This window comes from Oncorhynchus gorbuscha, linkage group LG17, assembly GCF_021184085.1.
Source record: "Oncorhynchus gorbuscha isolate QuinsamMale2020 ecotype Even-year linkage group LG17, OgorEven_v1.0, whole genome shotgun sequence".
NCBI classification, from domain to species: domain Eukaryota; kingdom Metazoa; phylum Chordata; class Actinopteri; order Salmoniformes; family Salmonidae; genus Oncorhynchus; species Oncorhynchus gorbuscha.
The window spans coordinates 45718999-45863177 of record NC_060189.1 but is presented as its reverse complement, the minus strand read 5'-3'; the positions used below and the strand labels follow the sequence as shown (position 1 = coordinate 45863177).

The 144179-nt window shown below is 42.5% G+C and overlaps 3 protein-coding genes across 5 annotated transcripts; 1 reads left to right on the top strand and 2 right to left on the bottom strand.

Moving 5' to 3' along the window:
- Window positions 1–22809: 22809 nt before the first annotated feature.
- On the bottom strand, window positions 22810–33621 carry LOC124001817 (caspase-3-like). Its single transcript, XM_046308912.1, has 6 exons — window positions 33216–33621; window positions 32211–32350; window positions 30004–30132; window positions 29070–29245; window positions 26507–26621; window positions 22810–26263 (listed from the first exon to the last, which is right to left on the bottom strand). The coding sequence occupies exons 1-6, from the start codon at window positions 33278–33280 to the stop codon at window positions 26034–26036; spliced, it is 855 nt and encodes a 284-aa protein (XP_046164868.1). The 5' UTR covers window positions 33281–33621; the 3' UTR covers window positions 22810–26033.
- A 14121-nt stretch (window positions 33622–47742) lies between these two features.
- LOC124001534 (long-chain-fatty-acid--CoA ligase 1-like) lies at window positions 47743–92690 on the bottom strand. Of its 2 annotated transcripts, none has more exons than XM_046308385.1 (21): window positions 92597–92690; window positions 70449–70661; window positions 67337–67451; window positions 64765–64829; window positions 64407–64508; window positions 63825–63924; window positions 62939–63114; window positions 62684–62716; window positions 62449–62500; window positions 61329–61402; window positions 60105–60182; window positions 59178–59312; window positions 58484–58618; window positions 56888–56983; window positions 56242–56314; window positions 55901–55989; window positions 52780–52896; window positions 51929–52072; window positions 51599–51700; window positions 49955–50026; window positions 47743–49725 (listed from the first exon to the last, which is right to left on the bottom strand). In XM_046308385.1, exons 2-21 carry the CDS (start codon window positions 70647–70649, stop codon window positions 49585–49587), a joined length of 2100 nt encoding a protein of 699 aa, XP_046164341.1. In that variant the 5' UTR covers window positions 70650–70661; window positions 92597–92690; the 3' UTR covers window positions 47743–49584. The 2 variants fall into 2 exon arrangements, with proteins under 2 accessions (XP_046164341.1, XP_046164342.1); XM_046308386.1 differs by lacking the exon at window positions 92597–92690 and adding an exon at window positions 73282–73309.
- A 32319-nt stretch (window positions 92691–125009) lies between these two features.
- LOC124002256 (hairy and enhancer of split-related protein helt-like) lies at window positions 125010–140212 on the top strand. Of its 2 annotated transcripts, XM_046309626.1 has the most exons (5): window positions 125010–125703; window positions 125807–125870; window positions 138932–139036; window positions 139293–139389; window positions 139635–140124. In XM_046309626.1, exons 2-5 carry the CDS (start codon window positions 125823–125825, stop codon window positions 140117–140119), a joined length of 735 nt encoding a protein of 244 aa, XP_046165582.1. In that variant the 5' UTR covers window positions 125010–125703; window positions 125807–125822; the 3' UTR covers window positions 140120–140124. The 2 variants fall into 2 exon arrangements, with proteins under 2 accessions (XP_046165582.1, XP_046165583.1); XM_046309627.1 differs by lacking the exons at window positions 125010–125703; window positions 125807–125870 and adding an exon at window positions 138281–138392 and having other exon boundaries at window positions 139635–140212.
- Window positions 140213–144179: the final 3967 nt, after the last annotated feature.

Below are 144179 nucleotides of genomic sequence, written 5' to 3'. Positions count from 1 at the left end.
TCATCCGAAAAACCGAGGCTACTGAGTCTGCCGATAAGAATATGGTGATTGCCTTGGCAAGGTCGATGAAGACGGCTGCACAGTACTGTCTTTTATCGATGGCGGTTATGATGTCGTTTAGTACCTTGAGTGTGGCTGAGGTGCACCCGTGACCGGCTCGGAAACCGGATTGCATAGCGGAGAAGGTACGGTGGGATTCGAGATGGTCAGTCACGTGTTTGTTGACTTGGCTTTCGAAGACCTTAGATAGGCAGGGCAGGATGGATATAGGTCTGTAACAGTTTGGGTTCAGGGTGTCACCCCCTTTGAAGAGGGGGATGACTGTGGCAGCTTTCCAGTCCTTGGGGATCTCAGACGATATGAAAGAGAGGTTGAACAGGCTGGTAATAGGGGTTGCGACAATGGCGGCGGATAGTTTCAGAAATAGAGGGTCCAGATTGTCAAGCCCAGCTGATTTATACAGGTCCAGGTTTTGCAGCTCTTTCAGAACATCTGCTATCTGGATTTGGGTAAAGGAGAACCTGGAGAGGCTTGGGCGAGGAGCTGCAGGGGGGCCGGGGCTGTTGGCCGAGGTAGGAGTAGCCAGGCGGAAGGCATGGCCAGCCGTTGAGAAATGCTTGTTGAAGTTTTCGATAATCATGGATTTGTCGGTGGTGACCGTGTTCCCTAGCCTCAGTGCAGTGGGCAGCTGGGAGGAGGTGCTCTTGTTCTCCATGGACTTCACAGTGTCCCAGAACTTTTTGGAGTTGGAGCTACAGGATGCAAACTTCTGCCTGAAGAAGCTGGCCTTAGCTTTCCTGACTGACTGCGTGTATTGGTTCCTGACTTCCCTGAACAGTTGCATATCACGGGGACTGTTCGATGCTATTGCAGTCCGCCACAGGATGTTTTTGTGCTGGTCGAGGGCAGTCAGGTCTGGAGTGAACCAAGGGCTGTATTTGTTCTTAGTTCTGCATTTTTTGAACGGAGCATGCTTATCTAAAATGGTGAGGAAGTTACTCTTAAAGAATGACCAGGCATCCTCAACTGACGGGATGAGGTCAATGTCCTTCCAGGATACCCGGGCCAGGTCGATTAGAAAGGCCTGCTCACAGAAGTGTTTTAGGGAGCATTTGACAGTGATGAGGGGTGGTCGTTTGACTGCGGCACCGTAGCGGATACAGGCAATGAGGCAGTGGTCGCTGAGATCCTGGTTGAAGACAGCGGAGGTGTATTTGGAGGGCCAGTTGGGCAGGATGACGTCTATGAGGGTGCCCTTGCTTACAGAGTTAGGGTTGTACCTGGTGGGTTCTTTGATGATTTGTGTGAGATTGAGGGCATCTAGCTTAGATTGTAGGACTGCCGGGGTGTTAAGCATATCCCAGTTTAGGTCACCTAGCAGAACAAACTCTGAAGCTAGATGGGGGGCAATCAATTCACAAATGGTGTCCAGGGCACAGCTGGGAGCTGAGGGGGGTCGGTAGCAGGCGGCAACAGTGAGAGACTTATTTCTGGAGAGAGTGATTTTCAGAATTAGTAGTTCGAACTGTTTGGGTATGGACCTGGAAAGTATGACATTACTTTGCAGGCTATCTCTGCAGTAGACTGCAACTCCTCCCCCTTTAGCAGTTCTATCTTGACGGAAGATGTTATAGTTGGGTATGGAAATCTCTGAATATTTGGTGGCCTTCCTGAGCCAGGATTCAGACACGGCAAGGACATCAGGGTTAGCAGAGTGTGCTAAAGCAGTGAGTAAAACAAACTTAGGGAGGAGGCTTCTGATGTTGACATGCATGAAACCAAGGCTTTTTCGATTACGATGGGACAAAGAGGAATTCTGCTTTCAGACATCGCAGTGTGGGTCATCCTCTACTGCACTTCTTCTATGATGTCTGTTTGTTCGTTTGTTTATCTCCAATGTTTCAGTACAAAGTAATGAACTTGTATCGAGTGACCATATATAACGACATCAATATCGAACTTTGTAAATGGCAGACATTTCAATAAAACCTCCGACTACAGCGTATGGATCATTCACTCTCTGATGATCCAAAGTTGTGTTTTGATTGCATTTTAGGGGCATATTCCCCCCTGTTTCAACTGTGAAGCTATTGCTGCTCAAATTAAAATAAAGAGCAGGTGGGGTCTTGTGTCCAATGAATGGATAATGCTTGAAAAGCTTGTTGGTGCAGCCTGCTCTCATAGGCTAGACGTAACACAGTAAACGATAATCCCAGACACTCAAATTAGTATGATACATATGGTAGGTTTAAGAGGGTTTATGTTTATGTTGGTATCAAACCTTGGGTTGCACGGGCCTATTGCAACTTTCTGCCCTGTTTCTGTGTTGTACATATAACCGGTCTGGAGAGGGTGGGAGAACATGAGAGGCCGAGAGCTCCGAGGGGTCACCCACAATGATTCAACAGGAGGAAGACAATTATCAATACAAATCTGTTATGTTTGGTAGGGTTACAGAAGACAGAAGGTTACTTAAGTCAAAAATGAAAGGAGGGTGGTTGAATGGATGTATTACACAAATGTCTAACAACCCGAAGGTTGAGTGTTCGAATCTCGTCATGGACAATTTGAGCTAATTAGCAACTTTGCACGTAGTTACTACTTGTTGCTACGTTTGAACTACTTTGATTGCAAGTTCATATCCCCGAGTTGACAAGGTCTGTCGTTCTGCCCCTGAACAGGCAGTTAACCCACTGTTCCTAGGCCGTCATTGAAAATAAGAATTTGTTCTTAACTGACTTGCCTAATTAAATTTAAAAAGTATGTTCATTGCAATTCGTATGAATTGCAATTCGTAACATATCATACAAATTGTCATTCGTAACATACCTTACGGAATAGATGATGGACGTCTACACATTAAACCATACCATGAAAAACGTAACATATTCTAAAAGGAGTGTTGGCAAATTTACGTACATAATAATATGAAATGAGACCAGGCTGGTTGGTGGATGAAGCTGACATCTCCATTTTACGGTTGAAGTCGGAAGTTTTCATAGACTTATGTTGGAGTCATTAAAACTCGTTTTTCAACCACTCCACAAATTTCTGGTTAACAAACTATAGTTTTGCCAAGTTGTTTAGGATATCTACTTTGTGCATGACACAAGTAATTTTTCCAACAATTGTTTACAGACAGATTATTTCACTTATAATTCACTGTATCACAATTCCAGTGGGTCAGAAGTTTACATACACTAAGTTGACTGTGCCTCTAAACAGCTTGGAAAATTCCAGACATTTATGTCATGGCTTTCGAAGCTTCTGTTAGGCTAATTGACATAATTTGAGTCAATTGGAGGTGTACATGTGGATGTATTTCAAGGCCTACCTTCAAACTCAGTGCCGCTTTGCTTGACATCATGGGGAATAAATAAATAAATAAATCAGCCAAGACCTCAGCAAAGAAATTGTAGACCTCCACAAGTCGGTTACATCCTTAGGAGCAATTTCCAAACGCCTGAAGGTACCATGTTCACATGAACAAACAATAGTACGCAAGTATAAACACCATGGGACCACACAGCCGTCATACCGCTCAGGAAGGACGCGTTCTGTCTCCTAGATAGAGATGAACATACTTTGGTGCGAAAAGTGCAAATCAACCCAAGAACAATAGCAAAGAACCTTGTGAAGATGCTGGAGGAAATGGGTACAAAAGTATATATATATCCACAGTAAAACGAGTCCGATATCGAATTAATCCTGAATGGCCGCTCAGCAAGGAAGAAGCCACTGCTACAAAACTGCCATAAAAAAAGCCAGACTACGGTTTGCAACTGCACATGGGGACAAATATCGTACTTTTGGAGAAATATCCTCTGGCCTGATGAAACAAAAATAGAACTGTTTGGCCATAATCACCATCGCTATGTTTGGTGGAAAATGGGGTAGCCTTGCAAGCCAAAGAACACCATCCCAACCGTGAAGCACAGGGGTGGTAGCATCATGTTGTGGGGGTGCTATGCTGCAGGAGGGACTGGTGCACTTCACAAAATAGATGGCATGATGAGGAAGGACAATTATGTGGATATATTGAAGCAACATCTCAAGACATCAGTCAGGAAGTTAAAGCTTGGTCGCTTATGGGTCTTCCAAATGGACAATGACCCCAAGCATACTTCCAAAGTTGTGGCAAAATGTCTTAAGGACAACAAAGTCAACGTATTGGAGTGGCCATCACAAAGCCCTGACCTCAATCCTATAGAAAATTTGTGGGCAGAACTGAAAATGCGTGTGCGAGCAAGGAGGGCTACAAACCTGACTCAGTTACACCAGCTCTGTCAGGAGGAATGGGCCAAAATTCACGCAACTTATTGTGGGAAGCTTGTGGAAGGCTACCCGAAACATTTGACCCAAGTTAAACAATTTAAAGGCAATGCAACCAAATACTAATTGAGTTTATGTTAAATCCTGACTCACCGGGAATGTGATGAAAGAAATGAAAGCTAAAATAAATAATTCTCTCGACTATTATTCTGACATTTCACATTATTAAAATAAAGTGGTGATCCTAACATACCTAAGACAGGGAATTTTTAGTAGGGTTAAATGTCAGGAATTGTTCAAACTGAGTTTAAATGTATTTGGCTAAGGTGTATGTAAACTTCCGACTTCAACTGTATGGAATTTATGAAACCAACTCATGAAGTGGCACTCCTGATGGTTGACATAGCTTTATTGGGTTGTGTTTGTGTCGTTATGACCAGGGGTTGGGTGAGAAATTGATTCATTCATTTTGAACTTGAAGATCTTGCCCCTGTCATTGACTTCCATAGTTTTTTGGTTAGCAGCAGCTAGTTAAAGAGATTGAACAGGATCTTAAAGATGTGTTATAAACGTTTTGTGTAATTTCAACCTGTAGTTTTGAAAGTAGCGCTCATAACATATCATACGAATTGAAGGATTTTTGTTTTTGAATCCCATACAGTACCATGACCAAAAGTATGTGGACACCTGCTCGTCAAATATCGCATTCTAAAATTATGACTATTAATATGGAGTTGGTTCCCCTTTATTGCTATAATAGCCTCCACTCTTCTGGGAAGGCTTTCCACTAGATGGAACATTGCTGTGGGGACTTGCTTCCATTCAGTCAGTCACAAGATCATTAGTGAGGTTGAGCACCGATGTTGGACAATTATGCCTGTCAGTTGACGTTCCAATTCATCCCAAAGGTGTTGGATGGGGTTGAGATCAGGGCCTTGTGCAGGCCAGTCAAGTTCTTCCACACCAATCACCATTTCTGTATGGACCTCGCTATGGGCACGAGGGCATTTTCATCTGCAACAGGACATTGTCATGGTGAAACAAACTCTTGCCACAAAGTTGGAAGCACAGAATAATCTGGAATGTCATTGTATGCTGTAGCATTAAAGATTTTCCTTCTCTGGAACTAAGGGGCCTAGCCTGAACCATGAAAAACAGACCCAGACCATTATTCCTCCTCCACCAAACTTTACAATTGGCACTATGCATTCGGGCAGGTAGCTTCTCCTGGCATCCACCAAACCCAGATTTATCCATCGAACTGCCAGATGGTGAGGCGTTGATTAATCACTACAGAGACTGCATTTCCACTACTCCAGAATCCAATAGCGGCGACCTTTAAAGCACTCCAGCCGACGCTTTCATGATCTTAGGCATGTGTGCGGCTGCTCAGCCATGAAAACCCATTTCATGGAGCTCCTGACGAACAGTTATTGTGCTGACATTGCTTCCAGAGGCAGTTTGGAGCGTGGTAGTGAGTGTTGCAACTCACTAACGCTTCATCACTCGGCAGTCCTGTTCTGTGAACTTGTGTGGCCTACCACCTCGCGGCTGAGCTGTTGTTGCTCCTAAATGTTTCTACTTCACGATGACAGCACTTACAGTTGACCGGCACAGCCCTAGCAGGGCAGAGATTTGCGGTGGTGCCACGTTGAATGTCACAACTCTTCAGTATGGCCATTCTACTGCCAATGTCTGCCTCTCTATGGAGATTGCATGGCTGTGTGCTCGATTTTTATACACCTGTCAGCTACAAGTGTGGCTGAAATAGTTTGAAGGGGTGCCAACATACTTTTGTGTATGTAGTGTATGTTAGAATTCCCATTCATACAATATGTTACAAAAAATAGAGGTAAGTCCTAGAAAAGTACAGATATGAAGTGAAGGTCCAACAACGCACTTTCCCAGAAGGCCTATTGATGTTACTTGTAATATACACCTCGATTAGGCAGATAGAAATCCTTATTATTTTGATAACTTATTTTCAATTGAGCTTCATTATTTCTATATAGCCTACACTTTCTCTTTCTGATCTTCTAATGTGAGTGGGGCGGGTGTGGCTTTGTGACAATGATCACAAGAGCAGCTGCTCAACGATTTGACAGGTCCAACGCAGTTCCACCTCCGACACTGCCAAAACATCAGCTATGCAGGTGTCGGCTATCGCCAAATAACGCTTGCGCTTGATCTGATTGAATCTAGGCCTAATTTTAAAAGTTAACATTTACATTTACATTTAAGTCATTTAGCAGACGCTCTTATCCAGAGCGACTTACAAATAATTAACATTTGGAAACAGTGGCCAGGTAAACAAAACCAAAGCATGGATTGCTGTCATACCTTGCTGTCATACCTTGTCCATAGACTGCTGACAGGGTAAGGAAACCAATACGTATTTATGTAATTTGGGTGCACTATCCTTTAACGACTCACAGAACATATTCTGACTGTCTCAGTTTCACAGGAAATTAGCCTGTATTCAGACCCCTTGACTTTTCCACAATTTGTTACGTTACAACCTCATTATAAAATGGATTAAATCGTTTTATCCCTCATCAATCTACACACAATACCCCATAATGACAAAGCAAAAACAGTTTTTTTGAAATGTTTTGCACATTTATAAATATATATATTTTTTATATGAAATGCACATAAGTATTCAGACCTTTTACTCAGTACTTTGTTGAAGCACCTTTGGCAGCGATTACAGCCTTGTGTCTTCTTGGGTATGATGCTACAATCATACCTATATTTGGGGAGTTTCTCGCCTTTCTTCTCTACAGATCCTCTCAAACTCTGTCAAGTTGGATGAGGATCATCTCCAGAGATGTTAGATCGGGTTCAAGTCCGGGCTCTGGGCCACTCAAGGACATTCAAAGACTTGTCCCAAAGCCACTCCTGCGTTGTCTTGTTCACCTCCTGTTGGAAGGTGTTGGAAGGTGAACCTTCGCCCCAGTCTGAGGTCCTGGGCATTCTAGAGCAAACTCTCTGTACTTTGCTCCATTCATCCTTCCCTTGATCCTTACACTCAACTGAACGACTTGATTAGTTTAGTGTTAGCTAGCTACATAGCTGTCTTTGCTGTCTTCGTATCATCGTATCATCGTATCCAAGATAATTGTGTTGTTTAGGTTTAGAGTGTGTAGTCTTAGAGTGATTATCTTAATTTACCGAGGTTAGCTAGCCAGCTATTTGTCGTCCTTAACGTAGGTGACTCTGCTAGCTAGCCAACAGCTAGCCAACGCTAGCCAACGTCTTCTGTATAGAACTCAACTACCCGGTCGCATTCACAGGTTGTATCACATTTTCACTTCATTTCATTACAGTACAACGGTTTGATTTGTTTGATCGTAGCTAGCTACTTAGCTAGCTACATAGCCGTCTTTGTATCAAAGATAATTGTGTAGTCTAGAGCGATTTTCTAGGTTCGCTAGCCATCTATTGTCGTTCTTTTAACGCAACGTAACGTAAACAACACTGCTAGCTAGCCTGCTAGCCCCGAATAGCAACACTGCAGAAACTATTACACTCAACGGAACGACTTGATTAGTGTAGTGTCAACAACGCACCCACTGCCAGCTGGCCTACTTCAGCAGTACTGTATCATTTTAATCATTTTAGTCAATAAGATTCTTGCTACGTAGCTTAACTTTCTGAACATTCGAGACGTGTAGTCCACTTGTCATTCCAATCTCCTTTGCATTAGCGTAGCCTCTTCTGTAGCCTGTCAACTATGTGTCTGTTTATCCCTGTTCTCTCCTCTCTGCACAGACCATACAAACGCTCCTCACCGCGTGGCCGCGGCCACCCTACTCTGGTGGTCCCAGCGCGCACGACCCACGTGGAGTTCCAGGTCTCCGGTAGCCTCTGGAACTGCCAATCTGCGGTCAACAAGGCAGAGTTCATCTCAGCCTATGCCTCCCTCCAGTCCCTCGACTTCTTGGCACTGACGGAAACATGGATCACCACAGACAACACTGCTACTCCTACTGCTCTCTCTTCGTCCGCCCACGTGTTCTCGCACACCCCGAGAGCGTCTGGTCAGCGGGGTGGTGGCACCGGGATCCTCATCTCTCCCAAGTGGTCATTCTCTCTTTCTCCCCTTACCCATCTGTCTATCGCCTCCTTTGAATTCCATGCTGTCACAGTTACTAGCCCTTTCAAGCTTAACATCCTTATCATTTATCGCCCTCCAGGTTCCCTCGGAGAGTTCATCAATGAGCTTGATGCCTTGATAAGCTCCTTTCCTGAGGACGGCTCACCTCTCACAGTTCTGGGCGACTTTAACCTCCCCACGTCTACCTTTGACTCTTTCCTCTCTGCCTCCTTCTTTCCACTCCTCTCCTCTTTTGACCTCACCCTCTCACCTTCCCCCCTACTCACAAGGCAGGCAATATGCTCGACCTCATCTTTACTAGATGCTGTTCTTCCACTAACCTCATTGCAACTCCCCTCCAAGTCTCCGACCACTGCCTTGTATCCTTTTCCCTCTCGCTCTCATCCAACACCTCCCACACTGCCCCTACTCAGATGGTATCGCGCCGTCCCAACCTTCGCTCTCTCTCCCCCGCTACTCTCTCCTCTTCCATCCTATCATCTCTTCCCTCCGCTCAAACCTTCTCCCACCTATCTCCTGATTCTGCCTCCTCAACCCTCCTCTCCTCCCTCTCTGCATCCCTTGACTCTCTATGTCCCCTATCCTCCAGGCCGGCTCGGTCCTCCCCTCCCGCTCCGTGGCTCGATGACTCATTGCGAGCTCACAGAACAGGGCTCCGGGCAGCCGAGCGGAAATGGAGGAAAACTCGCCTCCCTGCGGACCTGGCATCCTTTCACTCCCTCCTCTCTACATTTTCCTCCTCTGTCTCTGCTGCTAAAGCCACTTTCTACCACGCTAAATTCCAAGCATCTGCCTCTAACCCTAGGAAGCTCTTTGCCACCTTCTCCTCCCTCCTGAATCCTCCGCCCCTCCCCCCTCCTCCCTCTCTGCAGATGACTTCGTCAACCATTTTGAAAAGAAGGTCGACGACATCCGATCCTCGTTTGCTAAGTCAAACGACACCGCTGGTTCTGCTCACACTGCCCTACCCTGTGCTCTGACCTCTTTCTCCCCTCTCTCTCCAGATGAAATCTCGCGTCTTGTGACGGCCGGCCGCCCAACAACCTGCCCGCTTGACCCTATCCCCTCCTCTCTTCTCCAGACCATTTCCGGAGACCTTCTCCCTTACCTCACCTCGCTCATCAACTCATCCCTGACCGTTGGCTACGTCCCTTCCGTCTTCAAGAGAGCGAGAGTTGCACCCCTTCTGAAAAAACCTACACTCGATCCCTCCGATGTCAACAATTACAGACCAGTATCCCTTCTTTCTTTTCTCTCCAAAACTCTTGAACGTGCCGTCCTTGGCCAGCTCTCCCGCTATCTCTCTCTGAATGACCTTCTTGATCCAAATCAGTCAGGTTTCAAGACTAGTCATTCAACTGAGACTGCTCTCCTCTGTATCACGGAGGCGCTCCGCACTGCTAAAGCTAACTCTCTCTCCTCTGCTCTCATCCTTCTAGATCTATCGGCTGCCTTCGATACTGTGAACCATCAGATCCTCCTCTCCACCCTCTCCGAGTTGGGCATCTCCGGCGCGGCCCACGCTTGGATTGCGTCCTACCTGACAGGTCGCTCCTACCAGGTGGCGTGGCGAGAATCTGTCTCCTCACCACGCGCTCTCACCACTGGTGTCCCCCAGGGCTCTGTTCTTGGCCCTCTCCTATTCTCGCTATACACCAAGTCACTTGGCTCTGTCATAACCTCACATGGTCTCTCTTATCATTGCTATGCAGACGACACACAATTAATCTTCTCCTTTCCCCCTTCTGATGACCAGGTGGCGAATCGCATCTCTGCATGTCTGGCAGACATATCAGTGTGGATGACGGATCACCAGCTCAAGCTGAACCTCGGCAAGACGGAGCTGCTCTTCCTCCCGGGGAAGGACTGCCCGTTCCATGATCTCGCCATCACGGTTGACAACTCCATTGTGTCCTCCTCCCAGAGCGCCAAGAACCTTGGCGTGATCCCGGACAACACCCTGTCGTTCTCAACTAACATCAAGGCGGTGGCCCGTTCCTGTAGGTTCATGCTCTACAACATCCGCAGAGTACGACCCTGCCTCACACAAGAAGCGGCGCAGGTCCTAATCCAGGCACTTGTCATCTCCCGTCTGGATTACTGCAACTCGCTGTTGGCTGGGCTCCCTGCCTGTGCCATTAAACCCCTTCAACTCATCCAGAACGCCGCAGCCCGTCTGGTGTTCAACCTTCCCAAGTTCTCTCACGTCACCCCGCTCCTCCGTTCTCTCCACTGGCTTCCAGTTGAAGCTCGCATCCGCTACAAGACCATGGTGCTTGCCTACGGAGCTGTGAGGGGAACGGCACCTCAGTACCTCCAGGCTCTGATCAGGCCCTACACCCAAACAAGGGCACTGCGTTCATCCACCTCTGGCCTGCTCGCCTCCCTACCACTGAGGAAGTACAGCTCCCGCTCAGCCCAGTCAAAACTGTTCGCTGCCCTGGCCCCCCCAATGGTGGAACAAACTCCCTCACGACGCCAGGACAGCGGAGTCAATCACCACCTTCCGGAGACACCTGAAACCCCACCTCTTTAAGGAATACCTAGGATAGGTTAAGTAATCCCTCTCACCCCACCCCCCCCCTAAGTTTTAGATGCACTATTGTTAAGTGACTGTCCCACTGGATGTCATAAGGTGAATGCACCAATTTGTAAGTCGCTCTGGATAAGAGCGTCTGCTAAATGACTTAAATGTAAATGTAAATGTAGTCTCCCAGTCCCTGCCTCTGAAAAACATCCCCACAGCATGATGCTGCCACCACCATGCTTCACCGTAGGGATGATGTAAGTTTTCCTCCAGACATGACGCTTGACATTCAGGCCAAAGAGTTCAATCTTGGTTTCATCAGACCAGAGAATCTTGTTCCTCATGGTATGAGAGTCTTTAGGTGCCTTTTGGCAAACTCCAAGCTGGCTGTCATGTGCCTTTTACTGAAGAGTGACTTCCTTCTTGCTGCTCTACCATAAAAGCTTGATTGGTGGAGTACTGCAGAAGGTTGTCCTTCTGGAAGGTTCTTCCATGTCCACAGAGGAACTCTGGAGCACTGTCAGAGTGACCATCAGGTTCTTGATCACCTCCCTGACCAAGGCCCTTCTCCCCTGATTTGACCGGGCGGCCAGCTCTAGGAAGAGTCTTGCTGGTTCCAAACTTCTTCCATTTAAGAATGCAACAAATATTTTTTGGTACAATTCCCCAGATCTGTGCTTCGACACAATCCTGTCTCACACCTCTATGGACAATTCCTTTGACCGCATGGCTTGGTTTTTGCTCTGACATGCAGTGTCAACTGTGTGACCTTATATAGATAGATGTGTGCCTTCCAAATCATGTACAATCAATTGAATTTACCACAGGTGGACTCCAATCAAGTTGCAGAAACATCTTAAGGATGATCAATGGAAACAGGATGCACCTGAGCTCAATATTGAGTCTCATAGCAAAGGGTCTGAATACTTATGCAAATAAAGTATTTCTGTTTTTTTTTATTTTCTATACATTCGCAAAAATGTCTAAAAACCTGTTTTAGGTTTGTCATTTATAAGGTATTCTGTGTAGATTAATGAGGGAAAAAAGTAATTTAATACATTTTAGAATAAGGCTGTAACATAACAAAATGTGGAAAAAGTATACTTTTCGAAAACACTGTATACATGGGTTCACTTCAATCAAGCGCACATGCAGTACATTTTTTACCCAAATAAATAAACTGTATCTTTATTACCCAAATAAAACTGCAGAATGATTTTTGGGTACTGTAATAAAATAGCAGACTCCCCTCACAGTTAAACATCATGTTCCTCTGTTCAGGTATTGCTGATTCATTCCATATCTTACAACACCTGGATAGGTATTTTAAGTATCAGCTAACCACATTATGTTATAGTAATTCGTCAGTTGATGACACAGTATATATCACAGTCGATGGCACAATCGATGACACAGTCGATGACGTGGCAAGCAACCATTGGTTGATGCATGCAAGGTCCCAGAGGGTAACGTGACCCATATGTTATAGCACTCCGCTTTTCAAACCAACTGGGAACTCAGACAAAAGGTAAAATCATGACGTCAGTGATCTTCAGGTCGGAAAGTCGGAGCTCTAGAAAGAGGCCTGAGTTCCCGAGTTGGAAATCCGAGTTGCATGACTATTCAAATTTCCCAGCCGGAGCTGTTTTTTTTGTTGTTGAGTTCCCAGTTGTTTTGAACGCACTAAAGTTGGAAGTCTGAGATTTCCGAGTACCCAGTTCCCAGTTGTTTTGAACACAGCAATTATCTGGTGCCCAACTGCACAGTCAATGACGTGTCATGCAGATATTGGTTGATGCGACTGAGCCGGGGAACATGAACAATATCGGCCTCAGTCTCAAATCCAATCTCCTTCTAGTACTTCTATCCGGTGACTGAAGCAGCATGCTTTTATGCCGCGTTCAAAACAACTGGGAACTGGCAACTCAGAACTGGAAAATCTCAGACAACCAACTTCAGTGCGTTCAAAACAACTGGAAACTCTGAAATAAAAACAAGCTCCGACTGGTAAAATTTGTTTTGAATGGTCATCCAACTTAGAATTTCAAGTCGGGAATTCAGGCATCTTTCCAGAGCTCCGACCTGAAAATGACTGACGTCATGATTCAACCTTGTTTTTTCCCGAGTTCCTAGTTGTCTTTAATGAACCATTACTGCAGTAAGAGGTTAGTGATGTCACCATACCATATGACTAAACTAATAAGAGGGTCCAGTCCCATTTCAGTCCCTTGCCCCTACCTGTATAGTATTAAAGACCGGAAAAGACTAGATAAGGGTAAGCAATATAGTGATGGTGTTCCTAGACCTGCAGTAGGCAGAGTGGGGATTCCTCCATATTGCTTTCACGTACACAGCCCTATCAGATCTGTGGAGACCAAAGGGGCTAGGTATTGAAATTTAATGTGGCCGTTAAAACATAATCTTCACTCCAGCCCACAGAAATTGCAGCAACAGCAACCTCTTGTGGCACAAGTAGCAGCGCCAGTTCCCTGTTGTTATCATCAGAATCAGAAAGGTATTTTGTTTAGGGCCAGGATTCAATCTGATCCGCGTTATAGCGAGCTTGACCTTTAAAATGTGTATGTAATCTTCCGAATGTCGGAACATCGCCTTTAAAAATGCATTGTCTACAAGTGCAATCTGATTGAATCGCATCCTAGTTTAGACCCCAAACTTTGCACAAATATTCCTACTGTTGGGTTATATTGCGTGTTTTGTTACAGGTGACAGTTTTGATACTCACTGCATCCTGTAGGTTTATCAAAAGGTTGGCTGGACTTCACTAAAGACCCATAGATCTCTTCATTACTCCATTTTTGTTTACAAGGCCCTACTTCATAAACTTCCGTCTTATCTAATTTTGCTGTTGACGTATAGACACCTGAGTTGCCTAACCCCTTCACAGGATTGATTAACTCTTGAGGGTCCTACCCAGCTAGCACAGTGGATCTGGGCTGATTCTGGCTGAGAGTCGGGGCACTCGGCGGACGTCATGTGGACCAAGTGTGGGCCGCCTTCGGCAGTATTACTTATGGCTAGGATGCGGGGATTGAGCTCGGGCGATTCCAGTGCGAGTTATCTAGCCCAAATGTATATATTACTTGGGGTTTGGGCCGATTCTGGTGAGAGTTCATTTGGACCATATTTATTACTTGGGGCTCGAGCCGATTGGGGCTACTCTCTGGCAGATGATTACACGGGCTGCTTTATATAATTAAAATGTCATTATTTATTTTTCCAGATTTTCTCAATGTTTCTGTGATCAAAAAATACAATTAACATTTCAATTCTTTAAAGTCCTGTGTAGTATTTTACTATTTGGTACTTTGTGCAAGGCAATTGATAAGCATTAAAACATTTATGGATGGAACTTCCCGAGTGGCGCAGCAGTCTAAGACAATGTTTCGCAGTGCAAGCTGCATTTGCTAGTTTGAGATCCGTGCCGGCCGCGACCGGGAGACCCATGAGGTGACACACAATTGGCCCAGTGTCGTCAGAGTTAGGAAAGGGTTTGGCCAGCAGGGATGTCCTTGTCTCGTCGCGCTGTATCGACTCCTGTGGCGGGCTAGGCGTATGCACGCTGACACGGTCACCAGATGTATCTGAGGCAAAATAAATTGTGGATGGGTAAAAAATGTATGTATAAAATGTATAATAGTAATATTTAAAATGACTAAATCGGGTAATTTTGTATACATTAATTTAAATTTGCATCGGGCCGCTTCTGGGGGGATTCTGGTGGGATTCCGGCAAACTCGGCTGAATTCTGGTAGATGGAAACGGCCCTGTACTTGGACCAATTTTGGGTAGTCATTCATTTTGATTCTGGGCCGAGTCCGACACCCGATCCCAGGCCGATTCAATCAGTTCCGGCCCCCCGGAAGATGGCCGCTTCTGTGCCGATTCCTTATTGCTAGCTGGGTAGGGTCTCCACCAAGCTTGGTAAATCTGCTTTTAGTTTTAATATAGTATTACCGGAATAAAATTCGAAATAGAGTCCATCTTAATATTCTTGTGCCGTTCCGTATTGATTGGGTAATTATTTGTTTTTCTGAGAGATTTGGGATGTTTTACTTGTACTTCCCATGACTGTGTTTTTGTATTTTAATGTATGTGTCATGCAGGTGAAAGAGGACCCAAAAGCGACTTGGCGAAAACAGAGTCTTTAATCCAGTAAAGTAAATACAAACAAAAAACACAACTTTCACTCGAAATGACGAGGACAAACTGGAGACTCGATCTTGAACAGCAGGTGAACAGCAGGTTGCCTCGGGAAGGCACTTGAACCAGACAGACTCAGACACCTGCTCACCACGCAGCATCTGAGGAAAACACGACACGACAGGGCGATACACAAACACAGCACGGTGAATTCTAGACAAGGAACCGACAGGACAGGAACGGAACACAAAGGAAGAAATAGGGACTCTAATCAGGGGAAAGGATCGGGAACAGGTGTGGGAAGACTAAATGATTGATTAGGGGAATAGGAACAGCTGGGAGCAGGAACGGAACGATAGAGAGAAGAGAGAGCGAGAGAGTGAGAGAGGGAGGGGGAGAGAGAGGGATAGAAAGAGGGAAAGAACCAAATAAGACCAGCAGAGGGAAACGAATAGAATGGGAAGCACAGGGACAAGACAAGATAATAAATGACAAAACATGACAGTACCCCCCCACTCACCGAGCGCCTCCTGGCGCACTCGAGGAGGAATCCTGGCGGCAACGGAGGAAATCATCAATGAGTGAACGGTCCAGCACGTCCCGAGACGGAACCCAACTCCTCTCCTCAGGACCGTAACCCTCCCAATCCACTAAGTATTGGTGACCCCGTCCCGAGAACGCATGTCCATGATCTTATGTACCTTGTAAATAGGTGCGCTCTCGACAAGGACGGGAGGGGGGAGGGAAGACGAACGGGGTGCGAAGAAAGGGCTTGACACAGGAGACATGGAAGACAGGATGGACGCGACGAAGATGTCGCGGAAGAAGCAGTCGCACAGCGACAGGATTGACGACCTGGGAGACACGGAACGGACCAATGAACCGCGGAGTCAACTTACGAGAAGCTGTCGTAAGAGGAAGGTTGCGAGTGGAAAGCCACACTCTCTGGCCGCAACAATACCTTGGACTCTTAATCCTGCGTTTATTGGCGGCTCTCACAGTCTGTGCCCTGTAACGGCAAAGTGCAGACCTCACCCTCCTCCAGGTGCGCTCACAACGTTGGACAAACGCTTGAGCGGAGGGAACGCTGGACTCGGCAAGCTGGGATGAGAACAGAGGAGGCTGGTAACCCAGACTACTCTGAAACGGAGATAACCCGGTAGCAGACGAAGGAAGCGAATTGTGAGCGTATTCTGCCCAGGGGAGCTGTTCTGCCCAAGACGCAGGGTTTCTGAAAGAAAGGCTGCGTAGTATGCGACCAATCGTCTGATTGGCCCTCTCTGCTTGCCCGTTAGACTGGGGATGAAACCCGGAAGAGAGACTGACGGACGCACCAATCAAACGACAGAACTCCCTCCAAAACTGTGACGTGAATTGCGGGCCTCTGTCTGAAACGGCGTCTAACGGGAGGCCATGAATTCTGAATACATTCTCGATAATGATTTGTGCCGTCTCCTTAGCGGAAGGAAGTTTAGCGAGGGGAATGAAATGTGCCGCCTTAGAGAACCTATCGACAACCGTAAGAATCACAGTCTTCCCCGCAGACAAAGGCAGACCGGTAATGAAGTCTAGGGCGATGTGAGACCATGGTCGAGAAGGAATGGGGAGCGGTCTGAGACGACCGGCAGGAGGAGAGTTACCCGACTTAGTCTGCGCGCAGTCCGAACAAGCAGCCACGAAACGGCGCGTGTCACGCTCCTGAGTCGGCCACCAAAAGCGCTGGCGAATAGACGCAAGAGTGCCTCGAACACCGGGATGACCAGCTAACTTGGCAGAGTGAGCCCACTGAAGAACAGCCAGACGAGTGGAAACAGGAACGAAAAGGAGGTTACTAGGACAAGCGCGCGCGACGCAGTGTGCGTGAGTGCTTGCTTAACCTGTCTTTCAATTCCCCAGACTGTTAACCCGACAACACGCCCATAAGGAAGAATCCCCTCGGGATCAGTAGAAGCCACAGAAGAACTAAACAGACGGGATAAGGCATCAGGCTTGGTGTTCTTGCTACCCGGACGGTAAGAAATCACAAACTCGAAACGAGCGAAAAACAACGCCCAACGAGCTTGACGGGCATTAAGTCGTTTGGCAGAACGGATGTACTCAAGGTTCTTATGGTCTGTCCAAACGACAAAAGGAACGGTCGCCCCCTCCAACCACTGTCGCCATTCGCCTAGGGCTAAGCGGATGGCGAGCAGTTCACGGTTACCCACATCATAGTTGCGCTCAGATGGCGACAGGCGATGAGAAAAATAAGCGCAAGGATGAACCTTATCGTCAGACTGGAAGCGCTGGGATAGAATGGCTCCCACGCCTACCTCTGAAGCGTCAACCTCGACAATGAATTGTCTAGTGACGTCAGGAGTAACGAGGATAGGAGCGGACGTAAAACGTTCTTTTAGAAGATCAAAAGCTCCCTGGGCGGAACCGGACCACTTAAAACACGTCTTGACAGAAGTAAGAGCTGTGAGAGGGGCAGCAACTTGACCGAAATTACGAATGAAACGCCGATAGAAATTAGCGAAACCTAAAAAGCGCTGCAACTCGACACGTGACCTTGGAACGGGCCAATCACTGACAGCTTGGACCTTAGCGGAATCCATCTGAATGCCTTCAGCGGAAATAACGGAACCGAGAAAAGTAACGGAGGAGACATGAAAAGAGCACTTCTCAGACTTTACGTAGAGACAATTCTCTAAAAGGCGCTGTAGAACACGTCGAACGTGCTGAACATGAATCTCGAGTGACGGAGAAAAAATCAGGATATCGTCAAGATAGACAAAAACAAAGATGTTCAGCATGTCTCTCAGAACATCATTAACTAATGCCTGAAAAACAGCTGGCGCATTGGCGAGACCAAACGGCAGAACCCGGTACTCAAAATGCCCTAACGGAGTGTTAAACGCCGTTTTCCACTCGTCCCCCTCTCTGATGCGCACGAGATGGTAAGCGTTACGAAGGTCCAACTTAGTAAAGCACCTGGCTCCCTGCAGAATCTCGAAGGCTGATGACATAAGGGAAGCGGATAACGATTCTTAACCGTTATGTCATTCAGCCCTCGATAATCCACGCAGGGGCGCAGAGTACCGTCCTTCTTCTTAACAAAAAGAACCCCGCCCCGGCCGGAGAGGAAGAAGGCACTATGGTACCGGCGTCAAGAGACACAGACAAATAATCCTCGAGAGCCTTACGTTCGGGAGCCGACAGAGAGTATAGTCTACCCCGAGGAGGAGTGGTCCCCGGAAGGAGATCAATACTACAATCATACGACCGGTGAGGAGGAAGGGAGTTGGCTCGGGACCGACTGAAGACCGTGCGCAGATCATGATATTCCTCCGGCACTCCTGTCAAATCGCCAGGTTCCTCCTGAGAAGTAGGGACAGAAGAAACGGGAGGGATGGCAGACATTAAACACTTCACATGACAAGAAACGTTCCAGGATAGGATAGAATTACTAGACCAATTAATAGAAGGATTATGACATACTAGCCAGGGATGACCCAAAACAACAGGTGTAAACGGTGAACGAAAAATAAAAAAAAGAAATAGTCTCACTGTGGTTACCAGATACTGTGAGGGTTAAAGGTAGTGTCTCAAATCTGATACTGGGAAGATGACTACCATCTAAGGCGAACATGGGCGTAGGCTTCTCTAACTCTCTGAAAGGAATGTCATGTTTCCGAACCCATGCTTCGTCCATGAAACAACCCTCAGCCCCAGAGTCTATCAAGGCACTACATGTAGCACCCGAACCGGTCCAGCGTAGATGGACCGACAAAGTAGTACAGGATCTTGATGGAGAGACTTGAGTAGTTGCGCTCACCTGTAGCCCTCCGCTTACAGATGAGCTCTGGCTTTTACTGGACATGAATTAACAAAATGTCCAGCAACTCCGCAATAGAGGCACAGGCGGTTGGTGATCCTCCGTTCCCTCTCCTTAGTCGAGATGCGAATCCCTCCCAGCTGCATGGGCTCAGACTCTGAGCCAGAGGAGGGAGATGGTTGCGATGCGGAGCAGGGAAACACCGTTGATGCGAGCTCTCTTCCACGAGCCCGGTGACGAAGATCTACCCGTCGTTCTATGCGGATGGCGAGAGCAATCAAAGAGTCCACATCTGAAGGAACCTCCCGGGAGAGAATCTCATCCTTAACCACTGCGTGGAGTCCCTCCAGAAAACGAGCGAGCAGCGCCGGCTCGTTCCACTCACTAGAGGCAGCAAGAGTGCGAAACTCAATAGAATAATCCGTTATGGACCGTTCACCTTGGCATAAGGAAGCCAGGGCCCTAGAAGCCTCCCTACCAAAAACTGAACGGTCAAAAACCCGAATCATCTCCTCTTTAAAGTTCTGGAACTTGTTAGAGCAATCAGCCCTTGCCTCCCAGATAGCTGTGCCCCATTCTCGAGCCCGGCCAGTAAGGAGTGAAATGACGTAAGCAACCCGAGCTCTCTCTAGAGTATGTGTTGGGTTGGAGAGAGAACACAATCTCACACTGAGTGAGAAAGGAGCGGCACTCAGTGGGCTGCCCGGAGTAGCAAGGTAGGTTATTAACCCTAGGTTCTGGAGGCTCGGCAGGCCAGGAAGTAACAGGTGGCACGAGACGTAGACTCTGGAACTGTCCAGAGAGGTCGGAAACCTGAGCGGCCAGGTTCTCCACGGCATGGCGAGCAGCAGACAATTCCTGCTCGTGTCTGCCGAGCATGGCTCCTTGGATCTCGACGGCAGTGTAACGAGCGTCTGAAGTCGCTGGGTCCATTCCTTGGTCGGTTCCTTCTGTCATGCAGGTGAAAGAGGACCCAAAAGCGACTTGGCGAAAACAGAGTCTTTAATCCAGTAAAGTAAATACAAACAAAAAACACAACTTTCACTCGAAATGACGAGGACAAACTGGAGACTCGATCTTGAACAGCAGGTGAACAGCAGGTTGCCTCGGGAAGGCACTTGAACCAGACAGACTCAGACACCTGCTCACCACGCAGCATCTGAGGAAAACACGACACGACAGGGCGATACACAAACACAGCACGGTGAATTCTAGACAAGGAACCGACAGGACAGGAACGGAACACAAAGGAAGAAATAGGGACTCTAATCAGGGGAAAGGATCGGGAACAGGTGTGGGAAGACTAAATGATTGATTAGGGGAATAGGAACAGCTGGGAGCAGGAACGGAACGATAGAGAGAAGAGAGAGCGAGAGAGTGAGAGAGGGAGGGGGAGAGAGAGGGATAGAAAGAGGGAAAGAACCAAATAAGACCAGCAGAGGGAAACGAATAGAATGGGAAGCACAGGGACAAGACAAGATAATAAATGACAAAACATGACAGTATGTATATGTATAATTTGTGTTGTATTGTGCAGGACACATTTCAAAAAGTGGCCTTGGTCTCAATATGTCTTATTTAAAATAAAGGTAAAATAAAAACAATATTCACATGGTCATTTACCAGGTGAAGTAAGAGTGAAATCATTTTACAAACTCCAAAAAAACTACTTTTATTTTCTGAAGACAGCAGGTGGTACTGACTAGACAAAATATCATATATGGAATTAGGATGGCACAGTTTATATGACAATGGAGCAGAGTCATTTTTCATTGGACTCAATAGAACTAACATTAGTGTAAAATAGACATGATCAATGTTCCCTCTTAACTGTGCGCATGTTAGGCCTACATTATGCTCAAATAGCCACAGTAGCCTACTTGACCACTGTTAAAACTAACTTAAAGCGGGTACAGCCTCAGTGTTCACAGTAAATGCACAGAATTTTCTCAATGTTAAAGTTCGGGCTCAGCAGACCTGAAATTTGCTCAGTAATTAAAAAAATTAGAGGGAACATTATAATCATGTTGTACAGAGACAGCTTATGGACAAAGGTAATAGATACATTTTTCTCTATGGACAACCATATCACCAAAAATCCATAAAAACTCCATGCAATGAAAGTTGACAATTGTAAATATGAAAAACGGTCCTACTTTAAAATGAAATATAATAATTTATTGACATGGTAGGTAGGCCTAATTACTTTGACCATTAGGATGCACATCGCTACATCATACAATGTTTGCTAATCTAATGTGTGAATATCCAAATGTGTAATGACACAACTGTAAACTGCTATCACAATCAATTGCAGTAACAAGGTGCCTAATTTGTAGTTACGCTTTACCTATCTATGTGACTATAATGTAAATATATGATGCTAGCACCATTTATTATAAAGAGTAACTGAAAACTGTAACAATGACTGCTGGAGCTTCGAGAACGTAACAAACTAAGGGAAATTCAAAACAATTACAGTATGACAAATGTGATCAAGAGGCTATGACGATTTACATATTTCTATCCCAAATATAAACAAGTCAGTGCTTAGGTCATGGCTTTGTTTCAATTGTTTTCGACTGCATCACAAATACAACCAAGTTTTATGTTAGTGTCTGGCTACGCTGACGCTCGTTAATGCGCGTGAGCAGTGTGGGTGCAATGTTTGAATAACATGTGTGTGTACATTTATTTTGCAGAGTGATGCGGGTGGTGTGGTCAGCATGTTAGTCTAAGCTTGGGCCTAACTGTACACACACTAAATACATGTCAATTTCAACATGCTTTTGTAAACTTGGGCAGAAAAAGTTCACGTCGATTCACTGAGACAAATGGGACACTGTAATTTAATAAGAGAAAAGCTGCAAAATGGAGAGTTGAAAAAAAATAAAAAAGTGAGGACCAGAACAGTAGTCTAATGTTTGGGAAGGTGTTGTGTGTGATGATTGTGATGATTTGTCACATCCTGAGCTTAGTTCCTTGTTTAAGTTCGTCAGGGTGTGAGTTGGGGTGGGCATTCTATGTGTTGTTCTAGTTTTGGTTTTCTATGTGTTGTCAATAATTGTCTCTGATTGAGAATCATACTTAGGTAGCCTGTTTTTCCCACTTGAATTGTGGGTAGTTGTTTTCTGTTTTGTGTGTTTGCACCTTACAGGACTGTTTCGTTTCACTCTCTTTGTTGTTTTGTTGTTCAGTTGATTTATTAAATATTAACATGGACATATACCAAGCTGCGCATTGGTCCGATCTTGACTACTCTTCCTCAGATGACGAAGAGAACCGTTACAATATACAAATTTGACAGCCACAAGATGGGGACTTCAAACATGGCACATCAAGGGAACTGTACAGTTCAGATGGATAATATAAACTGCAATCACAATAAATTTTACTCTGTAACAATGTGCCTAATCAGCGTAAAAGAAAGGGAGGGGGTCAATGCAAATTGTCTGGGTAGCCATTTGATTAGCAGTCTATGACTAGGGTGGCTGGAGTCTTAGGCAATTTTTAGGGTCTTCCTCTGACACCACCTGGTATAGATGGCAGGAAGCTTGGCCCCAATGATGTACTGGGCCGTACGCACTACCCTCTGTAGCGCCTTGCGGTCGGAGGCAGAGCAGTTGCCATACCAGGTGGTGATGCACCCAGTCAGGATGCTCGTAATGGTGCAGCTGTAGAAGTTTTGAGGATCTGATTACCCATGCCAAATCTTTTCAGTCTCCTGAGGGGGAATAGGTTTTGTCGTGCTCTTTTCACGAGTCTGTTGGTGTGTTTGGACCACGCTAGTTTGTTGGTGATGTGGTTGTTGGTGATGTTATACAGCTCGTTGATTGCGGTCTTAGTGCCAGCATTGGTTTCTGGTGCTAAATAGACTACTATGAAAAATATAGATTTAAACACTCTTGGTCATTTTTAAAACCTTTATTTAACTTGGCAAGTAAGTTAAGAACATATTCTTATTTACAATGAAGGCCTAGGAACAGTGTAACCCCTTACACTCGTGGGAATTGGCCTATTTGGATAGGGCTAAATTGATATGTTTCTTACACTTTTTCCATATTTCTTCTGCATGTATAACCAATGGTAGCAATTTAAAAGGGACATTCTGGAGATGATGGGGAAAAAAATATTAGACTAAAGGTGAGGACACAACAGTTCAGCTGACACGACTGAATCCTAACATTACACTTGGTTTTATGTTCATGTTACATATACTGAACTATTCGGCGCATTTGTTGATAAGGAAATCTGAAAATACTCTGGAAACATTCAGTAACATATGATAAGAATATTCTTGAAACATTTTGAGTAGGTGCAACATAAGACCCATAAATGACAAGGGGTTTGAGTGAGAGGTCTAACTGGTGTTTCCAAATGGCCACACACCTCTCCAAAGTGTGCACGGTTTCCTAGGTAACTTCAATGCACTTTTATGACTCATAGCACTTCATAGTTGACTTTCCTTTTTTGAGCTCTCCTAGCTGTGCCGTTGAGGAACTAGAGCAAGCACACTTGCAGTTGTTTTCTTTGGTACACATTCCTGCCTTCCCGCCTTTACACAATTGTTTGTGCAATCCAAATACGATCCATTATAAATAGCAATCTGGGTCAGGTGGGCTTCATTTGAAAGCCTGTTCTATTGTCAACATGACTAGCTAAACTATACAATTACAAGACAATTCAGAGAAGTAGATCGTCATTTCGGTGCACATAGAATGGAGTTGAGTTCATTCAGATGTGTGGTCCGCTGAAAATTCTCTTCACACAGAACAAACAATACTCATTCTGTTCAGGACAACCCAGGGTATAATGCCACGTCATCTTGTAACTGTATGTCAATCATAGTGATCATGAACATTGACTCTGTATATGCCAAGTTTTACAATATGGAAGTGAATATTTGGACTCACAGGTGTTTGACTTGCTTGTATGACATCATCAAAGTGGTATTTATTATAATACTCAGTGTTTTAGCTTTCAAAATACATCAAGTCCTCATAATTTAACTTGTTCAGGGACAGAACAGATTTTTACCTTGTCAGCTCGGGGATTCGATCTAGCAACCTTTTGGTTACTGGCCCAATTCTCTAACCACTAGGCTACCTGCTGCCCCAAATAGTGTGGTCTACAGCTTATACCTCAGGCGAGCAAAACCTTGAGACTTCCTTCAGACTTGATTTTGCGCACCAGCTGTTATTGACTACTAGACCGAGAACCCTTGTCTTATACCAGAGGCGGTTGTTCTGTCTTGCCGATGCACGGAAATACCAGCCAACTGTATATCATCAATGTCGTCGTTCAGCCACGACTCGGTGAAACACAAGATATTACAGTTTTAATGTCCCGTTGGTAGTTGTCTTGAACGGAGCTCATCTCGTGTATTATTCAATGATTGCACGTTGGCCAATAGTACAGATGGTAGAGAAGGGTTACCCACTTGCAGACAAATTCTCACAATTTGGACCTGCGTCCCCTGTATCTGCCTGGTCGGGTATCTGGAGTAAATGCTTTGCGTCTGACTCGTTAAAGAAAAAATATTTGTCCAGTTCGAAGTGAGTAATCGCTGTTCTGATATCCAGAAGCTCCTTTTGGTCATAACAGACGGTGGCAAAAACATTATGTACAAAATAAGTTACAAATGAAAAAACATGAAAAAACCCCACACAAAACAGCACAATTGGTTAAAAGTCCGTAAAATGGCAGCCATCTCCTCTGGCACCATTATGATTGTTTAAAATATTTAAGAATGTAATTAACTCGTGCAGAATTAAGCCGTTCTTGCAGTAAAATTATATACCAACGTACATTTTGACTCAGGAACAGGAGTGGAGAAATATGATTTAGCAGACCTGAAATTTTATCAGAAACATGTTAGGTCATTTTCACAGCTTTTAATTTCCGTCAAACTGATGTCATGTGTCAATTTTGCACTGCATTTTCATTTCATCACATAGTCAGACAGTTGCAGGTGGGTTATTAGCAATTGAGGGCGGGTGAGGTTAAACAAACAGCTGATTCCACGCATCACTACCGGAGTGCACCTTTAAGCCTACTGTCTAGTAGTGCTTCTACAACTGGGCCTTTAATATGTAGGCAAAATGTATCTTCCAAGTTAGAGAGGACACATCCTCTCTACTATCATCATACACATCCTACCGGCATACCACACACTTGTTTATGCCAGGACAGGAGCAAATGTTTTTAACCTACAAATGGAATAAGCATTTGGTCATGTTCAGGTCAGGAAGAGCTTGCAATTGACCGTTTGGGGCCGACTGAAAGAGACACTGATTTCAAGAAGGAAGGTGAAAGGGGAAGTCTTATTTCTGGAGAATACATTTTTTTACAGGATAGTTTCTTTCACAGTACAACTATAATGGACCTAAACAATATATATAAACAATTTAAACCAATACAAAAGACAAACGTAACATAATCCATTGAGCAATGTACTTTGACTACTCATTCAAGTATCCAACAAAATGTATGTGTAGTTCTAGACATTGTAAAAAATAATTAAATAAAATGTTTAAATAAAACTGTATGAGAAACCTGAGGAGGGAGAATTGCTGGTGCTTGTAGACGAGTTGCACATCCATGATTTGATTACAACACACTACACCTGCAATCTACTCCCAAAATGTTATATACATCTGTTAAACTTAACACAAAAGGGATCATTCAGTAAGAAGCAGGGTTGGGGTCAATTCAACTTTCAAATCAATCAGTACATTTAGGAAGTTAATTCAATTTTTCACTTCCTCAGTTGATGGAATTGAAGCGTGAACTGACCCCAACCCTGAAGAAAAGTCAACTTCTCTGTGCATGACATCAGGATGAAAGCATGACAGAGGTTTAAACCTCCAACATAAAATGTGATACTTAAGCCTACAAGTTTAAACCAAGTCCAACTTGATCCAGAGTGATTGAGCAGTGGTGTTAAAAATTCAGCTAATTACAATCCACAACCAAAACACACATCTATTGCCCTCACTCAGATAGAAGCTAGCCTGATCCCAGGTCTGTTTTTCCTCTATTGCCAACTCCTATAACAGTGACAATAGCTGTTGGCGAGACAGCTAAAATCGATCTGGGACCAGGCAAATGAAGAGCTTCTTCACACCTTTCTCCTATCATGGTGTAAAGTACATCTCTTTGGTCAGCATTGATACGATGCAGGGGATCTGCTTCTTGGCATCGAAACCAGGAGAGTTTGACGCAGACTCAAACTCTGTCGCCACTTTGTGGTTGACCCGGGTCAGGATGTGTTGGACCTCCAGCTCTTTGCTGTACTTGCCAATCATCTCACACAGCGATTGGATGAACCAGGAGCCAGTCTGAGTGTTCCTCCACGAGTAGTAGCCTGTGGGAAGACGTGTGAGAGTGCATAAGAGTCAAGGGCCTGGTTCGAATAATTCAGAAAATGCATCCTTGCTTGAGATAATAACAGATCTTAATTGGATGGATTGGTAGAAGTAAGAGGGTGGTAGCCTTGCTTTCACAGATCCAACTACTTATAGATCTGTGCATAACTCATGGAAACAAGGCAACTTGACTGGAGAGTGCTTCTATGTATGTGTGTGTGGCTTTGGAACATGTCTTGGACCTGGAGCTGTGGAGTAGGCATAGAGGAAGTCTGCTTCCACAGGGATCCTGGTTGAGCTCCCGTCTGAACTGCTGTCTGCCTCGATGCCCACGTCCAGATCAGTACCTCTGCAAGCCTGCATGTCACACACACAGGGAAACAGCAGACATGGTCACAGTCACACACACACAAACGCAAAGGCTAACTTTTGAACCATCCCTCACCTCTTGACTTCCGAATCGTACTACACCGGCTCTAACGCTTGTCGGACGTGGCAGGGCTTGCAAACCATTACAGACTACAAAGGGAAGCACAGCCGAGAGCTGCCCAGCAACACAAGTCTACCAGACGAGCTAAACTACTTCCATGCTCGTTTTGAGGCAAATAACTCTGAAACAGGCATGAGAGCACCAGCTGTTCGGGAAGACTGTATGATCACGCTCTCCGCAGCCAATGTGAGTAAAACCTTTAAACAGGTCAACATTCACAAGGCCGCAAGGGCAGACGGATTACCAGGACATGTACTGCGAGCATGCGCTGACCAACTGGCAAGTGTCTTCACTGACATTTTCAACATGTCCCTGTCAATCTGTAATACCAACATGTTTTAAGCAGACCACCATAGTGCCCGTGCCCAAGAACACCGAGGTAACCTGCCTAAATGACTACCAACCCGTAGCACTCACGTCTGTAGCCATGAAGTGCTCTAGAAAGGCTGGTCATGGCTCACATCAACACCATTATCCCAGAAACCATAGACCCACTCAAATTTGCATACCGCCCCAATAGATCCACAGATGATGAATCTCTATTGCACTCCACACTGCCCTTTCCAACCTAGACAAAAGGAACACGTATGTGTTCAGGGTTCAGCTCAGCGTTCAACACCATAGTGCCCTCAAAGCTCATCAATAAGCTAAGGACTCCGAGACTAAACACCTCCCTCTGCAATTGGAACCTGGACTTCCTGACGGGCCTCCCTCAGGTGGTAAGGGTAGGTAACAACACATCAGCCATGCTGATTCTCAACACAGGGGCCCCTCAGGGGTGCGGCTCAGTCCCCTCCTGTACTCCCTGTTAACTCATGACTGCATGGACAGGCACAACTCCAACGCCATCATTAAGTTGAAAACCCAACAGTGATATAATTGATCACCGACAACGACGAGACAGCCTATAGGGAGGAGGTCAGAGACCTAGCCCTGTGGTGCCAGGACAACAACATCTCCCTCAACGTGATCAGGACAAAGGAGATGATTGTGGACTACATGAAAAAGGAGGACTGAGCAAGCCCCCATTCTCATCAACTGGGCTGCAGTGGAGCAGGTTGAGAGACTCAAGTTCCATGGTGTCCACATCACCAACAAACTAGTGTTTATCAAATAACTCTCTGTAATTATTATTACGCGATTAAACTGATTAATCATGTAACTATATTTAACTAGGAAGTCGGGGCACCAAGGAAAATATTCAGATTACAAAGTTATAATTTTCCTAATATAACTTTCAGATATTTTAATATCTGATCAATTAGTCTTCGAATTAATTAATTATTATTTACCTCACGCCAGTCTCATTCCAAACGTCGTAAATTGTTGTTAATCTGCACAAACCTGGTCTTCACTATGAGTCATCCATACATCAGTTGTCTTAATAAAATATTTATTTACTAAGTACTCACAGAAATGCATAACAAACAGTAGATATGGTTACAAGGAAATGATAGCGGATGTGCCCTAGTGGGCTAAACCGGCATCGCGGCTTGGTGGACAAAAAGGGAAGTGGGGGTCAACTGAGATGAGACACTACAAAGTTGATAATTATAACAATTGAAATGCTAATCCTTTGCACATGAACGCTCACTCATTCGGGAATAATTGCAATCAATATATATATTTACGCTCAATGTGTCGCCTGGATCTCTGTTGTGGTTAGGATGGATAGTTCAGGGTGACATTCATTCATGTCTTTATAGAATAGATATTTTGGCGGTTGTCAGTCTTCGCGTTCAGTGATACCGAATTCCTAGCTGCAGACTAGTAATTAATATCAAAGACTTGTTCTTATTCTGTCGTATCGATAGTCTAAGAGTTTAACCATGTGGTATAGTACCCCCTCTCTTTTATACTGATGCTATTCTATGTTGTTATCATCTATGCATAGTCACTTCAATAACTCTACCTACATTTACATATTACCTCAACTCACCGGTGCCCCCACACATTGACTCTGTACCGGTACCTCCCTGTATATAGTCTCGCTATAGTTAAACTGCATTGTTGGTTATGGGCACGTAAGTAAGCATTTCACTGTAAGGTCTACACCTGTTGTATTCAGAGCATGTGACTAATAAGATTTGATTTGACTGTGGACGAGACTGACCTGTTTTGTCAGTAGGGGATTCAATTAACCTCTATCTTATACCTTCTTTTAACCATAACTTCATATTGTTGTTCTAGTGCTTTTGTTTCACTTTAATTCCATCTATAAAACAAAAACCCCAAACAGGTGCAACGGCTTTGTAAATCTGCTACTGTGTAGTTTTAAAAGTCGGATCTAGGAATACACATGATGGCCACAGTACCTGAATGAAGAAGAGTTTGGGCTTGCCAACCAACGAGTTGCAGCGGTCGCCCCGGAACAGGGTGGTGAGGCTCTTGAGCTCGATGGAGGCATCCGTCCCGAAGAACACACTATCGTCCCCGTGACTCAGCAGGACACACACGAACGAGGCGGAGCAGCTGTGGTCCTCCTTGGAGGCTGGAAACACAACATCAAGTTTTAGATTGGTCCTTCACAGAATTGACAAGACACTTTAAAGGAGAAATCTGCTGTTGCTACATCAGTTTTTGGACTTAGAAAGAATTGATGTACTCTTAGTTACACTGTTGTACACCATCAGAACCCAAAATATAAGCTTGCATTACTTCAATGTTTGTAAACAAAGTAAATGTAAACAAACACTGTACAGCATTTTAAAACATGGTTAAAACTAAAATGTTGATATCATGGATGGTCAGTCCTGTCTATGAGTTTGAAAATGGTTACATTTCTTCAGCCTCATCTCTCAGCTTTTTACCAAAACATGGTGGGGTGAGTTTTGTTATTGTTTCAACTGCGGATTGCCCCTTTAAAAAGGTAGACGAGTAGTATTGGTATGATTTCCAGAACAACAAGTGGGAAGCGAGACGCAAATTTTCTCCACCATTGTTGTCACACAGCTATCACATTGCAGGTGAGTGAATGAAGTGCAACAGTGCAGATAGTGTGCGAGCGGATAGTTTTGCATCCCACTCATCTGCAATGTCTTTGGTTAACCCCTGTAGATCGTGGCAACATCATATTGTTGATTCTCAGTTTAAGTACAGGAGACCATGTACCTTTACCAGTTTTTATTGTGAATGGGCTGCTTTTAAAACTGAATTTACTGAATGTCTTCTGTGTATGATCTTCATACGAAGACAAACCTCTCTCTGTAGTGGTTGTCAGCGGTGGTGCTGATTTCCGAACATGCTTACCTGTGGTTAAAACATGCTTGATCTGGTCCACTGTCTGGTCGTTGTAAATCTTCACCTTATAACCCAGTTTCCCAAACACCTTAATCACATTGCCTGCATCCACATCTGTGCCATTGCGTACATTCATACCTTTAAAAACAAAGTCAAGTTATTAGACTAATTCTGTATGCTTTCTGGGTATGCAATGTGTGTCATCATTGTGTACATACAGCCTTTACACAGTAGTGGAAAAAGTACCTGATTGTCATACTTGAGTAAAAGGAAAGATACCTTCATAGAAAATTACTCAAGTAAAAGTGAGTCACCCAGTAAAATACTACTTGAGTAAAAGTCAAAAAGTTTTGTTTTAAATATACTTAAGCTTCAAAAGTAAAAATATAAAAACGTCAAATTCCTTATATTAAAGCAAACCCAGTGGAGCCATTTTATTTGTATTTTATTTACAGCTTGCCAGGGGCACACTCCAACAGTCAGACATCATTTACAAAAAAAGCATGTGTGTGTAGTGAGTCCTCCAGATCAGAGGCAGTTGGGATGACCAGGGATGTTCTCTTAATAAGTGCGTGGATTGGCCATTTTCCTGTTCAGCTAAGGATTAAAATGTAACAAATACTTTTGGGTGTCAGGGAAAATTTATGGCGTAAAAAGTACATTATTTTCTTTGGGAATGTAAAGACGTATAAGTTGTATAAAATATGAATAGTACAAAAAACTACTTTAGTACTTTAACAAATTTTTACTTCAGTACTTTAGACCGCTGACTTTACACATATTCTTACAGTAGTAACCCAGCAGACAAAGCTGGGTGAGGTAATGTCATTACAACCAGTTTACATAATATAAATAAATATTCATCCTTTATTTAACCAGGTAGGCCAGTTGAGAACAAGTTCTCATTTACAACTGCGACCTGGCCAAGATAAAGCAAAGCAGTGCGATAAAAACAACAACACAGAGTTACACATGGAATAAACAAACATACAGTCAATAACACAATAGAAAAATCTGTGTGTGCAAATGGAGTAAGGAGGTAAGGCAATAAATAGGCCAACAGTGGCGAAGTTATTACAATTTAGATATTTACACAAGTGATATATGTTCAGGAAAACATGGTAGTTGGTTGGATGGGCTATTTACAGATGGGCTGTGTACAGCTGCAGCAATCAGTAAACTGCTCTGACAGCTGACACTTAAAGTTAGTAAGGTCTCCAACTTCAGTGATTTTTGCAGTTCGTTCCAGTCATTGCCAGCAGAGAACTGGAAGGAAAGGCGGCCAAAGTAAGTGTTGGCTTTGGGGATGACCAGTGAGATATACCTGCTGGAGCGCGTGCTATGGGTGGGTGTTGCTATGGTAACCAGTGAGCTGAGAGAAGGCGGGGCTTTACCTAGCAAAGACTTATAGATGACCTGGAGCCAATGGGTTTGGCGACGAATATGTAGCGAGGACCATCCAACGAGAGCATACAGGTCACAGTGGTGGGTAGTATATGGGGCTTTGGTGACAAAACAGATGGCACTGTGATAGACTGCATCCAGTTTGCTGAGTAGAGTGTTGGAGGCTATTTTGTAAATGACATCGCCGAAGTCAAGGATCTGTAGGATAGTCAGTTTTACGAGGGTATGCTTGGCAGCATGAGTGAAGGATGCTTTGTTGCGAAATAGGAATCCGATTCTAGATTTAATTTTGGATTGGAGATGCTTAATGTGAGTCTGGAAGGACAGTTTACAGTCTAGCCAGACACCTAGGTATTTATAGTTGTCCACATATTCTAAATCAGAACCGTCCAGAGTAGTGATGCTAGTTGGGCTGGCGGGTGCGGGCAGCGATCGGGTGAAGAGGGTGCAATTAATTTTACTAGCATTTAAGAGCAGTTGGAGGTCACGGAATGAGTGTTGCATGACGTTGAACCTCGTTTGGAGGTTTAACGCCGTGTCAAGAGAAGGGCCATATGTTTACGGAATGGTGTCGTCTGTGTAGAGGTGGATCAAAGAATCACCCGCAGCAAGAGCGACATCATTGATATGTACAGAGAAAAGAGTCGGCCCGAGAATTGAATCAGGTTATAATTATGTAATTTCAACTAGTTTCACCCACTGGGAAGAAGCTGAACAACAAGCTTTATGCAAATACAAAACATAAGTATTAGTTACATAGACTAGACAAGGAAAAACATCACCCTATGTCTACAAATGAACAAACACAATACCTGTTCTTCTGTCAAAGTTCTTGTTGTTGATGATGATACACTGGCCAATGCTGGGGTAACTGAGACTGTACCTGAAGCAATGGGACTGAGGTTTGGCATCCACCTGCATGGACCCAGAGCCACCACAGGGGCCCTCGCACCTAATAAATAATACAACAGATGCCACTTAGCAGACACTTTCATCCCAAAGTCCCTTGCAACCTAGTGATTGCATAGCCTACATTTTTGTCTATGCATGTTATCCCTCTGAGAATTGAACCTATGACTTTGTCATTGGTAGCTCTTAACAACTGAGCCACACAGGACTAGTTAGATCACAGCAATACACCAATCTGATACTCTGTGTAAATCAGATCTCGGACTGGGATTTGAGTAAGGATACACGTGAACTATTGAAATACTTTTGAGAATCCTTCCCTCCTACTTTCCTCAAAGTAATTACTGATCAGACATGTGGATTGTGTGGAAGCTATGAGGGTGGTACCCTTACTTTTCACCTGCAGAATCATCAGATTGGTGATTATTTTAAGGTAGGGCTGAAGAATGCATTTCAAAGGCATTTCCCAGGCAGGCCCTTAACTCAAAATGATCCCTCAAAACCCATGTGACTAACTCTGTGCCTTCCCTCTTCTATGACTAAAAAGAGAAGACGTTTTACATAAAAGATACAATAGATCGCCTATTATAAAACGTCTATTTTTAGTCATAGATATGGCTGTGTGTGTGTCAACTATACGCGTGATACAAAAACAATTAGCCAATTTCCTGTATGTGGTCTAACTATACTGGCCATGGCCCAAATTTGGCATCAGACTCCACGACCACAAGGACCGCAACACGATGATCAAGTAACAATGTAGCCGAATGTCCTGATTTCATTACAATAATTTTTAATAACATTTGAAGGTCCGACTGTCTGGTAAATATCGACACTCAAACCAAATTTATCACGTTTGGCTAGGCTACTTCGTAAAATGCATGCATTGTGATAACAAAGAATCTCACTCTTGTCCATCGCCCCGCCTGGCGTCAATGCAGTCCCCAGCACTCAAATCGTTTGCTACTGACATGGTATTCTGAGAATCGATTTCAAACAAATGTCAGTTATTATATAAAAAAAAATAGTCGTTTTGGTCAGACCGTGCAAATTTCCACACTTCTATAAAGCCAATATACTGTATGCGAATCTCTTCCTGGAGTTCTTTGTTACAAACAAGTCAGCAACCAACCAATAGTAGCTTCCGGAGTAAACAATATTAGATTACGTCACCATCAAAACCAATGCAAGGGGGCGTTCGGTTTCCACGACTCATATGATCCCATCTAAACAATAATATTAATATTACACGTAACTTGTGGCTCCATATTGGTGGGCTATATGCATTTGTAATATGTAATAGCCATATTGCACGAATTCGGCTTATGAGACAAAAGTAGAATGTTCTCAACTATTTGGATAGTAAGGCACACTTGTGGCGCACTGGAAGTACGTCACGTGTCGCAGCAAAACAACGTTTCAACACGGTTTCCTGCAAGTAGATAGATTCAGTTTAATATCCTATTGGTGAGCCAACTGGTAAATGCAGAGGGTCTTTTACTCAGTTATAAAGAATTCTTATCACTTTACAAGGTCCCTGTAACACCTAAAGATTTTGCAATTGTTTTAGATGCCATTCCCTCAGGTGTTGCTATGTTATTCAGGAACATGTCAAGACCTGACCCTCAGAGCCTACCTTCTATTGACCCTGTTGACTCATCAGTAGGAAAGATTTGTTTCTCTTTTGGCCCATTCAACAACAGAGCGATATGATCCTTGTTTCAGCAGGATGTTGTATCTATACCTTATGTCATGCCTTATTGGAATGGATTTATTGATAATATCTGTTGGAAAAAGTTTGGATGTTGCCACAAACATACCTACTTGTTAATAAAATTAAGGAAGTTTCCTTTAAAATTATTCATAAATATTATCCTGCCAACCACTATATGAAGAAGTTTAAGGAAAACATCAACTCAAGCCTCCTTCACTCACGCTGCCAAGCTTACCCTAGTAAAACTGACTATCCTACCGATCCTCGACTTCGGCGACGTCATCTACAAAATTGCTTCCAACACTCTACTCAGCAAACTGGATGCAGTTTATCACAGTGCCATCCGTTTTGTCACTAAAGCACCTTATATTACCCACCACTGCGACTTGTATGCTCTAGTCGGCTGGCCCTCGCTACATATTCGTCGCCAGACCCACTGGCTTCAGGTCATCTACAAGGCCATGCTAGGCAAAGCTCCGCCTTATCTCAGCTCACTGGTCACGATGGCAACACCCATCCGTAGCACGCGCTCCAGCAGGTGTATCTCATTGATCATCCCTAAAGCCAACACCTCATTCGGCCGCCTTTCGTTCCAGTACTCTGCTGCCTGTGACTGGAACGAATTGCAAAAATCGCTGAAGTTGGAGACTTTTATCTCCCTCACCAACTTCAAACATCAGCTAGCTGAGCAGCTAACCGATCACTGCAGCTGTACATAATCTATTGGTAAATAGCACACCCATTTTCACCTACCTCATCCCCACAGTTTTTATTTATTTACTTTTCTGCTCTTTTGCACACCAATATCTCTACCTGTACATGATCATTTATCACTTCAGTGTTAATCTGCAATATTGTAATTATTCGCCTACCTCCTCATGCCTTTTGCACACATTGTATATAGACTCCCCTTTTTTTCTCTGTGTTATTGACTTGTTAATTGTTTACTCCATGTGTAACTCTGTGTTGTCTGTTCACACTGCTATGCTTTATCTTGGCCAGGTCGCAGTTGCAAATGAGAACCTGTTCTCAACTAGCCTACCTGGTTAAATAAAGGTGAAATAAATAAAAAACTCAAATTGCTCCTTTTGTAATGACCACCCAGAAACAGTTGTGCATCTTTTTTGGCATTGTATGCATGTAATAAAACTGTGGCAAGACATCAGTAGGTTTATAATTGAACACATTTATGAAGATTTTACACTATTGTGGAGAGATGTACTGTTTGGATTCTTTACATACAATAGAAATAAGCGGAATCATTTTTATGTAATTAATTTCATTATTCTTTTGGCCAAATTTCATATACACAACTGTAAATTTACAAACAGAAGACCACATTTTCGTATCCTACAAAAAGAAATTGAACTGTATTTTAAGACGGTTAAATGCTCTACTAACAAAAAAGCTGTTAGAATTGTAAGTATATGCATGTCCCTTAAGGTCCTTGTGTAATTGTAATGTGATATTGTACCCCCTAGCTCGATTGTCCATTGTTTGTAATCTATGTATGCTTGTGTTCCCTCATGTGCTTTATGTATTGATTTGTTGTTAATAAAAAAAAATATATAAAAAAATATTTAAAAAGATAGATTCAGTTCCTGCTGTAAATCGAATTATGTAACGTTAGCTTAGTTTAGCAAACGTTTAAGCAGATTTGACATATTAATATACATTTTAGTGGTACTAACATTAACAACATTACTGGTACATATTACACTCAACTCTGGCTAAATGTGTAGTGTGTATGGCTAGTCTGATTTAAATCAGGCTGTAATACACAATTAATTAGTACCAATTCATACACAATTGAATGCTTGTAAACAAAATTATGAATTTCACGAAAACAATCTTGTCATTCTCATGGCCTGTCAGTCCTTGCATCCAATGTGTCTGAATTTGAATGTTGGCCCTAGCTACATTTCTCCAGCCACATCTCATCCATTCTCTGCTAGGCCCAATAATGATGGGGCTTCACAATCATATTCTTGTGAATGCAAAATCAGAGATGGATCCATAGGTCTATCGTAATGCCTTCAGTATTGATCATTGTTAAAGTTAGATATGAAAAACACTGACACAACTACATTAAAGTATTCAAATAAAACAGTTTTTTTCTTCTTACATGCAGAAATGATTGGTGGCAGCCTGCATCACATAGATGAACAGGGGTGACTGGGGAAACAGATTGAAGAAGGTGGAACAACTAGCTCAGTCCTTCCAGCAGTGGCCTTTGTCCTATCGCTTCAAACCAAGGCTGTCCCGGCCATGGCAGCCATCCTCCATATGGAAGCTCTTCCCCCGTCAATGTATGGCTATCAACTTTGCCCAGAGTTGCAGAGAGGTACGCACCAGCATCTCTGCAGTAACGTGGTGCCATATCGGTTTGTGCTGTCATGTTTAACACTGACCATAGGATTTGACAAGACGACACAAACAGATCTGTGAGCAGGCTACTGTATGTCCGGAGGACTTTGTTCCTTTTTGTGTGACGTGTGTGTTTCATTGCACATCCATGTGTCATAATAACCCCCCAAAAATGACATTTGTTTTCAGCTAACTGTAGTTTTGACTGCCCTCTACTTCAAAGGACGTACACGTGTTTGCACTTGAGAAGGAACAGGCCAAGATGGGTGGGAGGATCTTCCTGGTCACCAGTTACAGTGAGCTATGGCATTACTACAGGTATGTATAAGGTTACACCATTCACTTCAATACAACTTTATTTATACCTTCAGAGGCAGTTAAGAAATAAGAAAGTCCTATTTGTCATAACTGAAGATTGTTAACCAGTGGTACTACTTTTCAATTTCAACTGTAATCAGTACCTACAGGCAACCTCTGATGCATTGCTATGAGGTGATCCCAGAGGGGGCTATTCGCGAGCTGTATTTTGACTGGCTTTTCTGTCTTTGATGGGAAGTGCATGGTGGACTCCCTCATCCAAACATTGAATGCTTCCTTCCCTCTCAAGTGCAAAATATACCTGGGTCAAATATGTTGTTTATGCTGTTATTTATGTCATTGTTATGACAATTTACTTTACACTGACATGACACACAATGTTTAGATCAGCCTATTGGCTAGGCAAACTGGCTAAACAAATTCATGGTTTGTGGCATGACAATGTCAAGTAATTTGCCTTAAGGTGAAACCAGCTGTCGAGACTGTTTATGACATCTGTTAGGTAATTGTTATGACAGTAACATGTGGACATGTGGTCCAAAAGTGATCTGTAGAAGGATGTTTTTTTTGCTGTACATTCTGAGGAATTAAATGTTAATTTAGCCACTCTCAAAAAATATGCATGTCAATCGCTCCTGGGTGAAAGTGGAGGAGAGGTTGACTTCATCACTACTTTTAGTTAAGAGAGGTATTGACATGTTGAATGCACCAAGCTGTCTGTCTAAACTACTGGCACACAGCTCGAACACCCATTGCATACCCCACAAGACATGCCACCAGAGGTCTCTTCACAGTCCACAAGTCCAGAACAGACTATTGGAGGCGCACAGTACTACATAGAGCCATGACTACATGGAACTCTATTCCACATCAAGTAACAGATGCAAGCAGTAAAATTAGATTTAAAAAACAGATAAAAAAAACACCTTATGGAACAGCGGGGACTGTGAAGCAACACAAACATTGGGACAGACACATGCATGCGCGAGCGAGCGCGCGCACGCACGCACGCACGCACGCACGCACGCACGCACGCACGCACGCACACACGCACACACACACACACACACACACACACACACACACACACACACACACACACACACACACACACACACACACACACACACACACACACACACACACACACACACACATATATATGGATTTAGTACTGTAGATATGTGGTAGTGGTGGAGTAGAGGCCTGAGGGCACACAGTGTGTTGTGAAATCTGTGAATCTATTGTAATGATTTAAAATTGTATAAACTGCCTTAATTTTGCTGGACCCCAGGAAGAGTAGCTGCTGCTTTGGCAGCAGATAATGGGGATCCATAATAAATACAAATACAAATACAGCTGGACTAAGCTCATCAGGCATAAGTTATATTCTTCAAAAATCTATATATATATTTATATATATAATTAATTTAAAAGTCCAAAAACTGATGTAGCAATCACAGATTGCCCCTTTAATGTTGATGGTACATACTTCAACATGTTTATTAATATTTCTATTGTGTTTACAGTATGTGTGTGAGAAGCTGGAGGAGGTGTATGGGATTGAACCTTAAATCCAGTACAGAAGAAAAATTCAGTTGCCATCTCATCAACAAACTAGAATGGTCCAAACACACCAAGACAGTTGTGAAGAGGGCACAACAAAGCCTATTCCCCCTCAGGAAACTAAAAACATTTGGCATGGATCCTGAGATCCTCAAAAGGTTCTCCAGCTGCAACATCAAGAGCATGGTTGCATCACTGCCTGGTACGGCAATTGCTCGGCCTCTACAGAGGGTAGTGTGTACGGCCCAGTACACCACTGGGGCTAAGCTGCCTGCCATCCAGGATCTCTACACCAGGCGGTGTCAGAGGAAGGCCCTAAAAATTGTCAAAGACCCCAGCCCTAAACTGTTCTCTCTACTACCGGAGTGCCAAGTCTAGGACAAAAAGGCTTCTCAACAGTTTTTACCCCCAAGCCATAATACTCCTGATCAGGTAATCAAATGGCTACGCGGACTATTTGCATTGTGTGCCCCCCCCCAACCCTTCTTTTTACACTGTTGCTGATGTTTTTTTGCTGTTTATCATATATGCATAGTCACTTTAACTATACATTCATGTACATACTACCTCAATCAGCCTGACTAACCGGTGTCTGTATGTAGCCTCGCTACTTTTATAGCCTCGCTACTGTATATAGCCTGTCTTTTTACTGTTGTTTTATTTCTTTACCTACCTATTGTTCACCTAATACATTTTTTGTATTTGTTGGTTAAAGCCTGTAAGTAAGCATTTCACCGTAAGGTCTACTACACCTGTTGTATTCGGCGTACGTAACAAGTAAACTTGGATTTGATTTGATTTGACCAAATGCAAATTGTAAGGATAACCTACATGTCGGTAAGTAATCTCCTACGGTCTCTGATGTAAAGTGGAAATGAGACAATAGATAGAGATATATACACTGAAAAATATAAAGTGTCTGTCCCTTGTTTCATGAGCTGAAGTAAAATATGTTGGCATGCTGACTGCAGGAATGTACACCAGAGCTGTTGCTTAAAAATGAAATGTTAATTTCTCTACCATAAGCCGCCTCCAAAGTCGTTTTAGAGAATTTAGCAGTACGTCCAACCAACCGGCCTCACAACTGCAGACCACGTGTATGGTGTCGTGTGGGCGAGCAGTTTGCTGATGTCAACGTTGTGAACAGAGTGCCCCATGGTAGCAGTGGGGTTATGGTATGGTCGAGCATAAGCTACGGACAATGAACACAATTGCATTTTATCAATGGCAATTTGAACGCGCAAAAATACAGTGACGAGATCCTGAGGTCCATTGTGAGGCCCATTTTTTTTAAAGGTATATGTGACCAACAGATGCATATCTGTATTCCCAGTCATGTGACATTCATAGATTAGGGCCTGATTAATTTATTTACATTGACAGATTTCCTCATATGAACTGTAAATCAATGAAATTGTTGCATGTTGCAAATATGTTTTTGTTCAGTATAGATATTAAACTCAACTTCACAATATTATTGCTTTATATTGGAGGTAGAAAATGCATTGTTATCTAATCAATGTTGGCTCATGCTGATTAAAAAAATATCTCATCAGTCAATCAAGTATGTATTTAGTCTTTTTTTAAAGGGCAATTTATCCATTTATTCTGCAGCCAGTGATGAGCGTGCATAGGAGGGGAAGTGATTTTGAGAATGACGTGAGGGGAGTCACAGAGGACAGTGGCAAAAGGTCTGTCCTTTGATGTTCTAAAACAAATTTTGGTAACACTTTATCTTATAATTCCAAAAGATTTAACGCAATTAGTAACTAAGAAACAAATTCAGAGTTCAGAGACACAAAAATAATAGGTGTCTTTTGGGGTTTAGAAAAGTCAGCTCCATAATTATTGGCAACCCTTGATAAAGATGAGTAAAAAAGACTATAAAATAAATAATAAAAATACTGAGATATATTGCATGTTGCGGAAAATGGGGAAATTATATTTTATACTAATACAATTGCTCAGTGAAAGAGTTTTTGTTTAACAAGTTATACAACATTTTTTAAATTTAGGGGGTCAAAGTAATTGGCACCCCTCTTTTCAATAGTCTAGCACCCTCCCCTTGTGAGGATTGCGACACTGAGCCTCATTCTAAAATGTTTGATAAGATTGGATTGAAGAGGGCAGTTGATAAGAGCAGACAAAGGATATAAAGGACCTTGAAAGATTCTGTATGGAGGAATGGTCTAAGACCCCTCCCAACATGTTCTCCAGTCTCATTAAACACTCTCAAAAGGCTCAGTGTTGTTATCCTCACAATGGGAGGGTGCTAGAGCATTGAAAACAGTTGTGCCAATCATTTTGACCCCAATCTTTTTTTATTAAACAAAATATCTTTCTCTGTGCAGTTGTATTAGTATAAAATAATTTAAAAAAAAATGTTGAACATACAATACAATCTTTTTATGGTCATCTTTATCAAGGGTACCAATGATTATGGACCTAACTGTAAATCCCCACAGAAAGAACGGGAGTTGTCCACTTCTTTGTGCGGAGAACACTGGTAGCCTCCCAAAGAGTCTTACATTGAAGGATGACAAACAAAACAATATCTTTCATAGAAGACAGAAATGCTATTCAGTTCAATAACACCTGTGTTTTTCAGTCAAAACTAGTTTCAGCCAGCAGTTTAACATTGGCAGAGAAATCTCCAGAACTGGGTCAAATACATATGTCATATTCCTTAAAATGCTTGAGGTCAGCTTGACGAAGCCTGCATGCCCAATGGAATAGTCCCAAAAGTGCAAACTCAAAGATGTGTACAGTACCAGTCAAAAGTTCGGACATACCTACTCATTACAGGGTTTTTCTCTATTTTTACTATTGTCTAGAATAATAGTGAAGACATCAAAACTATGAAATAACACATATGGAATCATGTAGTAGCCAAAAAAGTGTTTAAAAAATCAAAATATATTTTATATTCTTCAAAGTAGCCACCCTTTGCCTTGATGACAGCAAAGGATGGCATCTAAGGAAGTACGTTTTCATCAGATGTTAGATAAATACTGTATATGTATTATTTTAGATGCACTGTATGTAATAAAACAATCAAACTGCTGCTGAATTACAAAGTTATGTAAGTGTATCAAATTAACCAAGTTGCTGTGTTGAAATATAAAAGTTTCCAATATTTTCTCCAACAGGCATATAACGGTGGAACTACTTTGTCTCAGAGCAGTTAATTGTCTACGGCATCCTAAAGTAGAGCTGATGTCAGAGTGTGGACCGGTTTCACAAAAGCAACAACATCATGTGAGTGTCTAGTTTGGAATTTTTGGGATCTATTTGTCTTAGTAGTCCAAAGTGTCATCCTTCTTTCCTCTCCTTTTCTCCTTACTGTATTAAGCATTGATCTAAAAGAACTGGACAGGTGAAAGCAAATGGCCCTATAGGTGGCCACCATGTTCTTTCCACCTATCCTGTTCTTTCAGATCAGTGAAGTTGAAGGAGAGGAAGCCATTTAAATGCATCCTGATAAAGCCCTTTGTGAGTGAATCCAGAGAGGAAGAGGCGAAGCGAGATATCTGTCCGTGTGAAAATATAGCGTTAAGCAGTGGAAGTGGGGATTTTATGTATAGAGGTAAATGGAAGAGTGTTGAGTTTGGTCAACATAAAATGTAATTGCTAATTTGCTACTTGAGGCTTATTTGATCGAATCGAAGTAACGTAATGTTTTGTTGTTACAAATGTACTGATATACTGTGCATTAGGAAGTATTCAGATCCCTTCCCTTTTTCCACATTTTGTTACATTACAGCCTTATTCTAAAATGGATTAGATTAGAATGTTTAGTCAGCCACCAATTGTGCAAGTTCTCCCACTTAAAAAGATGAGAGAGGCCTGTAATTTTCATCATAGGTACACTTCAACTATGACAGACAAAATGAGAAAAATAAATCCAGAAAATCACATTGTAGAATTTTTTATGAATTTATTTGCAAATTATGGTGGAAAATAAGTATTCATGGAAGTTTGGTTTCTCCTCTGAACCACATGGAAAAATACATGCAGCTGGAGATTACGCACCAATTTCGACGGAGGACACCAGGCGGACACCTGGTAAATGTAGTCTCTTATGGTTAATCTTCCAATGATATGCCTACAAATACGTCACAATGCTGCAGACACCTTGGGGAAACGACAGAAAGTGTAAGCTCATTCCTGGCGCATTCACAGCCATATAAGGAGACATTGGAACACAGCGCCTCCAAAATCTGGGGCATTTCCTGTTTGAAATTTCATCTTGGTTTCGCCTGTAGCATCAGTTCTGTGGCACTCACAGATAATATCTTTGCCATTTTGGAAACGTCAGAGTGTTTTCTTTCCAAAGCTGTCAATTATATGCATAGTCGAGTATCTTTTCGTGACAAAATATCTTGTTTAAAACGGGAACAGTTTTCATCCAAAAATGAAATACTGCCCCCAGAGTTTCGTTTGTCTGTGAATAAACCAACTAGGCTCGTAATTGAACAATTTTATTTGTATTTACAGATGGCATACAAGTTTAATATTAGGCACATGTTCACATGTTCGAGAAGGCATTTCTGCCAAAAAACACATTTGGATTAAAACATTTTTTTTTAACGTTCAAACAGCCCTCCTGTGAAGTCGTGACTTGCAACATGCGCCTAGTTTCCTGAATCGGGTCACAAAGGTGGAAAAAGTCAAGGGGTCTGAATACTTTCCGAATGACAATGCCCCCATTGTTAGAGCACTTAATCCCGTCTCTTGTCGGTATATTGATACACTTTGGTTTTCTTGATTCCTCCTTTCCTTGATTCCTCAACCTCCTTCTCAAAATGCATCTGGTTCCTCCACTAGGACGTTCTCCAATGTGTTGTGAGGAGGACGCAAGAGAACATAAGGAATTTAGGGTAGACTTTTGAGATTATGTTTAGATATTTTATCAAGGTTGAAGATAGATGATTAAACACTTCTACCCAGAAACTTAACCATTAGGGATTAGAGGTTATGTAGCATGAATAAGGTGTAATTCAAAATAATAAACACAGCTCCAACTAGGTTGGAGGGGGGAAGAGAGCAATGCATGTGTGTGCCTAATGAAAACAAAGAGGGTCCTTAACCTATGTTTGAACCGACCCAGCTATAACTCTGGAGAGATAAGATAGGACAGGGAGAGCCCCTCCAGGTTCTCCGTATCTGGGGGGTCTGGAACTGTCAGCTAAGTGGTAATAAATTGTGGTGAGACTTCAGTAGAAAAAGAGAGAATCCAAATGTTAGTGTGTATGTATGTGCGTAGGTTAGAATGGTATATAAACTAATGTACATGGTATTTTGAGCAGAGCTCTCGGAAATAAACGCTACTGATTAATTTTGAGACTGATCTTTGTCTATTTTATGCAAATAAGAACCTTACAAATTATTAGAAACGGACAAAGTGTTTTTCTTGGTTACAATTGAATTGGTTAATGAACATATAGGAATTAAATTCCTCTAACAGATGAACACTGGTAGATCTTAGAGGTCTGGTACCAGAAGTGTCCCGACCCTGTTTGCAAGAGCTTCCAGTACACGCTGGTGAACACTAAAATAGTAATGACTTTGATTAAATAAAATAGATAGTATATACTATATATACTATAATAATAGTTTTGACACAAGTCATCTTATAACCACAATCGAGAGCCTGTGTTCTAGGTGAATGGTATACCAGTATGTCATTAATTGAAATGACTTTGGAACCAGTATGTCATTAATTTAAATAACTTTTGAACCTATTACCACAGGACATTTTCGTCAGCTACAATGGTGAGTTCTGCACCTGTTCTTCTTACTGCTACAAAAGTCTGATTCATCTCAGTCACACTTGTTGCCATTTTAATAGAAAATTACATCTCCAGTACCTGACTCTGTTGGGTACCTGACTTCCTCTGGCTACATGAATTGGTAACTCAAAAAGAATCCCACAGTAACAGAAAAATGTAGAAGGTAAAAAGTTTGTTTGTCTATTTGGCGGCAGGATGAGGAGGACCAGGCGTATCTGATGGACGATGTGGGGAACATTGAGCTCAGCTAGACACCCCCAGTGGAGAAGTACCAGGTGGGCTCGGCAGCAACACTTCCCCAGGGAGAAGGCTGCGATCCTTGGGGAGATGAGCTAGATGACCAGGCCTACCTGGAGGATGTCGAGAGAAGATCAGGCGATTTGGCAGAGGATGATGTCCCAGATGAGCTTCTGCTCCAAACCATGACTGAGTTTGAGTCCCTCAAAGATTTGTGCTTGTCGGGCCACTTAGTGCTAAGTGCATTTTCCTTCAGTTCTGTTCATGGAGACAAAGGGTGAGCTGGCTTTTGCTCCAGCTCAGACGGAACCCACCCCATTCAACTACTATGTATATGACTAACCGGTGCCCCAACACATTTACTCTGTACCGATACCCCCTGTATATAACCTCACTTGTTATTTTACTGCTGCTGTTTAATTACTTGTTACATTTATTTTTTTACTTAAAGCATTGTTAGTTAAGGGCTTGTAAGTAAGCGTTTGACTCTAAGGTCTACACGTGTTGTATTCGGGGCATGTGACAAATAAGATTTGATTTGATTTGATTCAAGGGCTTGATGCTTAGTTGAATTAAGCCTGCCAGCCTGTGAATCTCCAGGAGCAGCATGGAAGAATGGATTTCACATGACTGTCTGTATCTGTTGGTCACAGATACCTTAAGGTTGTCAGTGTCTGGTGTAACCACCATTTGCCTCGCATTAGAGGGAGGTTATACTTGTCCAACAGTTCATTTCTAATTTGTAATACAGTAATTCAGTACAATCCTCAATTACTGGCTGTTAATGCACTTTATAAACAGAGTTTTTTTCCCAATGACCTAGGCTTATTCAATGCAAGGTGTGTTATAGCAGGGTTCTCCAACAGGTCGATTGTAAGCTACCAGTTGCTCGCAGCCCACCTGTGAGTAGCTCGCCAAACAATTCTGAAAGTACATGCAATTTTCACGTGTTCCTCGCAAACTGTCAAACAAATCTCACAAGTATCAGACACCACAAGCTCCCAGCTACTATCTAGTCGATGCAAAATTGACAGTATCCCACCCCTGGTCAGCCACTATTGGCTTAAAAACCCAAACCTAACACAATATCTGCCAAATTAATTTCCAGGAATATTGCTAGTCTGTCTGTGTCGTGCGTTTGTCTATCACTCCGTGTGTAGCCAGATATAACTGTCTTGTGGGTTGACAAATACTTTCCCCAACCCTTCTCAATTATCAGTAGTATATCATTTGTATCAATTATTTGTTTTTTGCAAACTTTGCCATGAAATGAGCAGCAGCAGTACAGAACCGTCGCTAGACTGACACATTAGACGGCACGTTCCTCACGCTTTAGATGCGCAATTAAATGTTTTCTTCCAGATTTAAGCATTGACATAGAACATACAATTTTGTTTCTCCATGAACAATTGTAATTGAGAATGAAAACAAAAAATCTATAAAAATACATTTAAATAAAGTAGCTCTAATGGTAGAAAAGGAGGGAGACCCCTGCGATACAGCGTGGCGCACTATAACATACTTTTAAAGGTAATTTACGGTTAAACTGGAAATCTCCACAAATGTCTGTGAATATGCTGTTAAAAAGAGCATTATCGGCTGTGTAGGGCGTTGCACAATAATGCACCTTGCATTGAATGCCGGCCCTACTGGTTGTTCTGATAGCGTAGAATTGTATATAGCTTGGTAGTATGTTTCTGATAACTGGACATTGATAAACTACCAACTCCTTACCCGTTTTCTGGTACTTGTTTGTTCTTGATTATTTTGTGAGTGATTTTATAATAAACATATGACTGCAAACCATTTATCTGCAAATTGAGTCATCAAGCATGTGTCCACAGGCATGGAAGGAAGCGAAAGTAATTCCACTGCCTAAAAATAGTAAAGCACCCGTTGCTGCCTCTTACAACCGTCCTATCAGTTTGCTACCTGTTCTAAGTAAACTGATGGAGAGAATTGTGTTTGACCAAATACATTTGACATTTAATCATTTAGCAGACTCTTATCCAGAGAGACTTGCAGTAGTGAGTGGATATTTAATTTAATTTGTACTGGTTTCCCCGTGGAAATCGAACCCACAACCCTGGCATTGCAAGTGCCAACTGAGGCACACAATATAATTTCAGAGAACAAGTTAACTTCTGAATTTCAGATATAGGGCACTCAACTTGTACTGCACTTACTCAAATGAAAGATTGGTTAAAATAAATGAATATGATAGTTGGAGCTGTATAGTTAGATTTCAGTTCAGCCTTTCTTATTGATCATAAATTGTTATTGAAGAAACTCACTTGCTATGACTTTACAGCACCTGCTTGGAGTTGTTTATCCAATAGAACCCAGTGTTCAAGGCAGTTGTCTTGGGCCGTTACGCTTCCCTATTTTTACAAATGATTTGCCACAGGTTTTACACGAAGCTAAAATGACTATGTATGCGGATGATTCCACACTTAACATGTCAGCACCCAAAGCCAGTGAACTCACTGACATTCTAAAGAGTATCAGAATGGGTGGTTAGTAATAAACTGGTCTTAAATACATAAAACTAAAGCATTTTATTTGGTTCAGAACCTAAGACTTAAACCTCAACTGGAGTTGTGCATAAAGGGTGTGACCACTGAGCAAGTTGAGGAAGCAAACTCCTAGGTATATAACATTGGATGGTCAAGTCATATTGACAAAGTTGTGAAGATGGGGAAGGGGGTGTGTCTTGTAAAAATAAGGTTGGATTTTAATACAAAATTCTAACTGTACTAGTTGTTAAGGCTCTGGTCTTGTCCCACCTTGATTACTGTGCGTCCGGTAATATGGTCAAGTGCGGCAAAGACAGACCTCGGAAAGCTGCAGCTGGCTCAACACAGAGCAGCACATATAGAACTAACATGCCAGTCCATCCTGGTCGAGGGTTCATGATAGAGTAACTACTCTAGGTTTCATGAGAAGTATTACTGCAATGAAAACTTCAGATTGTCTTTATAATCAAATAACATTCAGCTCAGATACCCATGTTTATCCCACAAGACATGCCACCAGGAGTCTCTTCACAGTCCCCAAGTCCAAAACGAAATCACAGCAATGCATTATTATTATTATTATTATTATTATTATACAGAGCCATGATCGCATGGAACTCCAAACACTCAAGCAAATAGTAAAATTACCTTTAGGAACTGGATTAGACATGTTATGGAACGGTGGGGACTGTGAGGTAACATTGTGCTGTATTTCTATTGTGACTGTCCTTGTCTATCGGTGTCACTGTCATGTATTTTTGTGGACCCCAGGAAGAGTAGCAGATGCTTCTACAAAAGCTAATGGGAATCTAAATAAAACCATGCATCTTATAAAGTTTAACATTTGTGATGACTTAAAATCAGTTACCGTATTGCGTACATCACAAAGAATGTCCGTATACAAAAAAAAGATTAAATCAGAGTGTGCAGGGACCAAGTGTTTATTTGGTACAGTCAAGTAAATGAAAAGGTATGGTTTCTACTCCTGTACAAAACACATCGAAACCGAACACTGTTAAGTCGATTTAAAGAGAGGTCAAGTTCCTAGTATTGGCCATCTGTGACGGTGTCTCGATAACGTGATCCAAGCAGAAACCCAGTACAGAACAATGTTAACAAACAGGTCAACGTGTATCATGAGCACTTAATTCATTGTTAAATAACCTGAATTCACAAAAGGACCCTTGCTAGATTGCAAAGGAGACAAATGTCTAATGTGGTTCCTTATAGAGGTAAATGGTTAGGCCTAACACAAATCTTGTACATTTTGTACACAAAAGTAAGCTTGCAAGGGGCCAGTGAGCCATGGCTTGGTACTGGTCTAAACCAGCTTAACCTGATCTTTCTCCAGGGTATCCTTCATTAGGCATCAAATGGGAGCAAACATCTTCAAATGGATGGTGAGTGTGCAGTTCAATTGGACAAAGGTCAGTTTTACCACCTCCATTTGAAAACATTTAAAAGCATTGGATGTGTAAGCATGGGCTAGCTAGAGACCTTGCATAATTTCTTTACACCCAATTATTCCTTTTATGTGAAAAAGTGCACATTTCTGAAAGAGAATCGGGCAGCTGGCTACTGATTGTTGCCTTCAGAATTACGACCCAGATTCCAATTGGCCGACAGGACTAAGTTCTGTGGATAGGACAGGTACCAGCACGTGCATTTTGGCACATTGAGGCCACTGTAGTTAAGGACACTTACGGAATAAATGTTTGTGTAAAAGCAGAAACATCGGTGGCACTTTGCATGTGCAATACCAGAACGAAAACACACAACCTTGTCTTTTATCCCTGCTGTGTGGGAGGCTTGTTTCCTTTGCCAGGCTTTTGTACCATTAGCGGTTCAGAAAATCATAACACCTTTCTGAATGGACGTCTTCCTACTTGTCATGTGTGAAATAGATCTGGAACGTTTCAGAAAGGTTCAGACTAGGCCTTCTGACAGTACAACGTTGGTATGCAGAGAAAAAGAAAACATGGCACTTCCTGTATAAACCATGACCCATTGATGTCCTCATGATTTTTTCCCCCCTTATACAGACACATTACTTACAGTAACATTCAATTATATTAAATATCAAATTAAATTAAGATAAACATTAAATAGACTGCTATAAATAGCTACTGTATTTCTCAAGTTAATCAAGGGTGATACTGAAACATCTGCATGTGTGGTATTAACATAACAAAAATAATAATCTAAAGTTTGTCAGAATTTAGAGATGATTAGTAAAAATGAGTTAATTGAAACTGACAATTGAGGGACTACCGACCGTGAGATGGTCGAGAAACTCCAAACAGACGACTCGATGGGCACTTGAAATGGATGACAGGAATGGTTGACACAGAGCGTCACATGGACAGTAAGGCATGAATCTCTCCCTCTTTCACTACAGCCTAGATAAACAAATGTAGATAAACAACCTGTGCACTGCAATTTACTTCCAAAAGTGTTTGTGCTGACATGATCATGTTTGCCGTAAACACAGCGTGCCATGAACGTCTGAAAAAAAATGTATAAAAATGCCTAAGTCTAATCACAGTGCAGGGTCTACCTGCATTTGTACAAATCCCGGTCTAGGCCTCTAACATAACCGTCTCCCTCCCTCTAAATCACAAGGGGACCAAAGACACTGTCACAGTAGACAAGGGAGGGCACAACCGTCGTCAATCACCACATCCGAGGAGCATTACATTCAAGTAGAGCGGACTATGGTTTCCAGATGATCGTCACCCTCTGCTTCCCTTTCCCCTCAACCAGGGGTTCACATCTTGATCGTCGCATAGAGCAGGTCAATCTGCTCTTGGAAGTGACTGCGGAGGTCGGTCCTCTTGGCCTTGAGTGTGGGCGTCAGGAGGCCGTTCTGGACAGAGAACATCTCCGTGTGCAGCGAGATATCTCTCACCTGCACGGGACAGAGAGTATGTTCTTCATTATTCCCCTTATGAATTTAGCGTTTATTTAACAAGCCGTGTCCCATTGAGATGAAAATGTAGTTGTTTTTTATCCAAGAGTACTCTGGGCTAGAGGCAGCATTATAATCATGCACATTTTGGCACCAATATCGCTTGTGAATGTTACCTTGTCTAAATGGTGCCTAAGGAGAGTGTGGAGCTTTAGGAAGGATGCCTTACCTGCTCAAAAGACTTCAGCCCCCCTTCTTTCCCCAGCCTCAGAATGTCCTCCAGAATGGCATTTTTCAACTCCTGGAAAGACAGGCATTTTAGACAAGTCATCTTAATGGCAGTACTTAAAAGGGATAGTTCACTCAAACTATCTTGAAGTATTTTTTTCTATTGTGAATACAATCCCCCCCCCAAAAAATGTGCATGTCAGCTGTCCCATTTTCTTGGACACTTTCAGTACAAACAAAAACTGATGAGTGTTTGAGATGAGATTGGCCTTGTTCCGATATCCACGCTAGCATGTCCAATACATTGCTTTATTCTAAGGCTTTACACTCCAAATCAAATTGTATTTGTCAAATGCACCAAATACAACAGGTGTAGACCTTAACGTGAAACGCTTACTTACAAGCCCCTAACCAACAATGCAGTTCAAGAAATAGAGTTAAGAAAATATTTACTACATAAACTAAAGAAATAAAATTAAACCAAAATAACAATGAGGCTATATACAGGGGTTACCGGTACAGAGTCAATGTGCAGGGAAAACAAGTTAGTCGAGGTAATTTGTACATGTAGGTTGGGGTAGTGATTATGCATAGATAATAAACAGCGAGTAGCAGCGGTGTAAAACAGAGGGGGGGGGGACAATGTAAATAGTCTGGCCATTTGATGAATCGTTTAGCAGTCTTACAGCTTGGGGGTAGAAGCTGTTAAGGAGCCTCTTGGACCTACACTTGGCACTCCGGTATCGATTGCCATGAGGTAGCAGAGAGAACAGTATGACTTGGGTGATTGGAGTCTGACAATTTGTTGGGCCTTCCTCTGACACCGCCTAGTATATAGGTCCTGGATTTTTTAATCCGTTATTTTACCAGGTAAATTGACTGAGAACACGTTCTCATTTGCAGCCACGACCTGGGGAATAATGAGGCAATTGTAAACTGGGGATTATTAGGTGACCGTGATGGTTTGAGGGCCAGATTGGGAATTTAACCAGGACACCGGGGTTAACACCCCTACTCTTACGATAAGTCCCATGGGATCTTTAATGACCTCAGAGTCAGGACACTTGTTTAACGTCCCATCCGAAAGACTGCACCAACACAGAGCATTGGGATATTTTTTAGAACAGAGGAAAGAGTGCCTACTGGCCCTCCAACACCACTTCCAGCAGCATCTGGTCTCCCCTCCAGGGACTGACCAGGACCAACCCTGCTTAGCTTCAGAAGCAAGCCAGCAGTGGTATGCAGAGTGGTATGCTGCCGGATGACAGGAAGCTTGGGCCCCAGTGATGTACTGGGCCGTATGCACTACACTCTGTAGCGCCTTACGGTCGGATGCCAAACATTTGCCATACCAGGCAGTGATGCAATCGGTCAGGGTTCTCAATGGTGCAGCTGTTGAACGTTGAGGATCTGGGGACCCATACTGAATCTTTTCAGTCTCCCGAGGGGGAAAAGGCATTGTCGTGCCCTCTTCACGACTGTCTTGGTGTGTTTGGTCAATGAGTTACTGTTAGAGGCTCTTCAAGCTTCAGTGACATTTTTCTGAGGACAACACTTGAAGTTCAAGAGCATGGACTGTGGAAATTAGACACCAAATACACTGTTAGTAGATGGTAAATCTGCCATAACATTGAAGCTAGCTAACCTTGCTTGCGCACATCTCCAAATAAGAACCCTCGATGCCCTTCTTCTTTGCCCATCCTGGTAAGAAGTCTGGATCAGGCACCACAATGCCCACCAGGCATGCCTGTGCCAAACAAGACATTGTCAAACATTTATGTTTTTACAATTCATAAGCATTTATACTAATTTACAAATGTATCAACATTTACAAGCAGTGGCTTATACATGAAAGACATAAGTGTAACCCAAACAAGTTTCAGTTAAATTGTGTATACAGCCACAAACGTTATGCACGTACATACCCAACCACAAACAAAGTGCTTCAATAGAAAGTATTTGGTTTGTCACACACCTGCAAGCTATCGCCATGGACAAAGATCTGGGCCACCGGGTCGCTCCGGATATAGATGTTCTCGACCTTCTCCGGGGCAATGTACTCTCCTTGAGCCAGCTTGAAGATGTGCTTCTTCCTGTCCACAATCTTCAGAATGCCATTCTGAAAGTAGAGTAAACAAACTTAACTCCGTAGTGATCAACTACATCAGATTTAGCCCCATTACTACTTTCCTACTCTTAGTCCGTCATATATTGAGGCCCAATAGCAGGGGTGGGCCAGTGTCTGCTCTTTTGCCTGGTACCCATGTCATCATCTAAGCAGGGTCAGTTCTGATTGATCCCTGGGTGGGATACCAGATGCTGCTGGCAGTGGTGTTGAAGCGCTAAGGAGATCCAATGTCCCAGGGCAGTGAAGGGGACATTGCCCTGCATAGTGTGCCGTCTTTCAGATGGGACGATAAACGTTGTCCTGACCCTCTGGTCATTAAAAATCCAATTGCAATTACCGTATGAGGAGAGGTATTAGCCCCATTGTCATGGCTAAATTCCCAAGCTGCCCCCATTCCGTCATAGCCACCTAATCACCCCTTTATTCCTAATTGGCATATTTCACTCCTCACCTCATGTGTGGTGAACGTTCTGGCATAATTGTCACAGAAAGCCCCCACCATAGGACAATTGATAAACGCTGCCTTATAGGCTAGCTCAGGTGTTTCCCAATCTTGGTCCTGGGGACCCAAAGTGCACATTTTTTATTTTGTCCTAGCACTAACACTTGATTCAACTAATCAAGTCAACATCAAGCCCTTTACAAAATGACCAGAATTGAAAACACAGGTGGCTGAATGTAGAGTTGACAGTACTTACAGGCAGCCACTTCCCAATGTCTCCCGTGTGGAGCCAGCCATCCTGATCCAAGGCCTCCTTAGTCTTCTCTGGGTCATTCAGGTAGCCCTTGAATACGTTTGGTCCTTTTACACACACCTGCGAAGCAGAATTTTATACACAAATAAACGTGAGACCAGGCTATACACCCACCTCCTCAAAGGCTATTGATTAAATTGTGAAGTATCAAAGCAAGCTCCCGAGTGGTGCAGTGGTCTAAGGCAATGCATCTCCGTGCAAGAGGCATCACTAGAGTCCTTGGTTTGATTAAAGTCTGTATCACATCCTGCCGTGATTGAGAGTCCCTTAAGCCAATGCACAAATGGCCCAGCGTTGTCCGGGTTTGAGCAGGGTAGGCCATCATTGTAAATAAGAATGTTCTTAGCTTACCTAGTTAAATAGATGTTAAAGAAAAATTCAACTGGGACAACCCCCACCCCAATAAAGCAAGCTAGGGAAAACCCATCTCACTATTCCAGTAGGTCCCAATACATGCATTAAAGAGATCAATGGAAGGCAGATCAAGGACACTGCCATTGGAGGTCATTCAAAAAACCTTCTAACAATGTGGATAGTCGTCATGATTAATGTGTTCTAGCAGGCACATAATGTGGTTACTAAAATCTGATTTGGCAGTTTTTTCGTTGCATAATGTTTAGAAGTTGTACAAAAGGGTTTAGAAAACACACTACATGAACAAAGGTACAGTTGAAGTCAGAAGTTTACATACACCTTAGCCAAATACATTTAATCTCAGTTAAAATTCCCTGTCTTAGGTCAGTTAGAATCACCACGTTATTTTAACAATGTGAAATGTCAGAATAATAAGTAAAGAGTAAGTAAAGATTCCAGCTTTTATTTCTGTCATCACATTCCCAGTGGGTCAGAAGTTTACACACACTCAATTAGTATTTGGTAGCATTGCCTTTAAATTGTTTAACTTAGGTCAATGTTTCAGGTAGCATTCCACAAGCTGCCTATAATAATTTGGGTGAATTTTGGCCCATTCCTCCTGACAGAGCAGGTGTAACCGAGTCAGGTTTGTAGGCATCCTTGCTCGCACACACTTTCTCAGTTTTGCCCACATATTATCTATAGGATTGAGGTCAGGGCTTTGATGGCCACTCCAATACCTTGACTTTGTTGTCCTTAAGCCATTTGCCACAACTTTGGAAGTATGCTTGGGGTCATTGTCCATTTGGAAGACACATTTGCAACCAAGCTTTAACTTCCTGACGGATACCTTGAGATGTTGCTTCAAATATATCCACATAATTGACCTTCCTCATCATACCATCTATTTTGTGAAGTGCACCAGCCCCTCCTGCAGCAAAGCACCCCCACAACATGATGCTGCCACTCACGTGCTTCACAGTTGGGATGGTGTTCTTCGGCTTGCAAACCTCCCGCTTTTTTCTCCAAACATAAAAATGGTCATTATGGCCAAACAATTCTATTTGTTTCATCAGACCAGAGGATATTTCTCCAAAAAGTACTTTGTCCCCAGTGCAGTTGCAAACCGTAGTCTGGATTTTTTTATGGCAGTTTTGGAGCAGTGGCTTCTCGGTAGTGAGGGTTGAAACTGAGGAGAGACGCACTACGGCGGTCCCGATCTGTGAGCTTGTGTGGACTACCACGTCGCATCGTCGCAGCTGAGCTGTTGTTGCCACTAGGCATTTCCACTTCACAATAATCGCACTTACAGTTGACTGGGGAGCTTAAGCAGGGCAGACGTTTTACGAACTGACTTGTTGGAAAGGTGGCATCCTATGACGGTGCCAAGTTGAAAGTCACTGAGCTCTTCAGTAAGGCCATTCTACTGCCAATGTTTGGCTATGGAGATTGTATGGCTGTGTGCTTGATTTAATACACATGTCAGCAATGGGTGTGACCGAAATAGCTGAAACCACTCATTTGAAGGAGTGTCCACAAAAGTTTGTATAAATAGTGCGTGTTTGCTAACTTGGATAAATTCGGATAAGCTAGTAGCATAGCTAACCATATAGATATCAATGGTGATATTTGAAGTCGTTTTTAAGTGTAATGCAGTTGATTGGGGCTAGTGTCTCCTGACCCCTCCTGTCTCAGCCTCCAGTATGCTGCAGTAGTTTGTGTCGTGGGCAAGGGTCAGTCTGTTATATCTGGAGTACTTCTCCTGTCTTATCTGGTGTCCAGTGTGAATTTAAGTATGCTCTAACACTCTTGAGGACCTGAGCCCTAGGACCATGCCTCAGGACTACTGTCCCACGTCCACCTGGCCGTGCTGCTGCTCCAGTTTCAACTGTTCTGCCTGCAGCTATGGAACGCTGACCTGTTCACTGGACGTGCTACCTGTCCCAGACCTGCTGTTTTCAACTCTAGAGACAGCAGGAGCAGTAGAGATACTCTTAATGATCAGCTATGAAAAGCAAACTGATATTTACTTCTGAGTTGCTAACTACTGTGATTATTATTTGACCATGCTGGTCATTTATGGTCATTTGAACATCTTGGCCATGTTCTGTTATAATCTCCACCCGGCACAGCCAGAAGAGGACTGCCCCCCCATAGCCTAGTTCCTCTCTAGGTTTCTTCCTAGGTTTTGGCCTTTCTAGGGAGTTTTTCCTAGCCACCGTGCTTCTACACCTGCATTGCTTGCTGTTTGGAGTTTTAGGCTGGGTTTCTGTACAGCACTTTGAGATATCAGCTGATGTAAGAAGGCCTATATAAATACATGTGATGATTGGTGACAATGACATGAACATGTATTGGAGTTGATAGGCTAATTTTGATGGGTGGCAATGAGAAATTCTGGCTCTATCCCCACCAGGGGGGACCAATGTGTGGAATTTCCATGGTGTTTACATTGTTTTGGTCAAACTCCAAACATCTCTTTACCGCATGTATTAAAGCCTGCACTTGGCCCTTATCTTTCAATGTTTGCAGATCAGTAAGGTGGAAGCTTTACCACTATAGTGATTATACCCATTCAGACCCTTCAGATATGCTAACATTGACTGGATAGGGCCAAGGGGGAGGGACAGAGAGCAATTTGAGACTGGCTGTTCCAATCAAAGGCACACAAGAAACCAAGGTGGGACTTCCAATGGTCTTTACACCTCACCTCTCCTTCCCCATTGGCAGCAAAGTAGTTCATCTCAGTCACGTCTGCCAGCTTTACATAATTGCAGGGCAGTGGAGCCCCCACATGACCTGGGCAGAAAGAGATATGTTGTCACATTTCAGTAACACTTTCTGTTATTTCATAATGCCAACATGGTCTCAAGGTTTCATGAAGATTCCAGTGAGCCACAAGACACAGAAGTAAAACTGTTCTTGTATAATCAGTGTAGTGAGGGTGTAGAGCCATGTGTGACTTGCTTGTTGGATTAAGCATGTGGTGGTATGCGTTGTGTGATGTGGTAGTAATTGAATGTGTCGGTAATGCTTGAATGTGTGCATTACCTGCTGTCCAGTCCCCAGGCATGGACATGGTACACCCAGCTGTGCACTCAGTCTGACCATAGCCTTCGTAAAACTGTCAAGTAGAAGCACCAGACATTGATTTCAAAGCACTGTAATGGAGTAATTTGTGTTTCTGATGCTAGTATTATCTATCTTCGGCACCACAGCAGGCTGGTTGGGTAGGAGGTTGATTCACAAGCATGAAGTGATTGTTTTGACTGATAGAAAGAGAACATGATTGAACAAACAGGAAGTGTCAAAAGAGGGAGCTACTTCTCTAGGGTATGAAACGGGCTACATTTGGATTCTCTACCTTTCTCCCAAAGAGTGCGCCTGTAAACTCCCCCTAAAGGATTTAAAAGGAAAGGACTAGTGTGTTGGATTTGGGGGAAATTCCTTCCAGCCATGCTTGTACCAATCAAATGCTTTTAAATACATTAGGGGGAGTGAATGAGTGCACACCTCTTTAGAAGGTTAAAGAATTAGAATGCAACCAGGATCTGCATCCAAATTCTCTGGGAAAGGGGGCATTTGTGCATTCTTCCCCACACATTTAGAAGCAATGGATTGGTGGAAGAATTGAACTAGAGAGTTTATCCTTTTGTTCACCTGTCATTTAAATTTGTAAATCAATGGGCAGTCTCACCTGGCAGCCAAGTGCGGTACGAAGGAAAGTTAGGACGGTTGGAGAAACTGGGGCCGCTCCTGTGATCATCAGCCTCACACGACCCCCAAGACTGTCCTGTAGAGCACAAAGGACAAAAAACGTTATTGACAGCCACAGTTGTATATGGCTTGAGTAATTTCCTTTAATATATATTTGGTAAATTAATGGAAGAAAAAAACTCTAGCCTGAACTTAAACCAGGAAGAAATTATGAATGAACATTTAAATAATTAGCAGTGCCATTTTTGGTTGGTTTTCTGGTCTCAAAACAGTGAGTTGATTAACCTTCATAAAGAACAGTGGCGACCCATTTTGTACCCCACCAGTTCTTTTAACGTTGTCTGTTTTACATTAATACATGTCACATCTGTTCACAAAAAACTAACAAAAAAAAAAAAATCATTGAGTTAATAAAGCCACAGATAAAAATCACGTTATATTTACCGTAGCTTTGATTGGACTGATCATGTTAACATAAAGGTTTCACAATCTTAACTTGCAGTCATCATCATGAATCAAGTCGACAATCTACTGGGAAATCCATTTAAATCCTTGTTATAGGAAGAGAAATTAGGTAAAAACCTATCGGTGCTCATTGGCCATAAACATTACACAACTCAGTGACTAACTGAAAGCATCGCAAAGCAATAACTAGCCTGCTATTCAGTGGAGTGGGTGTGGTCCAAATCTGGGTTTAAGGGTCTCTTTTCCAAGATTAATAGGATAAACATTCAACTTTGGCCATGCTGTCAATCCAGCAGGACTTCTGGCGCACTCGGAAATCTCAGACTTCAGTGAGTTCAAGACAACTGGGAACTCTAGAAAAAAGAAAAAGAAAAGAGGCTCCGACTGGGAAAATACGTTTTGATCGGGAATCGGGAACTCAAGCCTCTTTCTAGAGCTCCAACCTGAAGAACACAGACGTCATGATTCGACCTTGTCGTTGCCCCAGAAATGTTCCATACACACAAAAAGCTTCGCTCTCAAGTTGTGCAAAAATTTGTTTACATCACTGTTAGGGAGCATTTCTCCTTTGCCAAGATACTCCATCCACCTGACAGGTGTGGCATATCAAGAATCGGATTAAACAGCATAATTACACATGTGCACCTTGTGCTGAGGCCAAAAGGCCACTAAAATATGCAGTTTTGAGGTGTGTGCAATTGGCATGCTGACTGCAGGAATGTCCACCAGAGCTGTTGCCAGATAATTTAATGTCAATTTCTCTGCCATAAGCCGCATCCAATGTTTTAGAGAATATGGCAGTACGTACAACAGGACTCACAACCGCAGACTACTTGTAATTTTGCATGTGCACCCCCCCCCCATCAATAAGTTAAGGGTTGCATTATAATACTTAATACAAATTTGCCAAATGCTAATGTAAGGCACTTTCTTACCACCAATAGTTTCACCATTAACCCTAGTCTTCACAATACCCACAATCCTAACTAAATTAAAAAACACCCTAACCTCACTCACCCAGAACCCGAATCCTAAAATTAATTCATGTAAGTCGCAACATTAAAGTCAACATTGTCCTTTCTTGCATGATCTGGTTCCTATCCATGGGTACCTGGACTTTTTGGAAGATGAGCTTGTCCCACAAGCTGTCCTTCCTGACCACACCATTCATCATCTCCGCAAGCTTCCTCCTGGAGGCAAAAACCAGCAGCCACCTCTTCAGTGGCGCGTTGGCCTGTCCGAAGATCTATGAAGGAGAGACAGAAAAATATCTTATTTGTCCATCTTGCAAAGGATATGTCTCTTACCCTGCTTCCAACCTTGTGCCTCCGTCAAGGGCAAGACTGGAGTGGATGGGTAGCTACAATCTGTAAAGCAGCAGCTCGTTGGTTGACAGTTCAGTTTGCTCTTTTATTGCCCAGCACAGGATTTGAACCAGCGACTGTCCGGCTACTGGTCCGCCTGTCGGACCTCTGGGCTACATTACCGCCCCTTCTCCAAAGAAGAATGTATTCAACAACATATCAACCCCATAACAATCTAGGCCACTGAGCGATTTGAAATCTGTAGTTGAATTCAGTCCAGCACACCTTTAAATTGTTTTTGAAGCATCTTGATTTACAAAACTTTGCCCACACCCACCCATGCTTTAAATAAGGTTTCAATACACATGTACAACTGTTCTAAGAAATGTTTGTATTTGTCTTTTGTGCAAGTCCAATTCAAATTAATCCAACTTCCCAGTACTAAGTGATATGGTCATATTATTGTTGAAAACATCCCTCAGGGTCTACAGTACATCTGACCTTGTCAAACATGCGGTTGAGCAGGCGGGGGACGACAGGGAAGACTGTGGGCTGCAGGGTTTTCAGGTCATCCATCAGGAGCCGGATGTCCCCCTGAAAGTAGCCAATCCGGGCACCGTGCACCAGGATCACTCCCTGGAGAACGGAAGTGGTGTGAGGGGGAGGCAGACGAAAAGGAAGAGTGTCCGTTAACTGCCAAGTACAGGTGTCAAATATGTTCAATATATTTTAGGTGATTTTGCTTAGAGTTCGCACTTGTGACGATTCCATTGGTTCCATGGTATCGGGAAAACTAAATCAAGCTTAGCCCAAGTATGACATTATGTGTATTAAACAGGGGCAATTTACAATTGCAACATCCATTTTTGGACTGGTAGAAATGGTACACACACGAAGAATATAACTTATGCCTGATGAGCTTAGTTCAACTATCATACCCAGTCAGAATCCAAAATATAAGCTTGTTTTACTCTATAAATAAAGAAAATGTACAATATAGCCACAAAACAAGGCTAAAAGTATAATGTTGACATCACGGATGATCAATCGTTACATCCATAGCAATCTATGAAGTTGAGAAAGATTCAATTTCTACAGCCCCATCCCTCAGCTTTTTACAGAACCAGGGGTGGGGAGACTGCTTTGTTATTGTTTATACTGCGGATTGCCACTTTAAGATCAAATACAAATATGTATATATCCTAAAGCACACACTAAAAAAATAATTTTGCATGTTTCTTTCTTTCATACAAAAGGTTGTGCACTGGGCCTTCACTAGTCCTGTATTAGCAGACCGATATAACACTCCGTAGCATGGGGCAATTATTTTTTTGTCCCCCTGTCGAAAACAAAAAATGTCTTAGTATTAACAAGGGTGAAATTAAATGAGTTCCTGCCTCTCCTCATTCTATCAGTTTCAGTACATACCTCCACCACCCTCTCAAACATGTGTGCTAGAGGTAGGTAGGACATGTGAATGTCGTGGAGGTTCAGCATGCAGTGCACCTGCGGAAGACACACACGGCATTGCATTACCTCAAAAACATGTGGGCCAATGGTTTGAAGGAGATAAGCCCAGCACTAAGGATGTGCTCGAGTATGCTCTGAGTAGACACTGGGCAGAAAAATACATGGAATGGAAAAAAGGAAGAGGGAACAGATAGGACAGACAGGAAAGTCAACAAAGATTGAGGAACAAAAGCAAGAAAACACATAACTGGCTTGATTTTAAAGGGTATTTAGCAGGGCGGCGGCAAGGCTTGGAAAATAGCAGCTTCATACAGTGTGGAATACAGCAGTACATATCATGACACTAAGCATAATCTTTTTTAAACCTAGATTTAACTAGGCAAGTCAGTTAAGAACACATTCTTATTTACAATGATAGCCTGGGAACAGTGCTGCACTGTTCAGGGGCAGACCAACCTTGTGAGCTCAGGGATTCGATCTAGCAACCTTTCAATTACCCAATGCTCTAACCACCAGGGTACCAGCCGCCCATAATAAGTCAATTCTGTTTTACTTGCCCATCTAAGGCAGAGGAAAATGTTAAGATTTAAAAAATAGCTGTTTTTAAGCCAGGTTTGTAGTTTCAAATAAGAAAGTTTTCCATTGTTCCTAGGTTGAATAAATTCTACTTACTGTTATAAGAAAAACACTTTGTTTTGTGATGCTCAAAACAGAGGTTGCCATCTACACCAAAACACATAAGCTGCATTTACACAGGCAGCCCAATTTTGATATTTCCCAATAATAATTGGGCGAAATACATGATCTGATTGGTCAAAAGACCATGTTGGCAAAATATCAGAATTGGGCAGCCATAGACAATACTCGATTTGTTGTTTTTATAAGAGTCAGCATTCGTGTTAGTTCTCTAACTAAGTAGATTGCAGACTAACGAGCATCGGTTTGGAGAACTTTCGGGGTCTCTCGGTTGTTAAACTAGTATCCCAATGCCCCAAACAAGGCTTTTCATGAGAACAAACAGTATGCAATCTGCCTTCTGTGAGAATATGCAGTGGCCAAATTTCAAAATGTTGTCATGCAAATCACGTGTCATGATGCCTATATTTTTTATATTCACAATGCTTACATTTCCTGTGAGACGCCATTCAGGGAACAAATTAATCAAAAGGGTGGTTAGTTTACCTCTGTTATCTTGATGAAAGCAGCACAATTGGCGATAACATTGCCATGTGTAAGCATTCCACCCTTTGGGTTTCCTGGGAGTAAAAGAAAACAAGTGACAGTTTATTAAATCTTGATGGTTAGATGCATCATATTTCCAATACGCAATATTACTAATAAAAGAGTCAGTAATTAACGTGTGGGAATCTCCATTCATGGAAACACAATGGATTAGTAACGTTTTTCATCAACTTGATAATTCTTGTCACGAGGGTCCAAGTGTAACACACATCCTCCTGATCATGCTTGCATACAGTGTGTTACTTCACACTTGACTATCATACTATTCGTATTAAATGTCTTACACAACACATGTCAGTGTACTGGCCTATTTTTTCTACTGTTGCTTTCCAGTAAGACTGTTCATACTTTTACAATGTCTACTCTCCCTACTTTGAAATCCCTGACTATGAAAAGTCTGACCATAGCGGCTTGAAGTGTTTGAACCATCTATAGCCATTATGGTTATTTTCTGACCTTGCTGGTCCTCTATGAACAGATTGTTTTTTTGTTTTTTTCAATCTGGCCTTAAATGGTACTGTTAAATCTCTACCCGGTACAGCCAGAAGAGGACAGGCCACCCCTCGAAGCCTTGTTCATCTGAGTTTCTTCCTGTTCCTGCCTTCCAAGGAGTTTCTGGCCACTTGTGCTTCTACCTCTGCATTGCTTACTCTATGGGGTTTCAGGACAGGCATCTCAAATCAATTATTTTATTTGTCACATGCGCCAAATACAACAGGTTTAGACCTTACTGTGAAATGCTTACTTACAAACCCTTAAACCAACAATGCAGTTCAATAAATAGAATTAAGAAAATATTTACTAAATAAACTAAAGAAATAAAACAAACACAATAATGAGGCTATATACAGTGGGTACCGGTACCAAGTGAATGTGCTGACGAGGTCATTTGTAGGTAGGAGTAAAGTGACTATGCATAGATAATAAACAGTGAGTAGCAGCAGTGTAAAAACATAGGGGCCTTATAAAATACATTTGTTTTAATGTGGGATATTTACATTGTGAAATACAGAGTAATGACATGAAAGCAGAATTAATGCACACACACACACACACACACCTGTGGTTCCACTAGTGAAGCAGATGAGTGCCAGGTCATCTGGTGTTGGGGGCTATAGCAGACCACAAAGAGATTTAAGATCTAGTAGCACGTTATCTTAACAGTACAGACATATCAGATACTCAAACAAATAACGTAAAGACAGAATAATAACCTATTACTTGTTTCTTTGGGATTCATCAAAATCACCACTGTTTGAATTAATCTCAATATGACTTTGTGCAGTCCTACTTACTAATGGCTGGTGGTGGTAGGCTTTGCCAACAGCCTGAGGGTGACAAAGAAACCATGACACATCATTCAGTTTCATTTCCCCCGCATTGAAACATTAGCTCGCTGGGATAAGCATAATCAAATAAAACTAGAGAACATTGAGAAAACCAGCGTGTTCGAGCAGAGTGCTCATTTTGATCTATGAGCTTCTGGATAAGAGCCTTTGCTAAAACGAGTCTACCGTAAACATAGAAGTTCATGACATTTTAGAGCTTACCTCCACATCCTTCAGGCTAAGGATCTCGATGCCGCTCTGCTGTCCGCGGACCACAAGCTCCTTGTCGAAGGCCTCCATGATCACGATTGTCTTCAATGTGTGCTCCTTGCCGCTCACGCAGTCCAGGATGAGCCGCACTTTGTCCACCAAGTCACAGATCACCGTAGAGATGGCAGCTGAAAATATGGGATGGCACTGGGTTATTTGTCTTTTATGGTCAACTGTTATTTTTGAATGCTCTGTGACGGTCGTAATGGTGTGAGGTATAGTCCTGTCTTTTGTCCTGAGAAATGTACTTAGTTACACATAAATGTAATGTTTTTGTAGAATGTCTACAACAGTGAGAACCGTGACTTGTCATCTAAATGACAGTTAATGCAGATTACATTTATTTTACTTTTTACATGTTATTGTGAGAGTTCAGTGCTTTATAAATTTATGTTCAAATGATAACTTCTATATCATGAACAAATCTTTGAGGGCCGCCGTGTCTGCTGCTTGATAAAAGTTCATTCTACAGCTGGTGAGGAAGCTAAGACATACGTTTGCCGGTGTGGAATGTAGCTACTGTAGCCCTTTAGCACACAGTTTAGATCTGGAAGGATTCAATAGGTGTACGATCTATGGTAATAGCCGCACCTTGCTTTCTGAATTGGAACTTCTACCATAGTACTTGCATCTCTCCAACCCATTCAGCTCAAAATAACTGCCGTAATATAGAATCTTCAGTGTGTGGTACCCATGAGTAAAATTGCCATAATTGAAGGGGCTTTTCCTGTTCTAGCAATTCTATTTCTATGGAAAAGTCTAGTGGTAGATTTTTGATATCAGGCCGCACTAGTGTGACCTTGGTCCAAATGGCGTTTGTGGTTGCCCTGTGACATACCTTGGTCGATGATGTATTCAATGGCCTCGAGGCCTAGCGTGTCATACAGTGGTACACACACCAGGGAGTATGTGTAACAGGCCAGCTCTGAAATGGTCCACTGTAGGAGAGGACAAGGATAACATCAGTATGGGGGTCAAATTTTCACACCGGATCCGAAATCATTCTTGCTAAAAGTATATACATTATGTACAATCCATACTATTTATCATCGACGGTTTAGTAAATATGTATCCTGTAAGCAACAAATATCAACATATTTATATACCGAGGTGTCACCTTAGACTAGAAGCTGTTGTCAAACACACCTGGGTCTGAAAAGACCATGCGCTTTCTCAAGTGTGGAGCAAATTCAGATAAGCCCAAATATGACATCCTGGAAATTCTCTTCCTCAATAGAGCGGAGGAACTTCATACTAGATTCTAGTCAAAAAGCTTAGTACATTTTTGAAATATTACATAAACTTTATTTTTGTGTACAGGTATTCAGATGCATCCAGTGAATGTAAAAGGGGATGTGTGCGCAAGAGAGTGTAAGAAAGAGGGCGAGAAAGAAGAATTGTTGCTACTCATTCCTCTTACCTCTGGCCTGTTCTGGGAAAAGATGCCGATATGCTTGTCTCCAGTCTGGGAGTGCCCTCTGTGGAGAAGAGCCGAGCCAATGCACTCTGCTTTGTCTGCCACCTTCACAAAACAAATAGCAAAGATGCTCAGCTTTTTCCCCATTTGAACAACCATACCGGTTTGAGGGAAATCAATGATATGAATTTCAAAAAGGCAAAAAAATATAATTGGCACATATCCAATTTAGTTAATTTCTAAAAACTGACTGACTGAAGAACAAACAAAATAAGCTGTAAAATGTCTAAAGTCCGTTGCTCAAAGAAACCAACTGGAACTACCTTTTCCATCGAAACCAAAAATTGGTAGTATAGCTCACCTCTCGGTATGACAGCCACGTGTAAGGCTGGTTGGGTTTTCTTGATCCTAGACAGGGCCTATCAACTGGAAAGTAAAAGACAGTGCCCTGGTGATAAACTCTGCGGTTCTCTACATGCTTACTAACAGAAAACCATGGTCCTTAAACAATATTCTTCTCACAACTTAATATAAAAGTTTTTGAATTTGTAGATGTGTGTATTGCTAAATATTACTCCAGTGTTACCCCTCAAAACATAAGCATTTTGCTGCACCTGCAATAATGTGCAAATCTGTGTACGCGACCAATACACATTGATTTGATAAACCACAAGTCAGTTACAACTAGACCGGGGTTAAAATAATTTCAAATAATTATTTCAAATACTTTGTCTGTGCTTGATTGAGCTTGCCTGGTACAAATTGGTCCCATTGCAAATGTGCAAATCCTTCCATCTGGAACTCCAGACAAAAGCAAAGGCTAAAAGTATGTGAAAGATATCAAATAGTATTTGAACCCAGGTCTGGTTACCAACTTAAGTCGGCAGGTATGCACCAATTTTGCAGATAAAAGCACACATTCCAATAGAGTGCTGCTAGAAAGAATAGCATGATGCAGACAAAGTTGTAAGAACGCCTGAAACTCTACCTCTAGGAATTTAAGGTATGATAAGTGTATAATATGGTATGTGGTGATTTCAATTGAATTAGGCACATTATCATCAAATCATTGTGTTGTGGTTCCCTCGTTTTTGCAATATAAACATACATATATACAGACTATTTGCATCAGCGTACTGCACATACAGTTTAAGTCGGAAATTCCCATACACGGAGGATGGAGTCATTAAAAACGTGTTTAACCACTCCAAATTTCCTGTTAAAACTATAGTCTGTTAGGACATCAACTTTGTGCATGACAGATTATTTCACAGTATCACAATTCCAGTGGGTCAGAAGTTTACATACACTAAGTTGACTGTGCCTTTAAACAGCTTGGAAAACTCCAGAAAATGTCATGACTTCAGAAGCTTCTGATAAATGATGTCAATTAGCCTATCAGAAGCTTCTAAAGTCATGAGATTTGAGTCAATTGGAGGTGTACCCGTGGTTGTATTTCAAGGCCTACCTTCAAACTCTGTGCCTCTTTGCTTGACATCATGGGAAAAAATCAAAAGAAATCAGTAAGAAATAAAATAAACACAATAATGAGGCTATATACAGTGGGTACCAGTACCGTCAGAAAACAAATTGTAGACCTCCACAATCTGGTTAATCCTGGGGAGCAATTTCCAAGCACATGAAGGTACCACATTCATCTGTACTAACAAGTACGAAAGTATAAACACCATGGGACCACACAGCTGTCATACCGCTCAGGAAGGAGACGTTCTGTCTCCTAGAGATGAACGTATTTGGTGCGAAAAGTGCAAATCAATCCCAGAACAGCAGCAAAGGACCTTGGGAAGATGCTGGAGGAAACTGTACAAAATCATTTATATCCACAGTAAAACGAGTCCTATATCGACAACCTGAAAGGCCGCTCAGCAAGGAGGAAGCCATTGCTCAAAAACCTCCATTAAAAAAATCCAGACTATGGTTTGCGACTGCACATGGGGACAAAGATCGTACTTCTTTGAGAAACGTCCTCTAGTCTGATGAAACAAAAATAGAACTGTTTGACCATAATGACCATCGTTATGAGTTGGAGTAAAAAGGGGGATGCTTGCAAGCTGAAGAACACCATCCCAACCGTGAAGCACAGGGGTGGCAGCATCAGGTTGTGGGGGTGCTTTGTGCGCAAGGGACCGGTGCACTTCAAACTAGATGGCATGAGGAGGACGGACAATTATGTGGATATATTTGAAGCAACATCAAGACAGTCAGAAAGTTAAAGCTTGGTCACAAATGGGTCTTCCAAATGGACAATGACCCCAAGCATACTTCCAAAGTTGTGGCAAAATGGCTTAAGGACAACAAAGTCAAGGTATTGGAGTGGCCCTCACAAAGCCCCGACCTCCATCCTATTGAAAATTTGGTCGGAACTGAAAAAGCATGTGCAAGCTTGGAGGCCTACAAACCTGACTCAATTACACCAGCTCTGTCAGGAGGAATGGGCCAAAATTCACCCAAATTATTATAGGAAGCTCGTGGAATGCTACCTGAAACATTGACACAAGTTAAACAATAAAAAATAAAAATTGAGTGTGTGTAAACTTCTGACCCACTGGGAATGTGATGAAATAAATCTGAAATCTATAATTCTCTACTATTATTCTGACATTTCACATTCTTAAAATAACATGGTGATACTAAGACCTAAGACAGGGAATTTTTACTAGGATTAAATGTCAGGAATTGTGAAAAAAGTTAATGTATTTGACTAAGGTGTATGTAAACTTCTGACTTCAACTGTATATCTCCCTCTCAACTATATTATTCAAATGAACTAAAATATTGATTTACTAATACAGTTGCTTACTTTTTTTGTCAGTTTCTGCATGCCTGTTGTCCTTTGCGTCTATAACTCAACTAAATAAAAATGTTTTTTTAAAAGATACCCCCAAAAACATTGTTTGTGGTTGAGTACTCACTGGACACCCGCATGCCTCGGAGAAATACCTCGTACATGGTCCGTGCGTCACTGTAGTAGTGAGTCATGTGCTCGTCGTTTTTATTCAGAATGGACCGCCTGACGTAACCATCACCCTGTGAGGAGAGCGAGGCATCGTTAGGTTAAGAATGTTTTGAATGTTTTGAAATGGGGGAGAAAAAAACAAAAAAAAAAAAAACAAATTGCACCCCCCCCACTGAAATAACTGATCCACTTAGAACTGGGGTGGACAGGACAGTCTTACCCTGTGAGGGCTGGTGTGTGTGCAGACTTCTTCTGTTCTAGCCAAGCAGCAAAGCACCTAATTCAAATAATCTTCAATCAAGAATTTGGTTATGATTAGCTGATTAGTAGAATAGTAACTGCTTGGCTAGAACAAAGGCATGCATCCACACCGGTCCTTGCAGGGGGGAGATTTATTGCCTATCACTCAGAGCAGTTTTAATCAATCTTTGTCTTAGGGCCCACAGGGTGTGCCAGCTTTTGTTCCAACACAGTATGAACACACCTGATTCAATTAATCAAGGCCTCGATCCATTGAAATTAAAGTGTTACTGCTGGGCAGGAAAAAAAAATGCTTGCTCACTGTGTATCCCAAGGACCATGGTAAAAAAAGAACTGAAAAAATCGGTTAGTCTGAACAAAGGCAATAACTGTTTTTACCACACTTAACTTCCTGCACTCAACCAACCATTAACATGTCACAAGTCTTAGCTAAAATAGAGAGTAACTATGTTTGTCATGCTCTCTATGTAACCCTTGTGTTAAAATATTGCAAGTGACATAGCAGCTACACTCAGGAATCACTTAGGTAGCTTGCTGAAATGCCGGAACATCCAAAAGGCACTCCCCAGATCCTATTTCAGCCAAAATGAGACAATTCAGGCTGACACACACACGGTTGTGTGCCATATTTATAATGGCAGTTCAGTCACACGCGCACATGACCTTTCTTATGGATACCTAAAAAGTATCCTATGTAGCAAGAGAATCAGCACAGATTTCAGATCATTTACTTGGCTGCAGAATGGTTTAGTGCAAAACAATGGGTGCGGAAGGACCCATGTTAGCATTCTCCAAATAGCATGGGTTCACATTTTATTAGTCATATGTATGAAAAACATGTTATACATCAAACAAAATGCTTACTTGAAGGTTCCTTAGACATGAAACAAAAAATAATATTAACAGAAAGTAAATGGCATAAAGTATAATACAAGACAAACTGTGGAAACCAGCCTTGTTTGCATAGCGATGATGAATAGAATGTCATTTGGGCTTTAATGAGATGCAAAAATCATTAGGTCGTCACACCGTTGATATAGCAGACTATACTAGTTTGTTGAATCCCATTGTGACGGGGACACTATTGGCATGACAGGCCCCTACTATTAACCAAACTGGGATCATTCTATGCAAAAATATTTACACATGTCCACAGGCATAAGATGGACCAGTCCATCTGGCATTTGTCTTAATTGCCCTATGGCCAGTCCATTCTTGCAGCCGTGAACCACAGAGCAAAAATATACTCCACTACACTGCCATGTGCTCTGCGAAGTTGGTCACAGCTGCACTAAACACAGTAAGCCTGCTTTTCATTGCAGAAAGTTTTCCTAGCCCATTCCCCCTTTGAGGATCTGAAATGACTGAATAAAGCTAGCCTACCTGGGGTGGCTGAGGTTAGAGAAACTGGTCACCTTCCACCTCACAGTGAATGAGTGTGAAGGGGCAAGATCTGCTTTTCAGATCTAAAAGGATCGCTTTCACCAGTCAAGTTGTAGCTAAATACTCTGGAATGGAACATAGCCTAGACTGTTGCCATGGTGATGAAGGGGCCCATACTGACAAGCCCAGTCACATCCTTGTGGTCTCTCTGGGTGAAGTTTCCTCAAGGCACAGATCTAGGATCAGCTTCCTTCACCCAATCCTAACATTGAACATTTATATGGAAAATGCTAAACTGACCCAAGATCAGCATCTAGAATAGGGTAACTAAATCATTAGGGTTTGTGTAGTGCGTGTTCAACGCAACTGCTACTTCTCAAACAAGCAGAAAATACTTGACATTTTCCAACTTTTTTGAAAAACAGGCCATTTCAAAACTTCACTTAGAAACAGGCAGTAAATGCTAGAAGAGGTGTCCACCCCTGCATTTCCATTAGTCGTGAATCATGATGAGTATCTGTCTGCATAATGACTTTCTACTGTACGTCGAATAGAGGACTGGCTGAAAGGACAAAGACACTAGTTACACCGCGCACACACACAACGCAGTTCTATTACACATTTTCATTGTCAGCACACATAGAAAAATAAGAGATGACTGGAGGAATGCAGTGCTGGCACAGCGAAGAACTTCGTGTTTACGTAGGCCGGAACAGCTTTCTCAAGTCCTCCCACTGCAAGCACCGGGGTGTGTGCGCTCACACACACGCACTAATCTCACTTCTTAAACAAGATAAATACAGGGACTTGGTATCCAATCAAATCAGGAGAGTCTATTAAAATGCTTCAATCTGTACTGGTGCTCATGCACAGACATTCAGTGACACTCAAAAATGTAAATAGTCAGACTACATGCTCAGACAAGCACAATTGTTGTCTGGCCTCCTACTCCGTTATGGAGATGGTATATTTTGAAAGTTGAAATGGAAAAATCTGGGCCAACGCTTCAAAGTGTTGTTAACAAAATTAACCTATATATTAACCTGTGCAGACAAACAGGTCTGAAAACACATGGGACACATTGTCCAAAGTACCCATGTTAACTGTCAACTGTTGAACTTCCTTAAACCAAGTTAACATTAGAACACTCTTCAGAAAAGCACACAATAATAACTTACTGTGGACAAGTACAATGCCATACAGTAATGAAGACTGCTGCATCTATAGACCGCTCTCTTGTAACGTGTAGCCTTTTTTTGTTGACAAATCCATAACTGTTATTTCCTCATCACTTCCTCTTATGCGGTTACACAAGTTGTCTTAGAAACTAAGGAAACCTATGCTCTTTGGACTTGTGCTGGAACATTAAAATGTGCAACCTGGGATTTGATCATAAAACTAAAGTAACGAAAGCATTCCCTTACCGTCATGGCCACTGACTGCATGTTGAGGTCGCAGGGCGGCTTGAGGGCCTTGGGCCGCGTGGCGTACCAGTAGGTGGTGAGGGCGGCAAGGGCGCCCACGCCCATCAGGATGTTGGCGGGCAGGCTGTGCATGTACTGGCACACATCCTCCAGCTCTGGGATCTGCAGCTGTCTCAGGAGGTCCTGGGCTTGCATCTGCATCACGTCTGTTGTCTAGAGAGAATTGTGTAACTGTGTAACTACAGTGTAACACTTACATATCTGTAGTCTTTGGGCAGGAGGGAGAAAGAAGTTACATTTCCATCCCCTAGCACCCCCATCAATATATAAGAGATTAAAGAACAGCATAGGGGAAAGCAATAATCACCACAGGATGACTAGTGCTCGGTTCCTTTCTCCCACCCTGCACACTGAGGACATTTTGGGTGACATGTTTGACTGCAAGGAGCTTTGGTTGAGGGTAGAGCTACACTATTGCCAACTATCTTAAGCCCTTGGTTCTGCAAACATTAAAGTAGCAGGTACTAGTGAAAGTGGTTGGTCCTATTATTCTCAAATAGCTTCCTCTTTGTTGTCCACTCACCTACAATAACTAGACGTCTGAAAGCGACAGTAATAGTAGGCTTCCTTAATCTCATGCAATCTTAGACCAGTGCAGCTGACGGAAATAACACTAGAGGAAACCACTTCAGAACATTGAGACAGAGAGCCACAAATTTAATGTGAAATGTAAACAAGATGAGAGAGAAAGGGTTTAGTGCAACACCTCAAACCAAGGGAGGAAAATATAGCTCCTCGTATTATATTATTATTTTCCCATCGCCATACACTTGACTTTCAAACATAATGAATGCCTTAAGGGAGGCAATCTGACACTCAAAACAATCCTGAACACAGGTTTCCATGACAATATCAGCACACCGACACATGCCACATCTCGTTTTAGTGGGGAAGTAAGACATGGTGACATTTCCTGTTTGAAGTGTTTTGATAGTGAGCCCACTGGACTCCCCTCTTCCCTGCACACAAGGCCAGGGCCCTGTATAAACACTTCCTTGAAGTCTGCATTGTTCTCATAATACAGCACGGTTTAATTGATCCAAGCAAAGAGGGTGGGATTGATAGTCCAGGGCGTGATGCAAAAACTGTAAGGGGGTGTGGATACTTTCTACAGCATGGATCACCAACAAGAACCAGCCGCGGGTCGATTGTTTGAGCGGCTCGTCGGGGACTGGAGCATAAAAACAAATATTTTGTAAATTGCAAATTGAGCACGAAGCCCAAACAGTTATTTTAGTAAAACTTTTCAAACCTTGCTTACATTTGTATGCAATCTCGCTATTGAAGGTGGGAACACTTGGGGAGCAGATTACAAAATAAAAATAGATTCTGGTTTTGTTAAGTCTTGAGCAAAAAATGAAATTGCTAAAAAAAAAAAAAAATTATAACAGTATTACCTTCAGGAAGTATTTTATAGTACAAGGTTCTGAGGCTCTAGTCACTGTTGCCACATTGAGACCAGTGTGACCGTCACAGGTCACCTCAACATGTTCTCTCAATGTCAACATCTCTTCTGTCAATACAATAGTCAGCCAAACTGAATGTTGCATTACTTGTTTATACATCACCTTTTAGCATTAAAACCGTCAAGGGTCTTTAAAACTTAAGACTACACTTCTCATTTTAGTTCAATTGTGACAGAATATTTGACGAGCCTGTTGCTCTTAAGAGCTTTATAGGACAGAGGCGAGTTACCATTGGTAACTGCACTACAGTCTCAAAGAGTCTTCATCCTGTCCTCCCACAGCCTCCATAACAAATGGCACAATTATAGAAATCAGAAAGCGATAGAGAAACAGGTCACCCTATGCTCTTTGTCCCCAGACTGCCTGCCACTATTGATGACTGAAAAGGGTTAATTCAACAGGGTGATGGCTCAATTTTGACTTCCAACAGTGGCAGTCACATTTAGCCTAAAAATTCTCTAAATATAAAAGACTTGCTTCGTTCACATTTGAGTCAAAATTAGTAGGAGGAATAATTTCTAATCAAACTTTCACCTAATACTTCACCTGGTTATGAATCATGAGTCAAAAAGCAATTCATCACTTGAAATAGACCTTAAATTGACTTGAAATAAAGATTACGTCAAATGACAGATGCTGTCCTGAGGTTAAGCAGAGGTCTCATCACATTATTAAAACACTTCAGTACATACATTTCCACCCTTGGTACAAAAACCTGTTCAGTCTCTTGGCCCTTAAGCTGCTGCCCATAGGCCTTACATTTGACTTCACACTTTTTAAAAAATTATCCCTCAAGCAATATGTCCCAAGAGGCTTTGTTCTAACTTGATCCCTGCTGTCGATATCAGACCAGTAAAACATCACACTTGGAAGATAACTTTACGATCAGCAAATGGCTTACACAATTAATAACCAAATGTGCGATGCATAAGGTTTAACAGATAATTTGATAATGATAAAGGATGAAAGTGTGGCCCATATAGAAAGACCAAAATCAGTGTGTGTGTAAAGCCTGTTCCATTGACCAAAATTATGTTCCAACTAATCATTTTACATTAAGTTTGTCGCATCACACGACTTAACTTGCCAAATGAGATGACTACACTTGATCAATTCCAAGCATGAATACAATTACTAAAACTCCAGTTCATTGAAGCTGTAATACTAGGAACTAGGTGGCTAAATGCAGAGGTGACAAAAACCCTGAGATAGTCACATTATGCGACAATCATTGAAAAATAGCCACAAAAAAAAAGACAAAAGTAACTGCTTTGTATCTGTATATCATGCAGTAGAGGTACCTTTACCTTGTGTCCCTGAAGTAGTAGCAGTTGCTCCCAGAGGGGACTAAGCTACAGTAGACCTCACAACTATGAATAGTAGGGAGACGCCCCCTTTCAAACAGGGGGGGTTGCCTAAGCAACCAAAGTCTCAAATCAGAGACTGTTTACTTATAGCTAAACTGACAGCTTGGGGTTAGCTAGCCTAACTTGCTGATATATATCTGTCAAGTGACAGTGTGCCCAATTTGTGGTAAGCCATTGGGTGCATGCATTTGCTGATGTTTGCTACAACAGAGTTAAAACAAGGAGCAGCAACATTTCATCACGTTGTAAAGAGTCCATGTTACCGTGGAAATGGACTCAACCACACGTCTGGTCTTTAATGCCTGGCCATCTTCAGTCAGTCACTACATTAGAGTCATCACTACAGACCCTTGTTTGTTCCCAGGTTGTGTCACAACCGGCCCTGATCGGGAGTCCCATAGGGCGCTGCACAATTGGCCCAGCATCATCCGGGTTTGGCCGGGGAGGGGGGAAAATAGGCCATGAGTGTAAATAAGAATTTTATTAACTGGACTTCAAGTTAAAAAATATGAAATATATTTCTTTGTATTAAAACACGTATTATATTTATTTTAATGATGTCTTCATCCATTATCGTCGGTTACACGATTACTGTGGCAGCCCTAACCATGAAAGCCCCATCATAGTGATGAGGATTTAGTCCAGGATGTTAATGGCAGATCCATCACATCTGAAACATGTTAATTACGAAGAATCTAATCTCACGTAAACTGGCTCTTAGGTAGACCATTCCCGCACTGGTAGCTTGGCACACACACACACACACACACACACACAGCCAGTGACAGGGAAATGAGAGATTGTAACAAGGAAGAGGTAAATGTTGCTGTATTTACAGAACAACCTCCAGATATGGAACACCTTTTAGGTCAAACAAAAATGGTGGAATTCTTAAGACTAGGGCAAACAAGGAACAGTTTGTAACTAACTACAGCAGAATGCTCGATATACTTAAAACCATTGACATCTCCCTCTTGTTATCATTGTTTCCATACCAACTTGCTCACACTCAGAAGTGTGTGGATACAAGCGTCTGTATATGCATGTATATACTCCACACACACGCGGTGCATGTGTGCGCTCGTCTCATTCAGCTGGCCAGGGAGAGCAGGGAAGAGGGACACGGCACAGGCGTCACATGGCTTGGCTGGGACTCGTTTCCAGGCTAAAGGTAACCCTCTACTGCTGCTCTCCCTCCAGCCAGCCCCTCCATAATAGGCCTGGGAAGATGACAGGCCAATGGCAGTGCTCGGCCACCAGTCACCCCACTCAGCCAGAAAACGGAAGAGTGTGGGGGCCACAATCCAGCTGGATTTTGGACCCCCAGGCCCAGCTAAATAGAAAGTGGTTCAGTCATTTCAGGGCAAGTCAAGTGCATGAGTCAGACTAGCTAGGTTTATACAGAAACATTCTTGGAGATCCCCTGGATATGTGATGTTAAAGATAAGTAAAAGTAGCTAATAGAGTAGAGTATAACTTAGTTCCTAACTTGCTTAAAAAGAAGAGCGGTTAACCTAAGCCATGTTCAAAATATAAAATTGTAAAAACAGACTGGAATTCCAGTTAAATGGTAGGCTACTTTGAAAATGTGCAGGGCATAAACAAGTACTAAAGTTTTGAATATGCTGCAGCAAACAAAGTAGGCACATACAGGACAACTGTAGGGGATAAAACAGACAGTTTCCATGAGAAGGGAACTGAACAATATTTTAAGTGTTAGTCCCATATTTCATGAGCTGTAATAAAACAAAATGTTTATGTGCAAGAAAAGCTTTATTGCTCTCAAATTATGTGCACAAATTTGTTTACATCCCTGTTAGTGAGCATCCTTTGCCAAGATAATCCATCCACCTGACAGGTGTGGCATATCAAGATGCTGATGAAACAGCATGATCATTACACAGCACCTTGTGCTGGGGACAAAAAATGGCCACTAAAATATGCCGTTTTGTCACAACACAATGCCACAGATCTCCAATTTTGAGGGAGTGTGCAATTGGCATGCTGACGGCAGGAATGGCCACCAGAGTTGTATCTCTTATGGTTTTTCTTCCATAAGCCGCTGCCATAATTTTACCCCCTTTTTGGTAGTTAGTCTGGTCCTTTCACTGAAACTCCCGTACAAACTCGGGAGAGGCGAAGGTAGAGAGCTGTGTGTCCTCTGAAACACGCACACTGCTCCTTGACACAGAAGCCAGCCGCACCAATGTGATGGAGAAAACGGTACACCTGGCGACCATGTCAGCATGCATGTGCCCGACACAGGAGACGCTAGAGCGCGATGGGACAAGGACATGCCGGCCGGCAAAACCCTCCCTAACCCAGACGACGCTGGGCCAAATGGCTCTCCTGGTCACGGCCAGCTGCAACACAGCCCGGTATCGAACCAGGATCTGTAGCCGATGTCATTTTAGAGAATTTGGCAGTACATCCAACCGACCTCGAACACAAACCACGTGTAACCAGGCAAGCCCAGGACCTCCACATCCGGCTTCATCACCAGTGAGATCTGAGACCAGTCACTCAGACAGCTGACAAAATTGTGGGTTCTCACAACCGAAGAACTTCTGCACAAAACTGTCAGAAACCATCATGGAAGCTCATGTGCGTGCTCGCCATTCTCACCAGGGTCTGACCTGACTGTTCTTCGGTGTCATACAAGACTTCAGTGGGCAAATGCTCACCAGCGCACTGGAGAAGTCACATCACAGTTCACTCCCAGTTTCAACTGAACCATGGCGTCATGTGTTCAAGCAGTTCTCTGATGTCAATGTTGGGAACAGAGTGCCCCATAGTGGGGGTGGGGTTATGATATGGGCAGGCATAAGCTACAGACAATACCGTGACGAAATCCTGAGGCCGATTGCTGTGCCATTCATTTGCCACCGTCACCTCATGTATCAACATAATGCATGGCCCCATGTCGCAAGGATCTGTACACCATTCCAGGAAGCTGAAAATGTCCCAGTTCATCCATACAGACATCACCCATTGTATACGGCAGTGTGTTCCAATTAGTTATAATTTCTACCCATTTTTCTCCCCAATTTCGTGATAGTTACAGTCTTTTCCCATCGCTGAAACACCCCTACAGACTCAGGAGAGGCGAAGGTTGAGAGCCACATGTCCTGCGGAACAACCCTGCTAAGCCACACTGCTTGCTTAACCTGGAAGCCAGCCGCACCAATGCGACGGAGGAAACATCGTACAGCTGGCGACCAAGGTCAGCTTGCAGGTGCCTGACCTGCCACAAGGAGTCGCTAGAGCACGATGGGACAAAGAAATTCCAGCCCACCAAACCCTCCCCTAACCCGGACGACACTGGGCCAAATTGTGCGCCGCCTCATGGGTCTTCTGGTCACGACCAGCTGTGCCCCAGGCTGGGATCAAACCCGGGTCTGTAGTGAAGCCTTAGACCGCTGCGCCACTCTGGAGGCCCCAATATCCAGCAACTTCGCACAGCCATTGAGTGTGGGACAACATTCCAGTCCACAAACAGCCTGATCAACTCTATGCGAAGGAGGTGTGGTCACACCAGACACTGACAATATTTTTGTTCAGATCAGTATACCTTTTCATAAAAGTTAGTTCGCTATGATGTATACAATTTCAGAGAAAGCGCTTTCTAGAAACTCTAGAAAGCACATATCACAGGGCAATGATACCAGATCACATCAATGAGATCAGGACTAGAGATGATCGAACGATGTAAATATGCCATGTATACATTTTTTTTTATAACTGCGAGAACGCAGTGAGACATCCCATATCTGAAAAAGAGATTAGACTTGAAACAGTAACACTTCCTAAGAAGCTACTAGAAGTGCCTAATCTATCTATCTATCTATCTATATCTATCTATCTATATCTATCTATCTATATCTATCTATCTATATCTATCTATCTCTATCTATCTATCTATCTATATCTATCTATCTATCTATCTATCTATCTATCTATCTATCTATCTATCTATCTATCTATCTATCTATCTATCTATCTATCTATATCTATCTATCTATCTATCTATCTATCTATCTATCTCTATCTATCTATCTATCTATCTATCTATCTATCTATCTATCTATCTATCTATCTATCTATCTATCTATCTATCTATCTATCTATCTATCTATCTATCTATCTATCTATCTATCTATCTATCTATCTATCTATCTATCTATCTATCTATCTATCTATCTATCTATCTATATCTATCTATCTATCTATCTATCTATCTATCTATATCTATCTATCTATCTATCTATATCTATCTATCTATCTATCTATATCTATCTATCTATCTATCTATATCTATCTATCTATCTATATCTATCTATCTATCTATATCTATCTATCTATATATCTATATATATAGCATGGTGGTGCAATATGCAGTATAAGACAAATGCATTATAAACATGGAAAAGTACAGTATGTCTTACTAAAAAAAGGAATGATAAAATATTGAACATAACCACAGTTTAAACCTCGTGTTTCCATCTCACACCCAGTCAAACTCAGATCTAAAGACACAAAACACATTGAATGGAAAGTCTCCATTGAGTAAGCTTATGTTCAGGAATGAGCATATTCTGAACCAAGTCAACTCCCCTGAGACAGACCAACAGGTAAACTGACAGGCACCACACCTGGGTTCAAATATATTAACACTTTTGAGAATTTGATAGTCTGCCTGGAGTGCCAGATGGGCATGATTTGAAGTTTTGGGGCTTTTCTATTAGTTTATCAAGCCAGGCAGGCTCAAACGGGTACAGATTTAAATTATTTTTCAAGTACTTGAAACCCAGGTCTAAAAAGGCACGCATACACACCAACACACCTCTCCAGTCTAGGCTTGCTTCAGATGGAATGGGCTAGGCATTGTCACTCCCTAGGCCTGGTCCAGAAACACAAAATCCCTAGTCTTCTAAAGAATTCTGTTAACTTTAGCTTTAAGCTGCTAAAGATGTGCGAAAGCAGCGTTCTAGCCCAGTTTGTTGTTTACAGTTAGAAATGCCTAGAGGGCTTACACTGTCACAAAACCAGCTAATCCACTTCTAGATACAGTGTATTCAGTGAAGTGGGACATTCTGAACCTTAAAATTGCAGATATAAAATCTTATTCAAATAGATCACTAGTGAAATCAATGCACTTCTGTAACATTGCACCCTCCTGAAAAGCCCCTCCTAAATTCACCTTGAATTCTCAGGACCAAAGCCACCAGGCTTCGTCTCAGTGATAAAGACCATCAATTGGAAGAAAACGTCAGCAGCACCATCCCTGTAGCATATTGATTCACTCCTGAATTAGCACAGTATGATACCCTAGCGCAACAACCTTTGGCATACAGAAATACCCCTCAACTCACTATTTTTATTTTACTGTTGCTCTTTAATTACTTGTTACTTTCTTATTCAGATTTTTTATATTTTTAACTGCACTGTTGGTTAAGGTCTCATAAGTGAGCATTTTACTGTAAGGTCTACCAACACCTGTTTGTATTAGGCGCATGTGACTAATAACATTTTGTTTGAAACTGCCATGCACTATTCAGTTATTGAATAGGCTGTGTTCACGTGAGTGTTATGATTTGTTAAGCACAGATGCCTCATTGATAATTCAACATTAGCTACAAATAGCCCTGGAAGATGTTGTGGTAAAGGGGCAGGGGGATTGTAATTCTATTCATAAAGTTGTTAACATATGACACACACGTTGGGGAAGCCTAACAGAATGACCTCCCTGCTCCCTTTCAGTGAAATAAATCTAGACTAGCGTGACTGAGGTGGCCAGCTGTGGACTGAGTGTAGGGTGCGGAGGAGGTGGAAGTTACTGCCAAAGGATCAATCTGCGATAATTAGCTCCACACGGACGCAGTGTCACCTCTCACCCTCAATTCCCACTCCGCTTTGTACACAAAGGTGACTTGTGGGAGGGCTGCTTTCAGGACACCAGGTGACCCCTGAGGAAATCAACCACGCTCAGAAACATGTCCTCACTGTACAGGGTCATATAGAATTGGGACATTGGGAGGGACAGGGTGAAGTGGAGCCAAGGTTGTCCGCACTGCAGGTATGGCTTGGTGACTGCAGCCTCTCAGCCCTGTCAACAGGACCTAATGACAGTTAGTACCCTTAGCCCAGTCCCAGATCTGTTTGTGCAGTCTTTCCAACTCTTATGTTCATGCATAAATGTAGCGCAAACATATGGGAACAGGCTTTATTAACCTACCCATAGTCTGTCAAGACTCCATGAGGCTCGGACCATCACTCTGCACTGCAGAGTCAACCACTGTTAGTACTGATGGTGCCACAGTTTTGAATTTTGGGATATGAGCACCCAAAACGAAAGAAAGTACAATCCTTTTATTTGCCAAGATCCATCATTCCCATTTACAAACAAAACCAGGGTCAGCACATTTAGATTGCACCTAAGAATCTGAGTCTGGGCTATGAATCCTAAAAACATGGCAGAGGAAAATTAATACATCAGACCCAATTTTCACCTCGTTTAATTTTAAACTGCATGTGTGTTTGTCAAAAAGCCATTTATAATCATGATCATTAAGAGAATACTAGCTTTCGCTACGCATCGCTCTACATCTAGCTTCATAAACAAAGGGTCAAACCTGCTGTCTTTTCATTCAAATAAAATGTAGGGGTGCAAAGGTTTACTAGATGCATGTGTCAGTTCATTAATAGTTTGTGTCACGGTTCGGTTGATACCTCAGTTCAAAAATACATAGTGTTACAGGATACAATTTGGCATCCAGTGGTGAACCAAATATTTTATTTATAGCCATTTTTTTTTTACATCAACGGTTCACAGCACTCTGGCTACGCATAACCGAAAATAACTTCTGGATATCAGAACAGCGATTGCTCAATTTGAACTGGAAGAGGCACTACAGAGGGTAGTGCACTACAGAGGGTAGTGCACTACAGAGGGTAGTGCACTACAGAGGGTAGTGCACTACAGAGGGTAGTGCACTACAGAGGGTAGTGCGTATGGCCCAGTACATCACTGGGGCCAAGCTTCCTGCCATCCAAGACATGCATAATAGGCTTTGTCAAAGCAAAACACCCCCCAAAAAATGGTCAGAGACTCCAGTCAACCAAGTCATCGACTTTCTGCTACAGCACAGCAAGCGGTACAGGAGCACCAAGTCTAGAACCAAAAGGCCCCTTTTAACAGCTACCACAAAGCCATAAGACTGCTGAACAAATAATAAAAATGGCCACCGGACTATTTACATTGACCCCCCCCTCCATTTCTTTTGCACACTGCTGTTTATCATCTATGCAGCAACTTCACCCTTAACTACATGTACAAATTACTTCGACTAACCTCTACCCCCACACTGACTCGGTACCCCCTGTATATAGCCTTATTGTTTTACTCTAGTTTATTTGGTAGATATTTTCTTAACTATTATTGAACAGCACTGTTGGTTAAGGGCTTGTAAGTATGCATTTCACGCTAAGGTCTAAACCTTACCGTATACATTATTCGGCACGTGACAACTTAAGTTTGATTTTCTGATGCCAATGTGGCTATACATTCTGTATTTACAATTCTATAGTCCCTATAAAAATTCCCGCAAACATTTTAAATCACCACGCCATTATACTGAAATGCTACAAACTCAATACTTTCCATCAATGGTTAAATTGTTTTAAATACCCTTAATCTCAGTTTTAGCTCATTTAGCCGTTTAAAGAAAGTTTAGCACCAACTTCCCGCTCAACGGAGTGGGGCTCTCAGTAAAAGTAACGCCTGCCAAAGACAGGCAGAGCAGGCGGATCGCAGCGGTGAGGCAGTGCGCCCTTGGCCCGGTTCCACAGAGTGCGGTGAGAGAGCTCCGTAATCTGTAGTAGAAAATGCTAGATTCTCATGTGAGATACTCTGAACATTTGAGACGACAGCGAGAGAGGACCAAGAGTTCTACCCCACACCACAAGCCTCCATTTCCAGATTTCCTTGAATGGCTTGGTATGAATGCTGTCATTGTACTTCAAAGCTGACAGGACAAGAATCCTCCAATGCGCCACATGATAATCACAGATTTGTAGAGTGGAGAAATTAGTCTGTGAGTCGCAGCAACCCGTGTTACAGCATTGCGTTGTGACTTAAAAACGTATGGCAAACAAGGTAACGAACCAATCAACGCCACGCACAAGGACTACTTAATTTACACAGAAATTGTTACAAAAATACATTTACTGGAAGAACTGTGCCGATGCAGTTTGGTAAAATCCCGTGACCATGTTTCCCATAAACTCTTAAATATCTGCTCCAAATTAAGAAAAATAAGTCTGCAAAAAGAATGACGTGTCAGCTATTAGAGTTATTTTTTAAAATTTAACTACAAATAAAATGGCTTTTGTTAATTGAATTGGGACCCTGATCTATACTACACAGAATTTCATTATGATGGCTATGAATGCCATTCTCGTCATTTCACCTTTATTTAACCAGGTAGGCTAGTTGAATAAGTTCTCATTTACAACTGCGACCTGGCCAAGATAAAGCATAGAAGTGTGAACAGACAGTTAGACATGGAACAATGAACAACTCAATAAAAAAAAGAAAGTTTATATACATTTTCCAAAAGGCATGAGCTAGGTGAATAACAATTTTGCAGATTAACCCTGGAGTGATAAATGATCAGATGGTTATGTGCAGGTAGAGATACTGGTGTGCGAAAGAGCAGAGAAATAAATAAAAACAGTATGGGGATGAGGTAGGTAAATTGGGTCAGTTTTACGGCGTGCGAAGGCTTTGCGAAATAGAAATCAGATTCTAGATTTGATTTTGGATTGGAGATGTTTGATAGGAGTCTGGAAGGAGAGTTTACAGTCTAGCCAGACACCTAGGTACTTACAGATGTCCACATATTCTAGGTCGAAACCATCCAGGGTGGTGATGCTAGTCGGGCGTGCGGGTGCAGGCAGCGAACGGTTGAAAAGCATGCATTTGGTTTTACTAGCGTTTAAGAGCAGTTGGAGGCCACGGAAGGAGTGTTGTATGGCATTGAAGCTCGTTTGGAGGTTAGGTAGCAGTGTCCAAGGAAGGGCCAGAAGTATACAGAATGGTGTAGTCTGCATAGAGGTGGATCAGGGAATCGCCAGCAGCAAGAGCAACATTGATGTATACAGAGAAAAGAGTCTGCCCAATAATTGAACCCTGTGGCACCCCCATAGAGACTGCCAGATGACCAGACAACATGCCCTCTGATTTGACACACTGAACTCTGTCTGCAAATTAGTTGGTGAACCAGGCAAGGCAGTCATTAGAAAAACCGAGGCTACCGATAAAATATGGTGATTGACAGAGTCGAAAGCCTTGGCCAGGTCGATGAAGACGGCTGCACAGTACTGTCTTTTATCGATGGCGGTTATGATATCGTTTAGTACCTTTAGCGTGGCTGAGGTACACCTGTGACCAGCTTGGAAACCAGATTGCACAGTGGGATTCGAGATGGTCAGTGATCTGTTTGTTGACTTGGCTTTCGAAGACCTTAGGCAGTGCAGGATGGATATAGGTCTGTAGCAGTTTGGGTCTAGGGTGTCTCTCCCTTTAAAGAGGGGGATGACCGCGGAAGCAATCCAGTCCTTGGGGGATCTCAGACGATATGAAAGAGAGGTTGAACAGGCTGGTAATAGGGGTTGCGACAATGGCGGCGGATAGTTTTAGAAATAGAGGGTCCAGATTGTCAAGCCCAGCTGATTTGTACGGGTCCAGGTTCTGCAGCTCTTTCAGAAAATCTGCTCTGGATTTGGGTAAAGGAGAAGCTGGGGAGGCTTGGGCAAGTAGCTGCGGGGGGGGCTGTTGCTGTTGGCAGAGGTTGGAGTAGCCAGGAGGAAGGCATGGCTAGCCATTGAGAAATGCTTGTTGAAATGTTCAATTATCATGGATTTATCGGTGGTGACCGTTTTACCTAGCCTCAGTGCAGTGGGCAGCTGGGAAGTGCTCTTGTTCTCCATGAACTTTAGTGTCCCGGAACTATTTGGAGTTAGAGCTACAGAATGCAAATTTCTGCTTAAAAAGGCTCGCCTTTGCTTTCCTGACTGACTTCGTGTATTGGTTCCTGACCTCCCTGAATAGTTGCATATCGCAGGGACTATTCTATGCTATTGCAGTCCACCACAGAACGTGTGTGCTGGTCAAGGGCAGTCAGTTCTGGAGTCAACCAGGGGCTATATATGTTAGTTCTGCATTTTTTGAACGGAGCATGCTTAACTAAGATGGTGAGGAAGTTACTTTTAAAGAATGACCAGGCATCTCCAACTGACGGGATGAGATCAATGTCCTTCCAGGATACCTGGGCCAGGTCGATTAGAAAGGCCTGCTCGCAGAAGTGTTTTAGGGAGCGTTTGACAGTGATTAGGGGTGGTCGTTTGACTGCGGACCCGTAGCGGATACAGGCAGAGGCAGTGGTCGCTGAGATCCTGATTGAAGACAGCGGAGGTGTATTTGTTTACAGATTTAGAGTTGTACCTAGTGGGTTCCTTGATGATTTGTGTGAGATTGAGGGCATCTAGCTTAGATTGTTAGACTGCCAGGGTGTTAAGCATATACCAGTTTAGGTCACCTAACAGAACAAATTCTGAAGATTTTTTTTTTTAAATTAGAAGTACGAACTGTTTGGGTATGGACCTGGAAAGTATGACAGAACTTTGCAGGCTAACTCCTCCCCCTTTGGCAGTTCTATCTTGACGGAAAATGTTAGTTGGGTATGGAAATATCAGAATTTTTGGTGGCCTTAAGCCAGGATTCAGACACAGCAAGGACATCAGGGTTGGCAGAGTGTGCTAAAGCAGTGAGTAAAACAAACTTCGGGAGGAGGCTTCTGATGTTGACATGTATGAAACCAAGGGTTTTTCGATCACAGAAGTCAACAAATGAGGATGCCTGGGGACATGCAGGGCCTGGGTTTACCTCCACATCACCCAAGGAACAGAGGAGTAGGATGAGGGTGCGGCTAAAGGCTATCAAAACTGGTCAGCGGAGGTAAGCCCAGGCACTGGGTGATGATAAGAGAGGTTGTATCTCTGGACATGCTGGTTGTAATGGGTGAGGTCACCGCATGTGTGGGAGGTGGGACATAGGAAGTATGAAGAGTGGAATTAGGGGGTCCATTGTAAACTAAAACAATGATAACTAACCTGAACAGTATACAAGGCATATTGACATTTGAGACATACAGTGAGGCAACACGAGACAACACAACCGCAGGTAAAATGGCGATGACTAGGCAGAGCGGGTTGGATTAACTACACACAGCCTGAGTTCATGGCAGTGGCCACTATATCCAATCGGTAGCAGCGGTGATCCGGTGCCAAGGTCCAGAGTTTACAGCAAGGAACCGGTGGAGTTTTGAGCTTGAGCAATGCATGAGTGGGGTTCGGGTGAAAAGCTGAATAGGCCGGAAGGTGGGCCTCAGGGAATCGCTTCGGTACTGGGTGCCACGGTGAGTGAAAGCTAGCTGTGAAGGTCAGAAGTAGTGGTCCAGGGATTACGGCAGGAATCCGGCGTTGTGGAGAGACAGTCCGATATTGGTAGACAGGCGAGTATTATCCAGGCTAAAAACAGGGTTGGTATCTGTGCAGAACGTAAGACACTAGCAGTGGCTAACAATGACTAAATAGCTAATTAGCTGGTTAGCTTCTGGAGATTCTTGAATGTGTTCTAAAATTGAAAATAATATTGATTCCGTATCACATTGGGTGAGGCAAGTTACCGGAAGGTATAATCAAATAAAATAAAAATCGAGAAGGGTCTTCACTGTTACGCCATCTTGGACATGTATCCTAAATAGGTACACCAAGCTAGAAGTAGGCAATATCCCCTTTGCATATGTGGGTATTATTCTACACATTCTGTATTATTTTAATGAGCGCCACAAAACAGAATTGTTGGTCCGGACCAAATCTGTACCAATCTTTGATGTCCAAACGTGTGACTTCTAAGTACAGCACAGTAGAGCAAAGCAGAGTATACACACAGTAGTTTAACCCACTTGTGTGCTCTAATGTGTGCTATACGAGACAGTACAGTACTAAACCCTTTCCTGTACTCTGCTTCACAATTCTCTACTTTTCTTTACGGTACTCTGCAAACTTGTGAAACAGACATCTATTATTGTTTCAGATTAGGTCCGGTCCAAATCTGAATGGACGTCTGTTGGACCAAATGAAGGCCGGTCCTGACGACTGTGGACGTTAAAAATCAAGGCCAGGGCGGATTGACCAAATTTTAATGTCCATGGACATCCGGTGTCAGTCAGTGCTCAGTGGGTGAGGATGCTGGTTAAATGGAAAGGGGCTCATGGGAGGACTACAGTCTACACAATCACAATAAATCCATTATTTATTTTAGGAAAGGTTTAAAGAAACTAGTCCATTTCAGAAGAACAGAATTGCATATTCTGAGTTTAATTTATGTTAGGCCCGATCTGGCTGTGGGCTACACTAGTCCATTTAGCAGACAAGGTTTACTTAGAATTCTGTGGCACTATTTTACAGTATGAGGAATACAATTAAACACAGCTGAATAGAAAAGATATTCTCTTCAAATGATTTCCGAGGGAGCGCACACGTGCGGCTATTCTGTGTTGAGCAATTAACGAAAGAAACAGGTCCTCCTACTGGCTTCATTTAGAGTTCTTTATGAAACTTCAGTTGTGATAAATGTTAGGCTATACGTTTAGATTTTTTTGTATATACTTAAAGCCTGCATGGAGACTAATGATGATTTGAAGAAAGGCCCAAGCTCTGCTTCTTGCAGAGGCTGCACACACTTCAGTCTCTCATTCACAATTTAACAAGCACTTGATAATATTCTCACCCATCAGACTATTCTTAATTTAATATGGTCCTTACATATAGCCTATGGATGGATTTTTAAAAATGCATTTAGAATGGCCTAAGAAACGGATGGAATCCGAAGCCTTAACTCAAATAACGAATGAGGTTACGTTTTTCATATGTAAGCATAGGCAGCGCATGCATAAGGCTAGAAGAAGCTTTTCCTAAAGTAAATTGAATTTTTAAAAAGTGCCAAAATTATATAGCCTAATCCAGTCTACACAGATGTAAATAAAGTATTCAAAATAGGCTATTAAAGCATGATTTGGGCACAGAATCATTCAATTGAAAAAAGTTATGAATTGTTTTATAATCATATTTTACACAGGTCAGAAGGAAATGCAGCAGATGCAATCTGCCCAAATTGTTAAATTGGGGCAGGTCTAGAGTTTAGGATAATGGTGTTGATGTGAGTCAGGACCAGCCTTTCAAAGCACTTCACGGCTTCAGATGAGTGCTACGGGTCGGTAGTCATTTAGGCAGGGACTATGGTAGTCTGCTTGAAACATGTTGGTATTACAGACTCGGACAGGGAGAGGTTGAAAATGTCAGTGAAGACACAAGCCAACGGATGCTCGGAGTAGACGTCCTGGTAATTTGTCTGGCCATGCGGCCTTGTGAATGTTGTTTAAAAGGTCTTGCTCACATGGCTACGGAGAACGGGATCAGTCTTCCGGAACAGCTGATGCCCTCATGTCACTGGGCGGCTCTCGGCTGTGCTTCCATTTGTAGTCTAATAGTTTGAAAGCCATGCTCCTTGAAAGCAGCAGCTCTACCCTTTAGCTCAGTGCAAATGTTGCCTGTAATCCATGACTTCTGGTTGGGGTATGTACAAGGTCACTGTGGGGACGACATCGATGCACTTATTGATGAAGCCAATGACTGATGTGGTGTACTCCTCAATGACATCGGAAAAATCCTGGAGCATATTCCAGTCTGTGCTAGCAAAACAGTCGTGTAGCTAAGCAGCTGCTTCGTCTGACCAATTTCTGATTGACCGAGTCACTGACGCTTCCTGCTTTAATATTCCACCTAGTTTCTCAGAAACGTGGTAATTAACTACAATAACCCATTGCTTCCGTTTTGGTTTCTGGCTGACGAAGATGGATCAGACGGGAAGAGGCGAAGAGAGAGGAAACCTCTGCAAAATCTGTCCTAAATAAACCCAATGTGTTTCATTGGATGTAAGCTTGTTGCCTGCCTTCCCACCTTTGGGACCACGGCCCCCATTGTTATGTTGACAACATGAGCATCTCGTCATTATATACAGATCTCTGGACAGATACAGAACGCATGAGGAATGTACAACAAAGGGACAAAATATGTACTTTGAAGAACTAGTCAAATGATTGTCAGACAGCTCTGAAGCATAGTCTACTTAAGCAGGCTAGCTAAAATGCCGTATGGGGAGTGAATAGATAAGGTTAGGTCTGACAGGCAGACTGTTACTGCCTGAGCAGAGATTAGATTTAATGTTTTAAATTATATTGAGACCGAAGACCTAAAAAAAATACAAAAAAAGTAAAGCACTAAATCCCTCAACACTACTTTGTGATCCTCAATGATATCCTCAGGACATTGGATTCTCTTAGCAATCGATGGATTCCCATATATTATCAGTGAACAGAAGTCTTTCAAATGATGCCCAACAAAGAGAAGATTTTGTGTGCTTCTGTGTGTGCTTCTGTGTCTGGACCCTTCTAGAACATGACATTTCAATACAAAATATAGATTGTGGTAAAAGACAGAGTTCAAAGCTGAACCAGTCGCAAACAGTCTCAAGTGCAGTAAATCAAGTGTAGAGCTAGACTGTTTACAATAGAATCAACTGGTCTTCACGGTAAATAAGCATTTTCAAAAGTTTAAAAGGGCAATCTATAGTTCTTAAAAAAATATTAAAGTGTTCCCCCTGCCAGTGTTGAGAGAGATACAGTTGAAGTCGTAAGTTTACATACACCTTAGCCAAATAAATTTAAACTCAGTTTCACAATTCCTGACATTTAAATCGTAGTAAGGAGTCGCTGTCTTAGGATCACCACTTTATTTTAAGAATGTGAAATGTCAGAATGATTTCAGCTTGTATTTCTTTCATCACATTCCCAGTGGGTCAGACGTTTACACACTCAATTAGCATTTGGTAGCATTGCCTTAAATTGTTAAACATGGGTCAAACATTTTGGGATGGCAACTCCAATACCTTGACTTTGTTGTCCTTAAGCCATTTTGCCTCAAATTTGAAAGTATGCTTGGGGTCATTGACCATTTGAAACCAAGCTTTAACTTCCTGACTGATGTCTTGAGATGTTGCTTCAATATATCCACAATTTTCCTCCCTCATGATGGCATCTAGTTTGTGAAGTGCACCAGTCCCTCCTGCAGCAAAGCACCACAACATGTTGCCACCCCCATGCTTCATGTTTGGGATAGTGTTCTTCAGCTTGCAAGCATCCCCTTTTTCTTCTAAACATAACAATTGTAATTATGGCCAAACAGTTCTATTTTTGTTTCATCAGAGCAGAGGACCTTTCTCCAAAAAAGTACAATCTTTGTCCCCATGTGCAGTTGCAAACCGTAGTCTGGATTTTTTTAAATGGCTGTTTTGGAGCAGTGGCTTCTTCCTTGTTGAGAGGACTTTCACATTATGTCAATATAGGACTCGATTTACTGTGGATATTAGATACTTTTTTACCCGTTTCCTCCAGCATCTTCACAAGGTCCTTTTTGCTGCTGTTCTGAGATCGATATGCACATTTCGCACCTAAGCACATTCATCTCTAGGACACAGAACGAGTCTCATTCCTGAGTGGTATGACGGCTACATGGTCCCGTGGCGTTTATACAGGTGAACGTGGTACCTTCAGGTGTTTGGAAATTGCTCCTAAGGATCAAGCAGACTTGTGGAGGTCTACCATTTTTTTCTGAGGACTTGGCTGATTTCTTTTGATTTTCCCATGATGTCAAGCAAAGAGGCAAGGAGTTTGAAGGTAGGCCTTGAAATACATCCACAGGCACACCTCCAATTGACTCAAATGTCAATTAGCCTATCAGAGCTTCTAAAGCCATGACAACATTTACTGGAATTTAAGCTGTTAAGGCAGTCAACTTAGTGCATGTAAACTTGACCCAATGGAATTGTGACAGTGAATTTTAAGTGAAATAATCTGTCTGAAAACAATTGTAAAAAAAAATTACTTGTCATGCACAAAGTAGATGTCCTAACCGACTTGCCAAAACTATAGTCTGTTAACAAGAAATTTGTGGAGGGGTTGAAAAACGAGTTATAATGACTCCGGAGAAATGTTTATTCCTGTCGGCGCAATGTACAAAGAATCCAAGTGGCTGTATCGACTCCGACAGCATATCCAGAGAGTCATTTTCTGCGAAACAGTGTATGTTACAATCCCTGATGTCTCTGGAAAGCAACCCTTGCCCTAATGTCATCTACCTTTATCATCTCAAATCAAATTTATTTATATAGCCCTTCGTACATCAGCTGATATCTCAAAGTGCTGTACAGAAACCCAGCCTAAAACCCCAAATAGCAAGCAATGCAGGTGTAGAAGCACGGTGGCTAGGAAAAACCCCATAGAAAAGGCCAAAACCTAGGAAGAAACCTAGAGGAACTAGGCTATGGGGGGGCAGTCCTCTTCTGGCTGTGCCGGGTGGAGATTATAACAGAACATGGCCAAGATGTTCAAATGTTCATAAAATGACCAGCATGGTCCAATAATAATAATAAGGCAGAACAGTCATCTAGAGACATTCGCAAGAAATGCACTTGAAAGCGGTGGGTGGTGTGCGCGCCTTCAAAGTCTGACCAGAAGACCGCTCCGTCTACCTCTTCTCTGGCGGCATTGTTTTGGATCAGCCTCTGGAATCATCTCAAATTCCCTGGGTAGTCCGGACAAAGGATCCACTTCAGAACAGTCGTATTCCTGGTCATAGTGCTGGTAAGTTGACACCGCTCTGATATCTAATTCTTCCCAGCTCTATGTAACAAGATTCTGGGCTAACAATGTAAGAAATACATAAAAAAAACAATACTGCAAAGTTTCCTAAGGACTAGAAGCGAAGCAGCCCTCTGTCGGCACCATTTTGCGGCACATTTGGAGAGATGTAACATAGGCAAATACGAACCAGACTTCGTAGCAGAATACATTTGTAATATATAGTAAAAGGCATGTGAAGATCTTCTGTAGAAGTTGCCACATGGTTGTCAGTCAACACATCCGTTCATATCTGCATTTGACATTAATTCAAAGACATGAATGCATGCTACTAAAGAAAGGTTCCATAGGGGTTGGTTTCAGACCAGATCTAGGACCTTTTAGTCAAAAAAACCTAGGGTGGGATTGGGAACCAGGCAACAAGTGGCACACAACCTGGCTGGATGATGAATGGGTGTAAACTGGGACCGGTTCAGGATGGTGCAGCGTTACAGATACGTTCATATATAAAAGCATAGAGTAGAACAGAGATGGTTGTCTGTCAAGTAGAATAAGAATCCACGTTACCTGTATTTGTTACACTTCTATCTGCGACATTGTGAACATATCACCTCACTGAAACTCACAGGTGAGACCTTCCATGTGTTCCATAAGCGCCAGCTGCCTACTTTTAAGGCATCTACTTAATTGACTAAAAAATTGGGGTGAATCAGATTCAACTAAATCTGATTTTGAAGGGCAAACATTTTTGCAGGGGGGCATGCCACCACTCCCCCTTAGATGGCAACTTTTTTTTATAATGCAGACTACTACAGAGTTTCAGGAACACACTGCCCCTGGGGGTTGTAGTCATTAAGAGACATTCACCTAAACCTGACAGGTCATCAGCAGTACTGTAATGCACTGACAAAATGCTCTCCCCTTTGTAGTATATGAAAAAATGCAACTCCACATGATAACCACATGGCAGACCAATCCAGTGAAAAAGGGTTCACATCTCAAGAATATTGTCAACGAGAGGCAGTTAAAACCAGCACACTCAGTAAGTCAATGTCAAAAACAGACTCCAGGCAACATTCCACACAATTCCTCTGTGGTTGTCTGATGTGCCACATTGAGCCAGGTATAGGCCTAGCTTATAAACGTCAAATGTTCAGGTGTTCTAGCCAACCAAGTTCCAAAGGCACCCGTAATTATTTGAACTTGGGCTTAATGAGTAGGCTACAACCATTGGTAACAAGTGTAAGTCTTTGAAATAGCTGTGAACTTGTAGCCACCCTGAGCTGGCCTGGGCAGGGTTAAGAAAGTGTGCATTAGATTTCTGGCAAAGAACATTGACGATTTAGTAACACCAATAGGTCTAAATTTCTCTTGCCACCTGTACTAAGGTTAACGCTTATGAACTGTTTAGCAAGAGCAAAAATAAACCTTCCTTTGAAAAATTTAATCAAGACCGGAGTAGGCCAAATGCAGCATTAATATGCAACAAGCTACTCCATGAAAATATATTACTACATTGCAATTTCAACAGAACCTGATCACGTCAACGGGTATCACACTTTCCATGTAAATGCAACGTGATAAAAATGACTTTTAATCCCCAAATCAAAAGTATTTCCATTTCGGAGTAACCTATCGTTTTTGCTTTACTAATGGAAATAGTATTTTATATTGCTTGTTTAAATAGTTTTTTTTAAGCACAAGAATATTTTTCGACAATCACTGATAGCATCTCAGCAAACAGTCTCGATACAAATGACAAGGCGGGAGATGCCGCAACACGAGTTTGACAATGAATACCTTGTCTCCTTTTAGACTTGTATTGCAATATTAGCTAACTAACTAACAATGGCGTCATTCGGGCTCTTTTCACAAGTCCTAACAGCGCGCATCACGCTAATAAACGTTTCGAAACAAAGTTGAGTGTCGCACAAAACGTACTATTTCCTCATACGACCTTTTTCTTCAACTAGACTGCCTCTGATATTTCGTTTTACAATTTGTGGTCGCAAGAGGTTGATAGTTTACAGGAAGAAAAAGTTATACAGGACATAGCTATTTTAATGACAACGTGTTGATTCACCAAGCATGTTACGAAATAGGGAACGCCTGTAAAAGAGAACAGTTGTTTTCATGATGTTTCGAGTATAGGCCTACGTCTTAAAATCCGTAGACTATCCAGCTTGCGATATCTCGTAATCTGTATTGATAATATGATGGTCATCTACATTTAAAAACGATTAAATTCACCAGTCATCTACACCTTTTGAAAATTGAGCGATTTATGGTGACTGGTGGGTTTTTTAAATGACCCAGTTATCAATGTTATGGTGCAAACAAACACAATGTATTCATTATTTTTACATAGTTATTGAGCACAAACCTGGAACAATATAATTGAATAGGCAAAGCATAAAGTTAAACAGCCAACAAACCTGTGTCAAGCAGCCTCCTAGGCGTGAACCATTCAGAATCTTTAAAGTGGATGTAGCGCTCAACAGTGCATCTCACCGTAAAGCAGCTGCTTGGCCAATCAGTGATGCTGTCTAATATATATTTTTTCTCCCAAATATTTTCAAAGGCGTGTTTTCATTGGTCAATTTCTATTGAACGTTAACGTACACCCACATTTTCTTGCACATTCCATCACACTTCATTTACGTCACATTATTCAATTACACATTCAATCACCAAAAGAGTTTCAGATCATATTTGATCAAACCACTTGAATTAATTTATTAAAGATGCTTCGACTGCAAATTTGTTCAGACAAGTTCAATTTTGTTCCAAGTTCAATTTCAACGCAATCTTTATCAAAGCAATTCATGTAACCTAGGATTTTATTACATTTCTTGTTGTTTTTGACAGCACAGTTTTGCCACATTATCAGACACTCGCTAAATTTTATCAGCATATTGAATGCGCGACCTAGGCTGGCAAAATTCTGGATCATTGTTGCTGTAACTTCCGTGACACATACAAAGCTCTCCATCGCCGTCCTTTCTGACAACTAAATCTGACAACTACTCAATTTTGTTTGCCTATAGCCAGAAACTGAAACAGGAAACGCCCTTGCTCAGGAATGTTCAGCGCTGGTCCGACCAATCTGATGCCACCATGCTGGTTCATAAATGACCAGCATGGTCGAATAATAATGAGGCAGAACAGTTGAAACTGGAGCAGCAGCACGGCCAGGTGGACTGGGGACAGCAAGGAGTCATCATGTCAGGTAGTCCTGGGGCATGGTCCTAGGGCTCAGGTCCTCCGAGAGAGAGAAAGAAAGAGAGGAGGAGAGAATTAGAGAATGCACACTTAGATTCACACAGGATACCGAATAGGACAGGAGAAGTACTCCGGATCTAACAAACTGACCCTAGCCCCCCGACACATAAACTACTGCAGCATAAATACTGGAGGCTGAGACAGGAGGGGTCAGGAGACACTGTGGCCCCATCCGAGGACACCCCCCAGACAGGGCCAAACAGGAAGGATATAACCCCACCCACTTTGCCAAAGCACAGTAGAGTAGAAAAATCTATATACAGCATGTGCAAATGAGGTAGGATAAGAGAGGTAAGGCAATAAAGAGGCCATGGTGACAAAGGAATTACAATATAGCAATTAAACACTGGAATTGTAGGATGTGCAGAAGATGAATGTGCAAGTTGAGATACTGTGGTGCAAAGGAGCAAGATAAATAAATAAATACAGTATGGGGATGAGGTAAATTGGATGGGCTATTTACAGATGAGCTATGTACAGGTGCAGTGATCTGTGAGCTGCTCTGACAGCTGGTGCTTAAAGCTAGTGAGGGAGGTAAGAGTCTCCAGCTTCAGAGATTTTTGCAGTTCGTTCCAGTCATTGGCAGCAGAGAACTGGAAGGAGAGGCGGCCAAAGGAAGAATTGGCTTTGGGGGTGACCAGTGAGATATACCTGCTGGAGCGCGTGCTACGGGTGGGTGCTGCTATGGTGACCAGTGAGCTGAGATAAGGCAGGGCTTTACATTTACATTTACATTTAAGTCATTTAGCAGACACTCTTACCTAGCAGATACTTGTAGATGACCTGGAGCCAGTGGGTTTGGTGACGAGTATGAAGCGAGGGTCAGCCAACGAGAGTGTACAGGTCGCAGTGGTGGGTAGTATATGGGTCTTTCTTGACAAAACGGATGGCACTGTGATAGACTGCATCCAGTTTGCTGAGTAGAGTGTTGGAGGCTATTTTGTTAATGACATCGCCGAAGTCGAGGATCGGTGGGATGGTCAGTTTTATGAGGGTATGTTTGGCAGCATGAGTGAAGGATGCTTTGTTGTGAAATAGGAAGCCGATTCTATATTTAATTTTGGATTGGAGATGTTTAATGTGAGTCTGGAAGGAGAGTTTACAGTCTTACCAAACACCTAGGTATTTGTAGTTGTCCACATAATCTAAGTCAGAACCGTCCAGAGTAGTGATGCTGGACGGGCAGGCAGGTGTGGTCAGCGATCGGTTGAAGAGCATGCATTTAGTTTTACTTGCATTTAAGAGCAGTTGGAGGCCACGGAAGGAGAGTTGTATGGCAATGAAGCTCATCTGGAGGTTAGTTAACACAGTGTCCAACGAAGCGCCAGAGGTATACAGAATGGTGTCATCTGCGTAGAGGTGGATCAAAGAATCACCAGCAGCGAGAGCACCATCATTGATGTATACAGAGAAGAGAGTCGGCCCGAGAATTGAACCCTGTGGCACCCCCATAGAGACTGCCAGAGGTTCGGACAACAGGCCTTCCTATTTGACATACTGAACTCTATCGGAGAAGTAGTTGGTGAACCAAGCGAGGCAATCATTTGAGAAACCAAGGCTGTGGAGTCTGCCAATAAGAATGTTGTGATTGACAGAGTCGAAAGCCTTACCCAGGTCGATGAATACGGCTGCACAGTAATGTATCTTATCGATGGCGGTTATAATATCGTTTAGGACCTTGAGCGTGGCTGAGGTGCACCCATGACCAGCTCTGAAACCAGATTGCATAGCGGAGAAGGTACACAGAGATTCTAAATGGTCGGTAATCTGTTTGTTAACTTGGCTTTCGAAGACATTAGAAAGGCAGGGTAGAATAGATATAGGTATGTAGTAGTTTGGGTCTAGAGTGTCTCCCCCTTTGAAGATTTGGGCGAGTTGCTGTGGGGAGCGCAGGGCTCTTGACTGGGGTAGGGGTATCCAGGTGGAAAGCATGGCCAGTCGTAGAAAAATGCTTATTGAAATTCTCAATGATTGTGGATTTATCAGTAGTGACAGTGTTTCCTAGCCTCAGTGCAGTGGGCAGCTGGGAGGAGGTGCTCTTATTCTCCATGGACTTGACAGTGTCCCAGAACTTTTTTGAGTTGGTACTATAGGATGCAAATTTTTGTTTGAAAAAGCTAGCCTTAGCTTTCCTAACTGCCTGTGTATATTGGTTCCTAGCGTCCCTGAAAAGTTTCATATCACGGGGGCTATTCGATGCTAATGTAGAACGCCACAGGATGTTTTTGTGCTGGTCAATGGCAGACAGGTCTGGTGTCAACCAAGGGCTATATCTATTCCTAATTCATTTTTTTGAATGGAGCATGCTTATTTAAGATGGTGAGGAAGGCATTTTTAAAGAAAAAACAGGCATCCTCTACTGATGGGATGGGGTCAATGTCCTTCCAGGATACCCCGGCCAGGTCGATTAGAAAGGCCTGTTCGCTGAAGTGTTTTAGTGATGTGTGTTTCACTGTTTGACAATGATGAGAGGTGGTCATTTGACCGCAGACCCATTACGGATGCAGGCAATGAGGCAGTGATCGCTGAGATCTTGGTTGAAAACAGCAGAGGTGTATTTGGAGGGCGAGTTAGTTAGGATGATATCTATGAGGGTGCCCGTGTTTACGGATTTGGGGTTGTACCTGGTAGGTTCATTGATCATTTGTGGGAGATTGAGGGCATCAAGCTTAGATTGTAGGAAGGCCGAGGTGTTAACTTCTTGCGTCGAGCCATCCCGGATCCGGTTTCGTGACTACAGCCTCAAGCTCATTACCATAACGCAACGTTAACTATTCATGAAAATCGCAAATGAAATGAAATGAATCTATTTGCTCTCAAGCATAGCCTTTTGTTAACAACACTGTCATCTCAGATTTTCAAAATATGCTTCTCAACCATTGCAAAACCATTGTGTAACAGTATTGATAGCTAACGTAGCATTTAGCGTAGCATTTAGCGTTAGCATTCAGCAGGCAACATTTTCACAAAAACCAGAAAAGCATTCAAATAAAATCATTTACCTTTGAAGAACTTCGGATGTTTTCAATGAGGAGACTCTCAGATAGCAAATGTTCAGTTTTTCCTGAAAGATGATTTGTTTAGGACAAATCGCTCCGTTTTCTGCGTCACGTTTAGCTACGGAAAAAACCTGTATCCAGGATTGTGTAAATCTATCCGCAAGCTCATTAGCATAACACAACGTTAACTATTCATGAAAATCGCAAATGAAATTAAATGAATCTAGCCTTTTGTTAATATATCCATTTTAGCAGACGCTTTTTGACTTACAGTCATGTGTGCATACATTCACTGTCATCTCAGATTTTCAAAATCATCTCAGATTTTTTGAACCATAGCTAAACAAGCATTTGTGTAACAGTATTGATAGCCTAGCATAGGATTATGCCTCTCTTTCAGCATGCAACATTTTCACAAAACCAGAAAAGCATTCAAATAAAATAATTTACTTTTGAAGAACTTCGGATGTTTTCAATGAGGAGACTCTCAGATAGCAAATGTTCAGTTTTTCCTGAAAGATGATTTGTTTAGGACAAATCGCTCCGTTTTCTGCGTCACGTTTAGCTATGAAAAAAAACTGTATCCAGGATTGTATAAATCTATCCGCAAGCTCATTAGCATAACACAACGTTAACTATTCATGAAAATCGCAGTTAGATAGCAAATGTTCCGTTTTTACAAAAAATATTATTTGTGTCGACTAATCGCTCTGTTTTGTTCATCACGTTTGGGTAAGGAAAAAAATAAAATAAATATTAAGTCATTAAAACGCGAACTTTTTTCCAAATTAACTCCATAATATCGACAGAAACATGGCAAACCGATGTTTAGAATCAATCCTCAAGGTGTTTTTCACATATCTATCGACGATAAAATCCATCGTGGCAGTTGACTTTCTCTTCTAAAGAAATGGAATGCGCATGGACCTACAGATTACGCAATAATTTCGACACAGGACACCGGGCGGGACACCAGGTAAATGTAGTCTCTTATGGTCAATCTTCCAATGATATGCCTACAAACACGTCACAATGCTGCAGACACCTTGGGGAAACGACATAAATGGCAGGCTCATTCCTGGCGCATTGACAGCCATATAAGGAGACATTGGAACACAGCGCCTTCAGAATCTGGGGCATTTCCTGTATGAAACTTCATCTTGGTTTCGCCTGTAGCATTAGTTCTGGGGCACTCACAGATAATATCTTTGCAGTTTTGGAAACGTCAGAGTTTTGTCTTTCCAAGGCTGTCAATTACATGCATAGTCGAACATCTTTTCATGACAAAATATTGCGCTTAAAACGGGCACGTCTTTTTATCCAATAATGACATAGCGCCCCCATAGGTTGAAGAGGTTAAGCATGTCCCAGTTTAGGTCAAAGAGCAGCATGAGCTCAGAAGATAGATGGGGGGCAATCAATTCACATATGGTGTCCAGGGCACAGATGGGGTTAGAGGGTGGTCTATAGCAAGCGGAAACGACAAGACACTTGTTTCTGGAAAGTTGAATTTTTAGAAGTAGAAGATCGAATTGTATTGCACAGACCTGGATAGTAAGACAGAACTCTGCAGGCTATCTCTGCAGTAGATTGCAACACCGCCCCCTTTGGCAGATCTATCTTGATGGAAAATGTTATAGTTAGGGATGGAAATTTCAGGGTTTTTGGTGGTTTTCCTAAGCCAGGATTCAGACACGTCTAAGACATCCGGGTTGGCAGATTGTGTTAAAGAAGCGAATAAAGCAAACTTAGGGAGTATGCTTCAAATGTTAACATGCATGAAACCAAGGCTTTTACCATTACAGAAGTCAACAAATGAGAGCACCTGGGGGGTGGGATGTGGAGCTAGGCACTGCAGGACCTGGATTAACCTCCACATCACCAGAGGAACAGAGGAGAAGTAGGATAAGGGTACGGCTAAAGGTTATAAAAAAGGCTATATTTTAATTTTACCTTTACTTAACTAGGCAAGTCAGTTAAGAACAAATTCTTATTTTCAATGATGGCCTAGGAACAGTGGGTTAACTGCCTGTTCAGGGGCAGAACGACAGATTTGTACCTTGTCAGCTCGGGGGTATGAACTTGCAACCTTCCGGTCAAGTCCAACGCTCTAACCACTAGGCTACCCTGCCGCCCCATATGTTCCGGATAGCGTCGAACAACAACCTTGATGCATACGCTTTCTCAGTGAGCGAGTTTATTAGCAAGTGCATTGGTGATGTTGTACCCACGACGACTATTAAAACCTTCCCCAACCAGAAACCGTGGATTGATGGCAGAATTTGCGCAAAACTGAAACTGCTTTTAATCAGGGCAAGGCAACTTGAAACATGACCAAATACAAACAGTGTAGCTATTCCCTCCACAAGGCAATCAAACACGCTAAGCGTCAATATAGAGACCAAGTAGTCGCAATTCAACGGCTCAGACATGAGAGGTATGTGGCAGAGTCTACAGTCAATCACAGACTACAAAAAGAAAACCAGACCCGTCGCGGACCCCGATGTCTTGCTACCAGACAAACTAAACAACTTCTTTGCTCGCTTTGAGGACAATACAGTGCCACTGACACGTTCGGCTACCAAAATCAGCGGGCTCTCCTTCACCACAGCCAACGTGAGTAAAACATTTAAATGTGTTAACCCTCGCAAGGCTGCCGGCACAGACGGCTCCCTAGCCGCGTCATCAGGGCATGCACCGGACCAGCTGGCTGGTGTGTTTACGGACACATTCAATCAAACCTTATCCCAGTCTGCTGTTCCCACATGCTTCAAGAGGGCCACCATTGCTCCTGTTCCCAAGAAAGCTAAGGTAACTGAGCTAAATGACTATCGCCTCGTAGCAGTCACTTCCGTCATCATGAAGTGCTTTGAGAGACTAGTCAAGGATCAAATCACCTCCACCCTACCTGATACCCTAGACCCACTCCAATTTGCTTACCGCCCCAATAGGTCCACAGACTACGCAATCACAATCACACTGCACACTGCCCTAACCCATCTGGACAAGAGGAATACCTATGTAAGAATGCTGTTCATCAACTACAGCTCAGCATTTAACACCATAGTACCCTCCAAACTTGTCTCGACTCCGCACTGTGCAACTGGGTCCTGGACTTAGGGATGGGACGCCCCCAGGTGGTGAGGGTAGGAAACAACATCTCCACCCCGCTGATCCTCAACACTGGGGCCCCATAAGGGTGCGTTATCAGCCCTCTCCTGTACTCCCTGTTCACCCATGACTGCGTGGCCATGCACGGCTCCAACTCAATCATCAAGTTTGCAGACGACACTACAGTGGTAGGATTGATTACCAACAACGACGAGATGGCCTACAGGGAGGAAGTGAGGGCTCTCGGAGTGTGGTGTCAGGAAAATAACCTCTCACTCAACGTCAACAAAACAAAGGAGATGATCGTGGACTTCAGGAAACAGCAGAGGGAGCACCCCCCCTATCCACATCGACAGGACAGTAGTGGAGAAGGTGGAAAGTTTTAAGTTCCTCGGCGTACACATCACGGACAAACTGAAATGGTCCACCAACACAGAGAACGTGGTGAAGAAGGCGCAGCGGCACCTCTTCATCCTCAGGAGGCTGAAGAAATTTGGCTTGTCACCAGAAACACTCACAAACTTTTACAGATGCACAATCGAGAACATCCTGTCGGGCTGTATCACCGCCTGGTACGGCAACTGCTCTGCCCACAACCGTAAGGCTCTCCAGAGGGTAGTGAGGTCTGCACAACGCATCCCCGGGGGGCAAACTACCTGCCCTCCAGGACACCTACACCACCCGATGTCACAGGAAGGTCAAAAAGATAATCAAGGACAACAACCACCCGAGCCACTGCCTGTTCACCCCGCTATCATCCAGAAGGTGAGGTCAGTACAGGTGCATCAAAGCTGGGACCGAGAGGCTGAAAAACCACTTCTATCTCAAGGCCATTAGACTGTTGAACAGCTATCACTAACATTGAGTTGGCTGCTGCCAACATATTGACTCAAATCTCTAGCCACCTTAATAATTAAAAATTGGTTGTAATAAATGTATCACTAGTCACTTTAAACAATACCACTTTATATCATTTTTACATACCCTACATCACTCATCTCATATGTATATACTGTACTCTATACCAGCTACAGTAACATGATAACCTACAGTAAGCAAAGGACATTGTTTGAAGTCAGCTGATCAATTGCTTATGCTGTCTAGCCTAACTTAACTTTGTCCAACCAATGGTCCAAACTAATATTAAGATTGTCAGTCAGCGGTCAAGTTACTCACACACTGTCCTCTGTGATTTTATGGTGACAACTAACATTCAACCTCCAGCTGCGTACCCCCCCTAGCACCAGGGTCAGCGCACTCTCAAATGTTTTTGCCATTATTGTAAGCCTGCCACACACACACTATACAATACATTTATTAAACATAAGAATGAGTGTGAGTTTGTGTCACATCCCGGCTCGTGGGAAGTGACAAAGAGCTCTTATAGGAACAGGACACAAATAATAATTTAATAATTAAGAATTTATTTATTGAACCATCTTACATATAAAACCTTATTTGTTCATCAACAATTGTGAATAACTCACCACAGGTTAATGAGAAGGGTATGATTGAAAGGAAGCACATAACTCTGCAATGCTGGGTTGTGTTGGAGAGAGTCTCAGTCTTAAATCATTTCCCACACACAGTCTGTGCCTGTATTTAGTTTTCATGCTAGTGAGGGACGAGAACCGGAAGGTGGAGTCAAAAGTTTACATACACTTAGGTTGGGAGTCATTGAAACTCGTTTTTCAACCATTCCACAAATGTCTTGTTAATAACAAACTATGGTTTTGGCAAGTCGGTTTGGACCTCTACTTTGTGCATGACACAAGTAATTTTTCCAGCAATTGTTTACAGACAGATCACAATTTCAGTGGGTCAGAAGTTTACATAGGCTAAGTTGACTGTGCCTTTATTTTCAGCTTGGAAAATTCCAGAAAATTATGTCATGGCTTTAGAAGCGTCTGATAGGCTAATTTACATAATTTGAGTCAATTGGAGGTGTACCTGTGGATGTATTTCAAGGCCTACCGTCAAACTCAGTGCCTCTTTGCTTGACATCATGGGAAAATCAAAAGAAATCAGCCAAGAACTCAGAAAAAAATGGTAGACACAAGTCTGGTTCATCCTTAGGAGCAATTTCCAAACACCTGAAGGTACCATGTTCATCTGTACAAACAATAGTAGCCAAACACCATGGGACCACGCAGCCTTCATACTGCTCAAGAAGGAGACGCTTTCTGTGTCCTAGAGATGAACCTACTTTGGTGCAAAAAGTGCAAATCAATTCCAGAACAACAGCAAAGGACCTTGTGAAGATGCTGGAGGAAATAGGTAGCAAAGTATCTATATCTATAGTAAAACGAGTCCTATATTGACATAACCTGAAAGGCCACTAAGCAAGGAAGAAGCCACTGCTCAAAAACCTCAATAAAATAGCCAGACTGCGGTTTGCAACTGCACATGGGGACGAAGTTCATACTTTTTGTAGGAAGGTCCTCTGGTCTGATGAAACAAAAATAGACATGTTTGGACATAAATACCATCGTTATTTTCAGAGGAAAAAGGGGGAGGCTTGCAAGCAGAAGAACACCATCCCAGCAGTGAAGCACGGGGGTGGCAGCATCATGGTGTGGGGGTGCTTTGCTACAGGAGGGACTGGTGCACTTCACAAAATAGTTGTCATTATGAGGAAGAACAATTATGTGGATATATTGAAGCAACATCTCAAGACATCAGTCAGGAATTATTTTATTTTTTAAATTTTATTTCACCTTTATTTAACCAGGTACTCAAGTTGAGAACAAGTTCTCATTTACAACTGCGACCTGGCCAAGATAAAGCATAGCAGTGTGAACAGACCACACAGAGTTACACATGGAGTAAACAATTAACAAGTCAATAACACAGTAGAAAAAAAAGAGAGTCTATATACATTGTGTGCAAAAGGCATGAGGAAGAGGGAGGTAAATAATTACAATTTTGCAGATTAACACTGGAGTGATAAATGATCAGATGGTCATGAACAGGTAGAGATACTGGTGTGCAAAAGAGCAGAAATGTAAATAAATATAAACAGTATGGGGATGAGGTAGGTAAATTGGGTGGGCTATTTACCGATAGACTATGTACAGCTGCAGCGATCGGTTAGCTGCTCAGATAGCAGATGTTTGAAGTTGGTGAGGAAGATAAAAGTCTCCAACTTCAGCGATTTTTTGCAATTCGTTAAAGTCACAGGCAGCAGAGAACTGGAACGAAAGATGGCCAAATGAGGTGTTGGCTTTAGGGATGATCAGTGAGATACACCTGCTGGAACGTGTGCTCCGGGTGGGTGTTGCCATCGTGACCAGTGAACTGAGATAAGGCGGAGCTTTACCTAGCATGGACTTGTAGATGACCTGGAGCCAGTGGGTCTGGCGACGAATATGTAGCGAGGGCCAGCCGACTAGAGCATACAGGTCGCAGTGGTGGGTGGTATAAGGTGCTTTAGTAACAAAACGGATGGCACTGTGATAAACTGCATCCAGTTTGCTGAGTAGAGTATTGGAAGCTATTTTGTAGATGACATCGCCGAAGTCGAGGATCGGTAGGATAGTCAGTTTTAATAGGGTAAGTTTGGCGGCGTGAGTGAAGGAGGCTTTGTTGCGGAATAGAAAGCAGACTCTAGATTTGATTTTAGATTGGAGATGTTTGATATGAGTCTGGAAGGAGAGTTTACAGTCTAGCCAGACACCTGGGTACTTATAGATGTCCACATATTCTAGGTCGGAACCATCCAGGGTGGTGATGCTAGTCGTGTAATGTTTTGTCTTATATTGTCTTGTCAGTTTGCTTTCCCTTCTGTTCGTTTTCCCCCTGCTGGTCTTATTAGGTTCGTTCCCCTTTTTTCTCTCTCCCTCCCTCTCTCTCTTCTCTCTATCGTTCCGTTCCTGCTCCCAGCTGTTCTTATTCCCCTACTCAATCATCTAATCTTTTCACACCTGTTCCGTATCTTGCCCTCTGATTAGAGTCTCTATTTCTCCCCTTGTCTTCCGTTTCTGTCCTGTCGGATCCTTGTATATTGTTCGCCGTGCTGTGTCTTTGTCTCGCCCTGTCGTGTCTTGTTTCCCTCAGATGCTGCGTGTGAGCAGGTGTCTGAGTCTGCTACGGTCGGTGCCTTCCCGAGGCAACCTACAGTGAATGGTCGAGTCTCCAGTCTGTCCTCGTCACTACGAGTGGAATTAAGTTTTTTATGTTTTGTTTTGCTGCTCTGATTGTCCAGGAGTATTGCCTATTTCCTTTACTGGAATAAAGACTCTGTTTTCGCCAAGTCGCTTTTGGGTCCTCATTCACCTGCATAACAAGTCGGGCGTGCGTGTGCAGGCAGCGAACGGTTGAAAAGCATGCATTTAGTTTTACTAGCGTTTAAGAGCAGTTGGAGGCCACAGAAGGTGTGTTAAAGCTTGGTCACAAATGGGTCTTCCAAATGGACAATGACCCCAAGCATACTTCCAAATTTGTGGCAAAATGGCTTAAGGACAACAAAGTCAAGGTATTGGAGTGGTCATCCCGAAATGTTTGACCCAAGTTAAGAAATGAAAGGCAATGCTACCAAATACTAATTGAGTGTATGTCAACTTCTGACCCACTGGGAATGTGATGAAAGAAATTAAAGCTGAAATAAATCATTCTCTCCAATATTATTCTGACATTTCACATTCTTCAAATAAAGTGGTGATCCTAACTGACCTAAGACAGGGCATTTTTACTGGGATTAAATGTCAGGAATTGTGAAAAACTGAGTTTAAATGTAGTTGGCTAAGGTGTATGTAAACTTCAGACTTCAACTGTATGTGGTGGCAAAGGGTCTTAAGTTTCTTAACAGCTCGATTTTCCAAGGCAGGTTACTCTGAGCGGAAATCTGGCAGTGGCTTCTGATTAAAATAGATTTTCACAGAACTGCTTGTTGCAATTTCGATGAGGCTCTCTTGTTCAGATTTCGGTGTACTGGAGGCAGGGCATGAAAAGGATAACAAATCCAGTTGTTTGTGTCATCTGTTTTGGGAAGGTACCTACGTAATTGCGCACCCAACTCACTCAGGTGCCTCGCTACATCACATTTGACATTGTCCGTAAACTTGAGTTCATTTGCGCACAAATCATACAATGATGGAAAGACCTCTGTGTTGTCCTTGTTAATGCAGACAGAGAAGAGCTCAACTTCATAATCATTGCCTCAATTTGGTCCCGCACGTTGAATATAGTTGCAGAGAGTCCCTGTAATCCTAGATTCAGATTCTTCAGGCGAGAAAAAACATCACCCAGATAGGCCAGTCGTGTGAGAAACTCGTCATCATGCAAGCAGTCAGACAAGTGAAAATTAGGGTCAGTAACGAAAACTTTAAGCTTGTCTCTCAGTTGAAAAAAAACATGTCAATACTTTGCCCCTTGATAACCAGCGCACTTCTGTATGTTGTAAGTGTTACATGGTCGCTGCCCATATCATTGCATAGTGCAGAAAATACACGAGAGTTCAGGGGCCTTGCTTTAACAAAGTTAACCATTTTCACTGTAGTGTCTTAAACATCTTTTAAGCTGTCAGGCATTCCCTTGGCAGAAAGAGCCTCTTGGTAGGTGCTGCAGTGTACCCGCGTTACCACTCCACTATGTGGACCATCAGTACAGATACCAACATGAGCAGCAGCTACATACGGACCGTTAGTGGAATTCCTGCGAGCGAGTAACGGTTAATGTGACTGGATGTTTATTATTTGACTAGGCTACCTGTATTTGACATTGTGTTGTTATTTCACTGAACACTAGATGGTTTAATTTTATTTTTGGCAGTGAAATGATGCTACTCACGTGAGGAAAAAAAACTCACCCAAATGTATAGCCCCGTTGTAAAACATCGATGGACTGTTTGAAAATGTGAAGAAAAATCATATGATTATTTAAAAAACATTTAAAAAATGTGAATCACATTTTTATTTGGCGCATCCCAACAACATTGCGCGTACCCCAGGTACGCGCCACAGTGTCCAGATCTCAAATTCGATAGAGCAATTGTGGCGTGTCGAGTAATGGAAGCAAGCATTCAACAAAAGAGCACAGAGAAATCTGAGGGAGCTGGTGACATTCCCTAGGATTGGTCAACAACATTCCGAGCAGGTGCCTCAACCAAGCCAATGGCTGATCCTGATGATGGGGAATGAATGAAAATTAAAAAATGTACTATTGCACAAATACGTACATTAAGGGCAGATTAAAAACAAATCTGTGTACAAGCCAAACAACACTGGGTGTCTGAGAAAAGGATGTTCCATGTCCACCTGTTTTATGAAATAATATAATAATAATAATGTATGCTATTTAGCAGTCTTACAGTCATGCATACAATTTTTTACTTATGGGAGAACCCAGAAATTAAACCCACTATCCTGGCGTTGCAAAAGCCATGTTCTACTACTTCTAGCCGCAGAGGACCGAACATAAAGGACAGTACAAAAATAGCAAATAAAAGTTTAGTGAAAGAATACGTATGTGTGTAGTAATAGTGTAGATGAAGACAGTTTCATAATTGTTATTTGTTTTTGGTGTTTTATCCATTACTGAAGGTGCCAATTTGGTATCTGCACTCAAAAAATTAGGGGTTCAAGAAGGGTTCTTCTAAGATCCTCAAAGTTCTTTGAAGAACCTTAAGGTTCTTGGCACTGAAAAGTGCCCCAAAAGGTTCTTCCAAGAACCCCATAGGAGGTGGGGTTCATCAAGGAACCTCCTTAGTTGGAGGTTTTTGCAGGAACCAAACTGCCCAACTGAAACATTTGGATTTGAATTTGAAAGGACAGCAGGTGCAGGCACTTAACTGAAAAATGTAAAGATCTACTCAATTTAAGGCAATGTTTGTACCTTGTAAGATCTAAATTGATATTGTTTCCTGATGACACCATCTATCTTTTCATATTTGTGCAAATCTTTCTAAAACTGAAAATGGACACAAATCCATGAATATCAATCACAAAGAGGTAAGAATGTGTACTGCAGGCTATACAAATATGTTGAAAGCTAGCTGTATTGGGTGCAGATGACTGAACTGATCACTTTTGTGTCTGTGTCTGCAGGTATACTGACGAGGTGGCACACAAAGGTACGTATGTCAACTGGTATTGGTATGTTATGCAGATCACATTACCATCCTCCTCCCTTACCTCTTCAATGAATATCCTATAGGCCTCTACATTATAGACAAGGTATGTCCATAATAGTTTTTTTTTCATTCACATTTACCACACAAACCAAGGTATGAATACTGTCGTGTGCATGTTTTGTTAATCAATCACCATGCACCATCTTCATCTACACTATTACTACGCATCTACACACATACACATAAAGGGTTCTTCAAATAACTTTAACAGTTTCAACTTGAATAACCCCTAACAAATACTCCAGGAACCTTTTCATTTTAGATTGCTGTGCAAACCTGGGTAAATCTGGCCAATAGTTCTGTGCAGAACCCAGTCTGCAGCCACAACCGCAAAGTAATAAAGCAATCCACTACTAGATCCCATCTCTCACTTTTTCCCACTTGGGATAAACGATAGGCTGAAACGGACTGGCCATAAGCAGTTCAGGTAAAAGGGGACAAAATGGGATGATGTGGCAGTAGGGACTGCTGCATGCTCTACCCCTTTAAGCTGATAACAAACAATAATTATGAACATAATGGATTGGATTGCTATAGTGCTTTTCCACCAGGTGCTCAATGCACTTTGAATTGAATGGGCGTCAACTCAACTCATCCACCACCAAAGTTTGCCTTCTTATGACAGACAAGTATAATGTCTACAGTGTATTTATGCTTCCTATTGTGGTTATAACTGGAAATGGTTCATTCTGTAATAACAATATTTCATATGCAATAATGACCATAACAGTCTTTCAAACATCATCAGTAGTACGCTGTGTTATTTTCAAACAACTTTTTATGTTCAATTACAGACTTTTAATTTTAATAATTGGAAAGCTTTGCCTTTCTTTCGAACCTTAAATGTTTGATTATGGAAAACTGTTATTTGATAAAATGATGAACCCAATTATTTGTTTTGATCATGATTTAATTTGACCAGACCAATAGCGCACTACTAGATGTCCAATGTCCTACTACTAGAGTAGGACACATCAAAGTGAGACTCTTTGTTTGATGTCAGACTATCAGTTATGTTATTCAACGAAATCTAAATCTAAAGCTTAGAGCTACAGAGGATAGTCATTATTTCATTGTCAATTTGAAGAGTATCAATTTGAATGTTACATATTACTATATTCTGTACTGCAATAAACTGCATAACATTTAGAAACGTCAATGCAAGAATTGTTTTATTCCATAGACCCCCACGTATGGTAGTGCAAACACCACTTCTAACTGCCCCCTGGTGGCGATTCTAAATATTCAATATTCATTCAAATCCTCCTACTGCAGGTTAGTTTTCCCCCTGAAACAAAATAGGTCATATTAAGATCGGACATCGATAGGCTACAAAATAAGCTTATATTATTTGTCTGATTAAAAATTGTCAACACTTCAATTATATGTGGCATTACATTTTTTTGCAATCATTTTGGAGCAATTTTCACAACTCCAAGCAAAAAAACTCTAAACATCAAAATGGCTTATGTTTCAAAACTCTAAGCACATTTGACTGAGTACAACAAACACATTTACAAAGTCACTTTGTAAATGCACCAAATCACTCTTTCAATTTGGATAGTCTACATATTCAATCAGCATCTGCTTTTCAAAATGGGATTGTCATTGACAAGGTAAGGAAGGATGGTACATGTGATCTGCACAACATACATTTGTATGCCTCCTCCTCTGTATACCTGCAGGCAGACACAAAAGTGAGCAGTTCAGTCACCTGGACCCAATACAGCTAGCCTTCAACATATTCTTATAGCCTACATATTCTTACCTCTGTTTGTTATGCAGGTGAATGAGGACCCAAAAGCGACATGGCGAAAACAGAGTCTTTAATCCAGTTTAAGGAAATAGCAATACTCCTAGACAAATCGGAGCGGTAAATAAAGCATAAGAAACAATTTCACTCGTAATCACGAGAACTGACTGGAGACTCGATAATGAACTGCAGGTTGCCTCGGGAAGGCACTTGACCGTAGCAGACTCAGACACCTGCTCACCACGCAGCATCTGAGGGAAACACGACACGACAGGGCGATACAAAGACACAGCACGGTGAACAGTATACAAGGATCCGACAGGACAGAAACGGAAAACAAGGGGAGAAATAGGGACTCTAATCAGGGGAAAAGATAGGGAACAGGTGTGGGAAGACTAAATGATTGATTAGGGGAATAGGAACAGCTGGGAGCAGGAACGGAACGATAGAGAGAAGAGAGAGAGAGAGGGAGAGAGAAAAAAAGGGAACGAACCTAAAAAGACCAGCAGGGGAAAACGAACAGAAGGAAAAGCAAAATGACAAGACAATATAAGACAAAACATGACAGTACCCCCCACTCACCGAGCGCCTCCTGGCGCACTCGAGGAGGAATCCTGGCGGCAACGGAGGAAATCATCAATCAGTGAACGGTCCAGCACGTCCCGAGACGGAACCCAACTCCTCTCCTCAGGACCGTAACCCTCCCAATCCACTAAGTATTGGTGACCCCGTCCCCGAGAACGCATGTCCATGATCCTACGTACCTTGTAAATAGGTGCGCTCTCGACAAGGACGGGAGGGGGAGGGAAGACGAACGGGGGTGCGAAGAAAGGGCTTGACACAGGAGACATGGAAGACAGGATGGACGCGACGAAGATGTCGCGGAAGAAGCAGTCGCACAGCGACAGGATTGACGACCTGGGAGACACGGAACGGACCAATGAACCGCGGAGTCAACTTACGAGAAGCTGTCGTAAGAGGAAGGTTGCGAGTGGAAAGCCACACTCTCTGGCCGCAACAATACCTTGGACTCTTAATCCTACGTTTATTGGCGGCTCTCACAGTCTGTGCCCTGTAACGGCAAAGTGCAGACCTCACCCTCCTCCAGGTGCGCTCACAACGTTGGACAAACCCTTGAGCGGAGGGAACGCTGGACTCGGCAAGCTGGGATGAGAACAGAGGAGGCTGGTAACCCAGACTACTCTGAAACGGAGATAACCCGGTAGCAGACGAAGGAAGCGAGTTGTGAGCGTATTCTGCCCAGGGGAGCTGTTCTGCCCAAGACGCAGGGTTTCTGAAAGAAAGGCTGCGTAGTATGCGACCAATCGTCTGATTGGCCCTCTCTGCTTGACCGTTAGACTGGGGATGAAACCCGGAAGAGAGACTGACGGACGCACCAATCAAACGACAGAACTCCCTCCAAAACTGTGACGTGAATTGCGGACCTCTGTCTGAAACGGCGTCTAACGGGAGGCCATGAATTCTGAACACATTCTCGATGATGATTTGTGCCGTCTCCTTAGCGGAAGGAAGTTTAGCGAGAGGAATGAAATGTGCCGCCTTAGAGAACCTATCGACAACCGTAAGAATCACAGTCTTCCCCGCAGACAAAGGCAGACCGGTAATGAAGTCTAGGGCGATGTGAGACCATGGTCGAGAAGGAATGGGGAGCGGTCTGAGACGACCGGCAGGAGGAGAGTTACCTGACTTAGTCTGCGCGCAGTCCGAACAAGCAGCCACGAAACGGCGCGTGTCACGCTCCTGAGTCGGCCACCAAAAGCGCTGGCGAATAGAAGCAAGAGTGCCTCGAACACCGGGATGACCAGCTAACTTGGCAGAGTGAGCCCACTGAAGAACAGCCAGACGAGTGGAAACAGGAACGAAAAGAAGGTTACTAGGACAAGCGCGCGGCGACGCAGTGTGCGTGAGTGCTTGCTTAACCTGTCTTTCAATTCCCCAGACTGTCAACCCGACAACAAGCCCATAAGGAAGAATCCCCTCGGGATCAGTAGAAGCCACAGAAGAACTAAAAAGACGGGATAAGGCATCAGGCTTGGTGTTCTTGCTACCCGGACGGTAAGAAATCACAAACTCGAAACGAGCGAAAAATAACGCCCAACGAGCTTGACGAGCATTAAGTCGTTTGGCAGAACGGATGTACTCAAGGTTCTTATGGTCTGTCCAAACGACAAAAGGAACGGTCGCCCCCTCCAACCACTGTCGCCATTCGCCTAGGGCTAAGCGGATGGCGAGCAGTTCACGGTTACCCACATCATAGTTGCGTTCAGATGGCGACAGGCGATGAGAAAAATAAGCGCAAGGATGAACCTTATCGTCAGACTGGAAGCGCTGGGATAGAATGGCTCCCACGCCTACCTCTGAAGCGTCAACCTCGACAATGAATTGTCTAGTGACGTCAGGAGTAACGAGGATAGGAGTGGACGTAAAACGTTCTTTTAGAAGATCAAAAGCTCCCTGGGCGGAACCGGACCACTTAAAACACGTCTTGACAGAAGTAAGAGCTGTGAGAGGGGCAGCAACTTGACCGAAATTACGAATGAAACGCCGATAGAAATTAGCGAAACCTAGAAAGCGCTGCAACTCGACACGTGACCTTGGAACGGGCCACTCACTGACAGCTTGGACCTTAGCGGAATCCATCTGAATGCCTTCAGCGGAAATAACGGAACCGAGAAAAGTAACGGAGGAGACATGAAAAGAGCACTTCTCAGCCTTCACGTAGAGACAATTCTCTAAAAGGCGCTGGAGAACACGTCGAACGTGCTGAACATGAATCTCGAGTGACGGTGAAAAAATCAGGATATCGTCAAGGTAGACAAAAACAAAGATGTTCAGCATGTCTCTCAGAACATCATTAACTAATGCCTGAAAAACAGCTGGCGCATTGGCGAGACCAAACGGCAGAACCCGGTACTCAAAATGCCCTAACGGCGTGTTAAACGCCGTTTTCCACTCGTCCCCCTCTCTGATGCGCACGAGATGGTAAGCGTTACGAAGGTCCAACTTAGTAAAGCACCTGGCTCCCTGCAGAATCTCGAAGGCTGATGACATAAGGGGAAGCGGATAACGATTCTTAACCGTTATGTCATTCAGCCCTCGATAATCCACGCAGGGGCGTAGAGTACCGTCCTTTTTCTTAACAAAAAAAACCCCGCCCCGGCCGGAGAGGAAGAAGGCACTATGGTACCGGCGTCAAGAGACACAGACAAATAATCCTCGAGAGCCTTACGTTCGGGAGCCGACAGAGAGTATAGTCTACCCCGAGGAGGAGTGGTCCCCGGAAGGAGATCAATACTACAATCATACGACCGGTGAGGAGGAAGGGAGTTGGATCGGGACCGACTGAAGACCGTGCGCAGATCATGATATTCCTCCGGCACTCCTGTCAAATCGCCAGGTTCCTCCTGAGAAGTGGGGACAGAAGAAATGGGAGGGATGGCAGACATTAAACACTTCACATGACAAGAAACGTTCCAGGATAGGATAGAATTACTAGACCAATTAATAGAAGGATTATGACATACTAGCCAGGGATGACCCAAAACAACAGGTGTAAAAGGTGAACGAAAAATCAAAAAAGAAATAGTCTCACTGTGGTTACCAGATACTGTGAGGGTTAAAGGTAGTGTCTCAAATCTGATACTGGGAAGATGACTACCATCTAAGGCGAACATGGGCGTAGGCTTGTCTAACTGTCTGAAAGGAATGTCATGTTTCCGAGCCCATGCTTCGTCCATGAAACAACCCTCAGCCCCAGAGTCTATCAAGGCACTGCATGTAGCACCCGAACCGGTCCAGCGTAGATGGACCGACATAGTAGTACAGGATCTAGATGGAGAGACCTGAGTAGTAGCGCTCACCAGTAGCCCTCCGCTTACTGATGAGCTCTGGCTTTACTGGACATGAATTGACAAAATGTCCATCAACTCCGCAATAGAGGCACAGGCGGTTGGTGATCCTCCGTTCCCTCTCCTTAGTCGAGATGCGAATACCTCCCAGCTGCATGGGCTCAGTCTCTGAGCCAGAGGAGGGAGATGGTTGCGATGCGGAGCAGGGAAACACCGTTGACGCGAGCTCTCTTCCACGAGCTTGGTGACGAAGATCTACCCGTCGTTCTATGCGGATGGCGAGAGCAATCAAAGAGTCCACACTGGAAGGAACCTCCCGGGAGAGAATCTCATCTTTAACCACTGCGTGGAGTCCCTCCAGAAAACGAGCGAGCAGCGCCGGCTCGTTCCAGTCACTAGAGGCAGCAAGAGTGCGAAACTCTATAGAGTAATCCGTTATGGATCGATCACCTTGGCATAGGGAAGCCAGGGCCCTAGAAGCCTCCCTACCAAAAACTGAACGGTCAAAAACCCGAATCATCTCCTCTTTAAAGTTCTGGTAATTGTTTGAACAATCAGCCCTTGCCTCCCAGATAGCTGTGCCCCACTCTCGAGCCCGGCCAGTAAGGAGTGAAATGACGTAAGCAACCCGAGCTCTCTCTCTAGAGTATGTGTTGGGTTGGAGAGAGAACACAATATCACACTGGGTGAGAAAGGAGCGGCACTCCTTGGGCTGCCCGGAGTAGCAAGGTGGGTTATTAACCCTAGGTTCCGGAGGCTCGGCAGACCAGGAAGTAACAGGTGGCACGAGACGAAGACTCTGGAACTGTCCAGAGAGGTCGGAAACCTGAGCGGCCAGGTTCTCCATGGCATGACGAGCAGCAGATAATTCCTGCTCGTGTCTGCCGAGCATGGCTCCTTGGATCTCGACGGCAGTGTTACGAGCGTCTGTAGTCGCTGGGTCCATTCTTTGGTCGGATCCTTCTGTTATGCAGGTGAATGAGGACCCAAAAGCGACTTGGCGAAAACAGAGTCTTTAATCCAGTTTAAGGAAATAGCAATACTCCTAGACAAATCGGAGCGGTAAATAAAGCATAAGAAACAATTTCACTCGTAATCACGAGAACTGACTGGAGACTCGATAATGAACTGCAGGTTGCCTCGGGAAGGCACTTGACCGTAGCAGACTCAGACACCTGCTCACCACGCAGCATCTGAGGGAAACACGACACGACAGGGCGATACAAAGACACAGCACGGTGAACAGTATACAAGGATCCGACAGGACAGAAACGGAAAACAAGGGGAGAAATAGGGACTCTAATCAGGGGAAAAGATAGGGAACAGGTGTGGGAAGACTAAATGATTGATTAGGGGAATAGGAACAGCTGGGAGCAGGAACGGAACGATAGAGAGAAGAGAGAGAGAGAGGGAGAGAGAAAAAAAGGGAACGAACCTAAAAAGACCAGCAGGGGGAAAACGAACAGAAGGAAAAGCAAAATGACAAGACAATATAAGACAAAACATGACACTGTTGACTTTTTATCCATTGAATTGTGTCCATTTTCTGTTTTATCATTGACATTTAGATAATGAGTGGAATATATTAAATTACAACCCAGGTTTTTCAGCAGTGCACTACACTATAATTCCAAATGTACAATATTTGTATGAATTTGAAAAGATAGATGGTATCATCATTAAACAATATCAATTTAGATCATATAAGGGACAAACCTTATCTCAAATTGAGATCTTTACATTTTTCAGTTATGTCCTTTCATATTCAAATCCTTTAATATTAAAATCCAAATGTTTCAGTCGGGCAGTTAGGTCCCTGCAAGAAGCCCAACAACTAAGGAGGTTCATCAATGAACCCCACCTCTTATGGGGTTCTTGGAATAACATTTTGGGGGTAATGTTCAATGCCGAGAACCCTAAGGTTTCTCAAAGAACTTTGAGGATCTTAGAAGAACCCTTCTTGAACCCCTCATTTTAGAGTGCATGCACTACCATTTGGAATGATAGTGTAGTGCAATGCTGAAATACTTGGGTTGTATTTAATCATATATTCCACTCATGATCTAAATGTCAATGATACACTAAAAGCTGATGAATTTCAAGCAGGGGATACTGCATCAGTTGACAAGTCACGTGGAAAAGGTGATTTAGTACAATGTTGCATGGGGCAGAAATGGAATACAACACTGTTCTACGTTTTTGCAGTAGCCAATACCCCTATTTCTGATGATTTGTCTTACGTGTGTACTGTATAAGGATAATGAAACTGTAGGACACATGTTTCTCAACATGCTCACAACCTGCCATTACAGGCAGCAGTAGCTTAATGGTTAGAGCATTGGGCCAGTATCTGAAAAGTTACTGGTTTGAATACCTGAGCTGACGATGTGAAAAATCTGTCGATGTGGCAATATAACTTTTTTCTTTTTACAACACAACCTGCCAAATTATAAAACAAATTGTGGATCAAGTTCTAAAATAATATGTACCATTTACTCAACTGACTAAGTACAACCCATTAAATAATACAGTCACTTTTTTCAGCAGTTAATCAGTTTCATCTTGAAATACATGTTTCAGCTTACAGTATGTTCACATAAAGTAATTGCTTTCACAATGTAATGCTCACAATAATTTTGATATGATAGTCTGTTTATTTGTTAAAATACATTTGACTATTACTATGACTGCTCTTAATCGATAATCTCTTAACCGTTTGGTAAACCTATAGATTTTAAACTGGTTTGTCTACTACTGATTTTGAGAACTACATAATGAAAATGTATGATATGGTATTATGATGATCAATCAAACAATGTATTTATAAAGCCCTTTTTACATCAGCCGATATCACAAAGTGTGCTGTACAGAAACCCAGCCTAAAAGCCCAAACAGCCAGCAATGCAGGTGTAGAAGCACGGTGGCTAGGAAAAACTCCCTAGAAAGGCAGGAACCTAGGAAGAAACCTAGAGAGGAACCAGGCTCAGAGAGGTGGCCAGTCCTCTTCTGGCTGTGCCGGGTGGAGATAATAACATTACATGGCCAAGATGTTCAAACATTCATAGATGACCATCAGGGTCAAATAATAATAATCACAGTGGTTGTAGAGGGTGCAACAGGTAAGCACCTCAGGAGTAAATGTCAGTTGACTTTTCATAGCCAATCATTCAGAGTTAGAGACAGTAGGTGCAGTAGAGAGAGAGAGTCGAAAACAGCAGGTCCGGGACAAGGTAGCACGTCCGGTGAACAGGTCAGGGTTCCATAGCCGCAGGCAGAACAATTGAAACTGGAGTAGCATCACGACCAGGTGGACTGGGGACAGCAAGGAGTCATCAGGCCAGTTAGTCCTGAGGCATGGTCCTAGGGCTCAGGTCCTCTGAGAGAAGAGAGAAAAGAGAGAGAGTTAAAGGGAGCATACATAATTCACACAGGACACCGAATAAGACAGGAGAAATACTCCAGATATAACAGACTGATTCTAGCCCCCTGACACATAAACTACTGCAGCATAAATACTGGAGACTGAGACAGGAGGGGTTCGGGAAACACTGTGGCCCCGTCCGACGATACTCCCGGACTGGGGCAACCAGGCAGGATATAACCCCACCCATATCCCCCACACCACTAGAGGGATATCTTCCAACCATCAACTTACTGCCCTGAGACAAGGCTGAGTAAAGCCCACGAATATCTCCCCCACGGCATGAACCCGAGGGGGGCGCCAACCCGGACAGGAAGATCACGTCAGTGACTCAACCCACTCAGTGACGCACCCCTCCTAGGGACGGCATGGAAGAGCACTAGTAGGCCAGTGACTCAGACCCCTTAAAAGGGTTAGAGGCAGAGAATCCCAGTGGAGAGATTGGATCAGGCCAGGCAGAGACAGCAAGGGCGGTTAGTCGCTCCAGTGCCTTTCCGTTTACCTTCACACCCCTGGGCCAGACTACACTCAATCATACGACCTACTGAAGAGATGAGTTTTCAATAAAGACTTAAAGGTCGAGATCGAGTCTGCGTCTCTCACATGGATAGGCAGGCCATTCCATAAAAAATTGAGTTCTATAGGAGAAAGCCCTGCCTCCAGCTGTTTGCTTAGAAATTCTAGGGACAATAAGAAGGCATGCGTCTTGTGACCGTAGCGTATCGGAAAGATAGGTAGGAGCAAGCCCATGTAATGCTTTGTATCAGCCTTAGCCTTAATAGGAAGCCAGTGTAGAGAGGCTAGCACTGGAGTAATGTGATCAAATGTTTTGCTTCTAATCAAGATTCTAGCAGCCATGTTTAGCACTAACTGAAGTGTATTTTGTGCTTTATCTGGGTAGCCGGAAAGTAGAGCATTGCAGTAGTCTAATCTAGGAGTGACAAAAGCATGGATACATTTCACTGCATGATTTTTGGACAGAAAGTTTCAGATTTTTGCAATGTTACGTAGATGTGAAAAAGCTGTCCTTAATATGTTTGTCAAAAGAGAGATCAGGGTCCAGAGTAACCCCGAGGTACTTTTTATTTGAGATGACTGTACAACCATCAAGATTAATTGTCAGATCTAACAGAGAAATCTATTTTATTCTTGGGACCTAGAAATAGCATCTCTATTTTGTCCGAGTTTAAAAGTAAAACATTTTCCGCCATCCACTTCCTTATGTTTGAAACACAGGCTTACAGGGAGGTCAATTTTGGGGCTTCACCATGTTTCATCGAAATGTACAGCTGTGTATTGTCCGCAAAGCAGTGAAAGTTAACATTATGTTTCTAAATGACATCACCAAGAGATAATAATATCATGAAAACAATAGTGGTCCTATAACAGAACCTTGAGGAACAATGAAATTTACAGTTGATTTGTCAGAGGACAAACCATCCACAGAGACAAACTGATATCTTTTCGACAGATAAGATCTAAACCATGCCAGAACTTGTCCGTGTAGACCAATTTGTGATGCCAATCTCTCCAAAGGAATGTGGTGACCGATGGTATCAAAAGCAGCACTAAGGTCTAGAAGCACGAGAACAGATGCAGAAGAAGCCTTGGTCTGGCGCCATTAAAATACATTTAATTTACCACCTTCACAAGTGCAGTCTCAGAGCTATCATGGGGTCTAAAACCATACTGAAGCATTTCATATACATTGTTCGTCTTCAGGGAGGCAGTGAGTTGCTGTGTGTTAGGAATATCATGAATAAATGACTAAACAATATTCTCATTTGAAATGGAACTGTAACTAAGTAAACTTATACTCTGTTTTATTATATCTGATTAACAATATGAGTTCATATGAAAGGATTGTGTGACACGGACAAGGAGTAATTAAATATAACAAACACCATTCCAAACTAGTCTGGAGAGGAGTGGGTTAAGTAAGCAGATAGGGTCGTTAACCTATGGTTGAACCGACGAAACTGACCTTTGGGGTGTTTTAGATAAGGCAGTGAGTGCATTCCTAGGTTTCCTGTTAATTAGAACTGTCAGTTAAGTGGTGATCGATAATGGTGAGGGGTCAAGTGTTAATTCAGTTATGTTGTGTGACCTGTGAGTGTGTTAGTGAGTTGGAATGAACTTTTAAACTCACTTAATTCTAGGTCGGGAGAAGGGGATTCATTCTAGAAGCAATGAACTGAAGCAATGAACTGTTGCTCGTGGTAATGTGGCAGCGTGCTCTGAGAATAAATACTATTATCTATTATTGATAAGACTGGTCTCCGTCTATTTTATGCAAACAAGAATCTTACAAATTCTCATAAAATAGATTAAGGAAATTAAATTAATGAAAACATATTGGAATAACTAAATTAAAGAGGAGTATGTAATTTGCTTTCTAATGATCATGATCTTTTCATCAAAGTTCATGATTTTGTCACTGCTGAAGTGAAAGCCATCCTTTCTTGGGGAATTCTGCTTTTTAGTTAGCTTTGCGACAGTATCAAAAATACATTTTGGATTGTTCTTATTTTCCTCAATTAAGTTGGAAAAATAGACTGATTGAGCAGCAGTGAGAGCTCTTCGATACTGCACGATACCGTCTTTCCAAGCTAATCGGAAGACTTCCAGTTTGGTGTAGTGCCATTTCCGTTCCAATTTTCTGGAAGCTTGGTTCGGGGCTCGGCTATTTTCTGTTTACCAGGGAGCTAGGGTATTAAGCAAGATTAAATTGAGTTCCTCAGTTAGGTGGTTAACTGATTTTTGTACTCTGACGTCCTTGGGTAGGTGGAGGGAGTCTGGAAGGGAATCTAGGAATCTTTGGGTTGTCCGAGAATTTATAGCACGGCTTTTGATGATCTTTGGTTGGGGTCTGAGCAGATTATTTGTTGCGATTGCAAATGTAATAAAATGATGGTCCGACAGTCCAGGATTATGAGGAAAAACATTAAGGTCCACAATATCTATTCCACGGGATAAAGCTAGGTCCGGAGTATGACTGTGGCAGTGAGTAGGTCCGGAGACATGTTTGACAAAACCCATCGATGATGGCTCCTTTTGGAGTGGGTCTGTGGACTTTTCCATGTGAATATTAAAGTCACCAAAAATGTGAATATTACCTGCCATGACTACTAGGTCCAATAGGAATTCAGGGAACAGTAGCTATAAAAAGTGATTGAGTAGGCTGCATAGATGTAATGACTAGAAACTCAAAAGATGAAAATGCAGCCATTTAGTTTTTTGTAAATTGAAATTTCGTAAATGTTAGCAACACCTCTGCTAGAATCCTGACTAGAACCCAGAAATTTGATCATATTACTCCAGTGCTAGCCTCCCGACACTGGCTTCCTGTCAATGCAAGGGCTGATTTCAAGGTTTTACTGCTAACCTACAAAGCATTACATGGGCTTGCTCCTACCTATCTCTCTGATTTGGTTCTGCCATACATACCTACACGTACGCTACGGTCACAAGACGCAGGCCTCCTAATTGTCCCTAGAATTTCTAAGCAAACAGCTGGAGGCAGGGCTTTCTCCTATAGAGCTCCATTTTTATGGAATGGTCTGCCTACCCATGTGAGAGACGCAAACTCGGTCTCAACCTTTAAGTCTTTACTGAAGACTCATCTCTTCAGTGGGTCATATGATTGAGTGTAGTCTAGCCCAGGAGTGTGAAGGTGAACAGAAAGGCTCTGGAGCAACGAACCGCCCTTGCTGTCTCTGCCTGGCCGGTTCCCCCGCCTCTAACCCTATTACAGGGGCTGAGTCAATGGCTTACTGGTGCTCTTCCATGCCGTCCCTAAGAGGGGTGCGTCACTTGAGTGGGTTGAGTCACTGATGTGATCTTCCTGTCTGGGTTGGCGCCCCCCCTTGGGTTGTGCCGTGGCGGAGATCATTGTGGGCTATACTCGGCCTTGTCCTTGTCTCAGGATGGTAAGTTGGTGGTTGAAGATATCCCTCTAGTGGTGTGGGGGCTGTGCTTTGGCAAAGTGGGTTGGGTTATATCCTTCCTGTTTGGCCCTGTCCGGGGGTGTCATCGGATGGGGCCACAGTGTCTCCTGACCCCTCCTGTCTCAGCCTCCAGTATTTATGCTGCAGTAGTTTATGTGTCGGGGATAGGGTCAGTTTGTTATATCTGGAGTACTTCCCCTGTCCTATCCGGTGTCCTGTGTGAATTTAAGTATGCTCTCTCTAATTCCCTCTTTCTCTCTTTCTTTCTTTCTCTCTCTCGGAGGACCATGCCTCAGGACTACCTGACATGATGACTCCTTGCTGTCCCCAGTCCACCTGGCCGTGCTGCTGCTCCAGTTTCAACTGTTCTGCCTGTGATTATTATTATTTGACCATGCTGATCATTTATGAACATTTGAACATCTTGGCCATGTTCTGTTATAATCTCCACCCGGCACAGCCAGAAGAGGACTGGCCACCCCACATAGCCTGGTTCCTTTCTAGGTTTCTTCCTAGGTTTTGGCCTTTCTATGGAAAATTTCCTATCCACTGTGTTTCTACACCTGCATCGCTTGCTGTTTGGGGTTTTAGGCTGGGTTTCTGTACAGCACTTTGAGATATCAGCTGATGTACGAAGGGCTATATGAATACATTTGATTTGATTTGACCTCCGCCTCTGCGGGATGCGCGGGGGATATGGTCCCTAGTGTAACCAGGAGGAGAGGCCTCATTTAACACAGTAAATTCATCAGTCTTAAGCCATGTTTCAGTCAGGCCAATCAGATCAAGATTATGATCAGTGATTAGTTAATTTACTATAACTGCCTTGGAGGTGAGGGATCTAACATTAAGTGGCCCTTTTTTGAGATGTGAGATATCACAATCTCTTTCAATAATGACAGGAATGGAGGTCTTTCTTCCAGTGAGGTTGCTAGAGCGAACACTGCCATGTTTAGTTTTGCCCAACCTAGATCGAGGCACAGACACAGACTCAATGGGTAAGCTGACTACACTGACTGTGCTGGTGGCAGACTCCACTAAGCTGGTGTAACAGATGTAAATCGTACTCTCCTTGCGTTGTGTTTTGTCCAAGTAAATCACACCAGCCAGTGGTCCCAGTTGAACATAATTTATTTCTGTTGCTGTTGTTAAATAGGAAACAGCACGTTAATTTTGCAGGGCTTAACGGTATTACATTTACATTTACATTACATTTAAGTCATTTAGCAGACGCTCTTATCCAGAGCGACTTACAAATTGGTGCATTCACCTTATGACATCAAGTGGAACAGCCACTTTACAATAGTGCATCTAAATCTTTTAAGGGGGGGGGGGGTATTGATGGCTGTCGATGGCAAAACCTGTAGCATGAAGACAACCGTGTTAGCAGTTGATTTGTTTGGACACAAGAAGGCATGGGCCATCTTAATAAAATGATCAGTGACGACCAGAACATCCAAGGACTTGTTGTACTCCCTGTTCACCCTCCCTGTTCACCCACGACTGCGTGGCCACGCACGCCTCCAACTCAATCATCAAGTTTGCGGACGACACAACAGTGGTAGGCTTGATTACCAACAACGACGAGACGGCCTACAGGGAGGAGGTGAGGGCCCTCGGAGTGTGGTGTCAGGAAAATAACCTCACACTCAACGTCAACAAAACTAAGGAGATGATTGTGGACTTCAGGAAACAGCAGAGGGAACACCCCCCTATCCACATCGATGGAACAGTAGTGGAGAGGGTAGCTAGTTTTAAGTTCCTCGGCATACACATCACAGACAAACTGAATTGGTCCACTCACACTGACAGCGTCGTGAAGAAGGCGCAGCAGCGCCTATTCAACCTCAGGAGGCTGAAGAAATTCGGCTTGTCACCAAAAGCACTCACAAACTTCTACAGATGCACAATCGAGAGCATCCTGGCGGGCTGTATCACCGCCTGGTACGGCAACTGCTCCGCCCTCAACCGTAAGGCTCTCCAGAGGGTAGTGAGGACTGCACAACGCATCACCGGGGGCAAACTACCTGCCCTCCAGGACACCTACACCACCCGTTGTTACAGGAAGGCCATAAAGATCATCAAGGACATCAACCACCGAACCACTGCCTGTTCACCCCGCTATCATCCAGAAGGCGAGGTCAGTACAGGTGCATCAAAGCTGGGACCGAGAGACTGAAAAACAGCTTCTATCTCAAGGCCATCAGACTGTTAAATAGCCACCACTAACATTGAGTGGCTGCTGCCAACACACTGTCATTGACACTGACCCAACTCCAGCCATTTTAATAATGGGAATTGATGGGAATGATGTAAATATATCACTAGCCACTTTAAACAATGCTACCTTATATAATGTTACTTACCCTACATTATTCATCTCATATGCATATGTATATACTGTACTCTACAACATCGACTGCATCCTTATGTAATACATGTATCACTAGCCACTTTAACTATGCCACTTTGTTTACTTTGTCTACACACTCATCTCATATGTATATACTGTACTCGATACCATCTACTGTATGCTGCTCTGTACCATCACTCATTCATATATCCTTATGTACATGTTCCTTATCCCCTTACACTGTGTATAAGACAGTAGTTTTGGAATTGTTAGTTAGATTACTTGTTGGTTATCACTGCATTGTCGGAACTAGAAGCACAAGCATTTCGCTACACTCGCATTAACATCTGCTAACCATGTGTATGTGACAAATAAAATTTGATTTGATTTGATTTGTTGGAGTCTTCAGCAGACCAGAAGTCCACACACACGAACTCGAGGGGCTCAGTCGTGATGATGTTCTCCAGTGGAGCTCTGGCCTCTGGCTCGGGGGCCTTACTGAACACATACCTCTTGCAGGTCTTGACATACTCTCTCACATCCGACTCCAGACCATGCCAGAAGAACCTCTGTCTCGTCAAGTTCAACGTCCGCTGTTGCCCCTGATGACCGGCTTCATCGTGGACACCCTTCAAAACCGTCACCCTCATTGAGGTGGGTACTACATACTGGTACGTCTTCTTCTTTAACAGCAAACTTTTTGGTATATAGTACACCCATTTTCAGAGTGAGTTCTCCCAGGTCTTCAGAATCCGCAGAGCCTCGATTGGTTCATGGCCTCGTTCCCTCCTAAAAGGGTAGAAGTAGAAGACAACTCTGGCGAGTGCGTCATCCTGGCGCTGCTTTGAGATCAGGTCGTCACGGGACAGCACTCTCACATCTGACATCTCAGATGGCACCAGTGACTGGGTGGGCTGAGGCAGTAGCAGCGCACAGTTCTGTAGACCAATCTCCCCTTGCGACCTCAGGACTGCTGACACCGCTTCCTTTGACAGTGAACCAGGAGAAGGATAGGAGGTAGTTTGGCAGTCCATGACAATTTCACAGGCATCTGCCTCAATTGATGGGGAGCAGCTTATGAGGTCGAATTGGTGATTCGAACAGCGGAACACATCTTGCAACTTCTCAGCATGTACTCTCGCAGCTTCTTCCAGCAAGGCCTTGTATGGAACCCTTGTGATGCGATGGAGAGTGCCCGGGTTGTTTATGGGTTGTTTTCTGTCCGTACAGTAAAAGGCTTGCCCCTTAGCCAATGACTAAACTTCTCACAGACGGCCCAGCGTAAAGCAAAAAACTCTAACCTATGGGCAGGATACTTTGACTGTGCGTAAGTAAGTGATTTGCTAGCGAATGCTACGGGTCTGGCCGCAGACCCATCCTCTGGCACCTGGGAGAGGACAGCACCCAATCCATTTCTAGATGCATCTACAGACAGCAAGAAAGGTCTACTAAAATCAGGGTGGGCTAGCATGACCTGATTGAGGAGAGCTTGTTTCAACTGACTAAAGGCCTGTTTGCACTCACCAGTCCAGTCTGCTGCTGCGAGTTTCCTATGGATTCCTCTTTTCCTCTTGCCTTTCCCATGGTGTGTTGCCTTCGTCCCAGTTGTCAGCCCATGCAGCGGCTTAGCGATGGTGGAGCACCCCTCAATGAACTGCTGGTAGTAGACTATCATTCCGAGAAAGGACCGAATCTTCCCCTGGGAGGGGACGTCCGTGTTATCCTCCATGAGATCCTTCTCTGTCATCCCTGCAATAGCCTTCACTTTTTCTGGGTCTGTGGCCACACCTCCTTCACTGATGACATCCCCTGAGAACCGCACTGACCTCTTCATGAAATGGCATTTCTTCGGAGAAAATGTCAGATTATGGGTTTTGAGACACTCAAAAACTGTCTCCAAGCGTTGCATTCCAAGTTCTTCAGTCAGGGCAAAAAACAGCACATCATCCAGGTAGCATAGAAGGCTAGAAAAATGTTGATCCCCAAAAATGCTGTGCTCATGCACTGTGCATTCCTCTAAACCATCCCCCCTGAAACACACTGGTTCTTTGACATCATTTTCACCACTACATTTAGACTAGAGCTGGCCCCAACCTTGGTACCACCAACATAATCAACCTTCTGTCCCACCCCATATCCTTTGATTCCAAACAAGAGGCAATATTGTCACCTATGGAGCAACCTATCTGCTTAACAATGTCTGCCAGGAAATCCATAGACACATCCTCCTTCCTAGGACTAGGTAAAACTGACTCGAATGCACTGAGTTGAGGTAGCTCTAAATCATGTGGAAAGTGCACACTTGCCTGTGTAGTTGGCCTGGCCAGAGGTGTGTAACTGGAGAAATAGCTGCCCCCCTACCCACTGGCGGTGAAGGGTTAAACATGAGAACTCCCCTACCTCTCCCAAAGCGTAATAAATATGTAATAATATAAATATGTAACTATATATATTTTTTTAAATGTAAATATTACGTTTTTTTTTATCACAATCAATATGAACACTTCTATAAAATCAGCTTGAACATAATGCACTGAAACAGTTCAGTAGTAGTCTAACAAGACCAAGAATCAACACAGAAAAGTAACAAGAAACGCCTTCATAAATAGTTGTCGCCACCGTGTGGTAGAAAATGGCATCGCCCTCATGTTAATTGAAGGTTAAAAGGTTACTAGCATAACAGCACAATTAAATCATAGGCGGAAATCCCAGGGGGGACGGGGGGAACACGACCCCCCCATCCTGGGAAAAATATGATTTGTCCCCAACAATGTATCACTGTAAACATAACTATGTAATTTCAATAATATGAATAATACGCAATGAAAGCACTTGTGCTGATTATAGACACTTAATAGCGCGTTTTAAAGTTTCAAAAGATTGTGAGGCAAAGGGCGGGGGGGTCGCAATGGTTTGATCCACTGCCAGTTCCTTAGCTGGCAAGTTAACAGAGTATCTACTGTCTGAAAGGCATGTAACTGATGTGAGGTTAATCCAGTCAATCGTGACATAGCAATGTTTTTTTTTATGTTGGCAGGGTTCACACATACACTAGCTGAATTTGCAGAGCTAGCGCGCAAACTAAAGCAAACATTAACTATCAAGCTAGCTAGTACCTATTCCATTTATGTGGCGTCGTCAAAGATGGAATCTTTGCTATTGTCAGTTTATTCCAAGATCAGCATGCATCTGTAGTGCTTCAAAGTCCCTGTGATAAGGTTAGCGATTAACTGAACTACACTCTCCTCTACCATTGCCCTAAATATATTTAATGGTATCGTTGCAAAAGCTAAATTGTCGCTAGGGAACTTTTATTTTTTTTCACCTTTATTTAACCAGATAGCAAAGATTATAGCAAACACCACATGGTGCTCGCTAGCTTTGCAAAATCAGCCATTGTTGGAAGCCAGCCAACATGAAACAAACTATATTAAAATTACAAAAGGTTTCAGTATATGTTGTGTAAATGGTGAACTCATACAGCTGTCAACTCATCACTGCAATCCGTTTCACATTTGCGAGCTACCTTTTAGATCGAAGCCCATATAGAATGATAGAAGATAAGATGATAGAAGCCCATCTCCTACTGTAAATATCCTACACACTGTGTAGCCAGCCAGGTAGAAAATGGCAAAAAAAAGATGGACATCAGAGTATTTCGGTACACCAAAATGCAAAGTAAGAACCCTAGTAGCCTAATATCTCAAAGACTAGTTGATAAAATGTTCATAGGAAAGAAATGAAATGCTAATAGAAAAATGTTTCACAATGATGTCATTAGGCAGAGCAGGCAACAGATGGCACACAGACGGCAGAGCTGGGGACAGACTGGCAGAGAGTCTCAGGTAAGTTTGTTGAGGCCTTGTTGGGCAACATTATGAAAGGTTCTCCATTTTTTTGACTTGTAAAATAGGGACACAATTGGAAAATGCCATGGATCCCCCCACTCTCAACTTAAACTGGTGACTGAACTAAGATTTGTTTAAGGCAATGGTATTGTTGTTGTGATTAATTGTGTAGTTTTGGGTACCGGTAGTTAGGAGTACGGCAAACACTGACTGTGAGTCGGTGAGGGTGGTGAAAGGGAACGAGCCAAGGAGAGAGACTTCAGAGGACAGTGTCACAGCCACGGTAGGACCAGGTGTCAACCTTGTTGCCAGCAGCACCAGTATAAGGGACAGTGGCACAGCATTGTCCAGTTACCTCAGTGACGGCACAAAACCATATCAGCCACACCAGCGATTTATAGAACCGCAAACTCTTGCCAACAGAGTGTTGACGTTTCAAGAGAGATGGTTTCGTGATTTCCCCTAGCTAGATTATAATCCATCAATAAAAGGAGTGTTGTGTTCACTGTAGCCAAGGGTTTTCAAGCCAGCCATCTTTTGGCCAAAGGGCAGATGCTGCCTTCATTAGTGCAGGATTTAGGAACTGGAGAAAAGCCATTGAATCACTGCACATCAAAACTGCCAAACCCACCGCCACTTTGTAACTGTAACAGCACACCAGCTAAATCCAATCAGTGTCCAGTTATCCAGCGTGTGGGGTAAACAGCAGGTGGACGCAAGGCATTGCTTGATGACAATTGTTAGTTCGGTGCGGCATGTAGTAAGACAGGGACAAGCCTTTAGAAACCACACTGATGAGAGTGGGAATTTATACCAGCTTTTGAAACTTAGGGCAGAAGAGGATGATCCCAATTTACTGAAGTGGCTAACAGAGCGTACTACAATGTACACAGGCCCCAGAGCACAGAATGAAATTCTGAACATCATGGCCAATACAGTCATTCGAGGCGTAGCAATTGTTGATTGTACTCAGATGTCTCTGGTGCTGAACAGGAGAGTGTCTGTCTGCGTTATGTTGACCATGACCTTGTCCCTCACAAGGATTTTATTGGGTGTCGGAGACAACAGGCGAGGGCATTGCGAAAGTGGCAACTGATGTGTTGTTGAGGCTCAATTTGCCCATGTCTGGCTTACGTGGGCAGAGTTACAATGGTGCCTCAAACATGGCAGGACAATACACAGGTGCACAGGCAATTGTGAGGAGGCAGCAGCCATTAGCCCTCTATGTGCATTGTGGAGCACACTGTAAATCTGATTACACAGGCTGGCATTTCAGCCTCCCCACTGATCTGGGATTCCCTTTCTTGGGTCCATCAGTTAGGTGTCCTGTATGGCCAGTCAGGAAAGTTTAAGAGCATGTTTGAATCAATTGCCACATTCAAAGATACAAATCTGACCACCCTGAAACCCCTATGTCCAACAAGGTTGGAATACTGCTATTAGAGCTGTGCTAGGCCAGTAATATCGGGTACTAAGCAGCCTAGAGGAGATGGAAAAAACTGCATCCAGGACAGCTTCAACTGCCAGTGGCTTATTCGAGCACTTCAGCAAAGGCTGTGTTGGGCCTCACACTTGCCTCTGCTGTTCTTGGAGAGCTCGAATGTGTAAACGTTTCACTGCAGAAAACTAAAGACTGTCTCTGGTATGCAGGCTGCAGTCGAGTGTGTGCGGTCATCTCTTAGGGGCAGGAGAAATGACGAAAGCTACCTTGTACTGTATGAGAAAGCAACAACATTGATTGACTCTATTGAATCCATTGAGACGCACTCAAGACGATTTGCTGGCAAAGCAGTGGATCACTATAGGGTAGAATTGTTTCAAGTGTTGGATGGTGTGGAGGTTCAGTTTGGCAACCGTTTTGACCAGGACGGTCTAAACGCCCTGCAAAAGTTGGAAAGAGCGCTTCTCACAGGGGTGTTGAATGAGTCTCTAGATCAGTACCCAGAGCTGAACATAGATTCTCTTTCCGTGCAGATCCCTCTCCTTCACAACAAATACTCCCTGTAGCAGCAGTGGAGAGGCAGCAGAGGTCCTCAGGAGTCTTCCAGTGGAGGTGCGGGGGTTGTTTGACCAAGTTGAGGTGCTGATCAGAATTTTGTTTGTGGTGCCAGTGTCTTCATGTAAGGCTGAGAGGAGTTTCAGTGCACTCCGCAGGTTAAAGACTTGGCTACAGGCTAGCATGGGCCAAGAGAGACTGAACGGCGTAGTTGTCTGTAATGTACGTAAAGACAGGCTGGACAGTCTCAAGAGGGAAAATATCTGCAGGCAATTTGTTGGATCCATTGAAACCCACAAACATATGTTTGGTTCTTTTGTTGTTCAGTAGTGTGTATAGCAGTGGTTCTCAACCTTTTTTGGGGTACTGGAACCCCTGCATATTTTGAGGCAAGGCTTTGAGCGGTCCTCAGGGACCTCCACCCCCCCTATATTGTATGTAAAGTTACTGGAAACCTTGTGGTACTGAATACATTCATTACACTTTTTTATTTCACAGACCCCTTGCAATTACACCAGGGACCCCTAGGGGTACATGGACCCCTGTTTGAGAACCCCTGGTGTATAGTATGATATTTGTTATTTTGTTTAGTAGTTTTTGGTACATGACAGTACACTTACTAATGATTTATTTCATGTTAGTTTATTTACAATTGCATACTTTGTGTGACATACTTGTCCATAGCTGCTGTTTGAATAGTTGAGACACTGACTGAAGGATATTTTGTTTGATTTATTTGGGTTATTTATTGAAGTAGTTACTTTGCTTTTAGAACTGTACTTATTTTGAGCTTTTTGTTCTTGTAAAGCTGTTGTAGTAGACTCAGGCCAGTGGCACATATTTAATGACTATATAAATGTATCAGAAAAAGTCAAATTAAAAGGTCAATTCAACATGGAGACCAACTTAGTGATGGTTCTCAATGGAGATTATTTTAGACGAGATCACACCATGTCCATTGTATTTACGATAACTGCACCCATACAGTGTAGTTCCATTGCCACCCACTGGCCTTTCTTGGTATTGCTGGTTGTAAGTACAAATACCTGCATACATACTGGACTGATAAGGAACACTGCTATAGCTGTTATTATTAGAAGTATTATAATTATTTAAACATTTGAACAAGTTGGGACAACCCTTCAGTTAACTACTGTACCTATCAATTATCCAGTAGTAGTGATTATGGTTCCTCAATATACATTTAACATATTAAAACCTAGGCTATGTGTTACAGCACTACTTTTGGTGTCCCCCTCAGGAATAGGTCTTGAGAAAATCTCATGTAATCGTCCCCTCCAAAGTTGATATCAGATTTTCGCCCCTGAATTACATCACTAAATAATCATACCATCACCACATACAAGTAATAAACCGGATATTATATTTCCCCCACTCACTCATGCTACCAGGAGCTCCCTGAGAATTCCACGTGTGCAGAATGCGAAACCTAGGCCTCTGGCCTGCAACAGCAACCGCAGTACTTCTTGAAGCCGGGTCTCCGATCCCTCCACGTGACGTCCAGCGAAGACAAGACGAGTCAACGCACCAGTGTAACAGATGTAAATCGTACTTTCCTTGCGTTGTGTTTTGTCCAAGTAAATCACATCAGCCAGTGGTCCCAGTTGAGCATCATTTATTTATGTTGTTAAATAGGAAACAGCACGTTAGTTGTTAACGATATTGATGGCTGTCATGGCAAAATCCCTTGCATCAAAATTTCATACTGGGACGAATGTAACAGTATAATTTTAAACCGTCCCCTCGCCGGGCGCGAACCAGGGACCTTCTGCACACAACGACAACATTCACCCTCGAAGCATCGTTACCCATCGATCCACAAGAGCCGCGACCCTTGAAGAGCAAGGGGAAACACTACTTCAAGGTCTCAGAGCAAGTGACGTATAACCGATTGAAACGCTATTTGGCGCACACCGCTAACTAAGCTAGCCGTTTCACATCCGTTACATGAACAAAATACAATACAAAATATAACATGTGTAAATACCTGTTGTTAAATAGGAAACAGCACGTTAGTTGTGCAGGGCTTAACAATGTTGATGGCTGTCGATGACAAAATCTGTAGCATGAAGACAACTGTGTTAGCAGTGGGCTTATGTGACCATCGGTGTATACTAGCTAACACACTTATTTACTGCAATCATATGCCAAAGCACATCCCTAACAGGTGCCATATACCCACACATGTATAAATGACTAATGTACAGCAAATTTGTACACATTGTAAAATAGAAAACAGTATTCAAAACGTGACCAACCCATTGCATCACATTTTCATACTGACGTTCGCGATCTCCCCCTATCTGCAAGCGGGGCCAATCACAACACGCCTTATTGTCATCAGAGTTGAACCAACCAATAAGAATGCTTGAACATTATATACACCTTTCTTTAGAGGCAAGTGGAAATTTAACCAACCCTGCATCCTATCTCATTGTGGAGCTAGAGGAATTAGAGCCCTGTTCATAGATAAGTTGAGAGCACCCATCCAGCTAGGATGGAGTCCGTCACTCTCAACAGGCCAGGCTTGGTCCTGTTTGTGGGTGAGTCCCAGAAAGAGGGCCAATTATCTACAAATTCTATATTTTGGGTGGGGCAGAAAACAGTTTTCAACCAGCGATTGAGTTGTGAGACTCTGCTGTAGAGCTCATCACTCCCCCTAACTGTGAGGGGGCCAGAGACAATTACTCGATGCCGACATCTTTCTAGCTGATTTACACGCTGAAGCGATGTTGCGCTTGCTGACCTCTGACTGTTTCATCCTAACATCGTTGGTGCCGACGTGGATAACAATATCTCTATACTCTCTACACTCGCCAGTTTTAGCTTTAGCCAGCACCATCTTCAGATTAGCCTTAACGTCCGGAGACACCTGAAACCCCACCTCTTTAAGGAATACCTAGGATAGGATAAGTAATCCCTCTCACCCCCCCCCCCCTTTAAGATTTATATGCACTATTGTAAAGTGACTGTTCCACTCGATGTCATAAGGTGAATGCACCAATTTGTAAGTCGCTCTGGATAAGAGCGTCTGCTAAATGACTTAAATGTAATGTAAATGTAACGTCGGTAACCCTGCCCCCTGGTAAACAGTGTATGATCGCTGGATTATTATTTTTAAGTCTAATACTGCGGGTAATGGAGTCGCCAATGACTAAGGTTTTCAATTTGTCAAAGCTAATGGTGGGAGGCTTCGGCGTCTTAGACCCTGTAACTGGTGGAGGAGAGACCAGAGAAGGCTCGGCCTCTGACTCGCTGCTTAATGGGGAGAACCGGTTGAAAGTTTCTGTTGGCTGAATGAGCGACACCGGTTGAGCATTCCTACAGCATTTCCTTCCAGAAGCCTTGAGAATGTTGTCCGGCTGTAGGGACTGTGCATGGGGATTTCTACTACTATCTGTACTTACTGGTGGCACAGACGCTGTTTCATCCTTTCTCACACTGAAATTACCCTTGCCTAACGATTGCGTCTGAAGCTGGGCTTGCAGCACAGCTGTCCTCACCGTAAGGCAATCGTTCCCCTGTATATTATGAGTACAGCGACTGCAATTAGAAGGCATCATGTTAGTTACTACTTAGCTTCGGCTGGTGGAAGTCCGGACGAACCATGCCCAGATAAAGCGTCCAGGGTGAAGAAGTTGAATGAAAAAAGTCTAACGAGGGAAAAAATAAGGCGGTAATTAAAAAGTAAAAACCGTCAAGTTTGCGGTAGCAAAGTAACGTTAGCAACAAACCGCACAGCATCGAGTAAACACCTACCTCACAGTAAGTTAAATATTTATATATATTTACAAGATCAGAGATATAGCCTTCTGTACGTAACAATTGCATCCCCTATACTAAGGGGTACTCAACTACTATTTGAGAAGATTCGGTCACACAAATGTCCCTGGTAGCAAAGGTATGGATATTGTAATTTATTGGTTTAGTTACAAAGCCCCACCTCGCAACCCATGCAACCCCAAACTGCATTAAATTGAAATCCCGACTGAGTTGCTAAAAAAAATCATAAAATAGTTACATTCGGGATACGGGGTCCATATAGACCCCGTTCTGGGTCCGGCTCTGGACCGCGGTCTGCCTGTTGAGTATGGCTGCCCTAAAAAATAAAGCTAACCCTCCGGTGTTGCTAATCCTCAAGGTAGGCTTGTCAGGTATTCATTTGTTTCATTTGATTACAATGCATCTATGTTGTCATTATATCTGAACAATACATTTATTTTGTTGCGTCATTGATTATGAATGTCTTCAGTGATCACGCCTTTAATCACACATGGGATATAAATTATGGAAATTCGATTTTCAGTGAATGTTTATGGGTAGTGCAATTGTATAATTTGAAAATAGTGTAATGTACTGTAATTTACAGTACTGTTGCATATTATATTCAAAGGGCAAGTTTTAAACATGCGTTTTTTGCTATTGGATTAAATGGTTGTTAAAATGACTCAATTGAGAATATATCATTATGTTGTGTTTTGGTGATTAAATCAGTGTTCCTATGGTATTTCACAGTAAATGTATATTTTGGATCAAAGGTTGTGTGGTGAAAGATGTCTCCAAACAATATGAATACACGGGTTTTAAATAAGTTTTAAATAAGGCTTGCTGTTTTACAAGGGTTACCAGTTTGGAGTTTTGAAAATTCCCCACATAGGCCTACTTGTGAAAATAAGTGCCAAAGCCATTGAAAGAAACTGGAAATGGTAGCCTAGCTAAAATGACTAAATGGTGAGCCCATCATTCATTATCTAATCTATTGGTGACTAAACAAAATGTTCTAATGGTATTTCACAGAAAACCTTGATTTTGCATGAATGACTCAGGGGAGAAAACTGTGGGAAACCGCAATGAATGCGCAATCAAAGGTTCTGAAAATAAGATAGGGGGGCATTATAACTGTTATCAGTTTAGAGTTTTGTTAGGGGGAATTATAACAGTTATCAGTTTAGAGTTGTGTACTTAGTTTTCAAATATAGTACCACATACATCTAGAAAATGTGCCAAAGTGATTGGAAAATAACGGTATTATTTTTGTTTGTATTCCTTATTTATTTGATTTTCACACGCAATGGTGAGAGTGTGAACCGAGGCAGATCAGACTCAGGGTGGCGCGAGAAGCTAAAGGATTGGTGTCGGGGACTCACGATAGGTCATTGCGGGTCACAGCGCAGCGCATGACAATGTTTAACACCTGTCCAGTGTTTAACACTTCATTACCATAAGGAAGGGCTGTAATTTATTTTTGTAATAATACATCTTATACCTACAACAAATAGGTTGATAACACATTGACTACCTAATATTGGGGGGGGGGGGGGGGGGGGGGGGTAGCTTAGTGGTTAGAAAGTTGGGCCAGTAACCAAAAGGTTTCTTTATCGAATCCCTGAGCTGACAAGGTAAAAAATCTGTCGTTTTGTCCGTGAATAAGGCAGTTAACCCCCTTATCCTAGGCTGTCATTGTAAATAAGAATTTGTTCTTAACTGACTTGCCTAGTTAAAAAAAAAAATAGGCCTATGAAGTTCTTAGAATGAGGTGTTTAACCTATATAAGTATAATATTATTGTAATGAATAAAAACAAAAATGTGGATGGTTTAGTACATTCGTTTGAGTATGTTAAATTGCAGTTAGTGAGAAACATTGTTTGATTCTCATTTTGCATGAGAATACATGAGAATATTCAATTCTAAAGTAATGCAGGGAGATTATACATTTATGAAAATTAAAACACTTATCTTCATTAGATAAGTATTCAAAGCCATGAGTAAATACATGTTAGAATCACCTTTGGCAGCGATTACAGGTGTGAGTCTTTCTGGGTAAGTCTCTAAGCACTATTCACAACTGGATTGTGCAACATTTGCCCATTATTTCAGAAAACTTCAAGCTCTGTCAAATTGGTTGTTGATCATTGCTAGACAACCATTTTCAGGTCTTGCCATAGATTTTCAAGCAGATTTAAGTCAAAACTGTAACTCTGCCACTTAGGAATATTCACTGTCTTCTTATTAAGCAACTTCAGTGTGTATTTGACCTTGTGTTTAAGGTTATTGTCCTGCTCCCAGTGTCTGGTGGAAAGCAGATTTTGCCTGTGTTTAAAGCCATTCCATTTATTTTTTATTCTGAAAAACTCCCCAGCCCGTAACGATTACAAGCGTAACATGATGCAGTCACCACTATGCTTGAGAATATGGAACGTGATAATCAGCAATGTGTTGCATTGGATTTTCCCAATACACAACACTTTGTATTCAGGAAAAAAATAACTGCTTTGCCACATTTTTTGAAGTATTACTTTAGTGCCTTTTTTGCAAACAGGCTGCATGTTTTGGAATTTTTGTATTGTGTACAGTCTTCCTTCTTTTCACTCTTTCAATTAGGTTAGTATTGTGGAGTAATTAGAATGTTGTTGAGCCATCCTCAGTTATCGCCTATCACAGCCATTAAACTCCGTAACTGTTTGCGGGAGAGGAAGGAAATCCCTGAGCGGGTTTCTTCCCTCCAGGCAACTGAGTTAGGAAGGACGCCTGTAGTGACTGGGTGTATTGATACACCATCCAAAGTCGAATTATTAACTCTACCATACTTAATTAAATGGATATTTAATATCTTCTTCTTGTTTTACCCATTTACCAATAGTTCTTTGTGACACATTGGAACACCTCCCTGGTCCTTGTGGTTGAATCTGTTTGAAATGCACTGCTCGACTGAGGGACCTTAGAGATAATTGTATGTGTGGGGTACAGAGATGATGTAGTCATTCAAAAATAATGTTAAACACAATTATTGCACACAGGTGAGTCCATGCAATTGATTATGTGACTTATTGGAGAGAAAAAAAATAACCCAACATTTTTTTGCTGAATTCACGTTAGATAATTAACAACTCAACCAAATTGAACTCAGAACGAGACGTTGAACTTACATCTGTGCCCAGTGGGATGCAACCGCTGCCAATATGATTGTCTTTTACATGGATTCAGACTTTTAGGTGGCCTAGATATTTTCTTCCTTTCACCCACTCTAACCTGCCATCGACTTTGCAGCTAAACCGTTTACGCTTGGATCAACCCTACTCATGTTAACTATCAGCGAACATTTGGATAATCATGTGGGTGCTAGCAAGCATACTAGCTAGTGTTGAATGGATTCCGATGTTTCATCGCTTGCTATCGTTTTGAGTTGAGATACTGTTGAACGCTCCGAGAGCGAAACGCTCGGAATTTTAAAAACGGACAATCCGACAATGCTCTGAATGTATGAACCGCCCAGAGCGCACTCTGACACTCCAGTGAATTTACGAACTAATCCTAACCCTTAATGTGAACACTGGAATTGTATGATGATATTCAACTCCTAATGTATAACTGTTCATAAAACCATTTTGTTAAGAAAATACGATGTGTTTGCTGTTGGTGGTATTATGTTGCTCCTCAGATAATAATTTATTTGGCCTATTTTATCAGCCTGGTCTCATAGACTAGACGTAACATAGTAAATATAAATCAACGACACTCAAATTAGTATGATTGTTAGTCAGGGTGGATGGGTGAGCATGTAATGTGAAAATCTAGCATCTCAAAGGTGACAAGTTCGAATCTAATCACGGACAACTTTAACATGTTAGCAACTTTTCAACTACTTATTACTTATTTAGTTATTTGAAACTACTTATGTTAGATATCCCTTCCCCTAGCCCGAATCTTAACCCTACCCCCTAGCTAACATTAACAAGCTAGCTAATGTTAGCCACCTATCTGGAATTTGTAACATATTGTAACGACCCTGGGTTTATAAGCGTGGAAATCGTCTCTGCTGCACGAGCATGCTTTTGCTGCACAGTCGATAGCGCAGGCTAGAAGGTCGAGGGTTCAAGACCTGCTCCCTGCCTGTTTCATTACAATATGATATGTTTTGCAAATTTGTAACATATTGTACATTTTACAAATTTGTAACATATAATATGAATTGTAATTCGTAACATATCATACGAACTTGGTAATGGACATCCAAAAATGTATACATACCATACAAAACGTAACATATCATGCTAAAGGGAGTGCCTCTTACGAACAGAATAATATGAAATGCTATGAGACCAGGTTGATTTTACATGACATATATAAGGAATTTGGTGCTCACATTTTATTTATTGCAAATACATAAATATTTTTTATCATGATACTGCTATCTTATTTTTGTCATGGACTTGATCTGCTCTTATGCACGTATTATTTTTGTTTAATGCAGAACCTAATATCTAATCTGAGCTCGCCTTAATTTGTTGTCTTTTATGGTATTATTAAATAATTCAGCTTCATACGACGATCATATGACTGAATATAATCGTTGTTTTTATTGTGGTTAGAATACTGAACAAATAACGCCATATGAAAACATATGTGTCATTATTTTAAACATACCACGTGATCTGAGCATTTAAAATGTGTATAGTATGGAGCATTAGGGTATATTGGAGTATACAGCATGGAGACGCAGTCCTAGTGCCCAAACATCCACCATGACTGTTTTACATCTATGTAAATAGTACAAATGACAATAACAAAACATTTAGCAAACTAATAACTCGATTTTTACCACAGTGATTAGAAAACATGTCATTTAAAGTTTGAATAATAAAATGTAGTTATAAAACATGTCAAGGATCGGTAAGAACTATGACGCATCGTCTTTAACCACCGTTAATAGTTCCTAAAGTCTCGTTGTAGACTTTCGATAGAACATAGTCACACTATAAAACGTAATAAAAAGTAATAAAAACCTTGTTGTTCTTGTTTTCAAAGAACACATGTATAAAGACGTGTTAAAAAAATCCACAATAAAAGTAATGGGATTTAATGGCCCAGTCCTGTTCACCGGCGCCTTTCTCTAGTGGTGCTCAAGTCTCCAACGCTTTAGACGTCCTGGGATCCTTTATATTTTATTTAAGCTCCGCTTCTTTTATTAATTTTTTTCTCTCAAAAGTTGCACACAGGATCAATTATATGAAACACGGCGAAACTTTCAAGATTAAAACGTCCCGATGAAAAAAAGCAGACGAGAAAACGGTTTTGGCGCATGAGACCCAAGGCTGAATCTGTGAGACGGAGCGTACACAATAAACCTGTTGTTAAACTTGCTGTGAAAATATGTTTGAAGAAAATAGACAATTGTTGTACGAAATGTATTCAAGTATAAAATAATGCCCTTTGTTGAAGAAAACTTGAGCAATGTGAGGGTACAAAAGTCCCCTGTGGTATTTACTAGGTCCCTTTGTGAAGTTTGCGCTTTGGCGTCTCCACTTGGCGCATTACCCAGGCCCCTTTAAACGCGATTGTTTCTTTCTTTCTAATGACGTTTACCGGATCAAAACATGCTGTTAATTCGATCACAAAGCTTCACCCTTCACAACAATACCAGAATAATTTCTCCCAAAGTTTGTTAAGTTGACCGAAATTAGGCAAATGAATAGGGGTCTCTAGGCTACCCCTGACGCAGGTGACGGGGATAATGCACGTTCACACCAGCTGTATTCTTTATTTCTCCCCTTTCTTTCACAGCATTATTAAAATGTAGGCCAATGAAACTATTCACTCAACTCAATAGACATTTTCTTATAGAATAATAGGATACAAATTGAGCCTCTCCAAAGAGTCCTCGTTGGTGGGTAACCCTCTAGTGCCAAAGACTGCTGGAGACGCCGGCCGGTACGCAGGCGACGCTCGTGTGCCAGACCCATCACACACCTGCCTAGGACTCCCACGAAATAAAGAATGTAAACACAAAGCTTGCCATCTCTCATAAAAGATGGACGTGTCATCAAGTCGTGTGAGAAACGCGGAAAACAAACGGGGGGACTCCGTCTCCAAAAGTTCTCCCTTGAACTTGGCGGAACAGCCTATTAAAGGCTTACTTAATTACTCTAATGGCACCGGACAGGCCTTAAAACTCAGACAGGGCTTCGATGGAAGTTAAGTTCGCTTGCTGGGATTTGTAAACAGGCGATCGTGTGAGAAACGCGAGTTGGAAGAAAGAGGGGTCTTTTTTTCGGCGGCTTTGTTTTCAGTGCGCGCACTGCGCCTGGTCTGATCAGGCGAACCCAACGCTCAGTTCACATTTCCCGCCTGAGTTGTTACTATGCAAATAATATTATAAAAATAATCACGTGCATGTCTTTTGAACAGCCACGTGGATGAACAAAGCAAGTATTTCCCCCTGCTAGCCCACGGCTCCAGACGTTTTACTTGTTCTTTAACTGATCCTAAATGCTCACATTTACCAGAAGCATGCTCTTTAATCCTATGGAATAATTTAAACCATGAATGCTGGAGTCCCTCGGATGATCGCTTTATAAGGGGCAGCTTCTCAGCTCACCTCTCAGTCTACCTAGTCTACAAGCTAAGGAACACACATCCAAACTTCCTCTTGGCATTAATATTTTGAAGTAGAACTTTATCAGCACATTGCCAAAGGATGGCATCCAAGATGAAGGCTCGCAAGGTAGGCGCTCCCCTTCTGCGCTTTGGGATGGAAACCTACTCGGAAATCGTGGCCTTTTCTAGTCGTTATTTTAATGTTTATTACAATAATTTACTTTGGTACTCATAATGTACCATAATTATGGCTATGTGTAGTCAAATGTGAAATTTGGCTCCATGGAAATCGATCGGAACCAATATAGTACACATGAGATTGCAAAAACGACTAAAAGAAGAAAATTGGCTTAAATTACCACTAAAATTGTATAATTTACGGTTTGAAACCCATGTGTGCCATACCCCATGGTTGTGTTGGAGCCTTGGCACCTGCCTTGGTCCATGTGATACTCGCAAGTGCTATTGCGCTCTAGTGCACAAAAGCGCATCAAGGTGGCAAGGCAAGGCTTATGTGTCTCTGCCGTTTGGTTTCCAAGTAGTTTCGTCTTCATTATAGTTTCAATCAGATTTTTATTCTAGGTTTCCAGAGCTATACACGTTAGATCTGTCCCACTGTTGATTATGTTTGTTTGTCTAATCATTTGCGTTGTTATTTTTCAACAGAGAACTCCCATCTCCCATAAAGTGATAGAAAAAAGAAGACGGGACCGCATCAACCGCTGTCTAAACGAACTGGGGAAAACTGTGCCAATGGCGCGCGCGAAACAGGTAGCCTACAGTACAGTTGTGAAATTAAATAATCTTATTCACAATTCATAAAGGATAGCCTAAATCATCTTATTCGAAGTTTTATATTGGCTAAATATATGTATTATTTAGCCTACTCATTGCATTAAATCCTTGCTATGCGTGACAAATAGGGTAGCCTACATAAAGTCTGCCGTCTGTAGGCTCATCTGTTTGATTTAGTGTATTTAAACGACTTAATATATTTTTTTCTAATGACTTTTTTGTCTGATGGTAGAACTCTGGAAAACTGGAGAAGGCCGAGATTCTGGAGATGACAGTTCAATATCTACGAGCGCTCCACTCCGCAGACTTCCCCAGGGGCAGAGAAAAAGGTGCGTATTCCTGTTGGCTCCAATGCGCACGGACCCGGGGCTCTCACCCAGAGCGCATCCCTATCCTGTTCCACCTTCTTTTACTCCATTCCGACTGTCTGGTTTACACATTTATCGCCGTAATATCAATCATCATCACTGTAGTCTATATCGTAAACATATCCTCACATTTGAATGTAATAGCCTAAATAATAACGGCGTTTCGGTGTGTTTTCTGGTCGTCCCCTTCTTCGGATTCCTTTTAGGTGAGCTACTGGGGGAGTTCGCCAACTACTTCCACTACGGCTACCACGAGTGCATGAAGAACCTGGTACACTACCTGACCACCGAGGAGAGGGTTGAGACCAAAGACATCAAGTACGCAAGGATCCTGGCCTTTCTTCAGTCCAAGTCCCGAGTCGTCAACGAGCCGGTGTTCGGCTCCCTGGGCACGTTGCCAGACCAGGCAGATTATCTGTGCCAGTTTCACTCCTCCCCGGAGTCACACCAGAGCCACAGCCCCAGCGACTCCGTGTTTCAGCAGAGCCCACCCGGACACTTCTCTTGGCACAGCACTGCACGCAGTCCAACCATGTCGTACCCAACTGTGCCGCTTTCCGCGCCGACGCAACAGCACCACGGTGGCTACTTGTCACCAGTGCAAGGACTTGACCATCACTACTTCAACTTCTTCAACGGCCACCCGCACGCGAATGCGTTCAGTTTGCACAGTACGCAACACGCGTTGTAAATAGAATCCGGTAACCATTTTGTGTTGTCTTTATTTATATATGTGTTCATAATAATATACTTAAATATTGTGGATATTGTATACTGTACAATACATATTTTTAAATAAAAGTAAATGTTTATTTCCCACAGTTTTTGGTTTTCTTGTGGTATTATAACATAGGTTGGTCATCAATTGGTGAAAATCTCCCTAAAAAAATCTGATGGTATAATAGCGTTGGTCTATTGATTATAAATAGGCCTAATTGTTCATTCTTCTAAATCATTTATTACAGAAGTTAGCCTGTTAGTCAAACCACTCCGGCCATTTCTACAAAAAAATATATTTGTATTTCTTAAAGGGATAGGCTGGTTAACTTTCTTTCCCGCGTATTTTAAACTAACCAAGGGTTTTGTCCTTTCATACAAACTGTTTTTAAACAAATACAATCACATTTTATTGGTCAAATACACATATTTAGCAGATGTTATTTCGGGTGTAACGAAATGCTTGTCTTTCTAGCAGCAACAGCGCAGTAGTATCTAACATTTCACAACAATACACACATCTAAAAGTAAAATAATGGAATTAAGAAAGTATATAACGTCCTTTAATTGGTTATTTAGCAAGTTACAGAATATCCTAACATTTTTGGAGCATATAGCAATGTTAGTGGAAACGGATTATAGCCAGTAAGAAGCTAGTTGACAAGAAACCGTGGTCCACTTATCTTTATCCTCTAGGCTAGTAGTATTATGTGTCGATAGGACCTTAGGCCACTTACAATTAAATAAGCACTAAACTAACTCACTAAACCGGGACTTGCCTTCTGTGAAGGATGGACTCTTGTTAACTCAAATATGAATATATGTTGAGGTTGACAGTTAGGCTACTCTCCTCTTCATCAATTACTCATCTTCCTTATTAAAGCTTATGTACCATCATAAACATGATAAGAGGTTGCTTTTCTCTCATTTGAAGATTTTTATGGCCATTGAAAACTGAAAAAAGTAAGAAAGTCACACACTCCCAAATATATGTTATTCATTAACTCATTGCTGAACTAACGTTTTGGCAACCTTCTAAGACCTAAAACCGATCACCCTGTTGCACGATTAAAAACTTGTAGAGTATTTGAGGTTTAAAAACACTTCTGAAGTTTGTCATTTTCACTTTTTAATTTCAGACTTGATTTTCCCTTACAAAAATGTATCAACCCCTACCAACATTTCCTTTAATTATAATCCACATAATAATTTACATTTCCTGTTGCTGCAGTACTATTTTTCAGCTGTAGCATACTGGCTCAAATCAAGATCCTACATCGGCATCAATGCTTTTACCAAGTTACTTAAAGGCAGTGACTCAGCGCAACCAATGGCTATAGTGAGAGGTGTTGTCTTGTTAAGTGATGGGATAATATATATTTTTAATCATTGAGTAAAAATATAGTCCATTATGAAATATGATTATGAAGATATTGATGCCAACCTATTAGGCCGTATACAAGCTCCATCATATACCAGATTTGAGATACCATTTTTTAAAGATGGGGTCAATAAGTTATTGTGCACACATTATCGATCAGAATAGGTGATTGAAATAAGTGTCATTTTACACAATAGTCTGTTGAACTCCAACACCATGATTGACAGTAAGCTTCTTTCCTGGGTGATCCATTAATAATGGTGCACATTCACAGTGCACCACCCATCCAGACTTAGTTTTCTACACCTATATTCAAATAAAATGTAAATAGTAAAATATAGCTGCAAGCAGCAATGTCGGGGTTCAGCTGTGGACCCAATGTGCCACCATCTGGACAAATTGGACACTTTGGCCTAAAATAGCTACATCTGTGCTCCTTATCAAGCGTGCCAAATATCAGAACTCAAAATTAAACATATCATGGATGATTTTTTTATGATGTTGACTAATTTTTCCACATTTTGTTGAGTTACAAAGTGGGATTGAAATGGATTTAATTGCAATGTTTTGTCAACGATCTACACAAAATACTTTAATGTAAAGTGGAAGAAACATTCTGACTTTTTTTGGATGAATGGAAAATCCTTTCGATTTGAGTATTCAACCCCTTGAATCAATACATGTTAGAAGCAACTTTGGCAGCGATTACAGCTGTGAGTCTTTCTGGGTAAGTCTATAAAACCTTTGCACACCTGGATATTACTATATTTGCCCATTCATTCTTAAAACAAATTCTTCAAGCTCTGTCAAGTTGGTTGTTGATCATTGCTAGACAGCCATTTCAAGTCTTGCCATATATTTTCAAGCTAATTAAAGTCAAAACTGTAACTCGGCCCTGCTGAAAAGTGGATTTGTCTTCCAGTTTCTGTTGGACACCAGACTTAACCAGGGTTTCCTTGAGGTCTTTGCTTGTGCTCAGCTCTATTCCTTTTCTTTTTATCCTAAAAAACAATTCCTTAGTATTTGCCAATGACAAGCATACCCATAACATGATGCAGCAACAACCATGCTTATAAATATGAAGACTGGTACTTAGTGATGTGTTGTGTTGGATTTGCCCCAAACATAATGCTTTTGTATTCAGGACAAAAAGTTGATTACTTTGCCACATTTTTTGCAGTATTTAGTCTTATTGCAAACAGGATGCATGTTTTGGAATATTTGTATTCTGTACAGGCTTCCTTCTTTTCACTCTGTAATTTAGGTTAGTATTGTGGAGTAACTACAATGTTGTTGATCCATCCTCAGTTTTCTCCTTATCACAACCATTTAACTCTGTAACTGGTTTAAAATCACCATTGGCCTCATTGTGAAATCCCCGATTGGTTTCCTTCCTCTCTGTCAACTGAATTAGAAACACTCTTGTATCTTTGTAGTGAATAATAGTTTACTCAAGACATTTCAGCTTTTCATTTGACTAAAAACATAATTCCACTTTGATATTATGGGGTATTGTGTGTAGATCAGTGACATACATTTTTTAAATGTTAAATTCAGGCTGTAACACAACAAATGAGCTAGACTCGCATATAATATTGCCTTGAGAGAGCTTGGTCCATAGATGCTATATATGAAGTTTAATCTAGATCGGCCTAGCAGTTCTGGAGGAATTCAAAATGGCAAAAAAATCCATCATGGCGGACTTCATGGGCCATTTAGGAAAATGTGTTGCTTGTGAGGAGAGGGACATGAGTATCAAATTTCAGGACTGTGTCACAGAGGGTGGGGCGAGGGGATAGACCTTTCAAAGTTTGCATTTGAAATAGATTGTTATAGTTCCACCATGTGGCCAATATGCATGGCATTGCATGAGGGGCGTGAGCCCTAAAGGAAAGGATTAATCTCCTTGTTTCAACACAGAGAGAAGCAATGGTTTCTAGAGACACTTCTACCTATATTTAAATATAATTCAAATAACAAACACGATTTGTCGACGCTCTCTCTCAAAGAGGAGGTCCTTCTAGGGAAGGGTTCATCTCTGTGTGTTAACAACATGAGAAACAGAGGTTTCTGGGAAGGGGGGCAACTCCATGCTTTAAGCTCCTATCTTAAACAAGCTTGAATGTTAGGTCCCATTCATCCCTCGCTCCCTCAACCAAGCTAAAGTTTATCAATGAGATTTCAATTGTCAACAAAAGTATTTTGTCACAAATATCAATCCATGTCTGTATCTACACTGTTATAACATTGTTATTCATGGTTATAATAGGTGAGATATTGTTAGTAGGGAAAATATCAGTTCTCATGCCAGTAAGAAATAAAGTGGTCAATTGATGTATTCTGACAATGAATTGAAAATGTTTCACAACACCAGTAATGCAAAATGCTTTTTAACATTATGATAAGAATTTAAGAATTTGTCCTCAACTGACTTGCCTAGTTAAATAAAGGTTAAATAAAATAAAACATAAAAGTGATTGGGGATTCTTCATGGAGGGATTTTCAAGGACTACAGATGAAATATGAACATTCTCACACACTTTTGGCATAGGCAAGTTGCATCAACTCCATATATTTTGGCAAATTAGGCTAGACTATTCATCATTGTGGGTCGAATGAAAGTTTGCAGTTCCGAGGACAAGATGAGGGCCAC

Bases quoted from the DNA above. Each gene is read 5' to 3' on its own strand.
- LOC124001817 (XM_046308912.1), bottom strand. From the start codon at position 33,280: ATGTCAGTAGCAAACGATTTGAGTGCTGGGGACTGCATTGACGCCAGG. The intron at 29,246-30,003 runs GTAAGCATGTTC...TTGTGTTTCCAG, and splicing joins CAAGCATGTTTTAACCACAG to CCTCCAAGGAGGACCACAGC. The intron at 26,622-29,069 runs GTACTGTGGCCA...TGTGACATGCAG, and splicing joins CCAAACTCTTCTTCATTCAG to GCTTGCAGAGGTACTGATCT.
- LOC124001534 (XM_046308385.1), bottom strand. From the start codon at position 70,649: ATGCAGATGCAAGCCCAGGACCTCCTGAGACAGCTGCAGATCCCAGAG. The intron at 62,501-62,683 runs GTAAGTAGGACT...GGTCTGCTATAG, and splicing joins CCTACCACCACCAGCCATTA to CCCCCAACACCAGATGACCT. The intron at 51,701-51,928 runs GTGTGTGACAAA...TGTTTGGCACAG, and splicing joins TCCATGGCGATAGCTTGCAG to GCATGCCTGGTGGGCATTGT.
- LOC124002256 (XM_046309626.1), top strand. From the start codon at position 125,823: ATGGCACACAGACGGCAGAGCTGGGGACAGACTGGCAGAGAGTCTCAG. The intron at 139,037-139,292 runs GTAGCCTACAGT...GTCTGATGGTAG, and splicing joins CAATGGCGCGCGCGAAACAG to AACTCTGGAAAACTGGAGAA. The intron at 139,390-139,634 runs GTGCGTATTCCT...GATTCCTTTTAG, and splicing joins CCCCAGGGGCAGAGAAAAAG to GTGAGCTACTGGGGGAGTTC.